Source organism: Myxocyprinus asiaticus, chromosome 5 (genome assembly GCF_019703515.2).
Source record: "Myxocyprinus asiaticus isolate MX2 ecotype Aquarium Trade chromosome 5, UBuf_Myxa_2, whole genome shotgun sequence".
Lineage (NCBI taxonomy): Eukaryota > Metazoa > Chordata > Actinopteri > Cypriniformes > Catostomidae > Myxocyprinus > Myxocyprinus asiaticus.
In genome coordinates, this window is record NC_059348.1 from 42,643,779 (window position 1) to 42,787,957 (window position 144,179).

A 144,179-nucleotide genomic window follows, 5' to 3' on the forward strand; every position below is an offset into this window, starting at 1 on the left:
AATCCGCAAATCTTATCATGTGGCTTGTTGAGCGTGTTACCACAGAGACCTAGCATGTGTGGAGGCTCACGCTATTCTCCGCGGCATCCATGCATAACTCACCATGTGCCCCACCGAGAGCAAGAACCACATTATAGTGACCACGAGGAGGTTAACCCAACGTGACTCTACCCACCCTAGCAACCGGGCCAATTGGTTGCTTAGGAACCCTGACTGGAGTCACAATTTTTCATGTTATTAATGTCCTGGCTATACATTATGATCAGTTGAATGCCACTTTGGTGAATAAAAGTACCAATTTCTTTCCATAAGAGCAAAATTTGTACGTTATTCCAAACTTCTGGCCGCCAGTGTGTGTGTGTGTGTATATATAATATATTTATATATTAAAAATATATAAATATCTAGGGCATTTTTGTCATTCCCGGTGGCCTTTTGGCCCTGGTTAATTTCTAAATCTGTTGCATGCACATGTGTGTGTGTGTGTGTGTATGTGTGTGTGGGTGGACATATGTTTGTGCAAGTTGATGTGCAGATGTCCCTCTCATCACATTGCTGGTTAGTTGCCAGCACAGATAACAGCAGAAGTAATAACATGTGTCAGTGGGAGCAGACGGACCGTTCTGAAATCCACATGAAAGGTAGGGCTGGGTATTGATAAAGATTTCCCGATTCAATTCGATACCGATTCACAAGCTCTCGATTCGATTTGATTCAATATCGATTCATATGGGTTTATTTAAGTTATAATGTCCCTTTTGCTTACATATAAAAGAAATTAGCTCCCAAAGCTAATGCTTTTAATTATGCAGGGGACCTTCTAACTTAGTACATTAGGAAAATATAAATTTTACTAATTACATTTTATTACTTTTTCACCATTTTGGTCACATTTTTGCTTTTTAATATTGAACAATTAAATGTATTCAATCAATAAATAAGATATTATATTTCAAATATTATTTTTGTTACATATTTATTGTTAAATTGCATAATTTGTACTATTTACAAGTGTTTACACTGATTTGTTGAAAGCACATGCTAAAACCTGTACTGTCTCTTTAACAAAAAAAATGAATTTCTGTAAACCACACCTTTAAATGGGCGCATGTTAACTAGAGAGGACATGAATGTCTTTACCTCATCTGTGCTATGCATGATTAGAATTAAATGTTTTTTGTAGTTGTTTTTGTTCAACAACTGACTGTAAAGAACAGAAAGGGTATTAAAAGAGACAATATTCAATGACAAATGGGTTGCATGGATCTCGTCTTGGACACACATTACACGGAACAACTTTTACTCTTAACACGGTGTGAAAGGATCTCGCTGCTGAGCACTTCGTGACTAAACTACACAATTACTGGTTAGTAAAATGTAAACATTTACCAGCCAGATGCCAAATATATTCACTTTAGTTGCGTAGCGTGAAATTTGGTTGCAAATGCGAATGATTTCCTCTCATTGTAGTAGAGGTTACGCATAGAGTAAAAGATCAATCTTTGGATTTAAGAATTGATATCGAGATCGTTCAAATGAAGATCGAGATTACTCGGAAAAACTATATTTTTACCCACCCCTACTGAAAGGCTCCACTTTTCAGCCATATCTGTAGCCAATCTCCCTGTCAGAGGGACCTTGCCATGAGCTCATTGAGTTGTCAAAATCTTAAACAACCCCAACTGGGAAGAAAAGAACAACTGCAGAAATGTCTGTCTTTCCTTCATCCTGGGTCAGTATTCGAAATCTCTGCCTTTGTCATCGCCCCGTACAGCTCGGAATCGGAGTTGCTGTGGGAACCCCCTAAAGCTAGGCCCTGGTTAGAGCAGTGGGCATTTAAATGGAAATGGGGCTGCAGAGGCAGCTTTTTAAAGCCATCTCCCTACTCTCTCCTTTAGCTTGTCAGCACACATTTGGGCATGGCTGGCCACGCAGCAAAGACACCCCACCAGCACACAGAGAATGTTCAGGCTCAGAAGATTAGGAGATCCTTTTACAGAAGCTAATCTGGTGATATAAAGGGGACAATGTGAGGAAAAAGAGAGAGGAGAGAGAGGCTGCTTCTAGGGTTGCCACTTTTGAAGTTTAAAAATAAGGGACACTAAAAAGTTTGGGGGGGGGGGGGGGGGGTCATGGCCCCTAACCACATCCTCCACAGTTTTAGCAATAATTATGCATTATTAATAAAAATTGTATATCCTTTCTTATATGCTAAAATGACCCATGACTTGTAAAAAAAAAAACAACAACCAAAAAAAAAAAAAAAAAAAAAAAAACCACATAATTTATGTTAAAAATATATTTATTTAAATGTTTTTGATTATTTATCTTCTTTATTTATGTATACATTTTGGATGGTTTATACATATTTTTTTAATTTTTTTATAATTTTTATTTATTTTATTTGTTTATTTTTTCCTTCACCTGTACTTGTCTTTATGATTGTTTGGTCTTATTGAAAATGTATGTATATATATATATATATATATATATATATATATATATATATATATATATATATATATATATATATATATATATATAACTTCACAGTTTTACCAGCATTTGTGGACTTTTCTTACCACACCCACCACAGTATTAGCACGTTTTAGCACAAGGTGTGGACTTTTCAGAGGGTCCCTTACCCACTATAGGCAAGTTTTCAAACTTATATCAATGTTAAACTGGAGATCTGGAACGATTACTCCGTGACACCATCTGACCAGCTTAAATACGGGACAAATCAATACGGGACATATTTTACGGGACGGGAGGCAACCTGCTTCATTTCTGTCCGGTTCCCTTTGCAGTCCAAGTGATTCCATTTGCCCACCCTAAAATATGCTGGTAATGAAATCTGGACTACTCTTCTCCGGCTGATTGTACAATATGTCGTTCTTGCATGTCACAATCCGTAAGGATCAACAGCAGCAAGAATCTGGCACAGAGGTGGAGCACGCTCGGATCACATACTGAGAGAGGAGCCAGTGACATACAGAACTGCCACAGTTTTCCAGTTCAGCAGAAACAGATCAAATGCAGGTGTTACTGGGGGAGGACAATCATGCATTCATTTTTTAAATGCACACCCTCAGAAACCAATCACTGCCTTAATGTACTTCAGTCACAGTATTTTTTTATTGTATTTTTATTTTTATTTTTAATGTTTATAATGTCTTGTTATATGCTTATTCTGTTTTATATTGTATAGTGTATATTGTTATTATAGTTTTTATTTTATTTTATTCATTACCTGGCACCTTATTTTAATTCTATTTTATTGTTACTGTTTTATTATTATTATTTGTTTTGTCATTATCTGTTTTGTGTATTAATGCTTTGGCAATATTGTATGTAAAAACAATCATGCCAATAAAGTACTTTAAATTGAAATTTAATTGAGAGAGAGAGAGAGAGAGAGAGAGAGAGGGAGAGAGAGAGAGAGAGAGAGGATGATGGTGCCAGGATGTCATAATAAAAGGGGCAGAATGAAAGAGTGCTGTGTCTAACGTGGTTAAAGAGATCAGCTCTTCAAAGCTGCCGCCCCCTTCGTATGTCTCTGAAGCACCCCGCACCCAAAGGGCTGTCTTTCAATCTCACAGCAGTCGTGTCCAGCCTCATATGGGGCAGATGTTTCTTAATGTCTCAGTTTAAAGGGATAGTTCACCCAAAAATGGAAATTCCATCATTTACTCATCCTCATGTTGTTCCAAACGTGTATGACTTTCTTTCTTCTGTGGAACCCAAAAGGAGATTTGTGGGGAGAATCTTCAATGGTAGAAAGAAAGCCTTTTGTGTTCCACGGAAGAAAGAAAGTCATGCGGGTTTGGAACAACCATGAGGGTGAGTAAATGATGATAAAAGTTAAATTTTTGGTTGAACTATTACTTTAAGTGTATTTGTATGTGTGTTTGTTTGCACACAGCCCAGGGCTAGGATGGTATGCAAAAAGCTGCATTGCATGAGATTGGGCATCACAAAGTGGTGTGCAAAGGGCGATTTGCTTGCCGTCTCTTTGTTTCCAGGAATATTGATTCCACTTTATGCAAATGATTGGAAAAGGATGGTGATTTGAATGCTTGTGACAGAGAGATGGGGTGGCTGTCATTGCCGTGACAGTGAGGTTTTTGGGTGATTGGTATAACCTTCACAAACGCATAATTTCTGATATTCCTCCTTATGTGGCAACAACAAGGACATACAAATTGTCTCATTCAACATTCTGCAGTCAACTGCAAATCTCAAACCATATGGTTGGGATTAGCAACGTTCCAAAAATCTGCTCCGAATTTCACTACTGTTTTATCAGCCTCTTTTTTTTTTTTTTTTTGTGCCTGTGCCTGCGATTCATCCATTTAAGTCACCCTCTTTCCCTCCGATCTGTCTCTGAAACATTCATTCATTCATTGGTTCATTCAGAGATCTGCAATCAGGCAGAAAATCAAGCTTAAGGAGAGGGAGTGCCAGCACAGACAGGGTTAACTTCCCAAACCTAATCCAATTTTGTTGAAGACTACTAAATTGCATTCCTGCAGACGAGGAGAATGGAGTGGGACTTTGGATTGGGCAATACAAGGGCTGAAAAGACAGAGAGATGGGAGCTGTTAGTTGCTGGTGGTGGGTGATGTCTCCTGACAGCGGCTGTTAAGATATGCCAGCTCAGGAATTCTGTTTGATATACTGTAGTTTAAACCTTACTTTTCGTGACATGATAAAAAGGGATTTGTCATGAGAGCACAAACTGAGAGAAACTAGATAGATAGATGGACGGATGGATGGATGGACAGACAGATAAACAGATAGATTTTTTTTTTTCAGCGTTTTAAGAATTGTCTTAAATTTAAATTAAACTTAATTCTGTATGTATTCTATAAAGGAGATGCATTAGGGACAGGGCCGGCTCTTATCGTTATTGTCACAACTCTCTTTTCCATTAGTCAACGCTTATGGCCACACATGCATCACATACATAGACACTGGGCCACGCAAGACTGATTGAAGCTAGGTGCACCACGTTAATGAATGTATGCACAAAGAGTACAAATAAGGTTCCTGCTAAAATGGATTTAAGCAACAAACAAACAACAAAGATATACAGCAGTCCTTTGATTAGAAAAACAATCACAGCAGTGGTGAATTCTTCAGATATTTAAAAAAAAACACCACAGTCTGAGAGACAGTGGCCTAGTGGTTAGCCCAGAGGAAAATGTAACCACTCAAAGGCTGCTTTTTCAGAGCTCAGGAGAATTAATAGAGTTATGTTTCATTTACGTATCCACTTTGTCTTAGATATCTGTCTAAAATTCTTCAGGAGAATGTTGACAGCATAGCCCAGATAATTTGGTCTTGAAAGAATTTGATGAGAAATGTTTGGTTTCATATTGAAATCTCTGACTTTTGATTGCAGACTTTGGTATCTTGGAACATATGAGCAAAGTATGAGATTTTTTTTTCTTTTCTACACTGTAGCACAAAAGAGCAAAATCATGTCAAAGTCATCATGGATAGGTGAATTTTGGAGTGATATTCTGAGGGACAGTGAGTCATTGGTGAGTTAGATGTCACGGCACAGATGACCTTCTACACTGGGCTTGTGAGATGCTGTTTCCGGCTAAGAAACACAAAGCGAATCTCAACACAAAAAGACTATCCATGACGACCACTAAGCCGAACTCATCAACTCTCAGCTACAAGCACAGGATGAATGAAATCAGACCCCTACAGACCACGGCAGGCGTTTTATCTGTAGTTGGCCGAATGTCCAAAAACACACACACACACACACACACACACACACACACACACACACACACACACACACACACACACACACACCACTTACTACATACTAAATGGGGACATACCATACACTTTTTAACCCAACCCCAACCCTAAACCACTAAAGGATCCTTTTTTCTTATGTAAATTTATGGGTTAGTGTTCAGATTATGGGGACATGCCATAGACTTCTAATGTTTTTATATAAAGCTAATTAAATTTACTACAGACTAACCCAAACTCTCATTCTAAAAGATGTTTGCATTAAAAAAATATATATACACTGGCAGGCAAACGTTTGGAATAATGTACTGATTTTGCTCATATGGAAAGAAATTGGTACTTTTATTCACCAAAGTGGCATTCAACTGATCACAATGTATAGCCAGGACATTAATAATGTGAAAAATTACTATTACTTAAACTACTTCAAAGTGTTCTCATCAAAAAATCCTCCACGTGCAGCAATGACAGCTTTTCAGACCCTTGGCATTCTAGCTGTCAGTTTGTCCAGAAACGCAGGTTACATTTCACCCCATGCTTCCTTATGCGTCTTCTCTTTACTGTTGTACATGAAACTGGTGTTGAGCGGGTAGAATTCAATGAAGCTGTCAGCTAAGGATATGTGTCAATTTCTCAAACTAGAGACTCTGATGTACTTTTCCTCTTGTTTAGTTGTACATCTGGCCTTCCACATCTCTTTCTGTCCTTGTAAGAGCCAGTTGTCCTTTGTCTTTTAAGACTGTAGTGTACACCTTTGTATGAAATCTTCAGTTTTTGTTGGCCATTTCAAGCATTGTATAGCCTTCATTCCTCAAAACAATGATTGACTGTTGAGTTTCTAGAGAAAACTGTTTCTTTTTTGCCATTTTTGACCTAATATTGACCTTAAGACATGCCAGTCTATTGAATACTGTGGCAACTCAAAAACAAACACAAAGATAATGTTAAGCTTCATTTAATGAACCAAATAGCTTTCAACTGTGTTTGATATAATGGCAAGTGATTTTCTAGTACCAAATTAGCAATTTAGCATGATTACTCAAGGATAAAGTGTTGGAGTGATGACTGCTGGAAATGGGGCCTGTCTAGATTTGATCAAAAATGACTTTTTTTCAAATAGTGATGGTGCTGTTTTTTTACATCAGTAATGTCCTGATCTTGTTGTGATCAGTTGAATGCCACTTTGGAGAATTAAAGTACCAATTTCCTTCCCACGCGCACGCATACATACACCAATCAGCCACAACATTAAAACTGCCTGCCTAATATTGTGTAGGTCCCCATCGTGCCGCCAAAACAGCGCCAACCCGCATCTCAGAATAGCATTCCGAGATGCTATTCTTCTCACCACGATTGAGTTACTGTAGACTTTGTCAGTTCGAACCAGTCTGGCCATTCTCTGTTGATCTCTCTCATCAACAAAGCATTTCCGTCCACAGACCTGCTGCTCACTGGAAGTTTTTTGTTTTTGGCACCATTCTGAGTAAATTCTAGAGACTGTTGTGCGTGAAAATCCCAGGAGATCAGCAGTTACAGAAATATTCAAACCAGCCCATCTGGCAATGCCTTGGAAATGCCTTGTTGATGAGAGAGGTCAACGGAGAATGGCCACACTGGTTCGGACTGACAAAGTCTACGGTAACTCAGATAACTGCTCTGTACAATTGTGGTGAGAAGAATAGTATCTCAGAATGCTATTCTGAGATGCAGGTTGGCGCTGTTTTGGCGGCACGAGGGGGACCTACACAATATTAGGCAGGTGGTTTTAATGTTGTGGCAGATCGGTGTATACACATCTTTAGATGAGCCTGCCCAAAGCTGGTTGTTTTGTTCCACCAACTACATCCTCTTATTCATTGCCATTTTTTTTTTGGCACCACTCTCTTTTGTGAAACGGCCGTTAATTTTAGCCTCACCTTTGTTACTTGTCTCTCTTATATCTGTCACTTTCTCCAGGTCTCAATTCATTTCCATGCCCTTCTCTTTTTACATGTTGGTCTGGTTTGCATCGCAGCATGTTATTTTGAGTCTCATTGAGGTCAAAGTGAGTGTCAATAGATATGATTTTACCTCTGATAGCACAGGGGAAGTAATTATGGCAGACAGAGGCAAAGAAAAAGAGGCAGGGAGTGAGATTGGTAATCTGTTTGCCTTGAATCAGAAGTTTGTGAATACTAACAGTGTATTCACTGTTAGTATTCACAAACTTCTGATTCAAGTGAGCTGGTGAGATGCATAGTGCAGATACTTCCTGCTGTCCCCAGACCGGACCGCCCGCAGGCTAGAAAACCCTCTCTGATTCACACATACAAAAACTCTGGCTCACAATGCAACTACTCCCCTCAAATTCCATCGACTTCCTCCTGCACAGAATCAGATCAGCTAAGTGTTTGAGTAGCATGAGAGATCTGTGCCTGCTGAGAAGCTTATAAAAAAATACAACAAAGCAAATTTTTTATGTTACTGCAAAATTATTTTCTGATTAAAGTAGTGGTTATATGCAAAAATAAAAATTCTGTATTTACTCAGCCTCATTGTCATTCCAAACCCATGTGACTCTCTTTCTTCCTTGGAAGAAAGGAGAAGTTTAGCTTTTAGCCCTAATTTTAGCACTGTCGAGCTTAGAAAATAACAAAAATGCACCATCAAATTTCAGCCACACACACACAAAAACTAATGCAGTTTGGTATTACTGACATAAAACCTGACACACTGCGTTTCCACATGCAGTATTTTATTTGAACACGAGCTTTCAAGCTCTGAAAATAACAAAACAGTGACATAAAAGTTATGACATTTGCAAAAACTAATGCCGTTTGCGCAACTGACGTCAAATCTGGCACAATGCGTTTTTGTTTGCCATATTTAAATATAACACGAGCTGTCAAGCTTAGAAAATAACAAAAAAGTGCCCGAAAAATTATGACATGGGCAAAAACTAATGCTGTTTGGCATAACTGATGTAAAACCTGTCACAGTGCGTTTTCACTTGCCATATTTAAATTGAAGATGAGCTGTCAAGCTCCGAAAATAGGAAAAAAATGCCATAAAAGTTACGACATGCACAGAAAATAATGCTGTTTGCGCAACTGATGTTAAACCTGGTACGACACATTTTCATGTGCCATATTTAAATTAAGCATGAGCACAAATTACATTGGAGAGTTATGGTAGGAAAAAAAAAGAAAATCATACGGGTTTGGAAAACACAAGGGTGAGTAAATAATGACAGATACATTTTGAGTGTTTGAATAATCGGTTTAAGCACTACAGGACTCTGAATCGATGATTATCAAGCTGTTGTGATATGCTGAGAATCCAAATTAAGTGGCTTGTTTGAGCAGCAAAATTGTCAAGCCCCTTGTCTCTGTTACTATGGGTGACCTTTACGACCGTGAGGCTACTTTAAAAGATCTGAGGCTACGTGATTTGATTTGCATCAATCTTGGTCTCTCTTAACACTCTCACTCTCTATCAGCTGACAACACGGGCACTGATTAGCCCGGGTGAGTGGCGGCAGAAGGTCACATGTCCAAGTGCGGCTTCCTGTTTCTCTCGGTTGCTCACAGATGGTGGTGATTAGGGCGAGCAGGAGCGTGTGTGACAGCAGAGATGGATCCGGGACAGAACGGGAGATAAATAAACCGGGCTGTCTGCATGCTGATCCTGTCAGCAAAGCCACAACTACCAATCTATCAGTAAAGAGAGACAGAGAGAGGTGAAGATAAATGCAGAAAGAGAGAGAGAGAAAGTAAGAGATATTGGAGGGTGGAGGAGAAACATTATTAAAAGCTGATTGGAAAGAAAAATCACAAATTAGATCTCCTTAATATCTAAATTGTTTCTCCTTGACAGCAATGAGATTACTCAGATAGCAAATGGAGACAAATTAAGCCTCCAGCCCCTGGACCCTAGCAAGGATGTAACAGCATGTTCAAGACTGGTTCAAGACTTAATGGTGTTTATTATTATTATTATTATTATTATTATTATTATTATTATTATTACTTTTTCCTAAAATTATAACAATAAGTAATTGAATACCTATATTGATAAACGACTTAATGTTCCTGTAGCTGAACTGGTATTGTGCCATCAGTGTCATGGGTTTGATTCCTAGGGAACACACAAGCTAATGCTAAAATTTTTACCTTGAATGTATACAAGCTGCTTTGGATTAAAGTGTATGTAAGTGAAAAAGTGTTAATATACCCAAGTCTGTAATCAGAAGTCATACATGTGGTCCTAAACAGTTCTCATCAGTTCTTCTCAGACCAAATTATCCACTAGTGTTGGGGAAGCTTACCGTAGCTGCCAAAGCTACAAGCTACTTATAACATAAAATGGTAAAACTACAGTCAAGCTACTCTTTAAAAATCAGATGATGTTATTTAATTTTAATTAGGGTTAATTTTGCAATCAGTTTTGATTTTTAAGGGTTAGGTTAGGTTAGGGTTAGGGTTTTGGCTTAATATTTGGAGCAAAACCACAGTAACCACAAAATTAACCATGGCTACTACTACAATCATGGTAAGTGTAAGGATTACACGAATGACAGGTGACAGCATTAAATTGAACAATTTTATACTTCATTTACACTAAAGAAACTAGGAAACACCCTATTTCATATAACTCAATTTAAATATTGGCTTCGTCCGAAACCAGGAAAATGCTGTCTCTGGAGGCTGTATACAGAGGTAGGAAGGGATGAAGGCACGTCCGAATCCAATGTTCATGTTACATCCTGTCTACTGAGATACCTTCATTTGATCAATTTTTGAAGGCAGCATAGATGTATCCTTCGCTGCCTGTGAAATCCCACAATACTGTGCGCACGGATCCATAGAGGTTGAACTGAAGAAAAAAAAATGGCGGCCGAAGAAGCAGTTGACAGCCAATTTATGTATAATGTAAAAAAAATTTCCCCACTTTTTCCAACTTTTGATTTCATTTCTAGTGAGAAATTAGTATTGTAGTTACGAAATATACACTTGGTTATCGCCAAAACTCTTGATTTTGTTCTTGATAATTAGACAATTTTGGTTCATTTGGATGAATGAGGCAAACGCATTACCTTTAGTGGACACCAGATGGCATTAATCAGTTGCTGGTATCCTAGCAACGATGTGACATTCAACTCCCTCAGTAGCCTGTCCAAAACCAGTTTCTGGAGGTACCTTCGTACGCAAATGCTGTCTGTTGATTCATTGACTGATAGGGCAGTGAAGCAACAAGACAGCTACCTTTGGTTTCGGATGCAGCCATAGTGTTAAACAGCAGCAATTAACTAAATATTTAACTTAAAAAAAAGAAGGCAAAGTCCCTTTAAGGCTGCACGGGTCTCAGGTGAATCAGTGAATCATTTATGTGAACTAGTTCATTTACATGAGCCTTCCGATAGAAATGACCCACTAAAAGGTATGGGAGTTACCAATACTAATTATGAGCAAATCAGTTATTTTAACTGGTTCATTTAGGAACTCTCCGAAAGAAATGATTTATTTAAATGATTTGGCTTCCCCAGTGCTACATATAGAGAGGATGGTTTAGGTGAGCATGTTTGATTACTCCCTTGGCTCCATTGCTGTGTTTGCAATACAATGGGACAAACGTAGCTTTTTGTGACACTACAGCGCTACTCATTGGGAAATGTAGCTAGTTACTGAAAAAGTTACTCGATTATGACTTTTAACATAATATTCCAAGTTCAATGCCTTGTTCAATTCAACTCTAGCTCAATCGACAGCATTTGTGGCATAATGTTGATTATCACAAAAAATAATAATAATTTTGAAAAAGAAAAAGAAGGAAAAATCTGGGTTACAGTGAAGCACTTACAATCGAAGTAAATGGGGCAAGTCCGTAATTACTAAAATACTTACTATTTAAAGTATAGCCACAAGATGTAAACAATATGCATGTTAACATGATTTTACTGTGAAAAAATCGCTTACTAATCTTTACTGTGCAAAGTTATATCCAATTTTACAATGGTGTTGCCATGACAATATAATGCAATAAACCCTAAAAAGACTGTAAATACAACAAATTGAAACAACTCAACAGCTCAAATATTATACAAGTTTAACAGAAGAATTGATTGTTATTAATTATTGACAATTTTAAGCTTCACATTGGCCCCATTCACTTCCATTGTAAGTGCCTCACTGTAAGAGTTTTGGTTTTTTTAAAGAAAAGGATGGGCAGACCCAGATTAATCCTTTTACAACTACTCAAAACTGCTATACATATTAATATTAAAGCTCTTACTATATGTCAACAATCATCTATTTTTGTTTTTCTGTTTTTATTTCTTTTAGGGCATTTTAGGAGAAACATCTGAGACAAAGATGATGCTTAAATAAAACATACCTGGGAACCATTAAACAAAACTGAGAACCATTAAGTTGCCTGAGCTATGAAAGAGCGACCTTTGAGCGTTTAAATTTTCCTCTGGGAAAACTTGCTTGAGACCCAGATATGCACCAGAAACATGTATGCGAAAGCTAAAACAGCACACAATGTTTCACGAAAGCTGTTTTGCAGTCCTGCAGTCAGTTGTGAGTGGATCAAGCTGCGGTCTTTAGGTGGAGGGGAAAAACATGGGAGAACTGAAGAAGCAAAGAGAAGCCTCAGGCCATGAAGAAGACTCTGAGAGCATAGAGACTTAATGGTGAGGATATTTATATCTCATATTGGAGTTAGTTTGAGCCCGAGGGACACCTACTCGAGCGCAGAAGTCTGGAGCAAAGCGGGATAGACGAAACGGGGGAGGGGCAGGGCTGAACATTCCAAACTAGTACATTTTAAAGTGAGATAGCTTTGTTATAAAATGGTCAGGAAAAATAATGTAGGAAAAATAAGAGAGAAAAACATGTAGACAAAGAAAGGGAAAGCCTTCAGGCTTCAAACATAGAGGCGAGGGTTAATTCTGTCCTCATTTTGTATGCATAATCTGCTCCTTTTCTAAAATGGAGAGCAGCACTCCTCAGTAAGTTTCGTTTGATGGTGGAAAGTATTAGAACTCCACCGACTCAATTGGACCATTCATCATTCAACAACACAACATGTGCAGAATCGCCCCCCCGCCCCCAACCAAAGTCAGCCCCAGTTCGTCTGTGCCTCAGTCAATGGGAGGTAGATTGGTATTCACTCACGTGTGTTATCTTATCAGTAACCTTGAATGTGGAATCAATTTGTTTTGTGCGGGCAGGGCTGGTGAATATTTATGCCAGTTTTGCAGCATGGCAATTGGCTACATATTATCTCTGTTCCTGCATTGAATGAGAATGTCATTGATGTACTCCAAATAAAGCGTTCCCCTTGTAAACAATGGCCTTATCTCTGCATTTTTCATGGTCGATTGTGCCGTCGGTGCCATGCCATTTTGATACTGCTGATATGGGGGCTATGCTGTGATATGGGCGGCTGTGAACCGAATGACAAATGTTTTCATTGTGAAGTGTTCTATCAGCGTTAATACGTGAAAAGCTTTGTGAATGTAATTAGTGGTCAAATACTGTAGATAGCCTAATAAATTTTTCATTTAGATGCATTGATTGTTTTTCCACAGGAAAATCATCATTTACTCACCATCCAAACCCGTATGACTCTGTTTTACTCTTTATGTTCTTCCATGGAACACAAAAGGAGAAATGTTGAAGAATTTACTGACCACTCTTTTTGAGCTCTGAAATGACAAAAAAAGCAGCATAAAAGCATCATAAATGCAGTTGATACAACTCGTGCACTATATTCCAAGTCTTTTAAAATCATACAATTGCTTTCTGAGTAATAGCCTGAAATTGAAGTTGTTATTGTCTGATAATCTTCACCCCTGGCGAAGCTCTAAAACAGACGACAAAAGTCAAATGTACTACAGCAGTGGTCCTACAGCTGTGTGAGGCGAATTATTGTAAGGGGGGGTGCGGAAAACTGCCCCATTCTCAAATTTCATTCACTTTCACACATTCAAATTTGCCACAGTGACAATACACACAATTTTTTTGTCTGCCTTATTCTCCTCACGCAGGGTCAAATGCACTCACTGCACTACACTTATGTAAACAAAGATGTTCTCATGTTCACACCAGATTCGACTGGGTGAGAAGGTGAATTAGCACATACATTTTGGTGTGTTTCTCACACAACATTGTTGTATGGTTTCAGAAGAACTGAAACATAATGAACAATATGAGTGATATGGATGATTTTCAAAACTTTTTCTTGTTTCAAAGGGGGGTGAGACCAAATAAAAATTTGGACTACAGCATGTGATGCCATTGGTTCCAAACATCATGAAGTCAAATCTGAAGCAGCGCAACTAATCGTGTCAAATTTGATTTCAAAGCTGCAAGAGAGGGGAAGATTTTCAGGGAATAACGACTTACATAAAGTTAAGGCTTATGTAAATTATTCAATTTAATTATGGGGTGAACTATTCCTTTAAGTAAAAGTTTCCATTGCCCTCCATTTAAACTCACTGCTATCTAAGAGAAACATGGAATTAAAGAGATCTCCTCTGTGATTTTTCTTTCCTATGAAATAATAATCAATGCATCAAAATGAAACCCTAACATGCCAATCAAAAACCAGACTGAGATTTCAATATAAACTCAAACATTTCTTATCAAATTCAATCAAGACCAAATTATCTGAGCTATGCTATCTACAATTAAAGCTTTTATAGATTTTTAATTTGACTGTATGTCAACATTGTCTCATATGTATATTTTAATTTCTCCCACTCAAAAAATAATAATAATAATAATAATAATAATAAAATAAGATTTACAATTGCATTTTATGTTTCAGTTGTATTATGAATTTTTACTAAATTGAAATGAGAAATCTTTAAATGGTGTGCATATTTCAAAATAAATATAAAGTAATTAAATAATAATGAGGAGTATGAGTTTTTTAAACTTGGCAAACTACATTTACACTTATAAGTTGTAAAGAAAGCAGTTTGGTAAATGGCATAGCAACTTCATTTGCTTTGGCATTAATTGAGTTTTGCTTTGGCAAATTTAAGCATAGCCTATTTACAGTAAATAAACAAATTTAACTAATTTGTTTAAATCTTACTTACGCAAGAAATAATTTTTTTGAGTGTATGGAATTTTGACAAAGTTAATATTTCATCAAAACATAACTACAAACTATATTAAGCCTGCTGAGCTCAGAAAAAGCTACCCGCAAGTAATAAACTAGTCCTCTAAGAAGCGGTCATCTTTCAGTCAGAGTGTGTACGTACTGTTTTGGCTGCGTTTTTTTCACCTGTTCATAACTGTCCATAGCAGGTTGAAGTCACTGTAGCAGAATACTGTGTGCATTTGTTTCAGTCCAACCTGGGTGAGATTATTACCTGAGGCTCTGCACTACCGCCTTCACCTCTCTCTCTCCTGCAGGTTGCTGTAATGCAGCAGATGGCCTCCCTCCACTGCTGAACGTTTCAACAGAATGGCTCACAGCATTCCTCTCTAACCCTCTCTCACTCACACTCTTTCCCTCTCTCTCTCCCTCCCTCCGTTTGCCCCCTGTCCCTGCAGTCAGACATGGACAACGTCCAGACCACTGCAGACCAGTACAGCATCTCTTCCAAACTTCCTCTCTCCCTCTCCCCCTTGCTTTGGAAGACAGATTTGAACTAAAACATGGGATAGAAATGCCATTTCATTGTTGTGTTTATGTTTTGATTGAGTGGGGCTTTGCATGCTGGAGATGATGAGGATGGTCTGTGGATTACTTGTTCCATGTTACACGTAATTTATATATATTTGTCCTGTTGTGTAGGATTTGGCAATAAATTCCATTTTTATAACCTCCTCTCGCCGAAGACTCTAGAAGTTGACAAAGATGTAGGGTTTTGTAGAAATACTAAAGCTCGCTCCAGTATTGGTCTTGGACCATGGCAAACCTGAAAAGCCTCAAAAAGAAATGTGTTTGCACTCGGTGTAGGGGACTTTTGGCATGGCAGTCTGTATGAATTGTCCTGTGGCGCACATGCAAACCAAGGCACTAAGCTCAGGGCCTTGTCCAAACATTTCCTTCTCCCTCTCTCTCTCTCTATCATTATCTATATCTCTCATTTCTGATGAATCACACCAATGTTCTTTATATCACACTTTGTGGTTGAAAAGGTTCCAGGGCTTTGTTACATTATAGAGATGGATCTGTTGAACTTTTCCTAAGTTGAGGATTTCAAGATTGCTGGCACAGCCCGAAACCCTGCTCAAGTCTTATTTATACTTCTGGGTTTTTCTTACACAATCTCATAAATACTTATCAAGTGGGAGAAAAAAATAAACTGACTGCTTTTTGGCCGCAGTGGTGTCTGCAGTGTTTTAGGCTGATAGAAAGACCAAGCTCCTCCTGGTGTATTGACAAAGAACACTGCATATTTGATGCTGTGGGAAATGGCTGGATATCAGAACTTACCGACTAGCAGTGTTTTGCTGAGACTGTGTCTGGATTTATTTTTTTGCCCAAGAAGAATGTGATATCTATATAGTGTACTGTGCACCCACAGAGGAGACCGACGGCCCTGTTAACACCACAGACCAATTCATCACCTTTGTTTCCTTGGATTTCCTCTGTTGTGTGCTACTAGAAACCTAGCTCCAAAAGCTATTGAGCTGCCGACTTAGACAGCATTTTAAGGCATCATATGTGCTTCTGATGGTTGGTTTAAAGAGTAGACAGCATAATTAATAGCATAATGCCTTTTCTTTTGGCCAAATTCCTAGGCAGTATTGCATGCATTCTTCACGGTGAAGACAATCCCAAAATTCCAGCATTGCAATGACTTCAGTGAAAAGTGCTGCATTTTTGTCATATCGGTATTATGGTAATTACAAGTTCCTAACCAATGTTGGGTGTAATGTGATTACATGGTAATCAATTGATCAAATTGTTTTTTCTTTTTTTGTCAAAACATAATTTAACAGCTTACATTTTAAATTCTTGTAATCAGATTACTCACTGACTTTCAAGTAATTTACCATTACATTACTTGGGTTACACATATTATTAATTATTTGCATGGAAAACATTTCAAACATGAATTACACTCATGTGTGTCGTATTTGCTATTCTGTGACAGCTAAACTGCGTACTCCCATAACAAGTCATTGTAAGGGAGAAACGGGTGGTGCTAAGCGTATGACTTGCATACGTCAATGGACAAGGAGGAAATATAGACATTATTTATCATTATTTTGTTAGTAGGAGTTTAGATTAAAAAGTTTTAGATTTAAAAGTAAAGTAATTAGTAATGTTATGACTTATTTCATGAAGTAATTTGATTGCAATATTAGAGGAGTAATTAATCATCTGTAATGGATTACTTTCTTGATTGATTTACCCAACACTGTTCCCAACTAGTAAAACTGTTCATGTCTTAGTTGAACTTGTTGGAAACTCTGACTTCTCCCACCTAACCATCAATCCACTTGTAAAGTGTTTTAAAAAATCTTTCTGTTAGATATCCCATTTTTTTTTTTTTACATCCAGTGTTAGCCGTGTGCTTACTTTGTGTGTAATCATTTTGCAAGGTGTATTAATGTAGTGTTTGAATATGGCTTTGGCGTTATTAACACCGTCATAAATGGATAATAATAGTAACTTTTCCGAAGATTTCCAGGACATGAAAAGCTCAGAGTAGAATCTCCAAGTTGCCATATCGTAATCCGTAATAACAGTAATTCACACAATGTGAACTAGGAATGGGTAGTCGACTCCAGAGAGGCATCGGCTCTTTTGTTCCATCGACTCTGTATCTTTTTGAACAGGTTGTTGGATTGGCTCAAAATATTGAATTTGCTTTCTTAAGAACCAATCACATACCCTACACATACCTGTAGGTGGGACACTTGTTCATCATGTACTTTTGAGTGAGAGATGATGTATGTGCGTGCTAAAGAGAGAGAGGATCTTCAAAAGACGAAACTTTCAGAACTTTCTAGCATTACATCAATGCATGGGACAGTGGTTGGGAAGTAATTGGATGCTGGTTTTATCAGTGTGTATGTGAGTGCATGTCATTTTTGCTCCCCACTATATACTACGGATGATTTGTTCTTTTATTCACAACTTTCATACCCCGTCCCTGTTTTTCAATTTGTCTAGTTTCTATTTGAAAATGAAATAAATAATTTTTGGCCCAGCCTGTGTTTTGTTATTTTCCCCCTTTAAATGTGGTTATAGGCAGAAACCAGGGAATGACGTTGTCAACAGGCATTTTAAAGTACTGTACAATGTGAAATGTCTATTAATTTGAACAGTTATACTGGTGCGCTGTTATATTATATGTCTTCATAATTTAGTTTGTCTTCGGGAAGCACATTTTTCATCAAACAAAACAAAAAAAAACTACATTGAGTGTGTGATAATGACTGTAAACTTGTCAGGTCCATCGTCAGAACATTAGCTATTGAATAGGGAACACTTTATGATCTGAGAGCAAACGTTATTTTAAAAACTATAAACACACTAAAATATGTGAATTAAACCCCCTGCTGTTTGATACATTGTGGTCAAGGAAAAATTAAAACAACATTAAAAAATGTATCATTCAAAACATCAGTCCAAATGAAGTTTGAAATTTGTTCATGATAACAAACAGGCCCTATTGGTAATTAAGTAAATCGAGCAAGAACATATGCATTTGATTTCCGTCGGTATGGCAGCCAACATGAAAAATATGTAAGCCTAATTGAATGCAGCAAAATCCCACACTTGAACCTGGCATATCTTGCTGTCATTCCGACAATATCAGCATCAACTTGAAGAGTTTTAGGGAGTTGGAATAAAATCCAGTAGGTAATGCTTCCCATGTTCATGGGATATATCTTGTGAATAATTTTTTTCTAGAGTCATCTCAGTGTAGGTTAGCCTGAGTTGATTATAACCGTTGCTGTGTAATTAGGGATGAACTCGTTTTAATGCTACCATAATTTATTAAATATGTTTTACTCCATGAATTGCACTACTTTTATTTAAAAATTGTTATACATGTATAATTATCACAACAAAATAATAATAATAATAATAATAATAAATAATAATAATCATAATAATAATAATAATAATAATAATAATAAAGATGACATTTTCTCTGCAGATACACACAGCAAGCAATGTGGTTTCAGTTGACCGCAGCCGCTGATTTAGAGTCAGCTTTTCCTGCCCCACCAATAGTTTGGTTTTGGGTGAGAGAAACTGATCAGCAGTTACAGAAAAATTGCAGAATTATTAGGGAGCAGCAATCTAAATGATTGGATTAAACAAGCTAATATGAGTGAAAACTCCTGGGGATTTTCCGTTCAGTTCATTTTCCCCTCATGCCTGTCAAGCAATTTTTAAGGGCCACATTGTGTCACTTTGGAAGGCACTGCCCCTAATGGCCACCCTTGACAATGGCCTTGAATCTCGACCCTGTCCTTGCAAAAAATAAATGGATTTGAGGAGTCGATTCCAAAAAACATATTTTTTGTTCTGGTTCAAAAGTTCCACAGCCTCCTTTCCAAATGGTTATCGGTTAAAACGAAATAAAAGAACGGTTAATAACGTTCTTTTTAAAATGACAGTACTCTGTGCTAAGGGATGGGTGAGATACCAATTGCAGCGTTACCAGATCTCACAAGAGAAGCAAGCAATCTGGTCTGCAAAAACAAGCTCAAAATAAGCCATTTGCCTCCAAATAAACAAAAAAAATTGCGATTTATAAGAAATAGTAACAAGCATACAGTTAATTAACAGTTAAGTAATATTTTAATTAAAGATCTGCTTCTGAGTCAAAACCAGGCAGCATCAAATCTGTATTAATACATCATATCTAACAATAATTCAGTGAAGACTTGGAAACAACTGAGAAAAGTACATTTTACATCTAATAATATTTTCCTTGTATCTTAATTAGCAGTGCATGTATATGTAGTAATTATACATAGTTGTTAAAAAGGTCTTCATTCACAGAATATGACATTCACAACAGACAGTTAGGCAAAGAAATGTGTGATGCAGCAGTTTCCTTCAGGTTCAAAGCACATTTCATTTTCACTGAAAACATGAAGTGGTGTAGTTCCAAACATACACTGTAATAAACCCTTTGGCCTTTAGTTTCATGGAAAAATTATTGGAACAAAATTAACAGGTTATAACCGGTTTCCAGCATTTAAAAATAACGTTTTCACTCCGGAACAATTGAAAATCACTTTGTTCCGGTTTTTGGTTATGTTCTGCTATCGGTTTTTCGTTCCTTGAACCGTTTTTAGTCCCTGCTTTGTACTACACCCCACGTGAGTTCCTTGGATTTGTTTTTCCTTGATGAATACCTAACCCTCCTCCAAAAGAACACCGGTGGAGGCCATAATTACATACCCTTGAAGCAACTTTCAGCTACTTTTTTAATTTTTTTATATGTATACTTATATATTTTATTCAATCCTCAAAGTACTGTTTAATCTACTTAAACTGGACTGTTTACCCAACATTTGTGTGTGCTAAGTGCTATGCATTTTTATGCTTCTTAGAGTATCACATCATTAGCTTAGCAACATGCTATCACCAAACTGAGAGTCGAGTCTCCCGTGCATTTTTACATGAGGTTCACTTTCAGTTAGTATGTAATCACTAGGCAATTGACAGCAAACAACTCACTAGATTTTGGAACAGAGTTTATATGTGTGTTAATCCAGGAGAGAGCTTGTAAAAAAAATCACAGAGTGTGTGAGGAAGGAGGCAAATGAGAAGTAGAAGTAAAGGAAAATGAGCAAAGAAAAGACTTACTGACTAAATAAGATTCAATGACAGTGGGGAGACAGTGGGAATGGAAAATAAATTAAAGATTTTAATTGCATTGAACCCCCTCTGCTCTCTCTCTCTCCATTAGATTTGTGGTTCTAGTAAAAGCATGTGGGTGAGTATGACAATGTTAAGCAAACCTCATTACCTTTGTCATCTCTTTCTCATTAATCATGCAAGGCTGTTTGGAGCTACACGCAGCCAGAGTCAATCACTCACACTTATACACCTTACATATTAACAGGCTTGATATGTCGATAATGAATTGAACGTAATCCAGAATCAAATGATAAATTCAAATCAGCTTCATACATTTGGAAGGGGGCTAGGGAATAAGCAAAGGTCACATATGAAATGTCTGGCACCCAAAGAGACTATCTTCAGGAATGTAGTGGTTCTGCTTCCGGTTCCACTTAAAGGAATATTCCAGGTTCAATAAAAGTTAAGCTCAGTCAACAGCATTTGTGGCATAATGTTGATTACCACAAAATTAATTTCAACTTGTTGCTCCTTTTTTAAAAGAAGCAAAAAGCTGGGTTAATTGAGGCACTTATAATAGTAGTGCCTCATTTAAAGGGATTTCTTTAACCACTCCTACTGATTCAGTGAGTGGGTGAGACGTTTTAAACAGATGAGTTCGAGAATAATTTGTTTATTGTTTTGATTCATTAAAAAGAACCAGCTCATATGAGTCATTTGGACAGCACTGGGCTATGAAAGGATGTAACAGACTAATTTATTAATAAATAAATATATCATGAAATAATTATATCCCATACTGGTCTCACTTGTATATTTGATGCAACCAGTGAGGACAACTCAATAGAAATGCATTTAATGATTTCACAGTACTCAAGTCTTTCTCCGTTATCGCTGAAGAATCAATGGTGCTAGAAACACATATTTTAGTACGCTGCTCCATCAGCAATAGCAAAAGAATGCAGATGTCCAAGAACCGTTAATGGAACCAAAAATCATGAAAATCGTTTGGTTCCAGTACTTTTTTTTTTTTTTGTGGAATAAGATTTGGTTCTCGATTGCCAACCCTACTCATGTCTTATTTCCCTCTGTTATTCTCCTTTTGTCTTGACAAAAATAGAACTACTCTCAAGGACTTCTAATGACACAGTTTATCTCTGAACCATGTTCTGAAATGTCATCTTGATCTACAGGCTTCATTTGGTTAAGAAGGGGGTTGAGACAAAGATCTTAACAAACATCAGGAAAGCTGTTTGAATGGGGATTAATAGACCAGAGGACTCACATAGTTTATACAAATGCAGAAGCTCCCACCAACCATTCATCAAGAGATAAAATACTACTGTTTTTTATCACTTATTTAAGATTGAATCAGTGGTTAACCCTTACAGTCAGGACATGTCCCCCAAAATATTCAGAAAAATTGTCAATAAATATGATTTTTCCCCATATAGAATGACATTCTTAAAGGGGTCATCATGAGGAATCAGATTTTCTGGATAAGCACTGTTGCTCATTTCACATTAAAAGGGGATGTTTCTTAAAAGCTCAGCAGGAAAAAAATCTACTTTATTCTAAGTCTCAGAAAGAGGAAGGAAAATGCTCACAAAACACTATATTATGACTGTTTGCACAGATAAACATTATATGAACTTATGATATAATACGACCATTTTAAAATTGTATCTTTGGTCCCCTCCAATCTGGAATATTGGATTACATCATGCTAGCAGTAATTTGAGACATTTTCCAAGCTTTCTATGGATAGGACAAGATGAAAGAGAGCGAATGAGTTCCTTCGCTGCTGCTCCAGATTTCGACTGTTAATCTTTCCCTTGTTTGACTCTTTCCTACTTTTTGTTAATCCATGTGGTGAAAGCTGCTGAAAAGAACTGCTAAAGTGGCTATTGAAAAAGACTGATATCCAACTGATAACAGATGCCAGCTCTACAATACACAGAGATAGCAGAGGACTGATACAGGACACTAGAACAGATCCATATAAATATAAGACCTGGCTTATGTCCTGATGGCTCCTGAGGATGTTTGTGCTATTCCAGGGCTAAAATTAAGGATTAAAAGTGGGATTTTTAGGGCTGGTTTTGTAGCAGAACTCTCTCAGACTGCAGTTGTAAGCCATTTCTGGGTCTTTATCACCCTCTTAAAGACTAAATACTGGTCCACACCACTCCTGTTAAACCTCATGGAAAGCTATCAAAACACTATTGCCTGCTCTTTCCACTCCCCTTTTGTACAGGGCTCAACAATAGCCAGTGTGAAAGAGTTTGGGCCAGTTGACAAGACCGTCACATCCTATTGGGCCTCTGCGGTGTTGTCACTGTGTCTTATATTTGTTGATCATGTACATGTGTTTTTATGCCCTTGATTTTCTGCAAAGTATTGAATGTTGTTTGGTTTAGATTTTGTTGATTAAAATGTCGCCAAGGTAACATTATCTAGCTGGTTAACACGAAGTGCTTTTCCACCATTGGGCTGAACAGTTCTGAGTATGGTAAGGAACAGTTCCAGTAACATTTCCACTTGAATATGGTTAGGTACGATTCAATTACAAACTGTTCCTGGCCCAGATTTCTCAGTACGGTAGCCAAAATTTTTCAGGACAGAGAACCGTGCACGTGGAACGAATTTAGTGACGTGTTGACTCACGATTGGTCACTTGCCAAGTCAGTTCATTCTAATTCTGATTTAGAAGCACCACGTTTGAAATAGAAACCGTAATATTGTCAACAAGCCCTGATCGGAACGGAAAGGTACAGTTCCACAATGAGAACCAGTGGAAAAACAGCTAATTGTGAGAATTACTTGCAATAGTCCAGGAAGCATCATTTAGAATGGGTTGAAAGTTATAAATACATTTTTTATTATATATAAAAAAAAATCTCACACAAAAATATGCTGCTAAAAATATAAAAATATATATTTTTTATTTATTTATTGTGAGGCCAGTGAAACTAGTGGCAGGGCAAGTACAAATCTTTAATCCCAGCCCTGTTGTAGGAATGCTGCTTCGCTTCCTCATTAGATATCAACTAAATGCAGACTGGTAGTCTTTCCTGTGCAAACTTTTTTTTCTCCACCCTTCCTTTTTACTACAGTGACTGGCATCTAAATACATGCATAATGAATGCATCTCTCATTAGAATGATTGCCAGAGGAAAAACATTGCTTGGCTCACGGCGGGATTTTCTTGGATTCTAAAATTACGGTTTCTCCTCATTTTTTTCCCCTTCCCTCCTTTATTTATCAAAGGCTTTCCACAATCAGCCCTCATCGCAACTGGGACGGCTGTGGGAAACAGATGTTTACTGATTAAGCAGGCGCACCGTGCCAAAGCGGCTGTATTATGGCCCATTCATAGTGCAGAAAGGACAGGAAAAAAAAAAAGCTTGAAAAAAAAGGAAGGGAGGAAAAAAAAGAAAGGCTGACGAAATGCAGGCGCTCAGCGAGAGAGTCGCCTCCTCTTCTGCCGCCGCTTCATCATAATATGGTTTGATTGTTGAAATCGTTCTTCGGGGGAGAATTTTCCCATTTCTGCTCTTTTTATTTTTTATGTTTATGTTACAATATGTTTTAATGTGTTGGTTCTCCATGCCAAGCTGCTTTTACTCGCAATCAGCGACAGCGTTTACACAAAACACTTACTTCATGCTTTGACTGAAAGAGGCGAGGAGTACAGTGTAGAGAAAATAAAAATAATCTGAATGCTGCTGGAAAGGCAGACAAACCTGTTTATACCACAAGACTCTACTCCAGCCATCGTTTCGTTTCAACAGCTGCCAATATGTAATAAGTAACCAGCGTCACACAAAGCCAACTGTCCCCTCTCACACTTAGCTGGCACTTTATGCGGATCCATTTCTCTCCATGTGAGAATACCTCTTTAGACGGTCCCATCCACCTAATCGACGGACGGCTAACCTTTCCAGCATTTAGTGCACTCAAGCGAATTACTCACATAAATAATTTTAGATGTTAATTACAATGCACTTGGCAATCATTTATTTTCTCATAGCTCTATTTTACAATTTACAAACTAGATAAAAAAAGACCATAAATAAATGACATGTTTCATGTACCTAAATTCATAAAATAAAAAATGGAAGACAGGGACAACAATGAGAGTACTGACACAATTATGCACAATGTTAAACTTAAATGCCTAGATTAGCTGAGAAAAATGACATGTTAGTGTGTTCCTCCAAAATAAACTACATTAAGAGACTTGGCACGGTACATTCTATTGAATTCCTCTCTTCTCACATTCATTGCATATTCCAAACAGGTCCTATAAGGCTGGCACCAAACATTGAGGAGGGAATATAGAAGGATAAAACAAAGAATGACAAAAAGAAACATATTCAAGGTCTGTGCAGAGGCTTTTCATATGAGAATGCATTGCATTAACAAGAACCCCCTCAGATAAAAGAGTCTCTCTTTGGACGGAATGAATCAGGTTGACGTGAAACAGAGAACACTTGAAATGTTAAGAGTTTTTTCCCCTTTGTTATAAACATTCCTGTAATAAGTTTATTTTACGTACAAATAACGTGCCTCTTCTTGCAGTCCACTTCATCTTGCAGACCATTCAAATTAGCTTAACTCAATTCATGTTAGAGTCAAACGGCCCAAAAAAATGTTGCATGTTTTAGTTACAATCCCGAGTCTTGGCATAAGAAGCAAAGAACAGCAGTGGCTTGGCGTAAATAGCAAACTACTCCAGTATGCTTATCTCCAGCGATTAGCCACAACTCAAGAGTTCTGTAGTTTTAGCACAATCATGAGTTATTTTCCTTTGTGTATCTCAAACAAACTGTCATCCTTTTAAGAGAAAACAAACACTGCACTGAGAATGAAGAGTTTGAAGATATTCTGTCAAAATGTGTACAAACTGTGCACAAGTGAGAAAAATCATTGTTATCTCTCATTGAATCTCTTAGGAGACAACCGAAGGGTCCTTGCATGCTCCTCGGGCTGTTCGTCATTTGTTTCCAGACTCACATTTCTGAATCGTTTGGCATTCGGTAGGCATCATGGGAATTGAAGTCCTTTGTCCTAGTGTTGGATAAATGTAGTTATTGCAACTGTGATTGATGTGAGGCTGCGCTGAGTTTTACGGAGGATATCGCTGTGGAGCAGATGTATGAATGTGACTCTGTAGAGAGAGAGAGAGAGAGAGAGAGAGAGAGAGAGAAGAGAAGAGAAGAAAAGAAAAGAGAAAATGATTAGGATTTGGGATTCAAAGCCCATCCCGTATATGGACCAGGACTCTTACAGATATACAGCATTAATTGAAGTAATCCTAGGAGTATGAAAAAAAAATTGCTCTGTTTGCTCTGTTGCTGGGGAGCATGAGAAAAACACATTTCACATTTTAAGTTTTCATTTTGAGCTCATCCTATCAAATGGCACAAAGCTCTGCCAATATTCATTGGTGCTGGTTCTAATCCCACCTAATGAGTTGATAAATAACTGCAGGGGACTGAGGGTAAGTAGAGCAGAACTCATAAACAGTGGGTCAGACTTGTTACTTTGTGCTTACCTTAGCTCAGCTACGATGGAACTTCCAGTAAGGGAGACATGTTGATTTCATGGCCCGCCGAAAATCTCCCGAGACAAGGAGACGAGGGCAGGAATGAGGAAGACGTAGATGGAGCGGGAGAGTGAGAAAAGGATGACTGTAGAGACCGAAGTGGAGAGAGATGTAAATCGAAGGCAGAATTTTCTATTCCAACCGGTGCGCATGAGTTCCCAGCCAAGTGGAGAAGTATGGAGAATTGCAGAGTGGAGACAGATATTCCATTTGGGAGGGTGGGGAGACCTGAAGACCTTCCAGAACTGGCCTGGAGATGTCTTCCATTGTGGATGTCGGGAAGATGAACACCTCTCCAAAATCGCCAAAACAAGTGCACTAAAGAGGGCATTAAATCTTTATCTCTGATGCCTTTGTACTGAGCATAAAAAATCTACCAGGTGCCGCTGACTCTAATAACTGTGAAATGGCGAAAAAATCCAGTAATATTTATACACATACTTACAGACACATACATACAAAATAAAACAATCGAAAGAACCAGAGAAACTCCTTCGTAGTGTCATTGAAATGAAGGAACCCATATAAAGTTTCCTAAAATCGTATCCAGAGCATCAGTACAGCGTGGGACAATCCTCTCAATTCTCTCAAAGTGCAGAGATGGCGTTATTGAAAGAAGGTGCTGTATCGTTCCTCTGAAGTATTTTTCTGTTTTCCTTTTTCGTTCATTTTCCAAAATTTTATTTCAAGTGCATGGATGAGGTAAGTGGATTTTCTTAGAAACCAAAATAAAAAACAAAGTCCAAAGTATGTTTTGAGTTTCTGTTCCGATCCCTTGGGTTCAGACAGGAACCATCCTGTCTTGCATTTGTTGCATCTGGGACAGCATTCCATGCGCGCTGCTGAGGATCTTATCCTGATGTGCGGCAGAGGAGATCCCTATCCGCGCCATGTCTCTGTTTCAATAAAACACAAGATAGAGGTGATGAGAACAGGCAGTCACTTTATTCTGCTTTGCTCTCTGCAAACAGAAAAGTGATATCTCTCTCCTTATTTGCTTTTAACATGAAATCTAAGAATTCTGGCTGTACATTTGCATGCCAAAGTAATATTGTCTCATGGATTGCCATCTACAGGGGTTTTGCACAGAAATGTGACTACTGAACCATATGTCAAGACCGTGTATCCCTGAGTGCTGATTTAAAAGCTGTTTTTCCTTCTCTTGCATTAATCAAAAGCATGCTCAAAGCCCTTTATGTCAAATATACACACATACAATGTCTCCTAATACCTAAAAGGTATAGTTCACCCAAAAATTAAGCTTCTGTCAGTATTTACTTCCCTTCATCTTGTTCCAAACCCATATGACTGCATATGTATGGAACTAAAATGCAATAAAAGTGAATGGTGACTGCAACTAACATTCTGCCAAACATCTCCTTTTGTATTCCACGCAAAAAAGTAAGTCAAATGGGTTTGGAATATTATGAGGGTGAATGAATGATCATTTCTTGCTGAACTAACCCTTTAAGAGTGCCCAGTATTTGCTCATGTGACTCACTCTTGTGTCATATGGACCACAGCTTCTGGGGTGGTGTAACCAGCAGCTGTGAAGTTGTCTCTGTAACGCTCCATGTTGATGGCCTGCAGCCAGTCGGCAACTGAGCCCAGGGTAGAAGTGAATTCTGGGCTGCTGGGCTCCAGGAGGGTGGTGTTGGGTCTACAAAAGAAAGAGAGACTTAGAGTAAGTTAAGAGTCCCAAGAGATTGGGCTGGACCTCTGTTGCCCACTTTTAACAATTTATGAAGGAACTATAATAGACATTATAGGTGTATGTGTCACTTCAGTTGAACACCTTTATATACCAGCACCTGTCATGCATGTAACATGCACTTATGTGCCACAGCTCAAAATTCATTTACAGCAATCCATCATAAAAAATGACCTCGGCCTGACTTACAGTAAAGCGGGGTCTTAAAGCTTGAGACTACAAGTGAAAATGCATCTACAGGTATTTAGCATGTTTTAGATTTAAAGGAATATTCTGGGTTCAATACAAGTTAAGCTCAATCGGCAGCATTTGTGGCATAATATTGATCACCACAAAAAAAAGCACAAATCTGGATTACTGTTGAGGCACTTACAATGGAAGTGAATGGGGCCAATTTCTGAACATTAAAGTACTCCCTTTTTCACAAGTATAGCCACTAGATGTAAACAATATGTTTAAACATGATTTTAGTGTAATAAAATCACTTACTAACCTTTTCAGTGTAAAGTTATAGCCAATTTTACAACTTTGTTACCATGATGATGTAATGTCAGCAACCCTAAAACCTTAAAATGACTTTAAAAATTACAATTTAATCAACTTTGCAGCTCAGATAATACATGAGTTTTAACAGAACAATTAATGCAAGTGCTTTTATAAAATTATAAGCTTCACATTTCTGTGTTTAAACCCTCCAAAAATTGGCCCTATTCACTCCCATTGTAAGTGTCTCACTGTAACCTCGATTTATTTTATTTTATTTTTTTAAGAAAACGAGGGATGAGTCTAAATAAATTTTTGCCGTAATCAACATTATGCCACAAATGCTGTAGATTGAGCTTAAATTGTATTGAACCCGGAATATTCCTTTAACAAAATTTTCCATTATAAATTATATTATCAGGATAGAAATTAAGATAAATTTCAGAATTTCTTCCAGTATTTGGTCTTAATGTTTGGTATGTCCCCCTTTCGCTTTAATGATACATGTAAAATGCTAGTATGGACTGCACAAGTTTGTGCAAAACCTGATGATCCATGTTATTCCAGCATGATTTGAGAATGATCCCAAGAGCTATTTTGTGCTTCAATGGAAGCAAGAAAATCTGACATTTTGTACAAGTTATTATAATAATTTGATGTTTTTTTTTTTTTTTTTTTTTTTTACATCATTATGTTTCTTTGTTTTAAATTTGTCATAATCCAAAAAAAAAAAAAAAAAAAAACAACACTTTATTTTATTTTATTTTCAATCCTACATTTTCAGTGTAATCTCAGACTTTTGGACCCCAATGTATATGACAGAGGATATACCTTGCAATCTCTCCCCCCGTTCTTTTCAAGCTGTTGGGGTTCCGGATCAGTTTGTCCAGCATGTTGACTATTTGACTAAACTTCGGCCTCTCGGCTCGCTCTTTCTGCCAGCAATCCAGCATCAACTGATGCAAAGAAACCGGGCAGTCCATTGGTGGTGGCAGCCTGTAACCTTCCTCAATTGCTTTTATCACCTAAGACACACAGGAATACATAAAAAACAGGAAGTTAAACAAAAACTTCATCTTATTTCAGTTCTGAATTAACCTCGTTTGTTCCCTGATGGGACACTTACATCCTGGTTACTCATGTCCCAGTACGGCCGTTCTCCGTATGACATCACCTCCCACATGACGATGCCGTAACTCCACACGTCGGAAGAAGAGGTGAACTTCCTGTACGTAATAGCTTCGGGTGCGGTCCAGCGAATGGGAATCTTGCCTCCCTGTGATTGATAGGTTCCTGTTAATTCCTTCCAAAAGAGATAGCAAACACATGCATGGAGGTTAATCACACACACGCACACACGCATGCACATACACTCAGCACACAATACTGGGGTTAGTTTCTATATCTAAACTACTTGAAAAGATAATGGCGTTCCCTATAAGCAAAGCAGCCTCATGCATGCAGGTTAAACACTTTAACGTCAATGGTTAGAAAACTTGTGTTTGAGTTACAAACACAAGTACAAACAAATTTAGGTTGTTAAGCTTACCCTGGTTGTATAGGCAGCATCTGGGTCTTCCTCGAGAACTCGAGACATGCCAAAGTCGGACACCTTACACACCAGGTTGCTGTTGACAAGGATGTTGCGTGCAGCCAGATCACGGTGGACGTAGCTCATGTCAGACAAATACTTCATCCCTGAAGCAATACCACGGAGGATGCCAACCAGCTGAATTACCGTAAACCGTCCGTCATTCTTCTACAGAAAGAACAGCAAAGAAACATTGTTAAATGATGTTTAAATCAATACACTAAACCAGAAGACTGCAATGCTTAAAAATGGCACAAAGGAAAAGTGGATGGACTCACCCTGAGAAAAGCATCCAGGGATCCGTTTTCCATGTACTCAGTGATGATCATAACCGGCTTACCTGCACAGAGAAATAATAATGTTAGAAATGTATAACTTCGAGTTCAAATGCTGTTTCCTCTTAGGCCACTATATTAATCAATGCTAATCCATTTTCATTTGAAAACTCCATTTTCAGTCTCTTAATGTCTTTGTTTTCCAAAGTATATGGTGACCAGATTCCTGCTTGTGGAAAATGGGACAGTCCCCTCCCAGCAAAAATTAAATTAGCATATTCTTAACTAGGCGCAGATCAATGTGAATTAGAGGTTGCATCCGCATCTGTAACTGTTGTCACCTTGTACTTTTCGCTGGCAGCAATTTTTCTTTCAAGTCTTTCAAGAGTTTATCGTAACGCAGAGCAGTCCAGTCCAAAATTAAGACATACAAAAAGCAATGCCTTCACTCTGGGATGTCTCTCAGTAGGGCCCACTCAAGTTTTCCTGTGTTCTCCAATGCGCGGCTCCAATTTTGGAGGTAATCCACCAATGCTGAATAAAAGTTTCTCACTGCACAAAAGAAATCATCCGCTCGTATGTCACCAGCTTTAACCAGGGCATCCAACTGCTTTTAATGTTAGAGGGTATGAATGATTCCTCCAGCCTGGCCTGCAAGACTTTTCTCAATCGTGAATGTGCAAAGCTATGGCCGTGCACAACAAAATTATAAGAAAAGTCCTTCCCTTGCATGCACCTTGTCAGATTCGGAACTTTGCTTCACAAAAGAATCGCTAACACTTGGTGTGGCACACTTACTTTTAGCAGCATCCACATACTTTTTTGTATACACATGTAGCGTGATGTCAGTGTGGCCTCCATGGGCGATGGAAAAGCAAGCTCCACAAATCTCACACCTCACTTCACTAGGCTCTGACTGTGGCTCCTTTCTTAGAAATGTAAACTCTTTTTGAAGATCCTCATTAAATGTACATGCACGCTGCCTTGACATTTTTCCAGCCGCAATTTCATCTGTGTGCTCTTCAATCATTTCACTAACTGGACGTCTATTGATAGGGGATTGTGATTGGATTGTTTAATCCAATCATGTACTTCAAATAACATGGTGTGATTTTATTGGTTTTATAAGCTGTATCCTTGGCTACCTTTGATTAGAATACTCACGTGACTGAGAAAGCTGCATAGGCAATAGAGAAATTTTAGGAGAGGGGAAATACAGGACAAAACACGATTTTTTCAGAATAAGTTGGGACACTAGAAAAAGTGCTTAAATACGGGACTGTCCTGGGAAAATTGGGACATCTGGCCACCCTTCCAAAGTATGCAGGTATGGAAAGCGTTGTATTCGGTGGAGTAAAACGCTGCTCCAGTGTGTATGAGAGGCATAAACGTAGCAAAATCAATGTGTTTTCAAACAAAAACGTATTAGTGTGGATGTGGACTTACTCTGAACCAATCAGGGTTGGAAAATCAGGGTTCAGAACCAATTTTCTGCTTAAGAAACTACATTTTTCCATGGTTTGACTATATGAAAGATTTTATTCAACGAAGGCAAAAGTACAGACTTGTCAAATACTGATTTATTACCTACAGTGCATCAATGTATAGAAGATAATTCGTTTTTTAGCTGTATACATTAAGGCAAGAATGTTACCATATATTCAAGATTAGGTGGAACCAAATCTAAACCTCCAGAATCAGTAATTGAAAACCCCATTTTAAGCAACCACTATTACAAATATTGGGGGACACACATCCCCCCTCAATGTCTATGGTGGTTGCAGCTCTGCACACATCGGTATGTTTGAATGACACTTCCTAATCAAGCACTAAAAGTACCCGTTCTCTAGCCCCTCCCCTTTTCTCACACACCCTCCTCACTTACTTTTCGCTCCTGTTTGCGAGTGGGATTTTGTGTGGGTTTGTTTACTGAATGCAGCCGTTGCTGGAGGCTATCAAGGCTGGATTCCCACATTACCTGCCAGTCACTACAGAGACAAGGCGACTCTATAGCAATGCAGGCCCCTCATATAGAGCCGAAAGAAAAGAGCCCAGGGACTTTACAATAGAGGACAATGGCACATGCACACACACACACCTACACAGAGCCGCTCACAAATGCATACACACATACGCACTTCACCTCAGAGGAATCATTTCAATGTTCGAGCGGTGCCTTCATTATGCAAATACAATCTTGCATTTAGTGCCAGCGCATAAAAGACTGCGCCCACCATGCCCGTCTGTGAATGCTTTCTGCAGAGACGGCTGCCATCCTCTCTCACTCACTCTCTCACTCTCTCTGAGGCTTTGGGGCATTTCGTCTTTATTTATTTAGGACAATTTCTACATCATTAGTAATTTATTTAACAGGTTTAATTGGCCCTGTTGGAGGCGTAGGCTGCGAGGAGAGGGCTGCCATTGTCTGTTTGTAAAACAGTTATCCCGAAGACACTTCAGCCATGCTGAGGATTATGGGAAGGGCTGCTACTAATAAACAACACTATAATAATGTTCACTGAGCTACCTATAATACAGCAGTTCTGTTAAAAGAGATTCTTCAGTATGCTGGAGGATGTGTAGTCATAACTATGCTGAGCATGTTGAGAAACATTGTTTATGTTGAAAAAAAGGGCAAAATCTATTAAGTAAAAGATGACTAAACTATGAAAGAACTGATTTAAAGTTTTATGGTGTTTAATCCATGTGTGTATGCTAACTTTGAGGTTTGTGTAGTCTTCAACATTCACAAAGTTCACTTTTAGCATATATGTACGCCAATCAGCCACAACATTAAAACCACCGCCTAATATTGTGTAGGCCCCCTCATGCCCCCAAAACAGTGCCAACACCACAATTGTACAGAGTGGTTATTTGAGTTACCGTAGACTTTGTCAGTTCGAACCAGTCTGGCCATTTTCTGTTGACCTCATAATCAACAAGGCATTTCCGTCAACATGGATGTTTTTTGTTTTTGGCACCATTTGGAGTAAATTCTAGAGATTGTTGTGTGTGAAAATCCCAGGAGATCAGCAGTTACAGAAATACTCAAACCAGCCCATCTGGCACCAACAACCATTCATGCGATTATCTAATCGTCCAATCATGTGGCACCAGTGCAGTGCATAAAATCATGCAGATACGGGTCAGGAGCTTCAGTTAATATTCACATCAACCATCAGAATGGGGAAAAAAATTTGATCTCAGTGATTTAGACCATGGCATGATTGTTGGTGCCAGATGGGCTGGTTTGAGTATTTCTGCAACTGCTGATCTCCTAGAATTTACTCAGAATAGTGCCAAAAACAAAAAAAACATCCAGTGAGCGGCAGTTCTGTGGACGGAAATGTTGATGAGAGAGGTCAACAGAGAATGGCCGGACTGGTTCGAACTGATAAAGTCTATGGTAACTCAGATAACTGCTCTGTACAATTGTGGTGAGAAGAATAGCATCTCAGAATGCTATTCTGATATGCAGGTTGGTGCTATTTTGGTGGCACGAGGGGTACCTACATAATATTAGGCAGGTGGTTTTAATGTTGTGGTATATGAATTTTAATTTAAAATTTTTTCCCTTTCGTGAAAACAGACCAAACATATTGATGACTCATCTTGCACTACACAGATTTTTGTCCAATCAAATACTCTCTAAAATGAGAAAATAACTTCCTTAGGACATACAGTATGTATTCTCTTTAACTTTCTGTTCACTACTGCTCTCTCTCTAACCCATCTGTTGGCACTGTCTTCACTAATACATTACAGAAAGGACAGGGATTTGCCAGGGCTGTCTGGAGGAAAGATGTCACTCAGTGGGATGGTCACATGTACGAAGAAGCCCCGTCATATGAAAGCAACCCTCACCCACCAAAACAACTCAAAAAACATCTTCATCTTTGTGCTTCTGCGGCTGAGTTTCTCTCCAGGGCTCCTGAGCTGGTTGACAGTGAATGAGCCATCACCATGAGGAGACACTAAGGGTGTTCTTCAGTCCAGCTGTCGAATGCAAAGCCTACTAATGCAAATCACAGCTCTGGGTTCTCCACTAACACACACACACACACACACACACACTCTCTCTCTCACACACACACATATACAGTACCAGTTTCTCAGAATATTATAAGCTGTTATGTCGACTGAGAGCCAGCCACAACTGCACCAATGAAGGTTTCTCAAATATACATAAGAGAGAGTCAACTTTCAATCAATAATGGCATATTAAAAGGTTTGATGTCGGGTCTGACTGGCAGCCAAGAATCCTTTCTGGTAATGGTAAGGGTGACTTTCAATAGGCAGGTTTGATTTTCATAAAATTAGAAAAAAAGGGGAGTGTGTCATTTCTTGTGCGCAGTTCCAAACGGCATTAAGATGCAAACAGGAGGCAGACATCAACGGTAACATTTTTTGGAGCAAAGTGCTCCAATTCTCAAGCAAAGGCTTTTAATGGGTAAAACTCAAAGCAAAAAGTTGAAATGAAAACCATTAGCTTGCGATAGGCATTTCATGAAAAACAAAAGCAGATGGTAAAACACACCTGAATTGTGAGATCAACAAGGCCATGATTTGCAAAAGACATGCAAACGTAAGAAAAAATCAGGATGAAAGGCTGTGGTTACCAGGACTGTGAATACACATTGAGATGGACATGTCTCTCCAAAATTGAGATTAGTAGTTGATCAATATGGGATTTTCAACAGAAGATTCATAAATTTTACATTTGGTCCCACCAATCTTGAATATTTTTATTACATCCTACATTACCATAGAAGCATATGTGATTTGTGATATACAGGTGCATCTCAATAAATTAGAATGTCGTGGAAAAGTTCATTTATTTCAGTAATTCAACTCAAATTGTGAAACTCGTGTATTAAATAAATTCAGTGCACACAAACTGAAGTAGTTTAAGTCTTTGGTTCTTTTAATTGTGATGATTTTGGCTCACATTTAACAAAAACCCACCAATTCACTATCTCAAAAAATTAGAATACATCATAAGACCAATAAAAAAAACATTTTTAGTGAATTGTTGGCCTTCTGGAAAGTATGTTCATTTACTGTATATGTACTCAATACTTGGTAGGGGCTCCTTTTTCTTTAATTACTGCCTCAATTCGGTGTGGCATGGAGGTGATCAGTTTGTGGCACTGCTGAGAGGGTATGGAAGCCCAGGTTTCTTTGACAGTGGCCTTCAGCTCATCTGCATTTTTTGGTCTCTTGTTTCTCATTTTCCTCTTGACAATACCCCATAGATTCTCTATGGGGTTCAGGTCTGGTGAGTTTGCTGGCCAGTCAAGCACACCAACACCATGGTCATTTAACCAACTTTTGGTGCTTTTGGCAGTGTGGGCAGGTGCCAAATCCGGCTGGAAAATTAAATCAGCATCTTTAAAAAGCTGGTCAGCAGAAGGAAGCATAAAGTGCTCCAACATTTCTTGGTAAATGGGTGCAGTGACTTTGGTTTTCAAAAAACACAATGGACCAACACCAGCAGATGACATTGCACCCCAAATCATCACAGACTGTGGAAACTTAACACTGGACTTCAAGCAACTTGGGCTATGAGCTTCTCCACCCTTCCTCCAGACTCTAGGACCTTGGTTTCCAAATTAAATACAAAAAACTTGCTCTCATCTGAAAAGAGGACTTTGGACCACTGGGCAACAGTCCAGTTCTTCTTCTCCTTAGCCCAGGTAAGACGACTCTGATGTTGTCTGTGGTTCAGGAGTGGCTTAACAAGAGGAATACAACAACTGTAGCCAAATTCCTTGACACGTCTGTGTGTGGTGGCTCTTGATGCCTTGACCCCAGCCTCAGTCCATTCCTTGTGAAGTTCACCCAAATCCTTGAATCGATTTTGCTTGACAATTCTCATAAGGCTGTGGTTCTCTCGGTTGGTTGTGCATCTTTTTCTTCAACACTTTTTCCTTCCACTCAACTTTCTGTTAACATGCTTGGATACAGCACTCTGTGGACAGCCAGCTTCTTTGGCAATGAATGTTTGTGGCTTACCCTCCTTGTGAAGGGTGTCAATGATTGTCTTCTGGACAACTGTCAGATCAGCAGTCTTCCCCATGATTGTGTAGCCTAGTGAACCAAACTGAGAGACCATTTTGAAGGCTCAGGAAACCTTTGCAGGTGTTTTGAGTTGATTAGCTGACTGGCATGTCACCATATTCTAATTTTTTGAGATAGTGAATTGGTGGGTTTTTGTTAAATGTGAGCCAAAATCATCACAATTAAAAGAACCAAAGACTTAAACTACTTCAGTCTGTGTGCATTGAATTTATTTAATACACAAGTTTCACAATTTGAGTTGAATTACTGAAATAAATGAACTTTCCCACGACATTCTAATTTATTGAGATGCACCTGTATATATATATATATTATACATACTGGCAGCCAAAAGTTTGGAATAATGTACAGATTTTGCTGTTTCGGAAGGAAACTGGTACTTTAATTCACCAAAGTGGCATTCAACTGATCACAAAGTATAGTTGGGACATTACTGATGTAAAAAACAGCACCACCACTAATTAAAAAAAGTCATTTTTGATCAAATCTAGACAGGCCCCATTTCCTTCAAAGAGATGTGGAAGGCCAGATGTACAACTAAACAAGAGGATAAGTACATCAGAGTCTCTAGTTTGAGAAATAGACACCTCACATGTCCTCAGCTGACAGCTTCATTGAATTCTACCCGCTCAACACCAGTTTCATGTACAACAGTAAAGAGAAAGGGTGCAGGCCTTATGGGAAGAATTGCAAAGAAAAAGCCACTTTTGAAACAACAAAAAGAAAAGGTTAGAGTGGGCAAAGAAACACAGACATTGTACAACAGATAATTGGAAAAGAGTGTTACGGATCTTAACCCCACTGAGCTTTTGTGGGATCAGCTAGACTGTAAGGTGCGTAAGAAGTGCCCGACAAGACAGCCACATCTATGGCAAGCGCTACAGGAAGCGTGGGGTGAAATGCCACCTGAGTTTCTGGACAATTATAGTCAATTTCCTTCTGAAACAGCTAAATCTGTACATTATTCCAAACTTTTGGCCGCCAGTGTATGTATATATATATATATATATATATATATATATATATATATATATATATATATATATATTTACACACACACACATACTCAAAAGACTCACATTTAGTTACGACTCCTTCCAGTCTGATGATGTTGGGGTGGTCGAATTGGCCCATGATGCTGGCCTCGCTCAGGAAGTCCCGCCTCTGTTTGTCAGTGTATCCTGCTTTGAGGGTTTTTATGGCCACACAGATCTCTCGCTTTCCAGGCATCTTGAGCCGCCCGCTGCACACCTCCCCGAATTCTCCTTTAAACAGAAAAATCAAGTTTGAATCAAAAATGTCTGCGGTACGTAATGACCCATGTGACCTGTCTGGAACAGTACGCTTACATTTTAGTCTAACAGTTGTGGTCTGGCTACATTCACGCTGACAGACAGAAACACGGAAAGAAAAACAGCAGGTCTTTTGCTCACCAATGCCGATGACCTTTTCAATCTTGATGCAGGAGGCGTCGATTTCTTTGGCGAATTCACGTACGGCTTGGTTGGGGTCCTCGTAGGTGAAGGGGTCCACATAGATCCGGACTCCTGTGGGGAGGCAGAGAGAAGGAGAGAGAGGTGACTACATGTTAGCTGGAGAGAGGAGAGAAGGAGCGAATAGCTGGCAGACAGACAACATGATAAATATATAACATCTGTTTTTCATTCTCCTCCTCATGTTGGCTTCTGTCTGTCCTTCAAAATATATAAATACCTTTTCCAATAATATACAGTACATCTCTCTGCTTTAACAGAGACTACATAGACATGTAGGAGAATACCTCATTGTGTGTGTTTATTGCTGTGTTACCTGGATGCAAATGCCTCTCCTCATCTGAGTCCTGTTTGGCTTTGCTGTATTTGCTTCTCCTGTTAACACATAGAGATGAGAGGCATCACAAAATGTGCTCAGATTTACAAAAGATTGCAATCGAAATTTCAATTAACCAAATTCTTACAATACCAAATAATCTGGGCTATGCTATCCAAATTTTAGAGCTATCATTTCATAGTCTCATTTGTTTCTATTTAAATTTTTTCCCAAGAAATTTCAGTAGAAACATAAAATACAGAGATAAGATAAAGTTGAGTACTCCAATAAGTCTCTGAGATCTGAAAGAACAACCTTTGAGAAATACATTTTCCCTCTGGGATTAGCTGAAGTATTTATTCACCCAGACTAACTGGTACATCTGTGATACACGGTGGGCTGACGCATGAAGTCATATACTGTTCCAAGCCATTGTAGAAGGTCAAACTTTTGAATGACCTTTCAGCCTTTTCCATAAAAGTGGGGCCGTAAAATCAGTCAGGCTGCAAAGAGAGTTGTTCATGAAGACCGCTGGCATTATATCTGAAATCAGGAACGTAGCAATACGTAACTGGAGGAACTTTTAGAAATTTCGAAGTTTTCAAGTTTGATATTTTACGAGTTTTGTTTTGCCTGGCTGCAGTGTGAAGAAAATGAAACTGTAGCTGGCTGTGCAAAACAAGGAATGTATGTCCAACCAGTTGCGTTGGTAGTGGACTGAACAAGGACTATGCACAGGTAAGCGGTAATTACACTAAGGCTAGTGCCCACTTTCCAAAGTCTGTCTTTCAGCCAATCAGATAGGACTATTGAACGAATGAGACATCACTTAATTAATATTAATGAGCAAATCTTAAGTTTTAATTATGCTCTCTGCACCCACTTTTCAGATCGTTCAAACAAGCCTGTTTAAAATATTTTAGAGAGATGAACAAAAAGCAAGAGTAGGGTAAAGGAATGGAGAACAAATGATTACAACTCATCAAGTGGCCAAAACAGCAACAAAATCAGGTCTAAAACTACCTCCTCCACTAACAACATTCCTCTCTGACTGTCTACAGTAGTATAAATGTGCTAGTATGTGCAATCTTCAAAGTTCCCTTTTCACCCAATCACCTGCTGACCCCTTGGGGCCAACTGCTGACCTTTTTGCATGGGCACAGAGTGCAAAACAAAAGCAATGGAATAGATAACAACCCTGCCTGGGATGCTGCCCTAACGAACACTCCCTGCTGGGTATGGGGTCACCTGCCTGTATATAGAGATGGGGGCTGGGTTAGGAAAAAAAAATTAAAAATAAAAATAAAACCTGGAATGCACAACTGCTGTTATTGTTTTTCTAGTGCATTCTGGCATTGACAAAGGCCCCAAAGGTTCAGGGTTAGTGAAGGAAGAAAAAGGAGCGAGGGAGGGAGAGGGGCATATCCACAGGTAGAACAGGAGGAGAGAAGCTTTAACGCTAGAGTGCTCTGCTCAAGCTAGAAATAGCTCTGCCTGCAGGAGGCCCTGCCATCAGCCAGAGCACCCAGTGCACGTTATTTTAGGAACAAGAAGATTAGCAAGTGTGCTATCCAAGTACTAAATCGAGGAACCTGTGGCTTTGTTCAAGGCTGTACCCCCCTTCACCCCTCCACGATTGAGTGGTTGGTGCCCCTCAAGGTAAGAAGAACAGGGCAAAGGTGAGAGCTACTGAGGAGGTGTAGTTTTGTCTCCTGCTGAAGGGATCCAATGAGGATGTGCTTAATGGCTGCTTGGCCAAAACAAAAGCACCATTCATTAGCTTTGATTGTTATTTTCACTGTGAAAGAGGCCGATGCTGCTCTTCAGCGACTTTGAGAATGCGAAGATGATTATCACCGCTGATAATGATACAATGTCAACCATTGCAAGAGTTGTCTCTAAAATCGGTCTGGGAAAGTGCAATGGTGTTTAAAAGTAGGGTTTCCACACCTTTTGACCAATTCATTTCTATTATTTTTCCAGTTGCTCATGATTATGCAGTACCCTTGTGATCAGTAAGGATTTTTGACATTTAATTTTTATTTTATTTTTTTTATATAATTTTATAGAGATTGCACTCAGAAACAGCAGGTTAAAATCAATTAAATATTTTAGAGCCGAGCATAACTAGTAAAATGTATATTCACTATAAAAAATTCCATGACTTGTCCATGACTTTTCAAGATTTTGTCAATTTCCATGACTTTTTTCAGGCCTGGATATCCCAATTTGATCTTTTTTTTTTTTTTTTATTTTTTTTTTATAATTGTATCATTATCATAGTATCATTCTAGGCCTGGATATCACAATTTTATCTTTATATATATATATATATATATATATATATATATATATATATATATATATATATAATTTTACTATTATCATCATTATATTATTTTAGCATTTCAGGCCTGGATATAACAAATTTATTATTTTAGAGAGATTGCCTAGTTGCTTTTGAAATTTTCATGACTTTTTAAAAACTTCTCAGGATTTTATCTAATTCCACGACTTTATCAGGCCTGGATATAATCATTTTATAATTTTTTAAAATACTTTAATCATTTTCATTATATCATTTTATCAGTCCAGGCCTGGATACTACAACTTTATAATTTTATATAGATTACACTCACAAACAGCAGTTTTAATCAGTTCAATATTTTAGAACTTGGCATAACTAGAAAAATATATATTCACTATTAAAAATGTCATGACTTCTTTTCAAAGGCATGAACGTCATAATTTTGAAATCCCCTGACAATTTCCATTTTTATTTTTATTTTTTTGACAATGGGAACCCTTTAAAGGAGGCTCACACAAAAACAGGAGGTAGTCGATCAGCCAGATGTATCTGTACTCTGTTGAGAGCAGATAATAACTGCAGTAGGCGTGTGGCTGTCCGAGAGTGTGAGTTTGACACAAGAAAAAGTTGTTTGATTAAGGTAAAGCAACCGTGACATTTCGCCTGTGGGAGTATGACAACTGCTCTGATTGAGTGCGGTACACACAAGTACAAGTATGCACACATGAGGACATGCACACAACTGTTCTCCTGCGTGTCCCTGACTCCCTTGGGAAGGCGAGCAGAGGACATGTTTCCTATGGATTCCAGCACACACGGCACAGAGACCCATGGCAGCACAGCAGAGACTAATCAGGCTGAGCTGCCAACGGCATGTCACAATACCACCAGCTACACCACAGGGAAAAAGAGAGAGAGAGGGGGAAAAGAAGGAGGAAGAGCCGTGAGAACCAGCAAAAAGAGATTGATGGACAGGTAGAGAGAGAGAAAGACAGCAGGGGCATGACAGATAGATAAAGAGATAGAGAGAGACTGATAGAGGATGACAGATAGGGTGAGGTGACGGAGACGCCCACAGGGACAGAGGGAGGAATGCTTCCTGTTGCAGAGTATCTGTGAGACGACTGACGCACAGCTGAGCTAGGTGGCTTACCTGCGGCTAATGATGAAGACTCCGATGAAGATGAGCAACAGAATCACGCTGCCAATTACAGACACCAGCAGGACGGTGGAGTTTGCGCCATCTCCAATTATAGGAGAGGGAACTGAGAGGAAAAAGATTAATAAACTAAAGTTAGCTGTCTGAAATGTGTGTAATTTAGGTTCCCCACAATTTTTGATCAAGGAATTTCCATGACCTTTCCTAGTCCTTTCCAGTGGTTTGGAATTACTGGATAAGGAGTTTTGAAAAAGCATAACATTTCAGACCAATTCACTAATGAATCATTCAGACCAATTTGTGAGTCAGTTCAACCAATTTATTAACAAAAATCCTCACTAACGATTCATTTGGTGAAATCACTATGGTTTACAATCCAGTTTTACTCTACACAAGAAGATTTTAGGCAATTAAATATTTTAGAGCAGAGCATATCCTGAAAACATTTGTATTTATTATATACATTTTCCATGTATTTTCCAAGACTTTTGTAATTTTACACATTTCTATAACATTTCAAGGCCTGGAAAACACAATTTTAAAATTCCCTAAAAGTGTTAGGTTTTCCATGACCGTAGGAACCCTAATAATTCTCATAACGATGTGCATTTAAATTTGTCTGCCTTATATAAATCTTAAAATTCACCCTCTTTAAGGGATAGTTCACCCAAAAATGAAAATTCTCTCATCATTTACTCACCCTCATGCCATCCCAGATTTGTATGACTTTCTTTCTTGAGAAAAACACAAATAAAGATTTTTAAAAGAATATTTCAGCTCTGTTGGTCCTCACAATGCAAGTGAATTGTGACCAGAACTCAAAAGGTCCAAAAATGACATAAAGAAGGCATAAAAGTAATCCAAATGACTGTGGTTCAATCCATATCTTCAGAAGAGATATGATAGGTGTGGGTGAGAGACAGATCAATATTTAAGTCATTTTTTTACTATTAATCTCCACCTTTGACGAGCCCAACCAGTAGGTAGCTGAATGTGAAAGCGAAAGTCACTTCAACACCAGAATGTGGAAGTAAAATTGAAAGAGTAGAGTTTTAGTAAAAAGGACTTAAATGTTGATCTGTTTCTCACCCACACCCATCACATCACTTCAGAAGATATGGATTTAACCACTGGAGTCTTATGGATTATTTTTATACTGCCTTTTGGGCCTTCAAAGTTCTAGTCACCAAGCTGAAATATTCTTTTAAAAATCTTTAAAAAGTTTGTGTTTAGCAGAAGAAAGAAAGTCTTGCATATCTGGGGTGGCATGAGGGTGAGTAAATGATGAGAGAATTTTCATTTTTGGGTGAACTATCCCTTTAATGCAGAAAAAAAAAAAAAAAAAAAAAAAAAAAAAAATATATATATATATATATATATATATATATATATATATATATATATATATATATATATATATATATATATAGGTCAAATATTTGATTTTGTTTTCATTAAGAGTTTTATCATTATGGAGTTATACATGCCGTTTCATCAACAATACCCAAATCCTGCCTCTTTTAAGTTACTGTTTTGAAACAGCCTGGTATAAAAGCTCCAAAACATTCCATCCTTTTAAGAGTTTACTTTAAAGTGCCTTTAAAAATACCAGTGACTTTGTACTGAACAAACAAAGAAACTATCGTAAAGAAAAAGAAAAAAGAAAAACATACACAGAGGCTATAATTATGTTACTTTAGAGAAATAGTTTCCGGATGAGTGAGTGATCCACCCTAAAACTCAACACTCCAGTCTCTAATTGTGTGAACAAAGACTTGCCATTGTCGGTTCACAATGCCGTATCAGTAACACACATACATGTGAACCTACCTGAGTTGGTCATGAACTCGAAGGGGGCGCTAAAGTCTCCATAGCCAGCGGCTGTGCGAGCGCGCACGTGAAACACGTAGGAAGTGAGTGGGCTCAGGCCTTTGATCTCAGCACTGCGGGAGGAGGTCTTCATTATGCGATAGCTCCGCTCATTTTGGTCCTGATTGGATGAGAGAAACAGAAAATACTGAACAAACCACTGGGATTGGTCGTTAGGGTTTGTTTTATTTGAAATCAAAGCCTGATAAAACAAAAACGGAAGAGGGATTTGTTTAAGGTCTGACAAAGAAACGACAGCCAGGCTTTTGTAGGGAAAACAGCTGCTTTATTGTTCAAAAACAAGACTGCCATCTTTGTTTTCACTCTCTCCCTTGGGTGTAACCTGAATTTGCTAGTTCAAAATTCCTGTTTCATCACTACATCCAAACCACTTAAACGCTGTCGAATTTGAACCAAAACAAGCAAAGGAAACTAAGTTTAATTGTTTTTTCTTCGATGTCCCCTAATGTTTGCCTTGTAATTGTTGGAGCACAGAACAAGAAACTCTGTGTCTTGGTTTTGTGTGTATGTCAATGCATTTAAGTGTGTGCTAATGTGTGTTTGCTATGGAAAACCTCAGAGCATGGGGGAAAGGAATCTGACCATGGCTGCAATCTGTAATCAGTCAGCCAGAGGAAGACACAGCAGGAGAAGAGAGAGGAGAACGCTGTTATCCTCTCTCTATCCCAAAGCCTACATGCACCAACCCAGCTCTGTCATTCACCCCATACTGTTCAGACCCGCCAGTTGACTGGACTCCAGCCGAGCGAGTGAGTGAGTCTGGTCTGGCTATGAACTAAAATGCAGCTCTCTGGGTTGCACCTGACCTCATACTGCTTATATTAAGGACTTAAGTAAAGGCTGCATGTTGATTGCTACATCTTAGACTACAGTTTCCAGTGAGCATCTCACCCAATACCTGACCTCATGCTGTTTGTGTGTGATGTCACCATGGTTAATCTTGAACTATATTCTCAAAGGTGCATATCAACCACTAATACAGCCTGATCACATGCTGTCAGTTTGAGATCCCTGCTAAAAGACCAGTAAGAATTTCTGTTTAAATTCAAGCTTAAACTATCCTACGATTTGCTGGTTTAAGTTGGTCTTAGCTGGTTTAGGCTGGTCTCGCAGCCTGATCAGCTGAAAAGTGCCCAAAACCAGCCAACAGACCAGTCTGACCAGGCTGGGAAACCAGATAAGACCAGCGTAGGATGATATGAGCAGTTTTTTTTATTTTTCAGCAGGGTAAAACCATGTTGTTTAAAAGCAAAACCTGAAGCTAAAGGTGAAGCTAGTCAACTGGCATAGTTTTTCTGGTGGTCTTGTTGGTAGTCTTGCTGGTTAATATAGTAATAAGCCTAGTTGGACACCAGCACACCAGCATCCAATGCTGTGAACCTTAGTCTAATACATAGCATACTGGTGACTACATTTCCCACGACTCATCTCACCTTTTCATAGTATTTGACCTCGTACTCAAGGATGACACCGTTGGGTCTCTCGGGCTGTTGCCATGCCAAAGACACAGCATGTCTGGTGATGTCCTTGGCCTGGATGGTGGTAACCGGAGAGGGAGCTGGAGAAGGAACAGGGTAAAGAGAAGGAGCTTAGAGTTGCTAGGAGCACCCCAATCCCCCAATACAGCTGTTTCAGAGAAACATAAACACATTAGTGCCGTAAAGCAATAAAGGACTATGAGAGTGGAGATATTTGTGTTGTCACCTGAACCTGAAAATCAACTATACGTTAAAAGCTACACAGGTTAGTGCCCAAAGAAGAATATAGTAATTATTGCAAACAACTGCCCCACAACCTCCCATAGTATTGCCAAAGTGATGTGCCCTATATGTATGTGCCATTATATTAGAATTCTGGATACACAATTGGGCCAGTGCTTCCGATACTCTCATAATTCCACATTGTTACTACAAAAGGTCTACTGATGTAGTCATCTAGCAAGTACATGCTTATCTGTCATCTTCAGGGCTTTATCAATGACACTTTGCACTTGCCATGGGAAAGTTAAGTCAGGCCGAGAAAATGTCTGGCTTAATTCCTCGGTGCTCGGAAAATTATGATTAGAAGCAGATAAGTGTTTAATATACAGGCACTGTACTTCTATATTAACTAGATTTTTACATTAAGATCTGGAAACAGTGCTGTTGGGTAAGGTCTGCTTGATATATACTGGGCCATAAAGAAAGACCAAGAACAGACATTCAGGAGTGAAAGTTTGTTTGAAGCATGTACAGAAAGGTGTGACAGCTATCTAAACCAGAGTTCACCAAGACAATGATGGTGAGAAAGATACTTAGAAGGCCAAAGGAATTGTTACTGAGGGCCTACACGCACTCACTCCCAAAAGTCAGACAAAATGCTCCTTCCTGTCTCACACTTTCTCACCTGAAATTAAACACCTTGTAAAAGTTAACAGTGCACTCAGCACAAACAAATGAGACCAGCCAACAAATGCACATATGCACAGTTTGATCCGGATATATGCTTGGTTATTGTCACAAAAAACAATTCTGACACACATGGGCAAGAAAGAATTAGAAATTCTTCACCAAAGGGGAAGATGATTACAGAGTCTTAAGATTTTAACGACAAATTCTACACATCGGCCATACATTTTTGTGGAATTCATGCCAGTGTTTTGTGGCTTTTATCTTCTAGTTTATCTGCTATATAACATATCTATTACATTTAATCACATTTAAAATGTAGTGTTTTACTTTTACAGTACATTCTCTTCTGCAAAAATGGATCAAACATATAGATTAATCATCCTGCACTCAGGGGTGTATACAAAATAAAATGTTCTTGAGAATGAATAGCAAGTAGCAAATCATGGTCCATGGCTGTGACATGAACTACAGGCTTTTGGCTTTCAAAAAAAAAAAAAAAAAAGAGACTCTTTGATATGTCCAGCCCATACTGTTTCAATAGAAAATATGTCAGCACAGTAAAGTAAACTGGGAATTTAATGTCATTTATGGGTCTTTAATGATGCAATAATTGTACCATAATTTTCAGAAGATGGAAAGTGCTTAATTACCATCACAGACAGTCATTTTATATTATTAACATGTGAACACACACATATACACACTTACCCGCCTGGTTGGTGGTAACAGTCACAGAAACTGCTTGTTCTGGTCCGGGGCTCTGTTTAGAGACCCCGTTTACGGCCCAGATCTCAAAGGTGTAGTTGGTGTGAGCCTGCAGGTCGTTTATGGAAACCCGGGTGGCTCGCAGGCCCAGCTGCTGCGGAGAAAAATGGATACTATTGCCGCAGGGCTGACAGCGCTGACCATCTGAGCTGCACCTCTTGCATATAACATTATAATTAAGGTCCTGTCTGCCGCCGGACGAGGCTGGGATCGTCCACTCCAGATTTACAGAAGTCTCGTTCACATTGGAAATCAGGTGCTGAGGAGCGGAGGGGGGCTCTGAGAGAAAAGAAAGTTAAGAAATATGAGAAAACCACAGCTCTGAGATATTATGACAAAATACACACATGATTTATACTTTACTTTTGCTACAGTGAAGTTTGGAACAAACAAAACAGGATTATGAGTGCAGCAAAGATTGCTCTCCAACTACACCGTTGGCAAGAGAAACTTCAGCGATACTGAAATGACAAACAAATACACAACCGTACACACCCTTTAATTGCCACTGCAGGCAGATGATGTTACAGGATATGACGCATCCAAGTCTGTTTGTGTGCAAGTGTATTTGTGTAGGTTAGCGTTGTTTTTCTCTGTGGTTTTTTCCGTAAACCAGGCGCTGCTGAATTTAAAGATAATTACATTTACGACAAGCCAGCACCACAGGTGACGTGCAGCGCAAGCTGTGCAAAAAGGAAAGACACCCAACCCGCGAGAGTGTGGAAGAGAGAGAAAAATGATTACATCTCCATAACTGAGCACCTTGCTGACAGGAATCTCATAAATGCTAATTTGGTTGCTCTCACTGCCATCTCTGGTGTAAGCAAACCGTGATGTTTTCCTGACAAATATGGTTCTCTGAATCAGCGGTCCCAGGTTGACTTTCTCACAAAGCCTGCCCAGAAAAAATTTGGTCAGAGGTTGATGTTTTACAGTTTGGGAGACATAATGTAGTTCCCAGTTATGTTAATTTAAATATTAAAGAAGAAGAATATATTTTCTGTGCCACTAGCATCACCGAATAAAAAATAAATAAAAAAAGGAAATAAATAGAAATTGATTAAAACTTTTAAACAAATACATTATATGAGACGCAGATTAATTAATTACGAATTAATTAAATATATTAATATTTGCCGAGAGAAGTCCCCAAATTAAGTTAATTCAATTTATAATAAAACAATCATAAATATAATTCTGTATATTTTTATTTATAAATATAATTCTAATAATGATATATAATTATTATTATGGAATTTACATATGCTCAGGGGGCATAATTCATTGTGTAGATTTTTAAAAACGTTATTTTTTATATAATTAATTACATTGAATTAACATATTAAATCAACAGCCTTAGAAACAATTACTTATTTTTAAGTCATTAAAAATAATAATTTTAAAATAATGACTAAAGTTTTCTCAAAGACTCACCCATCTACAATTGGTCAGTCAAATAGATAGCCCTCTATTGCTGTATCGGGTTGGTTGGGATGCTCAAACAAATAGACCAATGTTTTGATACATGCACAGAGACAGTAATTACACTTTTCTGGGAAATACGCTGATTTCACGCACCCGCCATGTTCAAATTGAAAGCGAGGCTCAGGTGGGAAGAAACCAGAAGTACCGTCAAACTATCGTCTGGATCACTGGAGCTGCGATGTCGTATTATTGTGTACCAGGCTGAACAACCTACCAAAGGAAAGAGTGTGATAAATATTTATCCTTCCATCGCCCGTCGTGAATGGGTTGTCAAAATAAGAAGGGAGATTGGACCTTATTTTCAGGTAAGCAAAATAACGCTAGCACGCTAGTATGCGAACTGTTGATTGGGCTGAAAGTTAGACCAGATAAGCTGTTCAGAATGAATCATACGGCAGCTCTCAAGACACCTTAGCTAACTGTTTCTCTCTTTAGATTACAGAAAACACAACGGTGTGCTCCAAACATTTTACTAAGGACTGCATAGTTCGATCGCTCACGGGTTTACATAGACTGAGACGGAAGTGTGCCGACTTTGTTCACGTGGTGCAGTGAACTCAAACCCAGGAGGACAACTCGGTGAAATTTCAGGTGCGTTAACTACTTTGTCATTATAGGAATACTTTATTTTTCAAACTCGATAGCATATTGCCATTAATCAAAAGTGTAACATCTCTTCAGAGATCATGTTGTTTTTAACAGGGTAAATGCATCAGTGTTAGAAAAAGAACCTCAGTGAGAACTTATTTGCACTCATGTTTTTGTTAAAGAGGACCTATTATACTTTTTGGGATTTTACCTTTCCTTTAGTGTGTAATATAGCTGTTTGTGCATGTAAAATGTCTGCAAAGTTACAAAGCACGAAGTCCACGCCAAAGGGAGTTACTCTCTCCCACAGAAAATACTGCTCCTTAACTTCCTGAAACGCCTGGTTTGCAGTCCAGCCATTACTTCCGTGATATAGCTACGTCACTATGTAACACATTTGCATAATGCCCGCCTCAGGAATGCGCTGCTCAGGAAGACTCGGGAGCTGAAACTTGGTTATGGTAAGGGGTGTTACATTTCTCTTAGACACACGCTCTAAGCGGTTGACCAATCACAGCAGACTGGGCTTTTCGGAAAGGGGGGCTTTAAAGAGACACGAGCTACAACAGAGTGTTTCAGACAGAGGGTGAAAAGAGGTGCTGCAGCAATGTACAGTATGAGAAAAAATATATGTTTTTTGAACATTAAAGCATGTAAACCTATTCTAATAGGAACCTATAAATGAGCATAATATGGGTACTTTAAATTTTCCCTTTAAGGCCATTAATAGATGTGTTTTTGCCATACATTTCGATAAGTGTTAATATGTGAGAATTTTACCCAGCTGTATGTACAATGACTATATAATAATTTTTGGTGTTATTTTCAGTAATAGTGAATTTCAAAACTTTCCAAACAAACTAATTACACGTGTAACACAGCTAGTCTATCATTCAAAACCTGATGTTGTGCTTTAATTAAGGTTGTAAACATGTCCTTTCACACAATCATTGTTTCAAAACAAAAATATTGTTGTGATTGTGTTAATGAGAGTATTTGGTTTAATCACAAAAACATACCAGAATTATCTTTAAATTTAGTACTGTAATGTCCTATTGTCATATACCATATACTCAAAATAAAATCCATAATGCCTATAATATATGTCCTTTGTAGGTTTCTGTCAATTCTGAGAGTTACACAACTCTTACAGTATCATTTACTGTTTTGACAGTATACTTTATTCTCAGATTTGACAGGAAAAACTCATGGCAGCATCAGACCTTCATTGATCACACATTGCATAGATAGTACAGGCATTGTAGATTTTATTTCAACTTGGTTATGTAATGTAACAGTATTTGTAATGACTACTGTACATTACAACTGTAACATCATTCAGCATCTTTAAGATCAATTTGAAACATGTATCTTGCGTTGTTTGCTACTTAATGTTACTATCATTCTGTGATATAAAACATTTACACCCCTAATAAAAGGACAACAGAATATCTTGCTGTGTTATTTATATTTTGGACCTAAAGGTTTGATGTACCACCACTTACTTGTGAAAATGCTAAGCATTAAAAGAATACCATATGAATGGCCAACACTGAAATCAAGGCTATGTTAATTATGATGTTCCTATACAGCACTCCTAGTGATACTGAATCCCTTGAGAAGGAGCAGGAAGAGGAGAACCATTGGTTTCCTAATCCAAACACAGAAGAAGAGTGAGTTTGTTAGACTACATTTGTGTTGTTCAGAGTAATAATTAATCTACTACCACAGATACTGCAGCTGTCATCTCATTCCTGTCTAACAGAGCTCTGTAAATGGAGAGCTGAGCAAAAGAGGCGAGAGTGTCTTTATACAGGCATCATGGGTGCTGCACGGTGACTCGATGACCTACTTGATATTTATTTCTGTTCTTATTGGTTTTTTTTCTTTCTCTTTTGTGTCAAAACAAAGATCGAACCAGAGTTTTGGGGCACTGCATGACCATGATTATCTGGAAATGTCAACGTCAACGGAAGAGCAGCTGAATGCAGCACAGAAGGAAATTGCTCATCTGACAGAAGAAAATGAAAATTTAAGAAGTCAGAAGTTTTGTCTCCAGCGCTTCCAATGTGAGCCCAAGCTGATCATGTTTTTCACAGGATTTAAAGATTATGACAACCTCAAAGCACTCTACCTACAGTATCTCTTCAACCTACAGCAGAGTCTTTGGTGAGATGGACTCGAATGCAAAGTAAAGTAAAGTAGACTAAGTAAAACTGAACAGACGGTAACAGCTAGCTTCCATGGTCAAGACATTTGCCTCTTTGACCAGTTTTTCTTGTTCTTCTGCCACATGAGACAGGGTTTTTTTTTTTTCTGCAGATTTAGCAGTGAGGTTTAATTGTCAAAGGCCACAGTCAGCAGGATATGTATAACATGGGCGAACTACCTGTATTTTATGCTTGGCACATTACCAGTATGGCCAAGTAGAGAGGCCATTGATGAGTTAATGCCACCATGATTCAATTGTACTGAACTGGACTGTACTGAATTCCATGTTCAAACAGCAAGTTCAAAGGTGCTTAAGAATGTGTTAAGAGTGATATATTCTCATTACAAAGGAACCACAACTTTGAAATCCCTGATTGGGATACCCCCTGTGGAACTGTTTGCCTAGTTAGCAACCTGTACACAGGCTCCATCTCCGATTTGGAAATTACCAAAGAGTCAGGTATCTTAAACCTTCTCGAGCCAGGCGATGAAGTAATGGCTGATAATGGCTTTCTTATCAGAGACCTCCTTGCTGACATCCATGTCAATCTTGTAAACCCAACATTCACAGGGCCAAGTGGGCAATTCAGTAAAGATGAAATTGCACACACACAAGAGATTGCTCGCTTGAGGATACACGTGGAGAGGGCAATCAGACGGATCAAAGAGTCTCACATTTTTGATGGTGTCCTACCCCTTTCACTACATGGTTGGTCAACAAGATGTGGACTGTGTGTGCTCAACTGATGAATTTCCAAGGACCTCTGTTTTAATTCTAAATTACCTTTAGGTTACAGTTAACATGTATGTAGTTGAAAATTAATTAGGTTAGTCATTTAAATGTTATAAATTAATTTATTTTTATTTGGTGTGTGTACAGTAGATTGACAATGTAAATGGGAATATATTTTTAAATACAACATTTTTGTATCTATTAGCAGTCACTGCTATTAATGTAGTATAATTGTTTAAAAATATGTACAAATATTTTCTTAAGACCTATGCAGTGCTTAAAGGGATAATTCAACCAAAAATGACTCACCCTCATGCCATCTCAGATGTGTATGACTTTCTTTCTTCTGCAGAACACAAAGGAAGAATTTTAGAAGAATATTTCAGCTCTGTAGGTCCATGCAATGCAAGTGAATGGTGGCCAGAACTTTGAAGCTCCAAAAAGCAGATAAAGGCAGCATAAAAGTAATCCATGCAACTCCGGTTGGTTAATCAATCCAGTTGGTTTTGGGTGAGAACAGAATGTAACTCCTTTTTCACTGTACATCTTGACAGCAGTCTCCTTGGCGATCATGATTTAAAGCTCGATTACACTTCCTGTAGTGGCATCTAGCGCTCTGTGCATGTGTCAAGCACTGGAAAGTGTAATCAAGCTTTAAATCATGATCACCAAGGAGACTGCTGTCAGGATATACAGTGAAAAAGGAGTTACATTCTGTTCTGTTCTCACTCAAAACCATGGATCACTTCAGATTACATTGATTAACCAAACGGAGTTGTATGCCTTTATCTGCTTTTTGGAGCTTCAAAGTTCTGGCCACCATTCGCTTGCATTGTATGGACCTACAGAGCTGAAATATTCTTCTAAAATTCTTCCTTGTGTTCTGGTGAAGAAATCATTAATGTTAAAAAGAAAATTCACACTAAAAGGAATGTTTTGTTGTCATTTACTCACCCTCATGTTATTTCAAACTCATATGACTTTCTTCCACAGAACAAAAAAATATTTTGAGCAGAATATTCAGCTTCCGTCACGATTCACTTTCATAGCAAAAATCTACTTTTGTGTTCTGCAGAGGAAATAAAGTCATATAAGGTGAGTAAATTATGTCAGAATTTGGATTTTTCAATGAACAAGCCTTTGAACACGACTGTCAATAGTTTCTTCAGATATTTTTATTATTTACTTATGTGACATACAGTATGCCTTGTATGTGGATAGACAATGTACTCAAATGCATTTCTAAATAAATCTATCTTTGTATCCATTGTCATTCATTGCTATTAATTTTAAATGTAAACTATTGTTATAGAATATATACAAATATTATCATATAAACTGTGTATACATATTTTCTTAAAGGAATAGTTCAACCAAAAATGAAAAGTTGCTGATAATTTACTCACCCACAGGCCATCCAAGATGTATCTGAGTTTCTTTCTTCATCAAAACAGAATTTAAGATTTTTAGGATTTCATTTCATTTCATGCATTTTGGACCGTCAAAAAATGGAGTACATTCACTTGCATTGTTTAAAGGAGGAGGCCTGAAATCAAATCCTAAAAATCTTAAATTCTGTTTTGATGAAGAAAGAAACTTGGATACATCTTGGATGGCCTGAGGGTGAGTAAATTATCAGCAAATTTTAATTTTTGGGTGAACTATTGTTTTAGGACCTATACAGTGCTTAACACAAACATTAATGATAAAGGGATAGTTCACAGACCTGTGAGAACTATCCATTTAGCATTAATTTAGGTGTTAATGTCTGGTAAAAGTGTGTGTGTGTGTGTGTGAGAGAGAGAGAGAGAGAGACAGTGAGAGAGAAACTCTTGGATTTATCAGCACAGGTTGGGCAGAAAGTAGTTAAAAAAAGAATAAGACCAACTTAGTTTTCATTGACTCCCATTTCTCTGCATCAAAGTGTATGCACTCCCAGTGCTAGTCCTTTCTGGATTTGACAAAGAAGTCACACCATGTAATTCCTGTGATTCCCATTTGACCAGTCATCTGATAATAGTAGTCATGGCTGGTTTTTAAAGAAAACACACCATCTGCTCTTACAGAAAGTTACTGGCACTCCAATATGCCGTCTACATCAGGACACTTGATTTCAAGTAATCCCAGAAGACCATTGCTGTCAACCACCTTTCGAGCAGGAGATGCACCTAAATGGGGGGCAAAGGGATTGATGACAAAGCCACAAGGGTATACACAGTTCCCGGTAACCTGCTCATATTGTGCAGCTGCTTCTGGCTCCAGATCCAGGCCTCTCTTCATTACCTGTGTCTGAACTAACCTCTTCTGTCACTGCATACTGGTGGCAAGGCTGGTTAAGTCTGCAACTCGTGAGACTATCTTCTTAAAAGTGGATGAAGTCAGACACTGGGAACGGACACAGTGCCATATCTTACTGTTGCTCTGCCCCCTTGTTTATAACTCTAGTGCCTCAGCGTCAGAGAGGGTAACAGTCATACCACTGTAAAAAGTGCTCTCCTTTTCACTGAGAGCTGTTGAATAAATGCATAGTTGTTGTGGCAAAGGAGACGTTGGGTGGTGGTCAGAGGTGGCGGTGGGCAAGCCAATGTCTTGGTAGGTCAAGACTAATCCACAGGGCAGAAGTCCAAATTCAGTTTCAACTTTGTCCAATGGGTATTTGCCTGATGCCACCAGCAGCTTGTACATTTGGCTGTTGCTTCCGATTTTGGCTAGGTTGTCTTGAAGATCATTAGCAAACTGTTCACTTGGCGGGGGGTTGGAACAGGACAATAGATGTTGGGTATGATTCCATGACATGATCTTTTATAGGTCATTGGAAGGGGGATGAGCTGTTGGTGGCTTTAATTTAGACATTTTTACCGTACTTACAGGTTTAGTGATTAGGCCCAAAGTATGAGACGAATATGCCATGTCTGTGGCAGGGAGGTTTTACTAACAATAGGAGGGACAGATTTGCATTCCAGTTTAATATAATGTGCCAGGGTATACAGTAACACAATTTTGATGATTGCAGTGACCCAGGCCAGCTTTGCAATTGCAATTTGACTGACCGGTGACAAAGGAATCTTCAGATGGAAATTCCACCTGGAAAAACAGTTAAAGAAACAAATAAGATAAGTCTTGATATTTCTATGAAATTATGACAATCTAAAGGTCCAGCATGTTGTTGTGGGATGTTATGGAACATTCCAACAATATTTTCCTAAACAGCATGCTGTTCACCATATGCTATTGGTTCTGGTGGTAGGAAACAACAGGGTAAGCTGACAAGAGTCAGTATGGTTTTGTGTTGTAACAATATTGCAAAAAGTGATTTTTTTGTAATGATATAAAAAACAAAAAAAGCTGTCATGCCAAAATTCATAGCATTAAACTTAGCCTACAATGTAAAAACTGGCACACAACTCTGTCAACATCCCTACTATGGACCAACTTGCCACAAAAGCTTTGATGTAGTGTATGTATTTTATTCTGGATTGCTTTACACACATTCACACACACATACAGATCAGTGGTCATAAGTTTGCATACCGCTTTTGTCTCATTGGTGTACACATGTAAACTTTTAAACATGATCCTTTGTGTACATCCAGTTTTTATTGTTTTGCGGAATATATGTAAATGTCTGTGATGATCATTTCTGCAAAGCTACGTTCCCACCAGAAGCCTGCGGTCGACTAAGGAACAGCACCTTGTTGTACCAACACAAAGGTACCAAAACACTTTCCCAGTCTTTCAGTTTCGTACCACATTGGTGAAATGACCTTCCCAACTCCATCTGTGAAGCTGACTCACTTTCTGTCTTCAAAAAACAGCTAAAAACACATCTTTTCCATGAACATTTAACCAGTCACTAATTAATAATAAAATAATAATAATAATAATTCTTGTTCCACTTTAATCTGTCTTGAATACTACTATTCTGATGCTAGTGAAACTTTGTAATACAGCACTTTTCGTACCACTGTCTCCTTAAGATGATTCGATTATAACACTATGTAACACAATTTTTGTTCCTAGGTAGTAAATGTTATTTCCTAATTCCTTATGCCTCAAAAGAATAGAAAATGGCTACTATTCCCCACAAACTTTGCTTTTGTGACCAGGACAGTGATATTTTGAAATTTACCTAATTCCAATGAGAAAACGGGCAAATTTGTGTCTTTTCGTTCACATAAAGTCCGAAAAAAACAACATATGAATCCAATATCCTTCTTTAACTGTGGTCCGACGAAGACACCAGCTTTGACCTTTGCCTCAGACAGCTTAGGGAAGAAGTCTTGAAGGTACTTGAAGGCTGCCGACTCCTTATCTAGAGCTCTGACAAACTGTTTCATAAGGCCCAATTTGATGTGCATTGGTGGCATCAGCACCTTCCGGGGGTCCACCAGTGGCTCCCACTTGAAGAGAACTCGGTCTGCTGTGGCCAGTCCTGCCTGTGGTAGTGTGCCTTGGTGTCCCTGCTGTCCCAAAGGCAAAGATAGCAGGGAAACTTGGTAAAACCACCTTGGAGACCCATCAGGAATGCCACCATTTTGAAGTCTCCTATGACCTCCCAGCCGAACTCATCATACTTCAAGGCGTCCAGCAAGGTCTTGATGCTGTTGTAATCCTCTTTGAGGTGCACCGAGTGAGCCAGGGGAAGAGACGGGTACTTGTTACCCTTATGGACCAGCACGGCTTTGAATATTACTTTAGTATAAATACATGTTAATTTGGATTCATATGTTGTTTTTTCTGACTTTATGTAAACGAAAAGACACAAATTCACCCGTTTTCTCATTGGAAACAGGTACATTTCAAAATATCACTGTCCTGGTCACAAAAGCAAAGTTTGTGGGGAATAATAGCCATTATCTATACTTTTGGGGCATAAGCAATTAGAAAATAACACTTACTACCCAGAAAAAAATAACAAAAATAAAAAAATGTTACACAGTGAATGTATTCCTCTTTTGTAAGTCGCTTTGGATAAAAGCATCTGCCAAATGAATAAATGTAAAAAGTTCTGTTAAAAAGTTTCAAGACAGAACTAAATAAAAAACAATGCAATTGCCATGATTATGACATGATAAACATTTTAATTGTGCAAGGGGTGTGTACACTTATGACCTGAACTTTGTGTGTTTGTGGGTTTAAATCGAAATGTTAAGGTGTACGTGAATACATTCATCAAAATGTAAAAATATCTCTGTCCTGACAAATAACATTACTAATTTGACTGTAAACTGTGACAAATTGGCCTATTTTCCAGGAACATCCGACCACCCCAAACAGCAAGTCTCACCGCATACAGGTGAGCAATTCATGACATGGCAAAAGAAGCAGCAAGACATCTGGCGCATGAACTCTGGCACCTGAACGAGAGAACTTGAACGTATGTTGTTTGCTATCTAGTCAACGTTACCTGCATCATGTAAGGGGTTTCATTTTTTCGCATTGAGCGTAATGACCTTGCCCTCACAACGCTGCCTGACTTGCTTTTCCTGACTGTAAACAATGGAATTACATGATCGAAGTTCATGCTACGTAAAATGCCAGCTAACATTTGCTATAAATCTACACAGCTCGAATAAACAAAATGTATTTCAATCAGAAAGTCAGAAGTAGCTGGCAAGCTAGTTTGGCTAGATGTAATGTTAACGTAAAACAACCTTACCTTCAATCTCGGTGATATAACCCTCTATCCAGTTGCTGTTACCTTTCAGCTAAACAGCTCGTGGGATTCGACATCCCTCCTCAGCCCATTTTTCAACATCAAAACTCGTAAATCACAGCAGCAGCTCCAGGTTGGTAGTCCAAAACATTGTTGTTTACTGTTAGCTCTGAGATACTTCCCACCTGCATCTCACTTTCGATTTCAAAATGGCTGCGGTGTGAAATCAGTGTATAAACCTACGAATGGCTTATTTAAAGGGGGCTTACTTAAAGGGGTCATGACATGCACTTTTTCAAAATTATTTTAATATGTTCCTTGAGGTTTACTTATAATATCAGTAAGGTTGTTTTTTTGCGCACACACACACACACACACACACACACACACACACACACAAAACAGCACAGTAATATGTTTGTAAAACATGATCATTTTCCACCCTCATTCTGACCCTCTGTCAGAAACACTTGGTTTTAGTGCTGCTTCTTCTTTAAGATTTGACAGTAAACGCCCACTGTTATGATTGGCTCTCTGCTCTTGACTGACCTACCATCTCATTGCTAACAGCTACTGGGCAGGGCTACAGAAGTGATAAGGTGAAGTCAGCATTGATGTGTTGTTGTGGAGGCGGTCAGATGCATATGTCTACCACAGTGAGACGTCACAATGTGAAGGAAAGAGACAACGAGTTGTTCTGACAGCTTGGTTTAAAACAATTTTGCAGTGAGGAAGTTTTGTGTTCTGAAACTTACAGTATGTTTTTATAGTACAATGACCTCTTATACAAATATCAGAAGATCAAGGACAATTTTATTCCTTGTGCCATGACCGCATTAAAGCTGTCTCTATATATTAAGCTAGGATAGAAAAAATAATTTTAAAACACCAAAACATTTTTACACACTTCACCTTCAAGAAGATCTCAATTGTCTTTTTTTTCTTTTCTTTTGTATGGATGGCCTCGAGCACTGCACGACCATCATCGAGTCAAGAGGACAAACATACTCAAACAGGATGTGTCTCATTATCCGTCTTTGAGGTCTCCCCATATGGCAAAAAAACATTTTTAAATATCTCTATATCTTCCAAATCATTTCAACACATTTCAAACACATATTTGACCCAGGTCTGGATTAGATTTAAATCCTCCTGGCTGAGCTTTACGTGTAAATGGTCTTTAAACTCTGTTTAACCTGTATTAAGTATGTGGCTGCTGTACCCACTCGGTAGACTGGGGTGAACCGTGTGCTCCCACGGTGGCGTGGTGCCACATGGTCTCTGTGATAGACAGGAAATTATTGAAGTCAACTGGGTTTTAATACGCTAAGGTGAGAGACAGGTTCAGCTCCGCAAGCATAATGGGGTCATCTCTCTCTCGCCTCTTCATTGAATGTATTCCCCTTTATCGCCATTTCAAATTTTTTCCTCCCTTGCAACCGTCCTCCTTTTTATAAAAAAAATTTGTGTGGGGATTTAGTATCTTGGGTGTTGCGTGTTTGACGGGGTGCTTCTGGGTTGACGACAGATGCAGATATAAGAGGCTCCGGTAAAGAGAGCTCCAATTAAAGACAGTTGAAAAAGCGAAGGATAATGTCTTGGTTATTCAGATTTACATGAATCATAGCTCAGTGTTTCCCCACCCTGACTGTTGAGGAACCTCCAGGAATAGGATTGGGAAACACTAGACATAATTTGAATTGAGAACTGCGAATTAGCTATGAATAAAGATAATACTGATGTTTTATATTTGATCTCTACTGTTAAATGCATATTTTTTTTAAGATGAATGTGGCAAAAAAATAAAAAAAAATAAAAAAAACGGGACATGGCAACACCATCATGACAACTTGTGTGCAACATCATTGAAACTTATTTATTACATTAAAAACAACCTCTAAGGTATTAAAAACATATAACAACTAGGGTTGTCAATTTAACGCATTAATTCAGTGTGATTAATTATATAAATAACACGTTAAAAAATTAATGCAATTAATCATGTCCCTGGAAAGTACTAAGGAATATTCCTACCATCGGAGCAATTCAAGCTTGAAGTACCATCTGTTTTTTCCAGGGGGCAGTAAGCAAAACTCCAGCTGTTTAGGCAATACGCATCTTATACAGAGAACAAACAACACCTACCAGAGCAGACAACATAAGATGAGTCTCCTTCTTGAGGTCAAACACAGCTTGATGGAGCGCAAATCCAAACGCAGGGATCTCAAGGCGTGTTTTTTTCTAAGTATCAAATTACGTTAAATTTGACACAGCGGCCAAAAATATATGATGCAATGCAACCAAAGTGAGATGCTCCAAAAGCATCCGTCTGACACATGCGTACATTGACGCGTCCATAGACAAGCTCTTATAATAAATCTATCTCAGACAGACTGATGAATTCATTTGCAAAATGGATTGCTGTGAACTATAGCCCAATGATTGGCCAACTATAGGTCATGAATGGTGTAAGCATATTCTGATCGGCACACATAGATTTTTGCCCTTTACACGTTGCATGTCAACACGTGCATGTTTACCTAAGTTATTTTCCAGTGTGGGCAAATGTCATGCGCATGACTACATTTTGACTTCAGAACAGAGAATAACCTGATGATTTCAAGTCTCATGTAAACGCGGTTGTCTTGCATTGTCAAATTTTTTGAATAAGCTGATTTTTGGTAGTTTTCAACATATTGGTGTGCATGTAAATGTACTTATTATCACAAACATAGTTGCGCTAGCTTCAACGACAGATATAAAGTAGATAAGGGAGGTTCGGGTAAAGAGAGATCAAATTAAAGACAGAAAGCGAAATGGAGGTAGAAAAGAGAAAGAGTGAGTTTGTAAATAAGGTTAGACATTGCACACATTGAACAGAGGGTAATGGTATGGCAAACAAGATGATCTGATGCATAAAATGGAGGAAGCCCAGGCTAGCGTGCTCACATATGTCATCCCCTGGGTGAGGTCGTTCGATAGATGTGTGTGTGTGTGTGTGTGTGTGTGTGTGTGTGTGTGTGTGTGTGTGAGAGAGAGAGAGAGAGAGATGAGAGAGAGAGAGAGAGAGAGAGAGAGAGAGAGAAATAGCTTGTCACGAAAATTTGACGTGTGTACTTCTTACGATTAACCCTGTTGTCTCAGCTCAGAGCTGTGGCATGTTGAATGCCAATGCAGGTCTCTGTTTAACAAGCTAAACACTGTTATCAAGTCTATGAGTCACCTCAGGCTCTGACACACATATCTATCTTTACTCATCAAGGCAGGGCTCCTCCCAATCCACTGCTAAACACAAACACACACACACACACACACACACACACACACACACACACACACACACACAAACACATTTAATTAGCTAGGTCGTACATAAATACATACTATGGACTTCAATGTTTTTAAATAAAACTAATTACTACAGGCTAACCATAAAGCCTTGTTTTAAATCATTGTTTACTAATTATTTATGAATAATTTTTACCTCCAAATGGATTTTTCATCAGATTAAATTTACTTTAGTGGATCATTTTGTCCCCTAAGTTTATAGCCTAAACACAACACACACCCAAACTCATTCTAACACTTAAGAGTTTCCAGAACATTTTGATTAGAAAATGCAGAAATAAAATGGACAGTTAAATGAACCAAATACACAAGCATTGTTTAAAAGAGGTGCAGGTGGACTTCCAATAATTTATCACTGTCACGTGAGTCTCTGTCTTTAACTTCTGGTCATGGCCTTAAGGATAACAGCCCCACTGGTGTGTGAAGTGAACAGCTGCAGACTGATATAAATCCTGGAAGTACTGGTTCTCTTGAGTGATATGTGGTTTCTCTGTGCTCACCCTTCAAATCCCTTGACCCGGTTTAATGATTACTCATGTCCAGGGAAGTTTGTTTACATCTATGTTTTTGATGCTGGAATCTCCAGGAATCTCACATAGCCTGGCTTTTGACTGTTGGCATGAAATCTGGTCCATATTATAGCATGAAGTGGCCAAGAACCACCAATTTAGACAGGAAAAGTATGTCTGATTGACAGTGATCAACCACAGTTTGATTTAGTATGTGATGTTTAGGGACAGGTCAATCTGAAATTGGATATTTATTTTGGAACAGATTGTAATATACCGGTGTGCTCAATTATGGCTTGTTTAAATGCCACTAAGTGTTTGAAACAAAACTGAATTTCAATCAAGAATTCAATGGCGAGAAGCTTGCTAATTTGGGCAAATCCAGTACCTAGTGCTTCCTAAGAAGCGCTCACAGCCTGGGAAAATGTGTCAAGCCAGCCAACCAGATCAAAACTGGTGTTTTCAATCAGCTTTTACATTTCTGTGTAAAATATGCATAGTTTAGTCTGTAAACAGTCCATGGTTGGTCTATGGGCATGCCATATGAGAAGTAAAATGGGCTTGGGGTATAGCTAGGGTTATGTGGAATACACTTACGTGTGCAGGGCATAGAGGCAGGGTCCGTCTCAGACCGGAAGAATCCTTTGTCACAGGCACAGGAAGTGGATCCGTCCCTCACAGAGTAACTATGCTGGGGACACTTAGAACAGCTGTCGTCGGTAGCTAACGCTCGGTAGTAACCAATCTTACAAGCTGCAAACAACAAGAAATCAACATTAATAATCACAAACTATTCAACATACTGTTACATTGATGTCATAATTTGAATGTTTTGCATCTGAAGTCTCTGCACAGCAAAAAATAAAATTAAAAATAAAATTCAATTCCTTAAGTATTTTCAACCCCATTGGCAATACATTTTTCCTTGTTTTAAGCACAAATAAAGTAGTTATTAGCATATTAGTATTATGCAAAAAGAAAGAAAGAAAGAAAGAAGGAAAGAAAGAACATGTTTCCAATGGGGTACGAAAAATCAACTTAATTCAAGTTAATAGATATTCTCCAAAAACAGGTCTAAATATCTAATTTTGTTTATTAAGAAATTGTAGCTTGTTTTATGTGCATGTGTTCTTGGTACAGTAGGCCTGTGAAAGACACTGTATGGGATTGGTGTGGAATGTTTGAATGAGAAACAGCACTGTATGGCTTTATGACACTCTAATGAAGAGAGGAAGTGAAACCAGAGGAATGAACTGTCATTAATCCTAACACCCAAGCCAAGCCCTCTGTCTATCTCTCTTTCCCTTGCTATCTCTCTGCATTTGTCCTTTAGCTCTATTTTCTCTTTCAATCTCTCTTTTCAAGTTTGTCAGCTTTCTGACCATTTTTGTTCTCCCTCCACCTTCTTTAATCTTTTTTCCTTCATTTGTTTGTCTCTCTACTTCCTTTCTTTTTCGATTGCTCCCTCTAATATGCCCACACACAAGCACACTCAGCATAATTTCCTATTTACAGTGACAGAGACAAAGGAATGCTTTGAGGTCTTTTATTGACTTTTTTTCCCACAAGGCCATCGATACCCATATAAACACAGATAGCATTTGAACAAGAATAAAGGCGTGCTACTTATGACATTTATCTAAGAGTTTATCGATCTTTAGATAGTTTACAGATGTGTTTCCCTAAAAGGCCTTATCAATATAAACGCTCGGCACAGAATATCACAAATCAAAGTAATGCTCTTAGCGATAATCATACATGCTCTTAGCAAAGCATTATGGGTAAGAAACACAAGGCTTGTCTTATTATGACAAATAGGACAAACAAGCTAAAACGAATTTAAACTACCTTGTTCCTAAGAAAAGCATGCATGTTACACTGTGTCTTAAATACAGTACTGCCGTGCAAAGGCAAAAGGCCGTAACTTCATTTTTGGTCGAAAATGAGTTATTGATATTTTTGAGACATTCAAGACCTCCTTTATCATGTGGATAAGTATCTTGAGTCAATTTCGTTGTTTTTTTCGAGAAAATAATGGGTTGTCTTAACAGTAACTTACAAAAGCCCAGGAGAAACCAAGGCAGAACTCCGTAACTACAACTCTGACTTTGTTTTGGAACGCTCAAATTGAGTTAGGGTACTCTGCCTTTGTTTAGCTGTGCGTCAAAATGAAGTTATTGTGCTGACATTGAGTTACTGTACTCTGCCTTTGTTTTTAAAGTTTGCCGCGTTTAAATTACGGTGTAGCCTGTAACTGTCATACATCTGTCATTGAAGCAATCTGACACACGATACCTGAATAAAAGTGTAGTAAACAAATATTGTTGAGTGTTTTTACTATAATGTTTAAGGATGGCCTCTCAAGGGAAAATGATGAATGAGATGGCTTTGAAACGTCGACATCAGGGTCAAGGTAAGAAATTGTGTAACACAAAAGATGCATTAGACAAACAAATTATATAGATAGATCGCAATCTACTTCATTTAGCTAGCTAGCAGCCTATAATAGCATAAATAGGCTACTTGGCTATCCAATGAATAGGCTACCAAACTGCTCCGTATAACAAAGCACTGTAAACAAGCAAAGACTAGAAAATTTGCCAGCAATAAGTAATCGTAAATATTCTCAAAGTTTTTTTTTTTCATAATGCAGATTATTCAGTCAGTGCCAGCCTGTCAGTGACAGCTGTCAACATCAGTGTCAGTGACAGTCTGGGGCTGTAGCATGATCACACATAAAATCAGAAGTAACAGTTCGCAATTAAATTTGTCCTACCTTTTTAGTAACCCGATAAAATTCATGGCAATGAACGTCATCGCAGATGTTTAATCCACAACAATCCACAAGCATTCTGATTTCTGAGCATTATTCCTACTTGCTGGCATTCACATCAATCCACAAATCGATCTTTTAGGCTAGGCTACTTTCATTCAGTTCGATGTAAAAGCACTTTGGCTAACTTATGTTTTGTATCCTTTTACGTTAGTGAACACTGCAATAAATAAATTGGTTTCAAAACGGTATCCAACCACATGTATAACTTTTTGTCTGGATGTCAGTTACGGTCAGATTCTGAAAACAAATTAATATAGTCACATTACTCTATATTATAGCCTTTGAGATTGGCGAATCCAATCCACCAGTCAGAGAGCTGTGCACTTAACCCTTGATTAACCAGCTGTGGCACTACCTTGTAGGCCTGTGGCTGTGCCCAATTTGTTAAAATAGACATTGATTAATCAAATAGCCTATTGGTAAATACAAATGTTTGATGGACCTTACAATATTATTTCCTATGTGTATTGGATATATATATATATATATAATATAATTTCCTATTCCTATTTCCTTCCAGACCTTATTATTATTATTATTATTATTATTATCATCATCATCATCATCATCATCATCATCATCATCATCATCATCATTATTTGCTCTATTCCTTTCAGTTCCTTGTGGCATTATTCCCTGCGGTCCAGAAGCACTGCAACAACAAAAAAAAAGATTGTTCTGGACAGTGGTAGGCATTTCCCCAATTTGATAACATTGACATTAATTAATCAAATATTGTTCAAATATTTCATGTTTGTGTTCCATTTATTTTCCCATGCATGTCTCCAATTTGTTCTGTTCATTTCAGTTACTTGTGGGGATATTGATTGTGATCCAGCACCCAAATCAAAAACATGGACAGTTCTTGATAGTTGTCCGGATATTAGTTTCCCGGCTGTTCTGCAGCACACCTGACACCACCCTTGTTGCTCTTATGGAGTTTCCCCTCACCCCAGCCACAACACCACTGCCAGCACCAGAGCTCACCCTCGCTCCAGTCACAGCACCACTGCCAGCACCAGAGCCTACCCTCGCTCTAGTCACAGCACCACTGCCAGCACCAGAGCCCACCCTCGCTCCAGTCACAGCACCACTGCCAGCACCAGAGCCCACCCTCACTCCAGCCACAGCTCTACTACCAGCACCAGAGCCCACCCTCGCTCCAGCCACAGCTCTACTACCAGCACCAGAGCCCACCCTCGCTCCAGCCACAGCTCTACTACCAGAGCCCACCCTCACTCCATCCAAAACCCCACCAATGAGAGATCCGTGTGGCCAGAAATGCAGAAGAAAATGCACAGACAAATTTAGTGAGGAGAGGCATAAGGAGATCTGGAACAGGTACTGGGACATGGAATACACAGACAGACGTGCATTCATGTTCCACAGTGTCAGCCAGCTACCAACAGCAAAACTGTGTGTGGATGGAAAAACAAGTCGGCGTGGCAGGTCCCTTGTTTACAGGCTAAAGAATGAAGATCAGGTCCCACAGCAGGTCTGTAAAATGTTCTTTCTGGCCACTTTGGGGTACCACCCTGTGAATGACAGCCTGGTCCTCTCTGTGATGGGGAAGGAGATAGGAAATGAAGTGATCCCAAGAGACCAAAGAGGAAGACATACACCGGCCAACAAACTGGACATGCAGCCTGTATATGACCATATTGAATCCTTCCACCCATCAGTCAGCCACTATCGAAGGGAGCATGCCCCATATCATCGCTACCTCCCTAGCGACATTAACATCAAGCTCATGTATGCTGATTATTTGGAAAAAGGCAGCAGCTGCTCCTATGAAAGCTACCGCAAAGCTGTGGAGCATAAGAACATCAGCTTTGCAAAGCTTGGAGAGGAGGAATGTGAGGAGTGCCTACTGCAGGATCAGCACATGAAAAATGACCATGATGGGAATGGCCATGTCATGGACTGCTTGCAGTGCCAGAGGTGGCATGGGCATAAGGAGTCTGCCGTGCAGAGCAGAATGACATACCAGGCTGATGCTGAGAATGACTGGCCAGAGGACACATCAGTGAGGAGTGTGGAACTTCAAAAAATAATCATGTTGCCTCATATGCCTGGGCTGAAAACATCAATCTTCACGAAGCATATCGTGGCATTCCATGAGACCTTTACCTCTGTAGGCAAGAAGAAAAATAAAAAACCACCATCTCTGAGGTCTGGAATGAGGGCACGGCAGGGCGAAGTGCAGCAGAGATCACCTCGGCCTATGTGACTGCACTAGAGAAAGAAAGGGACATATGCCACAGCATCTTCTGGGTGGACAACTGTTATGCCCAAAACAAGAATTGGTGCCTGCTATCCTCCCTGGTCTGCCTTGTTAATGGTGATACCATCTCTGTGGAGGATATCACTCTAAAATACTTTGAGAAGGGACACACTTTCATGAGTGCTGACAGTTTTCACCATGGCATCGAGCAGGAGATGAGAAATTGTCCTGGAGGAGTGGTGTATGACTTTGAGGATTTTGTGAGTGTTGTGTCAAGCTCAAATTCCAGGAAGGTGGAAGTGGTCTAAATGAAGAATGCTAATTGGAAGGATGGCCACTCCAGTGTTAAGACCAAGAAGGCACCAAATTTGGGCAAGATGTCAGTGATTCAGCTGCGACATGGCTCCAGGAGCCTGTTCTTCAAACAAACCCATGCGGATGCTCACTTTACCGAGACGGACTTCCTCTGGGCTAAGTTCGAGCTGAATGTACCCTCTCACCTGAGACCACATGACCGGGGGATTGAAGAGGCAAAGAAGAAAAATCTATGTCCTTTATGCCCCCAAACAGGAGGGCTTTCTGGTGTTCACTGCCTGTGAGCAATGTTGTGGAGGATGACGAGTAAGAACACCATGAAACAACAAGAAATGAACAAGATTCCAAGTTCACTTACTTGTACATGATTTATTATCTCTTATTCCAATCCCATGCATTTTAAATGTGTACATGATTTGTTATATCTTTGCATTCCATTATTAATTAAATTATTATGTTTACTCATTAGAAATATGCTTATCTTGTATTTATTCATATAATTAAGTGTCACCTATCTGCAGTCAACCTGTTAGTTTTGCTGCACACCAATTGAAGATATTCTTTACAGCTATGGAGGTATTTGTCATGCCTAATGCATTTAAAATGCCATCAGAATACAAACAAAGCACAGGATAGCAATAAGTACATGGCTATAAGTCATTGTAAATCATCCAAAATAAATGCCATGATCACTAGGTTTATACAGGTGTTACTATAATGATTTTGTAAATGGTGATCAGCAACCAAATATTGATAATGTGGAAGTTACTACCTTTTGCCTTGGTATGACTTCTCACTTTTTGCAGACAATACAAAGGTTGAGTACAGTAACTTCAAAATAGGGGTCAAAAGTAAAGTTTGAGCTAAAGATTTTTTTATGTAGATAAATTTCATTACTAAAACATCTAATTGCCAGCTTTCCAGTGTCCTACCTATAATACATTTGGCTGGACAACTAAAAAACTTTAAAGTTATTTTTCTCAGTTCCACACTCTAGCGAGTTAAGGTCTTTTGCCTTTGTAGGGCAGTGTAGCAATGGGCAATGAGACATTTTGTTGGTCGCTTAGTTTCTTCTTGTCTTTTTACACTAATATCTGGAATACTTTATTCTGATTGGTCAATCAGAGCTTCTGCCCTCACCCAATCAGAGAATTGAGGAAAACAAACAAAAGAGCTCTGCAGCAACTGCCCACTCCCATGATACACTGCGAATGATGCTACACTTTGAAACTACTTACATATTTGTATATATCTGAATATTTTGCAATTAAAATCTATCATTTATATACTTAAAATCAACAGTTTTTTAGTTTATTCCCTCATTCAAAATGTTAAGTTCACAGTCTTGTATCTTTGTCTTCTTGTCGAATTTTCAAATATTTTTTTGCTTCAAATCAAAGCTTGTAATCTTGTCATTCAACTTGAAGCTTGGTTGCTTGGTTTGGTTCATATCTTAGAACTCTTTGCTTAAGGATTTTATGAAATCACAATGGAAAAAATGAATGGAAAAATACTTAAGGAACCAAGATGGCTGAAGAAGAGGCAAGCACTGTTGGCACTCTATTTTGTGAGACATGTCACAGTGGTTAGCCCTGCCCACACTTAAATCTTATTGGTCTACGGTTGTCTATTAAAAGTTCAATTAAAGATATAACCTTATTTGCTGTCATTTCAACACTTTGAATGCTGATTTCATTTTCAGTGAGGACATAAAAATTACTCAACGCAGGAAACTTTGTTTCCTACGACAAAATGGTCTTCTCTGCTTTTAAAAAATATGAAGGACAGACAAGAGACAAAAGGTCAAGAGACACTTTTAAACACACAGTACTTCAAACAAGTGTCTCCTCATCACGCTCTTCCTCATCCTCTTTCTTCTTTTTTTCTCTTTCCTAACCAATTCTTTTAATCTCACATAATTGACAGGAACCCTGTGGTCGCATTAGCACTCGCCCTGGGGAATCACCACCTTCCGCTCTCCTCCATTTCTCCTCAAGCTCTCCACGTCTCTCTCTCTCCATCACAGTCTTCCCAGGGGCCAAACACTCGCAATCAGCCGCAATAGCACGCTTGATCAGAGGCAAGGGTCCATAACAGGGTCCAGGGGTGGGGGAGGTATAGAGAGATAGGATGAGCTCAGGTCGAGGAGATGTAGCTCTGCAGGTCGTGATCTCCATGAAACAGCGTGCATTAATGCTGTGCGTTGGAGAGGAAGGATGGGAATTAGAGACGGAGGCTTCATCTGATCGGCTTTGGTTCATCTTAATACTGGCTGGAGGACAGAGTTGATTGAAGAGGATTCTTGGGGAGCTTTATCGTGCCCACAGTAGGGGTTTGGATGTGTGATTGAGAGATCAGGACACCCTTCAGTCTTGTTTATGAGCGAAGGCACTCATTGACTTGTACCACTTTTCTCAAGCACTTAGGACATATAACACCCTCCACCTGCTTAAGAGTGTTTTCTCAGTCCCAGACCCTACGGAGGACCACCAGCTGTCCCCTCCTTCCCTAAGTCCTCCATACTAGGCCCCCATGAGACCTTTCTACAGTTCCTGGTCTCCATTCCACATACAGCTCTTGTCCCGCCCACCCCACCCTACAGATCTGACCTTTTCACTCTCACTCCATGGAGCCTATGGCCACTGGGCTGGACAATCATTGTCTTATTGTCCACGATTGAAGAGATGAGCTTACTGCCTGTCATATAATAGGGTCGTAATTACCAGACCATGCCCCAATATTCAGGGTCAGCGCTCTCATCATACCGTCCACCACTGGGACAATGTTCTCCTCAATGGAGACACCAACTCAGATGGTGCTCTGAATGCTTTTTATGGGCTTTATACCTTAAAATATTCACCTGTTGTCCTCCATATAAAGAAAAGCGCAGGTGGAGTTGAGGACAAAAGCGGAATGGGATATTGTGCTGAGGTTGGGGTGAATGAATTATTGAATTCCACAAGGCATGCATGCCAGATTCTGTGTATTGAAAGATGTAAACAGGACAAAAGGGCCTAAATTAGATGTATGTAATCCGATGACATTCGGTTGAGCATGTAAAAAGCTTGAAAGATACTCAGGTAAATAAAGACATCAATGGTTTCCATTTAGATAATCACAAATAAATATATGGCGTACAAAGAGGTAAGACTGCAGGAAAAATAAATAGAAATGATAGCAAACAAATGAGAGAGAGAGAGAGAGAGAGAGAGAGAGAGAGAGAGAGAGAGAGAGAGAGAGAGGAAAATAAGTGGGAAATGGAGCTTCAGCACTGGGTGGTCTAGAAGTGTGTGTGTCCACTAGGAAATCCTGCACTGACTTCACTCTGCCAGGTTATATTTCTCCCTCACACACACACAAAAGTGGTGAGATCTGTCTTCCTCTACCACCACATGTTCGTTCTGATCGCACCCTGAGCCTCAGAGCAGAAATATAATTCATCCAAAAAAGCACAACAATAATCATACTGCAACTCAGAAACTCAGCTTACAACATGGGAAATGTAACATTTAAATGAAATTTTCAGCATTCAGAAAATAGAGAATAGTCTCTCTTTCACACACTCAAAAGCATCCACCCACATACAAAAATCACTTGCTGAGGGTAGAGAAAGTGAAGCTTTCGTGAGCTAATGGCTAACATATTTATGACAAGTTTATGAGGCTGGCTTATCTCTGTAGCCACTGCTCAGGGGGATCAACAGCAGCTAAATCCACCTAATACACACACAGATTATCCAGGTTCCATTATCCAGTTACCAGGTTCACTTTGGAATTTCAGGTGCTTTTCTTTACATGTCTTTTAACATTTACGTTAAATGTCTTGCCAACGTCTTGCCACCCTGTTCTCTTCTGTACCTCCAGAAAATAAACCAAGTCAACCTTACATGTATACACTTTTCATAGATCGATAAATCAGCCAGGTCAATTAATCACATCGTGTCAGGGAGGTAACCCCTACAATAATCAAAACAAGCAAGTACAACCCCTCCCCCCCCCATGTTCAAGCCAAATCTACGCCCTTGTGCATGTACATGTCATTTGCCAAAGGAGATACTTTTTACTTCAGTGAATATTTCTCAGGGTAGGTTTATTTTTTAAAGTCAATTTGTGCATAGCCCTTTACCTTGAAGTCTTGGCTACAAAAAATCTTTGAACATTTTCACCATTCTTGCCCAGGAAATAAGATACAGTTAACTGAACACATTGACCTTTCGTGGGGCATGTTGTCACACTATATGGGGTAAGTTGTCACAATGAAGTCTGCCACTAAACCAGTAGCGTAGGTTTCATATGAACACTGTGGGGGAAACATTCCCCCATCACCTTCCATCGTGACCACCTAAACAAAATCTATGCCTCCCTTTAAATCTACAGTATGCCTGCATTAGAATGTCCATTATATGCTTTTAGCAAACTGTAAAAAGCAAAACAATTATGGAGCACAAAACAATTAATTAAACAACAAAAATGGAAATGAAAACAGACAAAAATATCAAAACAGAATTTTGGTCAATAAATACTGTAATTGATTAAATGTTTGGCATAAGAATACATTTAAACCTTTCAGTAAAAATGTGCCTTCATAATATAGGCTAGTAGACCCTTCCTTTGATGTATGCCAGAGTTTTTGTGTGCTAGTGCAAATGTGGTTGTTTACCCAAGAGCTATACAACAAATATGATAATAGTTACAATTTACAATGGAGGGTGGAATTCACAAGAGGGTTTTCAACTAGTGGTTTAAAACCAACATTCAAAACCTCTGCTGGAGAAAACACATATTTGCGCAATTTGACTTTTGACTCTAAATCTTATCGTTACTGAGATATAGCCTTTGTGACAACTTCCCTGTGTGACAAGTAGCCCCAGTTTCCCTTATATATTGGTCATCGCCCACCCACTTCTACATATATCAGTGTCAGCCATTGGAAAAAACCCAAATTGATTTAACCCTAGTTTCCACTTCCACGAAATTCCCCATGTTATGCCTTTTTTGAGCTTTTCAAACATTACATTCCCTCTTATCTGATGATAAGACTGAAAGAACACAACATAGAAGGAGAGAAGTACAAAGAAAAATAGAACAAGAAAAATTGAAAGATGATTATTATCCGAGCCTTCAAGCATGAACATGCCAATTCCCTCATTGATCAGTTTCCTGCCTTCATCTAATTATTAATTACGTCTGCAGTGACTAATGTATCTTGATCTGCTCACTGCATGCAAACATTGCTCATCGCTACCATGTATGTGTGTGTGTGTGTTGACTGTGTGATTGATAGTGTCCCTAAACTCTGAGAAGCACATTTGTATCTGAGGGGCCAACCTGCATCAAAGCTTACTGGCTTTAATCTCCATACATTTGCTTACATTTTATTTATCACTCTCTGTTGTCAACCCTCCTTTTTCTGTTTCTTTTTCTACGTACTCTTCTACACCCTCACTCTCTCCCTCTCTGATCTCTACAAATTGTCAAAAGTTACCTCAAACTTTTCTAAAGACAGTCCCAAGGTCTTGCTGAAGTGAGGTATGGCGGTACAGCTAGAGGCGAACACAAACAAAGGACGTGCGTTAACCTTTATATGCGAGAGTTCCACTCTGAGGTAAATCATTACTTAGCCATCTGCTGTACAAAAAGAGTGTGTGTGTGTGCACAGGTTTTGCTTCACTCGTGAGGGCCAGATTAAAAAAAAATATGCCCTTGCTGGTTAGGTGAATCATGTCAAAAAGGACACACATTCACGCACACACACGTGCACAGATAGACCCCAGGTGGCGCTAAAGCACCTGCCCTTTAGGCCTCTGTCTAGATAAGTGCCCTTTTTGCAAGACATTTTTCTATTTCTTTTTTCATTTGATATTTTAGTCTTTAAATTTGGCCAATGGCATCAATTCTCAATTAAAAGTGTGTTGTAAAGCCCAAAAACTGCATTTTAGTTCTAATTCTGCAAGACCACATGAGCCCCTGTCCCTCCCTCTTCGACTTCCCTTGTTACAGCCACCACAGTTAGTGCACGCAAATCGAGCGCCCTGCGGAGCAGCATCCACGTAACTCTGACCTGTCTTCATTGGTGACAGCCAGGTAACGATAGTGTTTGCCCTAAGCTTTGGCATTGTTTGTCACTGTTGTGAAATTAAACCACTATTAAAACATCTCAATACAGCTAGACTAACTTAGGCAATAGCCCTCCATTAAGCTTAACAACAAGCAAGCTAGACTGGCGCTGGCATAAAATAGCGTTGTGATGCCGTCGTCAATGAAAAACTAGTGAACTTCGGTAGGCCAGTTCCTTTGTCAGGCAACAGAAACAAATAAATATGCATTACGTGGTTAATAGTCAATCATATTTGGATATCAGAAATGTTAGCCGACCTGTCACCCGTCACCCGTCACCAGAAAATGTGCAAATATATGATTAGTCCACTGTTTACCTGCTCATACTAATTAGCAAAAGCTTACAGATATAGCCTAGTAAATTATCGATTCTTACTCCTGTGACACAAAATTTACTGAAAATTGTAGGCAAGCCAGCTGATTGTCATTTCAAAACGATAGTCCAGGGTCTTTACAAGCTCAGATTTGAAAGTTTAACTGTTTTAATTTATGTTATAATCAAATTTTAATTTTAAAAGCAGGAGAATTGTCCTGCTCCCTTTACCTAAGTACACAGAACGCACTTAGCCTAATTGTTGCAACTGAACATAGGCCTAATTTGTAGTTTGAAGGGTAGATTGGTTGGTTTATTATTTTAATTATTCAGAGAACAGCCTTTGTCAGTTTTGTGTAAATATTTGTTGATTTTGAATGGTTATTTATTTTATAGACCACTAAAGCATGCACAATGTGGCATTGTTTTCTTTGTTGTTGCCTGTTCTTGTGATAAATGTAGAAATAGCAGTGTTTCCCATTAATTACCAAGACGGCAGTCTAATTTGTTCCACCACAGTTTCATAATGAACCGAAAATGTTTTTACATTTCTCATAATAACATAAAGGATCTATAGCGTTGTGATTTGCGTCATTGCTTCGGCAAAGCATCTCTCACTCCCAGTCAGCATTTGAGGAGCAAGTTCAACACAGGTAACCACTTTTGCTTAATTTCTTTGATGGCTCAAATGTATGCTCTAGTCGATTTTGCGTTTTAACCATTTATGAACTGCGTTAAACTCCGTCTCGTTTACCATGCTTTGTGGGTGATGTTTGCAGTGTCATCACCATTCATATCTATACAACCAATGTGTTTATGATTAAATTACTACTAGAGCACAAAATGGTTTACCAGAGCACAAAGTTCTTCATAGATCTAGCCTCTTAATTTTGCTCTCAAAGTGCAACAGATTGATGCATTTAACTTTAAAATGTACAAAAATTTCTTACGAGGTATCACGTCCGAGGTCCACCCACCACAGTCTCACAAAATCCTGTTGGAAACAGTGAATGCTAAAAACCATCATCTCTGTGTGAATTGATAATTTTGTAGAAATCTGTTGAGTATTAAACATTTGCATGAGTGTATGGGTATTGAAATAAAAAATATGTAAGTAAAAGATGTGCTACTGTATGCAACTTTATTTTTTATAAATAATTATAAGAGGGGTGCCCTTTTTTTACACTTGAGCACCTGCCCCCAAAATGTCTGTGCACGGCCCCGTTCACGTACTTTCTTGTGAGGACATATGAAGTGGTTCTCACTGACTGAAATGCTCATAAATCTGCCAAATCATATTTTGGTTTTAATCTATTGCTATGAATATGTTTCTCTTCGAGAAAGGTTAAGCAAATATCACAACCTCCATATAACAAACTTATGAGAATCTGTAAGATGTCATCCATAATATGGTGAAGTCAACATATGTGAGGCAGTGTTTTATGTAAAGGGCTTTATAAAACTTTGAAGGAAGGGAAGAAGGGGGCAGAGCAGCACAGACAGTATCTCCAGGGTTGGTCTTTCTGCATCATATCAATATCACAGCCAGAGGTTCGGATCTGATAGGCAGGAACTCCACCTACACACACACACACACACAAGACATTTCAGGAAGGTCTTTCTGAAGGGTTGGCTGAGGCAGGTGACAAGAAAACCTTTTTTCCCTGTCTGTCTGCTGTGGGGGTAGGGACACTGCAGCAGCAGGAATGTGGAGTTAAAGTCTCTAAAGAGAAATGCAGCTCATTGTCTTGTCTACTGTCCTCTGAGGGTAGCGGGCAGCTGAGGGAGGCAGGGGGCCAAACATCTCACATTCCAAACAATTCCAGCATAGCAAACAAGGAGGAGATGCCTTCCAATGTGTGTATGCGAGTGGGCGTGAATATGCATGTATGTGCGAGAATTTTATAAGCTTATTTAAATATAAGCTCTGTTCCAAAACCCAGGTCTACATATGCAACTTCATAAGTTAAGTGGGACCTCATAAGTGACTGATTTGGAATGCTCAGCATTGGCAGTGACATTTTTTGCCACAAAAATGCATTTGAAACTCATGAGTAACTCGACTTTCAGCAATTGATTGCAACAGAGTTTTACGTTAACATTTTGCTAAGCTAACCACGTAATTCTCTAATAAGCTTAAAGTACATAGTAGACAAAAATAATGTTCAATGTAGTACATTGTTAATTAGATTAAATCTTTAGTCCTAACAGGTTTTATCTATATTGAATTAAATATTTCTGAGGTAAAACCTTTAGATTTTAGAAGTTTAGATTTTCTTTTTTTTTTTCTTTTAATTTTCTGTATCACGTTTTTTTGGGTCACAGTCCGTATTTGCAATGTTCAGAAAAAAATAAATACATAAATATTACTACTAAATCCAAAGTAAGAATACATGTTGTAAACACTTCAAAATAATAAAAATCATGGTTTACTACAGTAACCATAGTTTAATCATGGTATTTGTAGTAGAATCATTGTAACCACAAAATCAACATCGTTACTGTCATGGTTGTTAAGGACCTTAACTAAAAGAAACCTTTTCTCTAATTAATAAATAAACATTTTAACTTAATGCAGGTACCTGCACTATTATACTACATGCATCAACATAAAATGCATTTCAAATTCACCTCAACACATATTCAACATTCAGAAGCTGTACATCACTACAGATGGAATAACCTTGCTATTAAAATGGATACGAGAAGAGCAGTCATAACAGGGCTTGAGTGTTTTATTCATACGTGAAAATACCACATCCTTATCACCGGAGTAGGGCAAAACAAGGAGTGCCTCTTTAAAAACGAAATGGAGTGTTGCAGTGAATGCAGTTTCGTGCTCACCTGCGGATTTTCCTGGGTGATGTCGGTGGAAATTATGAGTCATATATCAATGTATTACCAGTATACAACACTCGTGTCGACACAGCAGATCGTTTTCTCCATTTGGCGCTTGCCATTTTCAACTATACATAACGTGTGCAGAACTGTGATGTCATCAAGTTGACCAATGTGAAACAAAGGCAATGCGTATCCATTTACAGATCCATTCAGGTGCATTAGTGGAGGTTGTAACTGTGTGTGTCCATTGGATGTTTGTTTTCTCCACCACACCTTGTGCTCCAGATGCGTTATTAAACTTGAGGTGAACCACTGTGCCAATGCATACCGAACCGTGGGTGGCAAACCGTAAAGTTAGGTTTTTTACTGAGAACCATTACACCTCTACGCATAGTTCACCCAAAATGAAACTTCACTCACCCTTATGTTGTTCCAAACATGTATGACTTTATTTTTTCTGTGGAACACAAAAGGAGCTGTTGTTCATGTTAGCCTCAGTCACCATTTACTTTCATAATGAAAGTGAATGGTGACTGAGGCTAACATTTTGCCATATATCTTCTTTTGTGTTCCATGGAAGAAAGGATGTCATGCGGGAGAGTAGGCCTAAATAAGATAGAAGTTTTATTTTTGAAGTTATACCCAGGTAGGCAGCTCACTAGTTTTTTGAGCTATACAGTTTCTCCACACAAACTCTCACCGACTTTCTCTTTTCATCACTTTCTCTTTCTCTCTCTGTTTAGGTCTTTTTCCACTACTCACTTGTGGTAATAATTACCTCGCTCCAGAGGGCACAGAATCATTGTCCCCTCATTGCACAGCCAACTCTTTTCCCCTCACTGTAAAAGCTCTGGCCCACAATCACATTTCTGGCACTCCATAAGCACCCCCCCAGCCCTGTCTGTCTCTTTCAACACATCTCAGAGAACTGAAGGCGGAATTACTCTTACAATCGTTAGCAAACCGCACTCTTTTCAAGCAGGCTTGGCAGTTGGCTCTCAATACCGGCACAGGACTACTATATTAAATTCTGCAGAGGGATTGGGGCGGGTCCGTCTGGCCTGAACTCTGGCTAAGTGGTGCTCACTTGAAGAGCTGACACCGACAAGAACGGGCCGTGTCCCATCCACTTATATTGTTCAGCAGCCAGACCAAAGAGACTGCAAAGGGCTACTTTGAGCTGGGCCACAGCCAGTACCAGTGGGACGTGCTTCGACAACACATGGTGAAGTTAAAAGAGAGATTTTGTGAGAGAAATCATCCAGATTCGATTTATTTTCTGTTTTAAAACCTTTTCAAGCATTAAGCCACTAAGAGGCTGTGGATCACAGTGATTTCACTTTTATAATCCGGCAGCAACAATAGTGTGATAAAAGACATCAATGTCTAATAAACATTAAATTCATAATTAATAATTATCAGAACAATCCATTCTTTATAATATAGGCTATTCATATAAAGTGTAATATTCATTTCCCTAACTGTGAGCTGTTTCTGCCAAGCAATGTAGCAACATGGTGTTTTTTCATACAGAAATCTGATATATGGCCATATATGAAAAATAAAAAAATAAATATATATATATATATATATATATATATATATATATATATATATATATATATATATACACACACACATACACACACACACACTGCCGGTCAAAAGTTTTGAAACACTTGACTGAAATGTTTCTCATGATCTTAAAAATCTTTTGATCTGAAGATGTATGTTTAAATGTTTGAAATTAGTTTTGTAGACAAAAATATAATTGTGCCACCATATTAATTTATTTCATTATAAAACTAACATTTAATTTAAAATAAAAAACTTTTTGAAATTGATGACTTGGACCAAATAATAAAGAAAAGCAGCCAATAAGTGCCCAATATAGATGGGAACTCCTTCAATACTGTTTAAAAATCATCCCAGGGTGATACCTCAAGAAGTTGGTTGAGAAAATGTTAAGAGTACATGTCTGCAAATTCTAGGCAAAGGGTGACTACTTTGAAGATGCTAAAATATAACAGTTTTGATTTATTTTGGATTTTGTTTAGTCACAACATAATTCCCATAGTTCCATTTATGTTATTCCATAGTTTTGATGACTTTACTATTATTCTAAAATGTAAAAAAATAAAATTATAATAAAGAATGAGTAAGAGTTTCAAAACTTTTGACCGGTAGTGTGTGTGTATATATATATATATATATATATATATATATATATATATATATATATACACAATTATTGTTATATTTGAGCACACACATTATGTACTTATTTAAACCACTTGTATTTGGGAAAATATATGATACATATACGACAACGGCTTTTTCTGTACAAGTATGTGACATATTCTATCAGTTATAACGTGAGTCATCCAATCAGAATTTACAGTTGCAACTATCCATTTTTAACTACACGTTTAAACCTAAAAATTTTGTGATGAATTGTACTCCCATTTTTCTTGGAGCTGTGGACTACCAGCAGCACATTTGGTCTGATATGGCACTTCTACAGTGGACGCAAATTCAAGTCTGACTTATATACTTATATAATTTCCCGATCTCATTCTCCCACATATCCTGCTCTCTCTGTTAGGTTCCTTTTGATAAAATTGCCCAAAATGGCCAAAATAACCAAGAAAACCTCTATGTAAAGCTTGAAAATGATTGTGGTCCGTAAGTAAGGGCATCAGTTTTCCCATTTCTCATTCCCACAGTGATCTTATTAAGGTAGCACCTATGATACAGTTGGTCTGTGAGGACCACAGTGAACACAGATAAATGAGAAGGTCTGTGTGCTGCTGGTAGATGCCAGAGTGGGTCGTGGCCCCTGGGTAGTGATATAGAGAGAGAGGAAGGTAGAGAATGAGAGGGAAAAGGAGAGATAGAAAAGGCCCTTATTGATTCAGGGAGCTTTTGACATGCAAATGTTTGGTCCCCCACCTCCTCTCAGCCAAGGGCCTTCAAAGTGAAGCTGCAACACAAAGACAGGGAGAATGCACTGTGCTGCCCACTGAATGGACGCGCTCACATAACGAGCAATCTGTGCCTTAAAAACGCCAGTACCAAGCTCATGACATGGAGACCACTGCGTTGGAGAAACAGGCAGTCTCCTCAAAATTCCAAACTGAGCAGGTAAAATAAAGCATTTAACAATGCGATACAGTGATTTTAACACTGTGAAAGCAAGGTGGAGTGCCTAAAACCTCTTTTTATCTATTTATTGCTTTTAAAAAATACCGGCAACAGCAGTATGATAAAAGACACAAATGTTCAATAAACAATTACATTTATGAATATTAATCAGGATAAACAACTCTTCCACCTAGTAATGTAGTTCATTAATTTCATTGTAGGCTGTTTGCGGTTGCCAAGCAACATAGCAATTTGATGCATTAATATTAGCCACGTTCCACATGTTTTTGCAAAAAATAAAAAATAAAGTCATTATGTTTATTGATGTTTATGCCTCTCATCAAAAATGGACAGCGTTATCCTCCACAGAAAACAGAGATTTTCAAAAATGCTCTCTTGTATCGTATACTTTGGAAAATGATGATGTTAGGAAACTGAAAAACTTTTTGTGAGGACATGGCCATTGAATGTATGGTTAAATGTTTACAGGGACTCTGGCTGATTCTTAAGAAACCTGTCAAGAAAACGTCCTGGTCATATTTAACCCCAAATCAATACAAATAAATATACAATTCTATTTTGCATAGTGAAAATGAGGCAAAGATTTAGACCATTAATATTTTTTGATATTGAATGATGATTCTCACTATCACTACTACTTTTTAAATTACAGGGAGGGGTGGGGGGGGGGGGGATGTGTAAATGAAAGACAGTACCAAGGGAGTACTTCTGCTATGATGCATAAATACTTTACAATTTAAATAATATATATATATTTTTTTCTCGTTGCAGTAATGAGAATATTATAATGACCAACCTTTTCCGCATTACAGTAATGAGAATTTAGGGGTGCGTCATATAAACATTTTAATCTTGATGGCCCTAAAAACAGGCTTCATTTTCTTTTTGCAAAACGTCATTTCTTATTATTTCTTTTGAATTTGGAGTAAAATTGGACCAGAACATTTTCTTGACAGGTTTCATGAGAATCTCACCCTTATAGGTGTTGACGACTCATGCAATTAGAACTTAGAGCCAACACTACCTGTTTAATCAGAATTGTTTGATTACATGTAACAAACCAGAGCCAAGGTAGTTACAAATCACAGATAAAATAAACTAAAATGACATTTGTATTAGAGAATAAATTGGCTCTCTTGCAGAAGTAGGCCAATATTTGACACAGCACAAGAATTTCTCCGATATATGGAACGCACATGCAAAGGGCTATGGGTTGTGGTGGAACGCCTGAGCCACAGGCTATATGTATGTGTGTTGTGCTCACTGTGGTCACATACTTGTGCCTCAAAGCAGAGGTGTGTGTGGACGAGGTGGTGAGCGAGAAGGAGTTTTGTATTCTCAGATTAATATCCAGCAGGGCTATTAAAGGGTAAATGTGTCAACACCATGGCAACGATGACTGAATTACAGTTTGCAACACTCTCTTTTTCAATTTCATGCTTTTTTTTTGTCATGTATGTTAGTTTTTGAAGGTTGAGTAGTACAAATATAAGTGAAGGACGTGTGTGGGGGGATGGGTTATGCAAGTCTGTAAGTACGCACACATATTAAAAGTTTAGTTATCCCCAAAATTTGATTTTCATAATTTACTCACCCTCATGTTGTTCCAAGCCCATATCAGTTTCTTTCTTTATGAGAAACTTTGAGAACACTTTTCCAAAAAATTAAACTGAATGGGAACTTGAGCTGTCAGTCCCTAACATTCTGCTTAACATCTCCTTTGTGTTCCCGGGAAGAAAGAAAATAATTTGGGTTTGAAACAACCTAAGTGCAAGTAAATTATCAGAATTTTATGTTTTTTGTACTGTCCCTTTAAGAGAACATACTTGGCTTATTTCAGTGAGCCACATGTGTTAGAGGACCCACACAACATTCGTAATCCTGTTAAGGGTCGTTCACACAGCAGAGTGTGTGTGATAATTATAAAATGCTTGAGCTGGGTTCCTTACTTGCATATTGATTTAACCGTATAAGAGCTTTCGGTGAAATATGGAGCAACTTAGTGAAGAAATCATTTCATGAAGTGGGTGTTTTGTTAATATCCACCACTGCGACTACTGCTAATGGAAAGTTGCTTTAACTGCACAAAAAGAAAGTTCTCAGATTACAGTCTTCTTTCTACTCAATACTTGGTAAAATGCATTGTTTTCATCTTGTATTACATGATCAAAATGGTTCAAAATCAAACAAGTTACCCATTTAAAAAGTAGTTAGCTACACTTCAAGGTATTACCAAAAAGTAGCTAACTACTTTAAAGCTATTCAATCAGGCAATGTCTTTTATGATGATACATGATACAGAACTAGAAAACTATCTACAAAACATATGCATGCTCGATGCAATGTGATATAAAAGTTGGCAATCTACCATTTTATGATGCTAAATGTAGCTTGTCACTGGAAAAGTTGTTTTTAGGGCTGCAACTAATGATTATTTTGATAATCGATTAATCTTCAATTATTTCTTTGATTAATCAATTAATCAGATAAAAACTTTTATTTCCTGTATTTTATCAATATATGATTTAAAAAAAAAAAAAAAAACAGAAATGATAAAGGATTTGGTTCAAATTGAATGAATTCATGATTCTATACTCTCACAAAACTTTAAACAAAGCCTGAATCATGAAAAGTTAAGTTTGAATTTATTATTATTATTACTTTCAGGACATATGCAAAACCTTTCTTTTCTTGTAAAACTTTGTAGAACAAAAAGTACCGTTCATTAAAGAGTAAAATTATCCATCGGGTATGGAGTAGGACAAAAAAATTAGCCCAGCAGACAGCAATGGTGACACCATTATTATAATTCTAACATAATTATGTTAGATACATATGCTTGAACACTGTCACTGATTACATACATTTTAAGTATTTTAAATGAATTTTGTTGGTTTTTAAATAGTATTGTCACTGATTACATTTTTCTAAAGTATTCTTTTCAAAAATATGTGTATGTTTATCCAGTAAAATAATGTTTGCCATGGTATAAATTCACTGGTGGAATCAGACATTACATTTGGCATTATCAGGATGATCAAATATCAGGACCCTTAGCATTATTGCACATTATATCCAGCATATACAGTTTAATATAGTACAATAATCTGTAAACGCAGTGCATATTCACTCTCGCGCTGAAAAGTCTCATCCCGGTGCTCATTGTATTACATGCACTTACATGATGAGAAACAATCTAAAACACTTTAAACTGCACACTTTGATCTCTGAGACATAATCGTGCGATCAGTGAAAGCTGCACAATTGATTACATTGAAAGTGTGGTATGATGATGCACGAGTTTAATCAAAGTTATTGCGCTCCTGACCCTTTCTCCATTGCGATCGGTTTGATTGATGTGGATGCGCGTTCGCTTGCTCAGTGAAGTTTAACGGAGATTCGTATGTGGTTAAAACAAACAGTTTTGCGAAATTCGCAGACATACGCACCTGATTTTGAATTCATAACATGTATAAAACAGAAAAGAGCAGTTAAATGTAAGTCAGGTGCTGGAGAGAAACAACCCTTAAGCGCATCAAACAGCACAACCACTTTTTCAACACACCTGATGCAGCAATCACTGCACATGAAACTGTATGCTTATTATGAGTACAAAGTGCTCTTGTGTGCCGAACAACTTAGGTCGTGTTTTTTCCGCTTCAAATTGTCTCTGTTGTTTTTCAAACGAGTTTTGTAATACAACACATTTTTCACCGGGTTGTAAAGTGATGTCACTGACGGAGCTTCTCCGTGCATATATCGATCTAATCAATAATGAAATTCGTTGTTGATGATTTCCATTATTGAAAAAAATAGATTTTATCGATTAGGTGTTTCAGCCCTAGCTGTTTTAAAAACAGCTGATCTACTGTCTCACTAGGCCTACTGAATAATGTTCACTATCATTATTCTGTGATGTCACCATTACTATTTAAAGAAAACAAATTGCCAAGCAACAATGTGTAGCTCCATTTTAATGCTGCTATTTAAGGCTTGCATTCCTTTATGTTTAGCAAAAACTCCTCTGTGAGATTTACGTACACTGAAGAGCTTCAGCAAATGCTCTTCATCCTCCCCTCCCACTCTTCCGCGTTTTTCTCTCAGCGCTAACAAAGACATAAAGTCAAATCTAATTGCATTCAGTGACAAACTGAGTGGCTTTTTCCACAGCAGCTGGTCTGAGAGAGACTAATCCATTTCAGCGAAACCCCAGGAATGAAATAAACCCTCAAGTCTAATGGCGAGTATTAGATCAAGCCATGCTTCAACCCCTCCAAATAATTACCGGAATTAATGTGCATTGTGAAGTCGCCGCAGTGACCCCTTCGGGCTTATCACTAGTGTTGCATTGCACTGTGGAAACAGGTCTGCCGACCCCCAAAATAATCCCATTACAAAGTCTGTCTTTTCTCCAGCTCCTGTTCTTGTAGACACACTCTCAGCTAATTGACATCTGTTAACTGACGTCCTATCGGAGCTCTTTTTAGAAGTGCAGAGAGAGAATTTTTAGAAGGGCACTCCAGTCAGGAATCCTTGAGTACAAATGTTTGGGCAAAGACTGCTTTAGTGTGCTTTTATGAATAGCATTTCTTTCACCAATGTTTGCATATGTACCTTTAAGGGATTCACCCGAAATTGAAAATTCTGTCATCATTTACTTGGAACGCAAAAGGAAATGTTAGGTTGAATGTTAGTCTCAGTCAACATTAACTTTTATTGTATGGAAAGAAAATGCAATGGAATTTAATGGTGACTGAGAACGTCATTCTGCCTAACATAGAAGAAACAAAATCACAGAATATTCATTTTTTGAGTAAACTATCCCTTTAAAGGTAAATTGTGTAATTTTTTGGTAAATACTTTCTCCAAACTAGTGGTCGAACGATATGGGTTTTTTAATGGCCGATGCCAATATCCAGAGAGCAGGGTGGTCGATAGGCCGATACAATGCCGATATATCACACAATTTAATACAGTAAATAACAAACATAAAATTACTATATACTATACTATATATATATATATATATATATATATATATATATATATATATATATATATATTATAAACTCTTATTTAGCACTATATTTACTCAATTGCACACAAAACTAAAAAAATAATATTATTTTAAATGGTAGATTGCAGTTTCTTCAGATTTCTGTTTAGTCATCAAATTTTAGCAATTTATTTGCACATGAAGAAATTGTTAATATATTAGGAAGAAGGAAATAACAGTACACACAGTAGTCCAGCAAACATGGATGGCATGTCCACGATAGCAATTGCATTTTCTCAAAAAATATAGAATCAAACCAATTGTACATACAGTAATAGTGAATATGACATTTATTTATAGCACAAGTGAAGCGCTTTTACTTTGGGCTGCATCCGAAAATGTAGGCAGCTACTTTGCTGCCTAATCAGTTAATGGCTTAACTGACAGCTGTTTTGAATGAATGGAACTCTTAAGGAAACTGGTCTCCGAACAGTTTGAAAAGCACCTTATTTTCATCCTACCTCCGTATACAGCCTCCGGAGGCAGCATTTTCCTGGTTTCGGACGCAGCCTTGAAGTTGCACACATGTGCTTGTGCGGGTCCAGCGTGAGCCTCAATCTCCTGACAGTTTAAACTGCCTGGATCGCCTGCTTGGATTGACACAGACTGACCGTTATGATTTGGGAATCAGATCAACTTTTGACCCTGATCCTGAAGTTTTGATTCTGACTGATGGAATACGCGCTTCAGATGAAGATATTAGATGAGCGCTCCACAGGATGCTGGATCTGCTGAGTTGTGTGAGGTTGGGTTATTACATCTGTTTAAATGCGAGATATGTGCATATTTGCAGATGGTATATGATATTAGTTTTATTGATATTTGCCTTTTTATCAATAGACAAGAAAAGTTACAGGGAACTGTTGAGGAGAGAGAGGGAGAACGCAACAGGTGAACACTTTAACATTATGAGCTCAAATGCATCTGCCACGGCTCTGATATACCTACCGTTTAAATGAGACTGTGTTGCACAACAATCTATTATTGTAGTAACACGATGGAATGTAACAAGAAAACGAACCGTGACAGGTCGTTACATGTCTCAGTCGCTTCATATGCAAGCAGGCGATTCTCAGCGCCCTCAAGAAACAAATCGGCCAAATGGGAAAATTTATCGCCCGATGCCGATAATTCAAAAAGTCAGAATATCGGCCGATTTATCGGCCTCAGCGATATATCGACTGCTACTCCAAACCCAGCTTAATGTGCAAACCATGAGTAAACCATTTGTATCTCCACGGAAAGTGTAAACACTGTGACTTTAGTGCAATCAATACAGTGCTCTATTTTTTTTTTTTTACATCACAACCAGCCCGACATAGAAACAGTTCAACCAATGGCATGAGTTTGGGGGAGAGACTATCTTTTTTTGACAAATGGCAGAGGGGGGTCATTATTTTTGCAATTCCAATTGATTACGCTAGTGGCGCAGACATTAAACACTTCACCTTTAAGTGCGAAAACAAAAAGTCACTTCAGTTCTTGTCATTCATACTGTAGAGAAAAAGTTTGCCATTTTGTTCGAACTGGAAGCACTAAGATTAATTTGTGCCATCCATCATCATGATTCGAACCATTCATATTATGCCTTCATAAACACTTCATTAGTGAAAAAGAACAACTGCATTCATGGGCTCCATCTGGTGCGTTTGTACAGAGAAAATTTTTGGCAGCATCCAAATCAAAACCAAAGACAAAGGAGCGCAGCAGTCGCGCTGACTGTAAAGTTATCCATGGCCCCCTTGCATAAAACAGGTCAGCTGCTTTAACGGCTCTTTTAGAGGAAAATGATGGCTCGGGTCTTCCTTTCGTTCTGTCTCCACCCTGCCATCAACCCCCCCGCTGACACCAGTTCAGGCTGAACTCTGACCTCTCTGGGAGGAAGCCAACTTAAGGGAGTGAAAATAGAAAGGATCCATGCATTAACTAACAGGGAGGTTCGAATAAGTAGCTGTGTTGGCCTATCACGTATGCTGTTGATGGACATGTTGTCAAATGAACACGGACCCTTTGGCATGAAGCATGTGTGGAGAGCAACGGCTAAATGGATCTTGGGTTAATCAGGGAGAATGGGTGGACAGACTCTCAAGCAGTGAGTCAATAAGGCTCATCCACTCTAAAAGATATTTACCCTTACAAGAGGACGCTGAGACAGCGCTGTCCATGCCGCTATACCGTAGCCGCTTAAAGAGAGCTCTTCTGATCTAACTGATCCAGACTGCCGCTACTGAACAACGTGTGCCAGATGGCATAATTCAAATACAATTAAACTCCTGAGAGATGAGACTAGCGGTATCAGAATTGCTCAAAAGGAGATGCGTTAGTGTAGTTCGCATTAGCGAAAAATGCTTAGCTTGTGGTTTCAACAGTCTTTTGGGAAATTTTGTGAATTTATCAAGGACACTGAAATAAATGAATTAAGCAGAAACTATCCAAAAATTGTTATTTACAAAAAACGTTCTAAAGTGGTGCCACGGTGCAGTGATCGTATCAGATGGCAATACCATGTTAGCTTGATATAAACACTACATAACCAAATGTACATGTGTACACCCCATTCTTATTAACATGCTTGGCTATTCCAGTAATTATATTGAAAACAAATCTTAATGCTACGCCATTCAATGACATTCTAGAAAATTGCGTGAATCAAACTTTGTTGCAACAGTTTAGGGAGGGACCTTTTCTGTTCAAGCAAAACAATGCCCCTGTGTACAAAGCAAAGTCCATAAAAATGGTTTACTGTATCAAGAGTGGAAGAACTTGACTAGACAGCACAGATTTGAACCCCCCTGAACACCTGTGTGTCCACACATACTTTTGGCCATGTAGTGTACCACTGAATGATTAAATTATTCATATACCATGGTATTTACACAGTACTCAAAGTCAGATGTAAAAATGACATGATATTACCGTGAAACATATCCTGACAAAAAACATAGCATTAATATATGGTATTCAGTGTCATTTTTTTTTTTTTTTTTTTTTTTTTTCTGATGCCAAAATATTAAATGCCATGGATCAATATTTAATGAGTAATCCATTATTTTGTAGAGAGGGGGAAAAAAGTCAATTTTCAACTATGATTTGGAGCAAGACTACAGATAAGAAAGAAAAAAAAAAAATTTAGAAAGGTGGCAGAATCATTATTCAGTAGGTCTATTATTGTGTTTTTTATTTTTTATTGGAGTTCATATAACTCCAGAAGTATTAAAGAAATTTTAATATCGTTTTAGATTTTGGTTCAGACCAAACTTTGTTTAGAACAAACCTCAGAGAAAGTCTTAATACAATCAAAAATTTCAGCTGGGGATGTTTCTGAAATTTGAACCAAAAGTTTTCTCCATAGTAATCTGTTGTCAGGACATTTCTCAGCGCAACTTCATCCTAAGCTAGCATTAGCATGGTAGCATGGGTGCTAACAGTTCGGTTGGGAGGAGGCAGTCTCTCACCCTTCACACCAGTTCTGTCCTTCAGGCCAATTTCTGCACCCAGTGCATCTATCACAACATGACAACTGAAGGGCTGCGAGCTGTCAGGGGAGTTTACGTATGGAAACACCGAATGATGATGGACAGGAAGAGGTCAAGGAGAACAACACACACATGAGCAAGCAATAGCACACATACAGAGAGAGAAAGAGAGAGATTCAGACGCACTTAAGTGATTGAACTCAGCATGTGAAGATTGCTTTGTTGAAAACGTCAGGACTCAGACGATTCAAAAGATCTGTATTTAATCATCCAAATCATATAATCTAAAGGACTTCAAACGTACACAGTATGTTGTCATTACCACAAAGTGACCAAAACTTCACTCACTCTCAATAAAAAATTAGCCGCCTGTTCTCTTCAATTAATTTAGATGTTTTTTTAGGTTATCTGACAAAAAAATTTTTTTTTGCAGTCTGCCATGGTCCTATCTGATTACCCTATTACAGTATATTGGGTAAATGGCAGAATTTTTATTCCAATTAGAATTTTTAGGTAAACTTACCCTATGGAACTGTAAGGTAATTAAAAATACTATGGTATTACCACCACAGCAGTGTCCAAAAATATAGTATCTTGGTATATTTTTACAGTAATACCATAACACCTAGTATGAGGTGTATTTCAAGTGTGACATATTTGCTGAGAGCTGAAAACTGTCTTGTGTTGGGTGGATTTTTTGACATATCATTGTGCTGTCGACTGGCGAAAATTAGCAAAATGTTAACTGATGATAAAAAAAAAAAAATTAAAATGTATTTAATCATCCAAATCATATTATCCAAATGATTTCATACATATACAGCACGCTGCCATGATCACAGGGTGTAGAGGATAGACCCAACCTTCACTCGCTCTCTCTGAAAGGACGAGCCGCCCATTGTCTTTGAGAGAGAAGTTTGGTGGTTTTGCATTTCATGGACACATGAAATATGCAAATGACGTATTTGTTTGATATCAAAGGGCACGTCTCTCTATCTCCTCTCTCTTTCTCTCCATCTTTCTTTCCTGGAACAGCTGACAGTCCATTCACTGGCCGTTGCAGGAGCGCATAGGGAAGAACTGAGGAGGATCGTGACAAGAATCAACATATGTGCTTGCCATCAAAAGCAAAAAGGGAAGCGATGAATATTCATTGGTAGGAGTGTTTTGGCAGGCACTGGTTTTTGTTAAACAGAAAAAAAAGCAAAAATGATGCACAACTGAGGATGATGAGTCTCCTACACCTGCCCATAATTATGACAGCAAAGAGGTACACACGCAAGCTTTTTTTTAATTTGGCACATACATATACTGCCCTACAATGGCAAACTGTAGTCACTACGGACAGGTGCGGATTTAGGCATGGGCGACATCTTGCTGGGGGCGGCACAACGTGCCCACACAAAAAATTGAGCGCCCTGAAGTCCACCAGCCATCTCACCTCCAACCACCCAAACCCTCACTACTGACTACGGAAACACTGAAACCAAAGACTGTTTATCCCAAGACAGGCCACCTGCATTCAAATGAATGGGAGCCCAATATGGCAGATGTGGAAAAGGGTAAAACAGCCAATCACCTTTTAGTTACAAACGTTGACAATCAGTCATCTTGAAAATGCACATGTGCATTAGCTAGACCAGCCTGAAAAAAGCTAAAGAAGCACAATTTATGATATCATTGTTGTCGGATTTTACTGCTGATTTGAAATATGTTCTTTGATCGTAATCTTGACACACCGTTTTGGAATTACGTGACTCCAGCCAGGTCTTTCCCCATTTCAAGTGGATAGGAGCTGTACTTTTAAATCATTTGTATCCATAGAAAATAGCTGCCTGGGAGCATTCCCAAGATGGCCGCCGAGTGGACTGACTTGCCTTGAAAGGACTCTTGACTGAAACTGAGAAAAATGGCTTCAATGTTACTTGGTTTTAAATCATATTCTAAGAAACCTGATTTCAGCCCTAACTCAAAAAAGACAAAAACTGTGTGTTGCCTTTTAATAAAAGTATACACATGGACAAAACACCACTAAAGAGCCATGTTTATACACAAGAAAAGCTGTACCTCAACAATAACACATGAGAAGACCAATCAATATCTCTGCTTAAGTAGATCAATTTGCTTAATGTGTGATTAGAAATAAAATGTGCTTTTGCACAGTAAAGTCGATACATATTCTGTTCTCTTGAGGGTTTATCTCGGGTTTCATACATAAACAATGTCTTGTCAAGCATCGTTTTTCTTCCAGTTACACAAGCTACTGTCTGTTCTTATTCAAAGGTCAATGTTTCAAATTATCACACTTTCCCATCATGCTCTAGTTTTATAGCCAATTTCAAAAACCTTTTTCTTTCTAATTACTTAAATGCAGCTCATTAGTCTGTTTTACATTAACACCCTTTAAAAAAGTACTGTGGCAGAACCATGGTTCAGTGAAAGTATCAGACAGAAAGAGTAATACCATGTTACTTTATAATGATATTATAAAGCCTACCATGGTACTATTTGATTACCATAATCAAATACCATGGTTCTTAAATGGTGCTGTAAATCACTTCAAAGAATAACATGGTATTACCATCATGGTGGCATCATTGTGTTTTATCTATGGTATATTTTTGCAGTAATGCCATGATATGTTTGTGTACTTAGTGTATCAGTAATTTGGCTTTGGATGCACCGATATGGAAATTTTGGCCGATACGATAACCGATAATTCAGTGGATATATTTGTGGCCGATAGCAGATATATTTGCTGATAAATCTAAATCTGGATAGAAATCTACATTTTGTCTGTCTGGTTACACAAACAAAAGGCACACCTTATAAAGGAGCACTTCTAATGAAATCAATCATGTAAAGTAATTGTTTTTATTTTAAAACAACTTCAATTGCAGAAAACAAGGAACCTGCAAGAAATATCAAAAACTTTTAAATCATTTACCACATGTAGCCTACTTTGAACCAGTTAAATAAAGACATTGCACATTCCTCTGGCCAACTTCCTTTAAAAAAAAAGCATAATGACTCTACAATTTAAAATGAATTTGACGAGTGAGCTACTTTTATAAATACAGTGCATTGCACTTGATTCAAACTTGTGAAAAGACAAAACTAAGGAATGCAAACAAGTCTCAAACTCACTGTAAACACAAAAATATGCTTTAACATATAAAAAGAAAAGAAACAAAATGCATGACATAAAGAAATACTGTTTACTCAGATCCAGTATGATCCTCCAAAGCAAAGCCAGAAGGCATCAATCAAAACCCACATGGTGAGTAGCATGTGCCTGAAAAAGCCATAATTTATCAGCTTTAATATATCGGCTAAATATCCTTATCGGACCGATAACTGATAACTTTAAAATTCACATTTAGCAGCAAATACCAATATGGCCACCAATATATTGTGCATCCCTAGTTTGGCTTGTTTTGCTTGTCATTTACTCACACTCCTATTGTTCCAAACCTGTATGACTTTCTTCCGTGGAACACAAAAGGAGATAGGTAGAAATGTATGGAAAAAAAGAGCAATCAAAATGAATGGTGACTAACATTCTTCCTATCTCCTTTTGTTCCGCAGATGAAAGAAAGTCATACGGGTTTGCAATAACATAATGTTGATTAAATAATGACAAAATTTTAATTTTTGGGGTGAACAATCCCTTTAAGACTGGTTGGGTGAATTTTTCTACATGTCGATGTGCTATTTCACTACAAACACTGAGAGTGGGCTGTCGTTCTCCCACTGCAGCCTAGCACCTCAGCGGGCACTTACATGTCTCCAGCTTGTCGGACGCCCACTACCAAGCAGAGATTTCCTCTCTGTCCTCACCTCCTACTCAACACAGCAGATGAGCAGTGAGAAAACAACAAACTCTTATAAAAAAGAAAAAGGCGCAAAATCCTCTAGCCTCATCTCAGCTCCATTCACCAACCAAAAGGTGGCTGTTTTGTGGCCTTTTCTCACTCCTCTATACTTGGACCTGCCCGTCTAGGCTGCAGCTGTCAAAATTTTGACATCTTAATAAATCTCATCCATGACCCCTGGGAGGCGGATAAAGCCAGGGGTCACCCCTGACCCTGTCTTGTGTTCCTCCACTCTCACCCCCTTCCCCTATCCCAACCTCTCAAAAAATTGGGGAAAGGGTCCCACTGATGTGTTCTGGGGTATGGGGCTTGTATACCTTATCCTCAATGGGCTTTTTTCACAAGGTCCTAGGGACGCCCCATTTAGAAAGTTCTCGCCCTCTCCTACGCCCTCACATTGAAGGTGAACCTTGGCGTCCCTACCAAGGCCTTAGCTGCATGCATGGACTTATTAAACAGACTGACTCTCATCTCCATGCTGGGAGAGAAAGCCACCTTTTGAACCCCCTTGAAACAGGAAGCAACTCCCTGTTGCCTATCTGAAAACAGCATTTGATGGCTTAATCAGGCAATGATGACAGGCCCATGGATAAAGGGATGTTGTGGGTTCAATACAAGTTAAGCTCAACTGAGAGCATTTGTGGCATAATGTTGATTACCACAGAAAATAATTTTGACTCGTTCCTCATTTCTTTAAATAGAAAAGCAAAAATCACAGTTATAGCAAGGCACTTACAATGGAAGTGAATGGAACCAGTCTATTAATGTTAAAATACGCACTGTTTCCAAAGTACAGCCACAAGACGTTAACAATAAACATGTTAAAATGATTTTAGTGTGGTAACATCGCTTCTTAACATTATCAGTGTAAGGATGTAGCCAATATTACATCTTTGTTGCCATGACAACATGCTGGTTTTTAATCACACTAAAACCATGTTAACATGTATAATATTAATGTCTTGTGGCTAAACTTTTGAAATAGTGTGTATTTTAATGTTTATGGACTGGCCCAATTCACATCCATTGTTAATGTTTTTTTTTTTGTGATAATCTACATTATACCAGAAATGCTGTCGATTGAATTTAACTTGTACTGAACACGAAACATCTCTTTAATAAAAAAAGGAGATAAAGACAACATCTTTTTTTTCACTAAAGGCAGGCTCCAAATACTTCATGTGTGATTTCTTTTTTATTGGTCACTTTTCACATTAAACAATATCAAATATCCACTGTTTGCAAACTTTTCCATTTAAACAACACGCAAGTGCCCAGAAATCTTGAAATACAATATCAGCTTTTGGGACTTTGTAGGGGTTTTTAATTGATGTGGAGAAGTGGGAAATTAAATCTGTAAAGTTTTGGTGACTGCAGTTGCCAATGCAGAAATTATATTTCAGAAATGTTAAAAACGCCCTCTTCCGGGGGCCTGGGTAGCTCATCGAGTATTGACCCTGACTACCACCCCTGGAGTCGTGAGTTCAAATCCAGGGCATGCTGAGTGACTCCAGCCAGGTCTCCTAAGCAACCACATTGGCCCGGTTGCTAGGGAGGGTAGAGTCACATGGGGTAACCTCCTTGTGGTGGCTATAATGTGTGGCTTTCACTCTCGGTGGGGCGCGTGGTGAGTTGTGCGTGGATGCCGCGGAGAATAACGTGGGCCTCCACACGTGCTACGTCTCCGCGGTAACACACTCAACAAGCCACGTGATAAGATGCGTGGATTGACGGTCTCAGACGTGGAGGCAACTGAGACTCGTCCTCCGCCACCCAGATTGAGGCGAGTCACTACGCCACCACGAGGACTTAGAGCGCATTGGGAATTGGGCATTCCAAATTGGGGAGAAAAAAAAAAAAGTGACATCTTCCAAGTATGTCAAAGTAATTAAATCATCGTTGCAAACTAGGGCTGCAACTAACATTATTTTGATAATCGATTAATCTAACAATTATGAGAATGATTATTTGACTATTCTGCGATTTTTGCAACGATTAATCATTAGCTCTTAACTGATTATTCAGCTTGTGCCCCGACTTAAAAGGTTGTATTAAACATGCTTACTAAAGATAAAGAGGACAAAATCATCTTTTAAAAATACCTCTAATTGACATTCACTGAATTAAAGAGGAAAAAAAAAACTTCTTATTAAGTTTTATTCAGTAAAGAAATTCACTGCAAAAAAATCCTATTGTTATCAAGTGTTTTTGTCTTGTTTTCCATTTAAAATGGTCTAAAAATCCTTAAAACAAGATAAATTTACTTGAGAAGCAACATATAAGATATTTAGACTTGCTTTAAGCGAATGAGTCTTAAATATAAGTGTGTTATGTATATAAGTGTATTTTTTCACTTGGTTATACTTCTGCAAGTGCAGTAAAGACAAAATATACTTATATTCAAGATCTATTCTCTAAAAGCAAGTCTAAATATTGTATATGCTGCCTCTCAGGTGAATGCATATTTTTTAAAGGATTTTTGGATATTTTTAAATATTTGTATTTTTAATCTTATATTCAACATTCTCAAATAATCAATTTTTCTTCCGCAGTATAGTTCCTTAAGTAAATGTACATTGTTTTTTGTTGTTGTTTTTTTTGGGATTTTTCCCCTTTTTCTCCCAATTTGGAATGCCCAATTCCCAATGCGCTCTAAGTCCTCGTGGTCGCATAGTGATTTGCTTCAGTCCGGGTGGTGGAGGATGAATCCCAGTTGCCTCCGCGTCTGAGACAGTCAACCCGCGCATCTTATCACGTGGCTTGTTGAGCGTGTTGCCACGGAGACATAGCGCGTGTGGAGGCTTCACGCCATCCACCGCGGCAACCACGCTCAATTCACCACGCGCCCCACCGAGAACAAACCACATTATAGTGACCACGAGGAGGTTACCCCACGTGACTCTACCCTCCCTAGCAACTGGGCCAATTTGGTTGCTTAGGAGACCTGGCTGGAGTCACTCAGCACACCCTGGGATTCGAACTAGCGAACTAGCGAACTCCAGGGGTGGTAGCCAGCGTATTTTACCTGAGCTACCCAGGCCCCCCGATGTACATTGTTTTAAAGGAGTTTTAGATATTTATATTGGAAAACAAGCCAAAACAAAAACAAATCAAAAACTTATTTTGTTGCAGTGTATAATGGGGCAAAGACTACCCTCTCACCTTTCTGTTCACTTCAAGCCATCTTTAACTCACAAAAAACAAACTCTCTCTTATTAATAAATCTGCGTATTGCCAATTTTCTTCACGATAAGAAATGCACAGTGACATATATTATGATACAATAAGTCGCGAGCCACCACGTTATAATTTAGCTCCATTAAGCTTGCACGCTTGAGGGATGAGCATCCCAGCGACAGAGAGTGCCTCAGCCGGGTGCAGTTTCAATCTCTCCCCCTTAGATTGGGACACTTCACGCAACTCATAGAAGAGGTGCTGAACGCACAGAGAAATACCAGTTTTGGAGTTTATAGTTATTTACATGACCTGCTTCCATATTATTTGAACTTTTATAAAGCTATAACACATTAAATATAAATGCATTTAAGATGTAATGCCGGGGTGTTTCCTTTAAAGGCGCCCGACAAGCAAGTTTTGCTCCAGCTCCACTTATTCCACAACGAGAGTGCTTCTGTATTTACTTATTTTGTATTTTTGCATTATAATTCCCTCATACTTTACGATCTACATCACCTGAAGCTGTTTGGAAAGTTTAGAGTGCATCTGGACTGTGAGCTGTGTAATTCTTCCTCTCCTCAGTCAGCCGCGAACTGCAGTGCTGATCTCGTGCATCATCATTAGAGTTTAATGCGATCTCATGTTACGTTAAATTACATCAAATGACTATTCGATAATGAAAATTTTTGTTGACAATTTTTTTTGTCGATGTTGTTGATAACATCGACTAATTGTTTCAGCAATATTGCAAACCCTAAAGTTATTTAGGTTGACGGTTCCACAAAATGTCTCTGTGTGGAAATGGCCTTCTGTGCCTAGTAAATTCCAGCCTTTATTTCATCATAGCTGAACAGCAAAAGAGAAGCAGAGGGAGAGTCACAGAAAGCAAAGGAACGAGTGGGGAACCCGGTCGCTGCCAGTGAGCTCTGCTAATAAAAGAGCGACCTAGAGAAATTGCCCAATCCCAGAGAATGGCCTTTCCCAGTGTACCCCTTTAACAACTCACACAAGTACATCCACTGTGAGACCGCCCATGGTGAATGTCGCCTGCCTGCCTTGGCCCGCAGAAACCCTAAATTACAGCCCGTACTTGTCATGCAATTAGCCCGCTGAGATAGCACTCATAAATAAAGGCCAATGGACTGGCCAGTCAGCCGTTTATCACCCTGCTCAAGCGATGATCCTCTCCTGGACCAGATGCGTTTTGTTTTACCAACAAAAAAGAAGGGGCGTGTTGAAACTGTCTACATGTCCTCTGGCTCTTCCTTTTTGCCTGCACTGACCTCAGCATTACCCCAAACACTATATCACCGCTTTAGTGCTGTATGGCCTGACTATGGACACTGGGAATCAAAAGCCAGCACAGAGAGAGGAACGGCCCTCTGGTGACAGAAGCAATCTATCTGATACTCTCCTTTTCTTCTTTAATCACTCTAGCTCTGTCAGTCTTACGCCAATTACGTCTTTCCTTTTAATGTGAACTGAAAACCATCACACATGCTCTTGAGAGATAGTGAGAAAGCAAAAGTCTGCGTGAGAGTTTTCTCCCATTATCTAATTAAGTGGATTCTGCACATAAACCACATGGCTGTTGCTCCAACAAAATAATTAGCGCTAACATTTTTCATGCGCAAATCTGCAGGGAGGTGTTTTGATATCAAACAGAGCAATTCATAATCATAACCATACCTCTCGAATAGCAATGCTCGCTTAATCCACAGTGATGCGCTGAGTGGCCAGCTTTCTACATCTGAGTAAACTTTAACATCCCTGTGGGGAAAAGTGCATCCAGGCCAGCTTCAGTTATAATGATCTCATTGTTCTCTCACCTTGCAACCTTAAATTATAAAACATACTGCTGCTCGGCGATTGGGGTTTGTTTTACTTTTTTGTTTTCCGTGCGGGAGGTGCATACATTTCTAATCACAATGGACGCATTTCTTTAAACTCCGGCCACAAGGAACTTAAGAACTTGAGCAAGTGAGTTATCCAGGCTCTTACCTTGGCAAGATCCGCCATGTTCCTCATAGCCAGGGTTACACAAACAGTTTCCAATAGGCACCAGCCATTCTCCATCTGCTCCACAGTACATTTTTGGGACCTCCCGTTCTTCTGAGTTGTCCACGCAAGATCCACGTACCTCCACTAGAGATGAGGTGTCCGCCCCTGTGGTGGTGTCTGGAAACTGGGCCAGGTTGCGTACGGTGAGGGGGCATTTCTTATAGAAGATCCGTACGGACACTAGAGCAATACAGGCCCCGACATCCTGGAAGGCCAAATAGAAGCCTTTCCGTGTCAAAATTCCCACATCCCGCACTTCTGTGTTCAGTTTCATGATACGGTCTCCTATGTCCACCTGAGTGAAGCTCTCATCGGCAGCAATGGTGTCAATTTTGGTGAACTGGTTTTCTCGGATGTACCTCTCTTTGTCATTGCTGGACTCGTAGTAGTAGAGGTTAAAGGTCTCCTTGCAGGTTCCCATGACTCCAGGCAGGCTGTTGCAGTCACGCAGGGTGAATTTGATCTCGATGTAAACGCGCTGGGCTCCGCCACGGGGAATCCAATCTGTTCGGAGCCAATTGTTCTGGTTGGGTTCCATTACGTTGCATACCTGGTACGTCCTGATTGGCGTATTCTTCTCATCCATGATGCTCACCTCTTCCCACTGAGAAAAAGAAACCGAGATAGAGAGAGAGTTAAGTATCAAGCAAGACTTTGTCTCTGCAGGTGCACACAATTCCAGGCCCAGTGCTGGAGATATTCCACAGACCAACAACTGCAATAATGCAATGATTCCTTTGATTACAGTATGATGATTAGAATTTAATCACACATCTGTCAGCTTCTGTTTACTTATTATCTGCAAGCGTTGCTCCAGAGCTTAAAACAAGTTTTAAATACTTAAACTTTACACTGCAGTGCAAATAAACTCTATTGTTTGGAAACTTTATGGCGACTTAAAGATCTTGTTGTAGATATGAGATAAAGAAGAACATTGTTTGATAACCAAAATGAGGATAATATGATTCCTTAAATCTTAGATAAATGGCTGTGGTATCTACTTAAAAATCTGGGTATGCACTACAGTCTACAACCATTTCTGAACAGTAATATTTAAAGTAAATTTTAAGGCCCCTAAATGTTTCAAAACAATTGTTTTAGACAATAATAATAAAGCATTAGTGAAACCCTTACACGTATTCTAAAAAATGCACCGCGTAACTTCCTGGTTACGTTTAAGCCCATATTAGTCCACTGTACTACTATGCGGTCTAAGAATTTGATGCTTCCTGCTGGTGAGAGTTTAAAATGAGATGTATGGAATGAAGGAAAGTTTTGAAAAGGCCTGTCATGATCCATGATGCTTTCTTTTCTTCTCACTTTTTTAGTCTTTGTAAGAAGAAAGTGTAGAAATCCCAGCTGTCACGCAGATAAAGCGGTACATTTGGCCCGAACGCACGAGGGAGGGGGGCTCTGCCGGGACCCTGTCAATCAACTGGGTTGATGAGATAAAGCAACAGTGGAGGGGGACCACATTTTCTCAAATACCAAGTTCAGCATTAAACCTGAAACCAACCAAAGCTGGCACAGAGAGAGAGAGAGCAGGCCGATTGAACAAGGAAGCCTAATTGTGCTGTAACTAAATGAATCCCTGATCAAATGGAGCCCATAATTTGCCTCACACAATGTTCCAAGATCACTTCAGATATTGCAAACATAGCTACATAATTGAAAGTTTTTCTTTCCATAATAAATGCAATTTTAGGCTTTTTTTTATTTTATTTTTATTGGCAACACTGGCAACGTCCATATTACATTGATTACATGTACAGAAAATACAATTAATTAATGTTAAATGGGGCCAAAGTAACCTTTTTATAAGAAAATATGCTTTTGTTGGTCCAGTCTGAGATTCGTTTTTACAAACTGTAATTTGAAACTAAAGTAAATATTTTCTTTTGGCCTCTCCAAAGAAAAATGTATAGGCCACGATGGTGCATGAACCGAAAAACATCAAATTCTCAACACGTAAGATGTCAGGACAGGTAGGCCTACAGTATACTATATGTTTCCATTATAGGCCTACTCATTCTTAGACTACAACCCATAAATAACCTAAAGATATTAGCATTTTTAAAAGCATATAATTTGAAAATGTATTATCCTGAGTACAAGGACTTAAACTCATCAGCCTGCGTAAAGCATCAAATTATAAAGAACGATGCCATTTCATTTGTCGGGATTTGTAATTATAGATGTTTGTGTAGGTCATAATTAGTCTTTGTGTGCCATTTAAATCCTTTCAATCCAAAAACGAATGCAGTGTGTTGCCTCTTAAGCTGTTTTCCATCACTTTTCTGTGTGGTTTTTGGCACATCGCAAGGCCTCAATAATACCCTGTACAGTCCTCTGGGTTACAGTCCAGTTCTGCTGTGGTCAAAAAAGGTTCTTTAATTTGTCGGTAAAATGTAAAGTGAACAATGAACAATAATTTTACAACACTTACTAATCTATCAGAATCAGAATCAGAATCAGAATGAGCTTTATTGCCAAGTATGCTTACACATACAAGGAATTTGTCTTGGTGACAGGAGCGTCCAGTGTACAACAATACAAAAACAAAACAGCTGCAAGACATAGATAATAATAAAAAATAAAACTAATTATACACATACGTACAGACACACACATACATACATACATACATACATACACACATACATCATTCTATATGTATGAATGACTATTCTATAGATATTTTAATTCCAACATACAGGCCAACTAATACATTTAATACCAATAAATGTTGTATATGTTAACATGAGTTCATGAGCTAACATGAACCAACAATAAACAACTTTTTATTTATAAATTAGTATTAATCAAGATTAATAAGTGTTGTCTTTTAATGTCTTGTTTTGTTTTTTTCAATGTGTATAGTTTCCAAGACAAAGTTTTAATTTAACAGCTTTGAGGATTGTAAGTTGTAGATAAATGTTTTTCCACGTAAAATAATAATAATAATAATAATAATAATAATAATAATAATAATAATAAATAAAATTAAATAAATAAAAACAACATTTTCTTTCCTCTGTGCCTGTGGACTTACCCCTCCTTCCGTCGGACTCGCAACCCATTTCAGTTCGCCTTGAACAGTTCTCGAGTCCAGCAGCGTCACTGCGGAGAGACAAGATGCCATGAGTCACTGATGATGGATGATCAACGTCCAGCATCCATAATGACTAGATCAAAATAAATCTTAAGTCACAACTTGTTTCTGTTGCTACACTATTTGTTCCGAACTGCACCCATTTTTCATTTTTTATTTATTTATTTATTTTTTTTTCTAATTTCCTCGAAGTAGCCTTAACTGATTTAGGCTTACGTTAGATATCCGTTTGCTTTATAATAAGTGTATTGTGAATGGTTAAATAATTCAGACGAATATTTGGCCAAAGTATATATTTTATAGGGTTGCTTTATAATGCATTGTGCTAAGCAATATTCTACAAGCCGAGTTTTGCAGGCACAATTAAGTCATTTGAGACCGGTAATGAATGTGCAGCGCAAATATGAAGGAATATGAAGACGTGTAATACTCAGTATATTTTTTATTATTTTCTATTCTTCTATAATTCTAAGCGTTACAGAATCAGTTTCACCAGTGGTTTAAATAAGCAGTTCAATTTGGCTTCGTTGCGAATGCAGATTTGACTGCAGCGCTCATTCTAATAGAGCTCTCTTAAATTTCGGATGTTGTATATATATATATATATATATATATATATATATATATATATATATATATATATATATATATATATATATATTGGCTAATACCCCCCAAAATGTTGCTATAACATACTCCAATTCGTAAATTAAATGCGTGCAGTCAGTATAAAGTGATAGTTCCAAGAGTTTAACCGAGACCGTTAAATTAGACTGAAATGCATGTTTCATTTATCTTTTGCGCGTCTCAGTTGATTACGATACACGAAATTCGTACATTTTCGTTCAACACTCCACAGAAATAAACATCGTCGCGAAAACCTAAGTTGCCGTCAAAATACCGCCGTTACCAATAGCCTACGGTATATTTTCCATTGTCGTCCGTGCGCATTTTATGAAGAAAAAAAAAAAAAAAAAAAAACTTGACTGTGTGCATTCCAATAAAATCAGAAATAGGTTGAACCAGTTTAGTTCAGTCCCAGTAGAGTCCGAGTTTGACTGAACTTCGTTTGATGAAAACAGCGGCCCAGTCTTCGATTAGGTCTGCGGATTTGGAAACGATAGACACTTGGAGATGCCCAAAGGGACTTTATGTAAAATATATGTAATTCCTTTTTCGCTGACGCGACAACGTTCCAAAAAACCCAGATGGCATAAAGAAATAGTGTGCAGTCTACACCGTCTCAAGTCGTAACCCCAAATAAAAAAACAACTCTTGGATAAATGTTTACTCCGTCGGTTTGGCAAGTCCTTACCTTCATTAGGAGGGTAGACCCGTGCGGTTAATGCGAAAGTCGGTATCCAAACTGTTAGCGCAAAAGTCGCTGTGAACACAAGCGCAGCCATTGGTGTTATTTCGGTATGCGTCTCCTTCGCTCCGCGCACGGACCGAAGTTGCGTCTATCCCAGTGGAATAAGCGTTTGAGAGTGATGCATAGAGCGCTCTGAACAACGCCAAGGGGCGGATCTTTTCTGCCTGACGCGGCTGTCACAGCGAGACACTAAATGTCAACAGACTGTCCGCCCGGGTAAATAGCCAGCCCATTTGTCAGGTAGCCTACATGGTAATTGAAGAATGTATAAGTAGAAAACGTTTTTTTTTAATTTTATTTTTTTATTTTTTTTAAATAAAAAAAAAAAAAAAAAAAAAGCTTTTGCGTTTTATAAACCTACGCGTAGCTATGTGTGTAAAAGTGTATGTGTGCATGCGTGTGTGTGTGTGTGTGTGTGTGTGTGTGTGTGAGAGAGAGAGAGAGAGAGAGAGAGAGAGAGAGAGAGAGAGAGAGGCTATTTTTAATGCAAATTCTGTTTTATATAGCCTGCAGAACATGGTTTATAATATATGGGAAATACCCTGATCATAATTATTATTGCTGTATACGTCATACACAAAACGGCATTGATCTTACAATTCCTGAAGTGAAGTTAGACGGTCCCAATAGTGGGAAGAGCAAGTGCGCCGTCTAGTGTTTGCAATCAATCCCTCTAAAACCCACAACACTCAACAAAGTGAAGAGTTACCAATCGGTAAAGTATAAATAGACTATTTTTAATTTATTATAATTTGTTTTAATCAATGAGTATACTATTAATAGACATTTTAGGCTACAGTATTTTACTATAAAACAATAATTCAATTAATGCATGTTTAAGGTTGCATGAAAACGCTTTACATGTAAATCGACTTTTGTTGCATCCTGATGTAAATTTTAGCGCTTAAATCTTACAATTTCAGTAAGCAGGCCTAAAGACCTTTGAGAGAAATGTTTAATTTTTGACGGGAATAAAAACGAGGTTTTGAGAGGACATAAAAAAGCATTACGTTTCTCAGTGTTTCGTCAGCTGGAGATCAACACCAATTTAAACAATAATTCAACCCACTGAAGAGAATGCAAGTCTATCACAATTTTCATTCCCTTCAAAATTCAAATATGGCGTTACCCTGAATAAGGTCCATTTCTGCAAAGCAAAACCACACGTTATTATAGGACCTTTTATGTCTTCATCCTTTATCCAATGGACACCTACACTTTACGACCTCTCAGGCCCCTGTCAATCACGCGTTTGCATGACACCCACAATCAGAGTTGCGGATGAAATGTGTCTTTTTCCACTGTAGAATTCCATCAATAGCGGCAGATGCTCGCAGATCGAGCTGATTTCGATTCATTCACGCTCTGTGCTGCGACTTACATGCGGCCCACCTGATGAGCCAGTCCACATCCTGTAACGGGTGGCGGGGCTGACTGTGTGTTGACAACTTTGACAACAGTGTGTTTGCATATGGATGGCCGGCAAGGGAGAGTAGCTGTCTGAGTTATTGGGTGCAGCCCTCGAAGCTGACGGAGCTGAAAGAGCCAAGCCAATGTTTATACTTTGAACATTAACAGCTGTAGCACTTCATTGATTTGTCAGTTGATGATAAATCTATCTATCTATCTATCTATCTATATATCTATCTATCTATCTAGTCTGCCTGTCTGTATCTATATTTGTAAATGCTTTCGATAAAAGAATTAGCCAAATGTAAATGTAAATCTATCCATCCATCCATCCATCCATCCATCCACCCATCAGCATTATGTATATACAGTATAACGTATGTATGCATTGTCTGATCCTTTTTAACTGCTAGACAACTGGAAATGCACCTGCAAGTTCATGTACAGCCTACAATGTAAATGTCTCAGCTTTTACACATATAAAATACAGTGTAATATGTGCATAGTTGCACAAATAAATAAATAAAGTGATAATGATGTTCCTTTCTACTGTAAATGATAGCTGAATTTTATATTGATATGTATTCAGTTAGAAGATGCTTTTATCCAAACACAAGTAATTAATCAAAAGTATTCTGCAATATTGGATTCTACAATAAAGGATTCTACAATATTAGAAATGGTGTAATGGCAAGGTTTAACAGTAAACCATAATACTACCAAAGCTAGAGCAGCAAGGAAATGCAAAACAATAGAGAAAAATAGATTTTTATTAAATGATAAAAGCAGGCTTTTATCATGATTAAGAAAAGGTGCTTGGTCTTTAGCTGTTTTTGTTTTGTTTTTTTAAGTTGTAGTGGTCTCTGCAGATTGGGTGAAGACAAGAAGCTCCTCAATGGTTTATTTACCCATTGCCTTAGTTGAGGAATTGGGCACAGTCTTTTCGTACTTTTACATTCAGGTTTCTTTTTTATGTCCATGGCTAGCATTTCCTGTTTATGTATAGGCCGGAGGAGTTACGTTTTTGTTTGTTTCCATATGTCGTTGGGGCCTCTGTGGGATCCCTCGTTTTTAATAGCATTAGACTGAGGAGCAGGTGACGTTCGGGACTTTGTCTCTAGGGCCATGATCGAGACGCTTTGTGGCGATGCCGTTGCTCCGGCGAAACCATCTCGCCGAGCATAATGAAGTCGGATGGAGCATCTGGCGTTCCGAGATGGGTGCTCAACATCGATTGTCACTCAGTTTGATGAAGAGAATGGTGTTTTATTTTCTCGAAGTGCACGAAAGACTGCGCAATCATAAAGGCCCAATTAGCCAGCGAAGAGGCAGTTCGCTTTTAGTTGTCTCAGCCAATGGCTTCTGCTTATATCGTTGAAGGCCTATTGATCGCGTTATAGCCAGTGGGCGGGGAGTCGCCACAGGCAGCAGTGAGAAGAGGAGTTGTATTTGTGTGAGGCTTTGCTCTGGGCTGTTGTGTTTGGTCATTTGTGTCACAGTTTTTTTGATTGATTACCGTCAGATAATTTTCTATTCCCTTCCTAGATTCTCGGGTCTCCTGACAGAATTCCCTGAGCAGCGCCCCCACACTCTGTTTTGTTCTCCGAGCCCCAGATGGCATCTGCCCACACATCTGTATTGTGTGATGCAAACACAAATCTTCAGACAGAGTGCACCCAGAAACCCCAAGGGACACTGTGCGGTCTGTAATTTCCAACTTCGAACAAGACAACAGCAATCTACTGGCTGTAAGCCCCAATTTCTGACCTCTCAAAAACGTTCACACAATGTACACACATGTCCTATGGAACTCTGCTTTAATGTGTACATCCCATGTACATACAAACACTGAACGTGTGATAGATTGGTTAAAATGTAGTAGAGGATGTAGTATAAAGAGGGTTGAAAGCAGGCAGGCCAAATGAAAAGGATGGGCTCAGCAGTCTGGAAAAGCATGTGGGTGTTTGTGATAGACGAACAAAGGAACCGAAGGAGAGGTTTTGGCAGTACAGCTTCTTCTTGGGGGGCTACAAATCCCTTCTTTTACATGAGCTTATAATACAGCACAGTTGGTTATTTCACCCACAGCTCTAAGATTGAGATGAGACTAAGTCCAGTATAAGAAATAAGAGATTGACTGGTCTCAATCTTCAATAAAGATGTACGGTTACTACATGTTTCTATAGCCATTCAGAGCAATCAAATGGAGAGAAAAATGTCTTTGTTAGAATTTGCCTATCTTTCAGTACATCCAAAAGACCTGGCTGAGGGTTTTGCATAAAACCTTCTACCTCCTTCCGATAAAGATGAGGAATAAATCATGGTCCCCATATCTCACTCTCTCTGTCTCTATGCATGATTTTCCCAAAGACCTTTTTGTTTGAGATAGAGTCCTGTTCCCTTCCCTCGAGTGTGTGAATGGATTCCAAACTCTGCAAATCAAATAAAAAGCTATCAGCCCTGCTCTGTCTTCGCAACCATTCATCCCTGGGTAGAGGAGAAATCAATGTATAGCGTTAGAGCTTCTAATCACCAGCAGAATAGAGTCCCTGATGTTTTCCTAACTAAAGCATCAGATACCCAACTATCAATGTATTGGGCACTCGAATGGAGTTTGGGCAGTTTTTATGTAAATGTTACATGCACAGCAGTGTTGTGAAAGCTACTTTGAAACTGTTGTTTTCCAAGCAACAAGATACACATAATTTAAAGTAGTTAAATTACAGTCAAGCTACCCTTTTAAAAAGTTTCTACTGAAAAGTAGCCAACTACACTGAAGCTACTTGTTGGCCAAAATTTTCATAATTACATAACTATATTGTATATGGTAACACTTCACAATATTCGTTAACATTAGTTAAAGGGATAGTTCACCCAAAAATGAAAATTCTCTCATCATTTACTCATCCTCATGCCATCCCAGATGTGTATGACTTTCTTTCTTCTGCAGAACAGCTCTGTTGGTCCTCACACCGCAAATGAATGGTGACCAGAACTCAGAAGGTCCAAAAATGACATAAAGGAGGCATAAAAGTAGTCCATATAACTCCAGTGGTTAAATCCATATGTTCTGAAGCAATATGATAGGTGTGGATGAGAAACAGGTCAATATGTAACTCCACATTTACTATCAGTCTCCCTTTGACCAGCCCCAACCAGTAGGTAGCTGAATGTGAAAGTGAAAATCACGTCCACACCAGAATGTGGAAGTGAAAGTTTAGATTTACAGTTAAAATAGGACTTAAATATTGATCTGTTTCTCACCCACACCTCTCATATCGCTTCAGATAACTACATTACTTTTATGCTGAATTTTGGGCCTTCAAAGGTCTGGTCACCATTCACTTGCATTCTTTAAAAAAAATTTCATTTGTGTTCTGTAGAAGAAAGAAAGTCATACAAATCTGATGATGATGACAGAATTGTCATTTTTGGGTGAACTATCCCTTTAACTAATCCTTTGAAGACTGCGTTAGTTGATTAGCTCAGACTTTTTCTGCATGTGCTATCAAGTTTGTACACAGAAAAACCTTTATTAAATCAGAGCGCAAGCCACTAAAACGAATTGGATTTCTCAACGTGGCTTGACACAGATTCGGTTGGTGTGTGCAATATATTACATATTAACAAGATGTGTTTTACTGTAAAAGTAGCTGAGCGACTATCACGTTACTGAAAAATGTAGTTGAGTGAGTTACTACTTAACATTAAATTTGTAACATTGTTAATAATGTAACACTGATGCACAGTCAAGGAAAAGCTCAGCTTCTACTGCTGTTTGTTGCATCTGTTTTGAGGAACTTCTCCTACATATCCAGTTGCTCATTTTCCATGGTCTCAGAGCTTTGGAGATATTTCGAACCCCATAGGCGCTAACACACTTACAGAATCAACAATCCTAAAGTGTGACCACCTATAGAATGAAGGAAACGGTTGCACACAGTGGTGCTTTACTTCTCCAGACCTCTATTGGCAAACATCCCACAGTGGTGTGGACTGAGCGTCATACGGCCTCAAGCTTTGCAGTAGCATGGCTTCTATTTGCTAATTGTTTTTCTCTTAAGAGTTTTAAATAACAGCCTAGTGCCTGCCACAACCCCACAGCAGTAAAGCAAGCTTCAGATGTGGCAGAGTGGCTCCTTGGCGAAGAAAGATAGAATGTGTAAAAGTACTGGGTGTCCTACAGCAAGTCAAATATTAGTGGAGTCATTAGGAATGGTGAAGGCATCACAGTCGGTCCCATCACACCACACAGCTGTCAAGACTGGATGGAGCAAAACGTAAGATGAATGAGGATCGAAAGGGAGAGTCAGTCATGACTGTAAAATACATTTCAATATTCTGATACTCCAGAAAGCTCCAAAACCTCTACCTTTGACTTATGTATACCATTGTTCAAAGTGTGGGACATCTGATCTGTCATGGAATACTCTATTCTGCCTTTTGTTATAGGGCTAAGCAAGCTGCCATGACCGTTTAGTGGTAACCCTAACCTTGAATTATTACAGTGCAGTCTCATATCTCTTTATTTAAATATCCTGTGCGATTTGTCTGCGAGTCAGTTTCACGCTCAGTGGTGATGACTGGTAAAGTTTGACATGCAAACAGAGACTCAAACCAGCAGCAGGTGCTGGCAGAGTGGCAGGAAGATGGTGAGCCATTTTGTTGTTTCAATTGTGCTAGTCTCATTCCAACACATGAAGTTACATTTAGATGAGTGTGCTCAGTTACGGGCATGCAAAGGCATAAACATATACAGACATATGCGCACACAGACTCCCAGACACCTAGACAAGCAAACAAAGACAAATGGAAATTAATACAAATCTGCATACACACTCATACATGCACACACATATACAGTATACATGCCAAGTAGCAAACGGACATGCACGTGTACAGCACACACCCGCCAAGCAGGGCGGAAAGCAGCCAGTAGGAAGTATCGCCAGTACCAAGACTCTAATAAATCATCAGATGCAGGGCTTGAGGTCTTGAGACAGCAGTTGACTGGATCTTGGAGCATCAGCCACCTAGTTAGATATGTAAATATCGCAGGATGGTGTAAAGAATTCCTTCCACAGTGCCTTCTCCCATCTGTTCATCTTGGCGTATTGATTTTTAAAGCAGGGCTTGGAACATGGAAAAGCCCTCTGGTTTCCAACTCGCTGCTTTAATTTGCCAGAAATCACAACAGCTACACTGTGAAAACCCTTCATTTATCATTCTATCATTACATAGTTTCTTATGTCCTCTTTTACTAGCACAAGCTGAATGCTACATCTTAGCATTGCTTAAAGGCAAAAATGCAGCTTCACTTTTAGCAGCTTAAATTATCGATTTCAGCATTGTAGAGAACAAGGGAGGGAAAAAGAGAGCAAGGGATTTGTGCTTACAGTTTTAACATGGTTCAGTAGCTGTGGAAGTTAGTTGCTTGTGATGAATGTCTTCTGAGATGAATGAGAAATCCATGATCTGTCTGAGTGATTTCATTAAGAAAGAGAGAGAGATGGGTCGGCAGTGTTAATTACTGACAGCACGGAAGTGCTAAGCTGCCACAGATATGTGCAATCAGAGCAGTTTTTAATTACTGCTGTCATAAAGTGAGCCACGTTTACAGTAATAACATGATTATGAAATGAATATTGCAGCATGAGTGGAGGCACCGTCTCGCACTTGGTAATTTTTTACGCAGCGACTGCAGTAATTAGTGCAGTAATCGCGTTGGCATGCTTGCTGATAAACAAACAAATTATTTTAGTATTACTGTGAGCTTCAGAGAGGCTTTTAATATGGTTATTTTTGGTGGAATTGAGAGTGTATCTGTGTTTATTTAGCAGAGAATACATCAAAGTATGGGTGAGTTTATTTTGTTCTGAGCAAAAAAAGGTGGAATGTAATATTTCTGAGATGAAGGTGATATATATGGGTGTGTGTTCATGTTTTACTTAAAAGCAAAGTAGTGAGATGGTGTGTGTGCGTGTTTAAGTGTGTGACAACAAGAACGAGTGAGAGGGACTGGTGAAAATAGACTTGCTGGTGGTCTTGGTCATGTCTGACTGTCAGCGGGCCACCCAGCAGCACCGTGAGGTCACCGGTCGACCCTGCCGGTTCTACCACTCTATTCGGTTCCCATGATGCCCACCAATTCTCTTTTCATCACCTGACCTGGCTAGGTGAAGGACAGACTTTAAGGCCTCTGGGAGTTCAGATAAGACACTCCTCTAAAAATACCTCTCAACAGCCCAGGAGGGCCCTTCCGTCCCATGTGTTCCTAGCAACCACGAAAAACCCTTCATCTTAACTGTGCCCTTACCAGGGACTGAAAACAAAATGTTTTTCATTTCAGTTGTTTCTGAGCAGAAACTGTGTTTTTTCATTCCTGTTCCAGCATTCCACTGCCTCTTTTCCAAATGGTAACCGATTTGAACTAAACTAAAATAATGTTCCATTATTTTAAATAACAGTACTCTGTGCTAAGGGGAGATGATATACCAGTTGCAGTGTTACTGGATCTATCAAGAAAAAAGGGACCTGGTCTGGAAATATAAGCTCAAAATAAGGGACTTGCTTTTTTCCATGTGGAGGAATTATCAGCATATAAATCATAACAAGCAAAGTAACCTATATAAAATAACATCTTTTCAATAAATGTATACTTAATATTAAATATATCCCCAAAAAATACACTCAGTGACCACTTTATTAGGTACAGCTCTCTAATACTGGGTAGGACCCCACTTTGCCCCAGCACAGCCTGAATTCTTCGTGGCATGGATTCAATAAGGTGCTGGAAACATTCCTTAGAGATTCTGCTCCACGATGACATGACAGCATCACGCAGTTGCTGCAGATTTGTTGGCTGCACATTTATGCTGTGAATGTCCTGTTCCACCACATCTCAAAGGTGCTATGTTGGATTGAGATCTGGTGACTGTGGAGGCCATTGGAGTACACTGAACTCATTGTCATGTTCCTGGAACCAGTTTGAGATGACGTGTGCTTTGTGGCATGGCATGTTATCCTGCTGGAAGTAGCCATTAGAAGATGGGCAGACCATGGTCATGAAGGAATGCACATGGTCAGCAACAATACTCAGTTAGGCTGTGGCATTTAAACAATGCTCAATTGGTATTAAGGTGCCTAATGTATGCCAAGAAATGTTCCCCACACCATTAAACCACCACCTCCAGCCTGCCCACTGCACTCTCAGTTTCCTGTTCTTAACTGACAGTAGTGGTACCTGGAGGGGTCTTCTGCTGCTGTAGCCAATCCGCCTCAAAGTTTGAAGTGATGTACACTACTGGTCAAAAGTTTTGAAACACTTGACTGAAATGTTTCTCATGATCTTAAATATCTTTTGATCTGAAGGCGTATGCTTAAATGTTTGAAATTAGTTTTGTAGACAAAAATATATTTGTGCCACCATATTAATTTATTTCATTATAAAACTAAAATTGATGACTTGGACCAAATAATAAAGAAAAGCAGCCAATAAGTGCCCAACGTAGATGGGAACTCCTTCAATACTGTTTAAAAAGCATCCCAGGGTGATACCTCAAAAATTTGGTTGAGAAAATGTCAAGAGTACATGTCTGCAAATTCTAGGCAAAGGGTGACTAATTTGAAGATGCTAAAATATAACACAGTTTTGATTTATTTTGGATTTTGTTTAGTCACAACATAAATACCATAGTTCCATTTATGTTATTCCATAGTTTTGATGACTTTACTATTATTCTGTGAAAAAAAGAAAAAAAAAAAGAAAAAAAATTATAATATATAATGAGTAAGTGTTTCAAAACTTTTGACTGAAGAAGTTGTACTTGGAACCGCCATATCCTGCCGGAGATAGGAGGCAGGGGCGAGGAGCCTACCCCAGTGCAGGACGAGACTCAACTGGTGGTGGTGGGGTGGTGGAGGTTGCCGTATAAGCACACTGAAACTGCAGTGTGATAGATTGTGAGCAGACTTATAAAGCAATGGCTTACATGTGATTGGCAAGGAGTTACCTAGCTAATGTTGCGATGATGTACAGCTGCTAGTCTTCCCGCTAGAACTACGCTGCGCTTACATTTCTGCATAGCACTGTTGTGATGTGTGGTTATTTGGGTTACAGTCACCTTCTGGTCACTTTTTCATGGAAATTCCTGTGTGAATACCCCTCATAGAGTTAGTTCACATAAAAATGCCAAAAATGCCATCGTTTACTCCCATGTTGTTGTTTCAAATACATATGACTTCTTTCTCCCGTGGAACACAAAAGGATGGAAGGGACTGTCTTCTTCACTTTCATTATGGAAAACAGAGTTGCATCCCATTCTTTAAAATTTCTCCTCTTGAGTTCCAAGGAAGAAAGAAAGTCATACGGGTCTGGAACAACATTTAGGCAAAACAATATATAATTTTGAGCTGAACAAACCCTACTGAATATTGGTCCTGTTCCACAAACATTTATGAAAGATATATCCATTACCCATCTGCGTATCTACACAGCTAACAATAAACATCACAAATCAAAGTTGAAACAGCAGCAAAAGCAGGCAACTCTGCTATGACAGCACTGTAAGATGATTACTGTATATAAAACAAGCTTAAAAGTTCCGGAGGAAAACAGCACAGGACTTAGTGTGATTTAAAGTGTCTCCAACTCCAAAGAATGACTGACATGTCTTGCTTCGTCTTTATTCCCCACCACAGCAATTTGAAGGAATGTAGTTCCTTCTGCTTGGACTTAAAATTCCACTGTTTCTCATGTGCTCTTTTGATTCGGCTCTGTCTTAAAGTTCAATTTCCATTTAATTGCTATAGTGGCTATCCTTCTCAGCATGCCTCTCCGAAACATGACTCTTTCTACAGTCCATTTGTTTCCCTCCACCTTTCCTTACCTCTACTTCACTCCAATTAAATCCCATTTGCCAGAGTACATTAAAATTCTTTAGTCCAATTTTGGGTGAGCAGTCTACAGTGAAAGACTTTCTATACTGGACACATTACTGAGGAGTCATATGCTTGACTTTTCAAAAATGGTTCTTAACCTTTCTGTCGCTAACTATACCCTAATTTGTATTAGCATGGTTTTTGGATATAAAAACCATAGTGTTATCATGACAACTGGACATTACATTATGGAAAGAACCATGGTATTACCATCTGATTACTTCACTCAACTATGTTACGGCAACAGTACTTTTGACACACAACTGCAGGAGGGGACAAGTTGTATTTCATTGGCTAACGCTGACTTTGCCATCTCTAACAACAGGGTAGACACACAATGGCTGCCCAGTGAGTACACATACATACAGTATATATTGCGGGCACATTTTGGAAATCATCACTTTCTATTTTAAACATCATATTTGTGCACAAACATCTAATAAACATATTAAAAACAGCAGTTACACACATTCTATAATAAAAGTCAGAAAATAATCTGCTTAATGTTGTTCTAAAACCCAACAGGGAACATTTAAGCAAACATATTTCTGATTTAAAGTCTTAAATGACATCTTCCAGGTGACATGAATGTGTTATCAGGATAATCAGCATACAAGTGGTAAAATAGTCTTTGCTATATGTGAGAAAAACAATTTGCTTTATAGCAAGAAAGTACTGACTCCAGTCTGTCAAGACAAAAGAAAAACCACCTCACTGGAACCTCAAACATTCAGACCTCATTGTTTCTCAGTGCATCTCGTGGCCAAACTTCATGATATCATGTTGCAAGAGCCAAAAATGTTCTTGTTATTGACGTAGGCATCATATTTGATTTACAGGGTTTATTAATGATTTGATTTTAAAGTAAATAACAACTTAAATTTTGTTCTGTTCATCACACAAATTGACTGCATGGCTTCAGAAGACTTGAAATGTAGTGCATAAGTCATATTGATTACTTTTACAGTGGAAAGGCCCTGGGTGAGCCTGGACACAAACCAGTGACCTTCTTGCTGTGAGGCGACAGTGCTACCCACTGGTTTAATGTTTATTTTTTTATTTTTTTATTTCAAGCTTAAGAAACCAGTGTAACCGATTAGAACATAATTCTAGGGTGAAATTAGTTATTTAATTCTATTTGAGAGTATTTGGGTTATAAATCTCTAATCTAGAGCTTAAGTGTTTAATGGAGTCTAAAGTTCCATGCATTTGTGAAAAGAAAGTTATGTATGTATGAAAGTATGTATGCCTTTAAGAACGTTATCATACGTAGAGTTTTGTTGTAATACACATGAGAAAAGTTTGGTTTTAACCAACAAGTTAGGTTTCCTTTTATTTTATTTTTTAAGATCCTCCCTGCTATATGAATGGTAAGATGTGACTGGTTAGAAGGGAGAGAGGAGAAAAGACAAGCGAGGAGAGCAAATGTGTCAAAGCGATGTGCTGAGATATTCCGGTAAAAAAAAGTTTTATTTAAGTTTATTTAATCGATTGATCATCGTATTAAAGCATTGAACTGTACACAAGAACGTGTGTAAAACACTATATCACTGAGCTATTTTGTATTTTGTGTTGTAACTGAATTTTTCACGTATGTTCACTGACATCGCGGCTGCGTCATTCACTAGCAGTGCAGAGCATTGAAACATACTGTGTTTACAGTTATCCTAGAAAATAACTGAAAAAAGACCCAAAAAATTAGATTGCTCTGGTTTTCATCATGGTGATTGACCTGTGGAAGACCAGATAGCACTCCAAATCACCATGAGGTTTGGAGTTCCTCTGGCTACGTGGGCGATACAGTGAATCGTCTGCAGAGGGAGAGCATCGGACACGTGAGCTGCAGAAAACTGACACGGTACCCAGGGATTTCAACCGTATTCCATAAAGGAGTTCAGGTAATTTGTTTATTTGATTTCATTCTCAGGAGAGTGAAGAGGTCAGTTTCTGTTACTCAGGCCACCACGAACTCAAGCTACGTCACAGGCCTACTACGGGGTGGGTGTGTGTGTGCGTTGGCTGTGTGTGTGTGTGTGTGTGTGTGTGTGTGTGTGTGTGTGCGTGTGTGTGGGCCCACTACGATAAACTGTTACTGTGTAATTTATTTTATTTCTGAGTTTTAAAGTGTTTTGAGTACAAAGAGTGTTAATTGTGACATCAGTACAGTTTATTGTGTCAATAACTATTCAACAACTATTTAGCTGAAATTGTAACAAGATTTAAATGCTCTAAAACTGACACACAAAGTGTATTTAATTTCTTTTTGGGAAATTTTAGTATTCAATTTAAATGAAATCTACTGTACATTTTTATTTTGGATTTCATTTGTGGTATATTCAAACCTGCTGTTATAAATTAAATTCTTTATAATTTTATTCATTCTTGAATCTGAAATATACATTTATTTGGGTAAATTAGCTAAAGTATTTCCAAATAATTAATAAGAGTATTTCATTTAACGTTATCAGAGAGGGGGCCAAAATCCAACATCTATATACGTAGGCATAAAACTACGAACCTGGAGGTCCTCCATACATAATCTGAAGGTAAGGGGGTGCTACACCAGAGTCACCATTACCTTGCATTATAAGGCAAATAAATATTTTTATTGTCGTGAGTAAATACTTACATATTTCCATTTTAGGGTGAATCATTCCTTTAAGTCAATCCATCAAAGTTTGCACCCAAAGTGGCAACTTAAGGGTTGTTTCAGGGCTCTAGGATTATTGAGTGGAGTGAATAAACCATACTGAGGTTATTTGTAACATTTATATTAAAATGCTATATGTTATCTGCTACATCAAAGTGTCTGCACTCTCTGTACTCTCAAAGTCAAATATTTAACTTTTTCCCTGTTGTTACACATCTTCCTTCCAAGTATACACACACACACACACACACACACACACACACACACACAGTGCATTCATCCCCACTGACTAAAAGAATGTACGTACTTTAATACTCATCTGTCTTGTTTGTTTGAATTGTGCCGTGATTAATGATATTTATTCAGCTCTGGACCTTGAGGTAGCCACATTTTAGCAGCCATTAATAATATTGATGGCATGCCCTGGCCACAGAGGGGCTTGTAATCTGCGGATGGGTGTGGGGAAATGTGGTCTGGGGGTCAGTTCATTTTCCAATGCTTACTTCTAATCCGCACTCCAGTCTGATACCTTGATCTCCCTTTGGACGGAGGTTCCTACGGAGTCAAAGAGGGTTGAAAGAGAGATAGAGAAAGAGAAAATGATCACTGTGGGGTTGTTTTGTTCTGGACAGAGTGTGTTTAAAGCTTTCCCGCCAACAAAGAAGGGTAGAAAGGGTTTTCAGCTGTCCTCCCACTCCCTGTCCTGGCTCTTCCTGATGGGAGGGGGGTAACAGGGCCTCCTCCCTGCGGTTGTCTTCGGAGTATGTGGAAGTACCTGTGAGAGGCAACACCAGGCTCAGCATGGATCTGTGCTTTAAGATCTATACACTGATTTTCCACAGTTGTGTCATGACATCTGAGTAGGAGGCCTAAACACAGTCATACACACATAAACAACTCACACAAACACCCAACCAGAGAGTGGAGTGTCATATAGAATGCACTTGCTAAATTACAAGCACAAAGTACACTGTTCACTAGACTGTTGTGTGTTCAGCCAAAACATACACATATGCACACAAACACAGGCCCAGTACGAGTCCCATATTTCTAGTCAGACCAAGAACCACTTCCATCTCGACAAGCAGTCGAAAAATCGGAATGTGGTCTGAGGGGAACACACAAACCACAGCACTTTGGATCCAAAAAAAAACTCAAATGTGTTACACACACACACACACACGGACATAGAAACACAGAGACACTTATAAATGCACTTTTATAGACCTTGCACAGCAAAAAATAAAGATAAAACATTATATATACAGTATATGTATACTGTATATACAGTATATAATCAGTGCCTTTGTCTTGTTTTCAATAAATATAACTATCCATACTTAAAATAGGATACATTTACCTGCAGTGATATAGTGTTATACTCAATCTAAAGCTATTTAAACATTTTTTTTTATTCTTGTATGATTATTATGCATGACATTTTTATAAATGGAAAGTCAATATGGAATATTTGTGCTTTTAAAAATTATATAATATATATATATATATGTATAATAGGTCTACAGCACATATTTTAACCTAAAATCTTGACCTTTTCTCTTATTCTTTGGCATATTTTTTCACTTGTTTGAAAGGAATATTCTGGGCTCAACACAAATACATTTTGACTTGCCCTCCTTTTATATATATATATAATATATATATAAAGGCAAAAATATGGGTAGATCTGTAACATTTGCAGGAATGATGCGAGAGAAGGAGGATCTATGCGCAGGTTTTTAATCAAGAACTCGAAGAAATAAACAAAGAACTCAAAACTTAACCACGGAACAAACCATTACATCCATGAAAGGAAAACAGCTGACAAAGACAGAGAGAACAATATATACAATATATACACAAGAACTAACAAGGTACAGCTGGGATCAATCAAGGGGAACAGAGAAAAGAGAGACACAACAAAAACCAAAATGAATATTCAAACTAAAAGTCTTAATTCTTCTAGCGACCTCTAGTGTCCACTAGGGAAAATGTCCCAAGTGTTATAGAGCCCCCCCCATCTAAAGGAGCAGCTCATGACACTCCATAAAAGATAATACAAAAGAAAAAAAATAGTTCATGGAGTCGGTGGAGGGCCCAGAGACAGGCATAGACCAGGGTGGAGCCATTGGCCAGGGAAGTTGCTCCAGGAAGGGACCAATGTCTGGCAGCCAGGGAGGCTGAGATTCAGGGGGCAGAGCCTCAGGACTGAGATCAGCAGACTGGATGATGGCTGCTGGACAGGGGACCGGACAGGGACCATCGATGGCCACCATGGTCGTGAGTGCTGGCAGCGACCGGGGAACAACCTCCTTGGCCGTGAGCGCAGGCAACGACCGGAGAACGACCTCCGTGGACACGAACGCAGGCAGCGACTGGGGAATGACCTCCGTGGCCGTGAGCGCAGGCAGGGACCAGGGAACGACCTCCGTGAGCACTAAAAGCGACCAGGGAACGACCTCCGTGGCCGTGAGTGCAGGCAGGGACCAGGGAACGACCTCCGTGAGCGCTAAATGTGACCAGGGAACGACCTCCATGGCTGTGAGCGCAGGCAGTGACTGGGGAACGACCTCCGTGGCCGTGAGCATAGGTAGTGACCGGGGAACGACCTCCGTGGCTGTGAGCGCAGGCAGCGACCGGGGAACGACCTCCATGGCCGTGAGCGCAGGCAGCGACCGGGGAACAACCTCCGTGGCCGTGAGTGCAGGCAGCGACCGGGGAACGACCTCCATGGCCGTGAGCACAGGCAGCGACCGGGGAACGACCTCCGTGGCTGTGAGCACAGGCAGCGACTGGGTAGTAGGAGCCCTTCTCCTCCTCCTCCTCCTCCTCTTCTGGATGGCCATGACAACTGCTGTGGGAATGGCCTCAGTGGCCAAGGATGCTGGCTCTGGGACAGACGAGGCTTCAGGCGCTGGCTCTTGGACAGATGAGGCTTCAGGCGCTGGCTCTGGGACGGACGAGGCTTCAGGCGCTGGCTCTGGGACGGACGAGGCTTCAGGCGCTGGCTCATTGACCGTGGCAGGCGTGGGCACTGGCAGCGGAATGGGATTACTGCCATACCCCACAGAGTAAAGGGAGAATATGAGCTTCAAAGCATAGTCCATGGACTCAACCAATGAAAGATCACATCTGCCTCCTGGCAGACATGATTTCACTTGCTCGTTGAGTCTGAACTGATAGCTGTCCTTAAGACAAATATCTCACCAATTGAAATCTTCGGCGAGACTGCAGAACTGCTCTGTACATTGCTTGATGGTATCACCTCCTTGTCTGGGAGACAACAAATGCCAAGCCGCTAGCCCATAGTCTGGTCAGTTGTTCTGTAACGTTTGCAGGAATGAGGCGAGAAAAGGAGGATCTATGTGCAGGCTTTTAATAAAGAAATAAATATAAAGCACTCAAAACTCAACCATGGAACAAACCATTACATCCATGAAAGGAAAACAACTAACAAAGACAGAGAGAACAGGAGGGCAATATATACACAAGAACTAACAAGGTTAACAAGACACAGTTGGGATCAATAAAGGGGAACACAGAGAACAGAGACACAACAAAAACAAAAACAATATTCAAACTAAAAGTCTTAATTCTTCTATCGACATCTAGTGGCTGCTAGGGAGAATGTCTCAAGTGTTACAAGATTATACTGGGCCACTTGTCATATTATTATTTTAGCTTAAATTAAAGAATGTACAAGTACCATGATCATAAATACGTTACCATTTAAATAATATATATATATTTAAAAAAATTATTAAAAGACTTTTGTGGGAATTTTGCAGTACGGTAATAGGAAACTAAATTTTAAAGTATTGATATTTTCCTTTTTGAAATCTCATAGCTGCTCACACTCTATGTCAAATATCATTTGAAATATTTAAAAGTTGACCACTAAGTACAGTATATATATATATATATATATATATATATATATATATACTCTCAGCTTGATTCTGAGGCTTTCACAACGGAGGTATCTAGCGTGAAATCTACCACTTGCTTGCTCGATCCTATTCCCACAAGCTTATTTAAATCTTGCTTTGATGTTCGGAGCCCTGTTATCTTCAGTATTATAAATGATTCGTTGGAGACTAGGGTTGTTCCAGCAGCATTAAAGATTGCTGCTGTAACACCTGTGCATGATTAAACATTTTTTTGTCCCATCTCAAATCTTCCATTTTTGGCAAAAATACTTGAGTGTGTTGTTGCCTCTCAATTGTGTAATCATCTTACAATTAATAACCTCTTTGAACGCCTTCAGTCAGGTTTTCGTAAATTTCACAGTACGGCTTTGTGAAATGGCTTTGGTCAAAGTTACCAATGACTTGTTGATGGCTTCTGATTCAGGGGCAATTTCCATTCTCATCCTTCTTGATTTTAGAGCCGCCTTCGATACTGTTGATCATGGTCTTTTACTTACCCTTGAAAGAATTTTTGGTTTTTCGAGGACAGTTTTAAACTGTTTTAAATCCTATTTTACTAACCGTCCCCAGTTTATTTCTATGGGTGGTTACAGGTCTGACATTAGTTCTGTGCTCACTGGTGTTTCTCAGGGCTCAGTTTTAGGCCCTTTACTTTTCAATATTTATTTATCTCCACTTGGGCATCTGCTACGACCGCTCGGCCTCCATTATCACTTTTATGCTGACGATACCCAAATCTATATACGCTCAAAATCTGGTGAAAACCTTGATGTTTGTTTTCTTTGACTGTATTTCTGAGATAAAAACATGGATGAATAATAATTTTCTTAAAACTGAAGTTATGCTTATAGGTTCCAGTCATCAAATTCTCAAAGCTGGTTCTTTGTCTCTGTTTGTTGATGGTTCTGTTTTGGAGACTCAAAATAAAATGAGGAACCTTGGAGTCATTTTTGATACCAGTCTTGCATTTGATTCTTTTGTACAGAGTACTGTTAAAGCATCGTTTTTTTCACCTCAGAAATATAGCAAGATTGTGCCCTATACTAAATTTCTCTGTAGCTGAAAAGCTTTATTTATTTATTTTTATTATTGTACTATGTACTGCTTATTTTGTGTACATTTAAAGGCGCTCTATAAAATAAAGTGTATTATTATTATTATTATTATTATTATTATTATTATTATATGTATATAAACAGGGTTGGGAGGGTTACTTTTGAAATGTATTCCACTACAGATTACAGAATACATGCTGTAGAATGTAATTTGTAACATATTTCGTTAGATTACTCAAGGTCAGTAAGGTATTCTAAATACTTTGGATTACTTCTTCAGCACTGGTACATTTTTTCACTTGTTTTTGAGAAATTCTGCCAGTACAGTAAGACAAAATACACATGTTAAAAATACATTCTCTGAAAAACCTAAATATCTTATGCGGTGTTGTTTCTAAAACAAGATAAATAAAAATGATCATGTTTTAAGGATTTTTAGATATTATTTACAGGAAAACAATGCAAAATTATCATCAAGAATACGATTTTTGCCCTAATATCAAAGGTCTTAATAAAAAAAAAAGAAATTATGATCTAACGTGAATTTTCTTGATATAAAAATATGATCGTGCCTGGTAACTTGCATGTAAAATGGCTAGAAATAGCATTTTAGCTTAGCGTAAGCTGACAATATACACAAGGTTTATTTCTATTTCTTCTGCTCCAAACTTACTTTAAACTTACTTCTCTGTCTGCTCGTATGAATGTAACACTTCATAAGAAAGTGTTTCACTGCTGTTCACATGCACTTTGGATCGCAACATTTATATGTATAAATGTTTTCCATCTGAAAGGACTAAATATTAAATGAAACAAATGACAATAAAATGCAAAGTAATCTCTTCAGTAATCAAAAGTCTTTTTGAATGTAACTGTATTCTGATTACCAATTATTTAAACTGTAACTGTAGTGGAATACAGTTACTTATAGTTTGTATTTTAAATACGTATACTCGTTACATGTATTCCGTTACTCCCCAACCCAGTATATATATATATATATATATATATATATATATATATATATATATATATATATATATATATATATATATATATGTATACACACACACATTTGGGCTGAAATATGAAATAGACTGTTATTTTTCTATTTTTTATTTTACCCAGCCACTGCTCTTTAATGTACCAGTTTTCATACAGCCTATAAACACTTCAGTCTGCTAACACACAAATCCTCTATTTACATAGGGCTTACTGTCAGTCTGTCTCTCTCTCTCTCTCTCTCTCTCTCTCTCTCTCTCTCTCTCTCTTTCTTTCTGTCTTTCTTCCTCTGAGCTTCAGTGACACAAACACAAAATAGAGTGACATCAAAGAATATACATTCTGTCACGGTCATTTATACACAGTCAGCTTCTTTCCTGCATACATACAGTAAGCAATACACACATATGTATTGTACACACGCAACAAACCACCCATGGACACATACACACAGATTCGACACACTGTGTGCAGAAAGGGGGAGGAAGTGACAGTTAGCTGTGGAATTCCTGCTGTGTGTCTCTCACTAAGCATGCATTTTTTTTGTTTCTCTGCTTTACACATGCATTGACAAACACCCATGGACTCTCACAGAGTGACAGGACCCTCAGAAGTTTCCAGTATGTATTTAGGAAAAGAAAAAAAGACAATGCGATGTAGACTTCCCTCCCTGGAATATATGGGCGCTGTTTCATTGGGCTGTTATAATTTAATCAAACATAAAGTCAAACCTCTTCACCTGCAAGCCGAGAGTTCTGAGTAATAAAACACAAAGATAGCCAGTGAAATATGTAATTGACCCCTTGGCAGTATGTTTAATTTATGGATTTTATAACTGCCCATGAAGATACACCAGTGATGTCAAAATGAAGGGCATTAACCTCTGACGCACTAATTTGGAGGATGATACTGTACAATCACATAATTACTTGGCCCCTCTGACCGTCTCCCAAACCATAGCTAATTTTTCTGGCTTTTTGGACAAGATGCCCATTTGTTAGATGCTCCTTTGTCACTCCTCCCACAATCTGAAAGCATAGGGTGTGTATGTTTAAGTGTGTATGTATTTCTGTGTGTTTCCATGTGTGTGCTTGTGGTACTTTTATATACACCATGGTACCGAATGATTACCACATGCATGTACTGCATTTACAGGTACTTCAAAGAATAGCATGGTACATGTCCAACATTTGTAAATCAAATGCTGTTGTGTAATGTTTTGATACTCTTCTGGATGGAAACAGTTTTTACCTGCAGTACAGAGTCGTTCACAAGCTGCTCAGGTGCATGTTGAACTTAATAAGAACTTCTTCATCGCTGGTAAACGATAGAATGCATTTGCAGGTTTTGTTTGAATGTATTGTAGGTAAATATCCACTAACTGTAATACAATACTTACGGTAGTTTGTTCTCTGTGTTAGAAAGTATCCGGTTACAAGGGCCGAAGTGGCTAATTGGGAGGACTGTGAGAATTCCCGGTGGGCCATTCATAAATTGGGCCGGCAGTTCCGCATGTTGATTTATAAACTTTAAGTCATGTTTAGCATAACAGTTGCCAACTGTCCGTATCATCTGAGATATATAAGATCAGAATTGCATTCTGTATTATAGCAGACACCGTCACTACCATATTTTGTTGTCTCACACCCAAACAAATGAGAGAGTAGGCTGTGAGTAACGAAAAATTGGCTGTTGCGTCATCACGGACACATCTCTTAACAGCGAGATCAGATACTATTACCTCAGTGGATGAACGTGCTTCAGGTAGCAGATCATCACGAATTCAATACTGACTGCAGTCCCACAATCTAAATCAGTTAATCTCTGAAATCCTCATTCCTTGCAGTGCAGAATAAAGACAATATTCTTTATTGTCACAAAATAAAAGAATACTTAAAGTAAATCAATACAGATGCAACTGCACAACACCTTACGAAAATAGCTCTCAAGAGATTAAACTCAACGAAACGTACTTCAGAGTGCCTTCCAATTTTTTTATTTTTTTTAATGGCATGTAATAATGTGAAGACAGTCACTTATCCTTCAGTAAGTTTCTTGAACATTTAATTGCTGCACATATTTTCACTGGATCAGTTGCTATGTTAATTAAAATGTCGAAAATACAAAGCTTTGATCATTTGAATTGTAAGTCTTTACATCTTGAAATATGTATTTACAGTTCTATTGTGTTATTATTTGCCTAGGTAGACTTTAAAATACACTTGACATTAAAATTAACGTATTTTTACAAGATGCGGTGAAGTCTTTTGTCAGAAGTCTACAATCTAAGTGATTTAAAAAAAAATTAAATACCATGTGTCGTATAAAGACATTGAGAGCTTTTAATTTGGGTAATTGCATATATTGTATATATACTGTATTTGTTCTATGTTCTACAGTATGTTGCATGAAATTCCCACGCTGAAAATGAATCCCACTCCGGCCCTACCAGTTACTGCTCTACTGTGTGAAGAAGTACCCCAAACAATACTGTGCACTCAAGCGATTTAAACGATTCAGCCAGCTAAGGAGTGAGCTGGCTGAATGATTCAAACTGAATCACAAACCAAATCAGACCATTTTGCTAAGCTGTTCAAGTTATAATGGACAAATTACAAAAATGTACAACTCAAGTAACAAACTTTTTTTACCCTCAAAAGTTTATATAAGTGATTTAACAAATATATAAGCTTCATACATAAGCTTCAGTTTTTAAACCTTTTGGCTAACTTGCCTGCTAGGTTTCTATCATAAATGCATTATTGTAAAATTGTCCATTTTACACAAACTGGGGGGACAGGCTGAAATTATTTTCTGTTATGAAATTAAACAGCATGTCAGAGATGCTGTCCTTAGAACTTAAGTTGTAAATAACCCAGAATGTTCTTTAAAATAGAATAAAGCAGTTTGTAGAAGTCTGTAACTTAAGACTTGCCTGTCTAGAAGACACATTTTTTGCTTTCAGTTACAAGGCTTCAAGTGCTTTCCACATTCTCTGAAGGCCAGAGACTGTGATCCATCATCTCTAAAATGTTCTAATGCCTCTTCCACCCTATATGAAGGGGAGCTCAACACATAGAATTGAGGATATACAGTTTTACATGTAAAAATACACATGCAAAACACTTTAGCTAAGACATTAGACTAGATATACACCAACCAAGTTTTCACACATACTTGCATATCCATTCAGACAAAATCCCATGAAGTGTCTGCATTAAATTTCCATTTATCATGATGATAATTAATCACATGGAATTAAAATGTTCATCCAATGACTCATTCAGAAGGACATGTAGCCACAGACACTTTTAAATGTTGCTGCTACTGTAGAGTTGCTTAGGCAAACACTTCAGCGATCTGTGCAGCATGTTAACATTTACACAATGCTGTCCTCCTGTGCAACAGAAAACAAACACATGCTGCTGCCCCGGTGGAGCACGGGTCAGAGCGGCACAATAAATCAAAGAGCCAGCTTTGACACACACACACAGAATCTGCAAGCAGAATGCATTTTGACAAGAGCTTTCCCGGTGCGGGTGCTTTGTGTTTTAGTGTTGGGAGCAGAGGAGTAACAGATAACAGATGGATTTATGACAGGGCTTAGGCAGGGATCAGGGCACCTCAGCCCTAGATGATTGCACAGCTTATCATGTCACCTTTAGCTTTATCACAGACATGCGCTGCTACAAAGACAAGAAGGGAGAACAAGAAAGGGTGAGAGAAAAAGACACAGAGAGAGAGAAATAGGCTGTGTTTGGAATAGAACACAAGCGTACTGCCCAGTATATACTGCATACTACTTATTTTCTCTTAAATAATATGTGAGTATGCCGTATGCAAAGATAAACATTTTAAAGTAAAAATGTTTATAAAGGAAAACTTTTTAGCAACATTTAAATACATACAGAAATCTCATATAAGGCAACTTATGTAAAACACACAGGCTATATGAAATATATGTTCATATGTGGTTTTCACTGAAACCTGAAGAAAAATATATAACTGCACACCCTCTTACAAGTTTATTTTATTACCAACGTTTTGGCAACATGCCTTTGTCAGCTTGATGCGTTTTCATATTTATAACATATATTTTCCCAAACAGTGGAATTTGAATAAGTACATACTATATGTGCTCAAACTATATGAACTATATAAATATGTTTATATATGGCCAAATAACTGATTTTAAGTCAATTCATGTCAATTTGATTTGTATAGTGCTTTTCACAAAACACATTGTTTCAAATAGCTTTGAAGAAAATTATGCAGTAATGTCTTAAAGTCCTCATTGTGCAATTACATTAATAATGATAATCAGTGAGCAAGCCAAAGGCAAGGAACACAAAACTCCATAAGATTTTAGTTTATAGAGACAAATAACCCTGGTAAAAACCAGGCTCATCTGGGAGAGCCAGTTCCCCTATACAGCATGAATATAATGCCAAAATTAGTTATCTATGTGTACTACAAATCTATTTATTTTATTTTTTTATGTAAGTAATATGAGTAGATGTTGGTGGGCAATGTTTAAAACTAAAGGATTATGTATGAACTATAGATTAATGATTAAGTGTATGAAATCCATCCCAAGTGACTGCTGAAGTGCATGTAGATGAAGTGTCCTTTTTATTTGGCTGATGACGGCTTTAGTTGGCATTAATTTATTGTCTATGTATGATTTCTGTATGGGCAGTGCTTTACATTTACATTAAGATTCACATACAGTACATAATGAAAAGAGAGATAAGAAAAGAAAATCGACAGAAAAAGGAGAAAATACATAGAAACAGAAACAGAAATAAAATGCATAATAAAATAAAATAAAATAAGAATAAGAATAATATTAATACATAATGAATCAACTGCTCATAGGTTGTTCAGTATAGTGCTCCTTGGGATCATACTGTATGTAGTCTAAGAGTAGCATGTATCAAAGTATTGTGACATTGTTGTCACATGACCTCGCTACTTTGCATGATTAATTCAGAGAGTGATGTTCAGTTATCATCTTGGAAACTTTTGGCAGTTCAATTAAATAAGTCAAGAAAGAAATCGCTGTTGATATTGCTTCTAGTTTATTGTTCCACTGGAAATAGAGCGCATTTCATTGTGAGGTACAGCATCCTACGCAGTGTGCTCTGCTTGTATACTGCACATTTTGGCAAATGTAGTAGGTCATCGGGGTATGCAATGCATACAGAAAATACATACAGTGCAAATTCAGTACATAATGCACTCTGCTAGTAGTAGTAGTGTAGTAGTGTGACATTTTGAACAAACCAAAGAGAGAGAGAGAGAGAGAGAGAGAGAGAGAGAGAGAGAGAGAGAGAGACATGGAGACATTATAGACATTGACCCCTCCTACATATGTGCATTCACTGTCAGACCAGTCTTCCTTATCAGACCACTGTCAAATTAATGTGTTCCTAAAGAAAATTCAACACCATAGAACAAACCAAGGGCCCAGCAACCTGTAAAACAAAACCCAACATACAAATGGTCCCCAAAATATGAGTCTGAATTCCTTTTTCAAGATTGCCTTAAATTCTGCAGTACAACAAATAAATGACATTTATCAAAGGTGCTCAATCAAAGTAAACCTACTCCATACAAACAAGAAAACTAAACTAAAACCTGGGGATGAAATTTGGTTTGATAAAGAATGTAAAATTAAAAGAAAACTAACTAGACAACTCTCCAACCAAAAACACAGAGAGCCACACAAAGCTGAAACCAGACAAAATTATTGTGAAGCACTCAGGGATTATAAAAATGCAATACGCCACAAAAAGCAACAACACCTAAACCACACTCTTAATGAAATTGAAGACTCAGTTAATAATAATCAGTTCTGGGGAAAATGGAACAGTCTGAATAAACAACACAGCCAGGATATAGCCATACAAAATGGAGAATTATGGAAAGGCTATTTTAAAAACATATTCAAAGAAATTTCTCCAGACAATCTCACACCTGACCAGAAAAACATGCAAAATAAGATGTCAGTTGGAATCTACAATAAAAAAATAACCAAAACCCTTTAGACTATCAGATTAGCAGAGAAGAATTGACAGATGCACTTAAGAAACTAAAACCCAGAAAGGCATGTGGTTTAGACAACTTTAGAACAGAAATGCTGAAGCACAGCCCTGCAGTAATGCAGGAGGCCTTGTTAAAACTGTTCAATCTGGTTCTGCAAACTGGCTATTTTCCTGATACCTGGAGTATGGGCTTAATACACCCATTATATAAGAGTGGAGACAAATTCGACCCCAATAACTACCGAGGCATTTGTGTGAACAATAATCTGGGGAAGACTTTCTGTTGTATCCTGAACGCCCAGATACAGGCCTTCCTTTCCAAGCACAATATCTTGAGTAAGAGTCAGATTGGATTCCTACCAAACCACCGCACCACTAACCACTTTCACACGCAATGTATGCATGTTTTGTTTTTTTAAAAAAAGCATTTGATTCAATTTGGCATGATGGTCTATATTATAAAATTCTACAATCCGGCATTGGGGGTAAAATGTACGACACTATCAAATCTATGTATTCGGACAACAGGTGCGGAGTTAAAATTGGCAATAAAAGAACAGAATTCTTCACTCAAGGGCATGGAGTGAGACAGGGCTGCAGTCTAAGTCCAACTCTGTTCAACTTTTACATTAATGGGTTAGCAGTGCTACTGGAACCATCTGCAACAGATTGTCTTACTCTAAATAATTCTGAAGTTAAATTTCTTCTTTATGCAGATGATCTGGTGCTGCTGTCAGCTACTGCACAAGGGCTACAGCAGCACCTGGACCTGCTGGAGAACTACTGTTAGAACTGGGCCCTGACAGTCAATTTAAAAAAAACTAAAACCAGATACACATTCACTCTGGGAAACACTGCAATAGAACACACCCTACACTACGACTACTTTGGTCTAAAAATCAGTGCTTCAGGGGTTTTTGGTCTGGCAGTGAATGCACTAAAAGAAAATGCTAGAAGAGCATGCTATGCTATTAAGGGAAAATTTACCCAAACAGACATTCCTGTGACAATTGGGTGTAAAAACTTTGATAGTATTATTATGCCTATTGCTCTGTACGGATGTGAGGTTTGGGGTCCACTCTGTATGGCAGATTACTCTAGATGGGACAAACACCCCATAGAATCCCTGCATGCAGAATTCTGTAGAAACATTCTAAGAGTTCAGAGAAGAACACCTACTACTAGGCAGATACCCACTAATTATACATATTGAAAAAAACGATCCCTCAAATTTTGGACACACCTAAATTCAAGTTCCCCTAACACACTGCAACATGAAGCCCTTAAAACCCAAGAGTTGAAGCCTAAAACCAGTCCCCTTTGTCAGCTGGTTCTGAAACTTACAAACCCACTAACAACTAACAAACACCAGTTTCAGACCAGCACTGCTGAACAAAACCAAATCGGAATAAACCAAATCATAAAAGAAAGCTAAAATCATATTTGGACCATTGGGAAAATGAAAGTAAAAACCAAAGCAAATTGGAATGTTATTGGGCCCTAAACAGAAAGTATAATCTGGCAGAATATCTCCACACTGTGAGAGATCCAAAACTGAGACGGATCCTCACCAAATACAGGCTCAGTGATCACAGTCTGGCCATAGAAAAAGGCAGACACAGACAAACATGGCTTCCAAAGCAAGAAGGAGTCTGTGCTCACTGTGACACTGATGAGGTTGAGACAGAGACACAGAAATTTACAGAGGTGAGAGAGAAATATTTTGACAAACTCTCAAACCTCATGCCACAGTTTTCCAGTTTAGCAGAAACAGATCAAATGCAAGTGCACACCCTCAGAAAACAATTACTGCATTAATGTACTTAAGTCACAGTATTTTTTTATACTCTCTCTGAGAAAGAGAGAGAGAGAGAGAGAGAGAGAGAGAGAGAGAGAGAGAGAGAGAGAGAATAATCTTGTTTCAGTTACACCAGTCCATCTTAGACACACAGACGCTAGCACAGTCAGTCTGTGTCTCCTATTCATTGCAAATGGAGGACTGCAAAGGACTTACAAACTCTGATGTCTCTGAAAGCTAAACTTTTACACTGACACTTTTATATAGTTAGAACTGTGCTGTGTCTGGCATGGGGCCCTCTTCACAGGGATCAGGGCCTTAAATAATCACTCATTCTTTTCAATGTCCTGTTGGCTACATCCTTCATAGCTGTCATCTGACTCATTTTATTGGACAGAATTTATCACAAACTACAAAAATCATCCCCAGAATGAGAAATATTTGATTACTTTAAAGTTGGAGTGTGGCCCAAATTTTAGCAAGAGTAGGAGGAATGTGTTTTGTCGGTGAAAACGTAATGCCTGCTTTGATATTCATCTGCTGATTTATGGTTCAGCGTCCACTCTGTCTGTCCACAGTGACAAATCTGCTACAGGTTTTTGGCCAAAGCTTTTTAGGTGATTTTAAGTTAAAAGCATTTTCGCTTTTCATGAGATGACAAAAGTGCACAAATGCCACCAGGAAATGGTTTTATTCAGCCTGATGGTAAAAATTGTATCAAAGTGAAGGAGAAAACAGATGGCCTACAAGTAAATCTACTAAGACAACCAACTTTTGGAAATGTTAGTGTTACATTTCCTATAGAAAACATTGATCATTTTCAAGATTTCCTCATGCTAATTCAAAGCGAGACCAGGCAAAACAACAAAAGCAGCCATCTCCATGTCTATGTGTCCTCTGGCGCCCCCTGAAGGTAAATATTGCCAGTTCGAAAAATAGATGGCACTGTAATACAATGACATGCCTGGAGTGTCTGGATTTGTGATTCTGAGAAAACTGCCTTTCATTACATTAATTTCTCCTTTAAATTTCAAATATAATTATATTTTTTGTTTCTGAGAGCTGAACACAAGTAGATGTATACAAGGATATCTTATAAAATGGCTGGCACATTACACCCCAAAAGCACTCAATTTAAAATGTTCCATCTTTGCTCATTGGCACCTGTCAGTGGCATAACTACAGGCAGTATAGGGTGTCTGGCGCTAGTCTGACAGTGAGAATGACAATGACCCAACCCCAAAACCCCGGAAGACAAAAAACTTTGCACTGGGGCCAGTAAGATTCTTTGCACTAGGGGACTGTATGATCCAAGTAATGCCACTGGTAAGAGTGCATGTTTTTTATGTGTTATATTTCAAAATAAGAGTCCCTGGTGTATTTCAGGCTTGTTTGTAGTTAAAAGTCCTGAGTTATGGACCAAATCTTAATAGCTGTACAATAAACTGTATCTGTGATTTTATTCATTTTGGTATCTTGTTTCCTCTACATATGTGTCTGTCACAGCAAGGAAATACTAAGAATATTTATTTATTTATTTATTTATTACATTCAATAAATCAATAAAATAACTATTGGCCGATTAATTGGGTTTTGGCCTTTTCCACCACCTCAGTTATTAGATCAGCAACATCCAATGTCAGTCGACCTCTATTTTTTAGCCAGTCACTTGAGCTGTAAATGCCATGTGACTAATCACTCTGCAGATGCACAAAAATTACATCATAAAATAATGACTGGAGTGCGGCGTGCGCGAAGTCCGACATCAGACTTGTGAAGTCGGGATAGACTGATCAACCCCGATCTCAGCAAGAAGTGTCCTCTGACATAATTTCTATGATGGCGGTGAACAAAGGGCATAAACTGGAGCTGAGTTTTGTGAAACTTAAAAACAAACTTTTAAGCATTTTCCCTGTAGGAAATGTATGAATATGCAGTATACAATAAGAGGATGTTAAGAATTTTTTTTTGTGTATCAATCAATCCCAAAGTTTCCACCTATTTCCTTGTTATAATAGCTACTAGATAGCCAGATAGCATCCGTGCATGCCATTATATTTGATGTGTACATGTGACCGTGACGTGTGATTGACCAAAACACATTGAGGTCAGAAGTGGGAAATTTCATCTGGAGCATGGCAAAAGGCAGCAGACAAGGAAAAATATAATTTCATACTTTTAAGAGCCTTTCAGAAAAACAATTGGGCACTGGTAAAACATCTATTGTTTATGCATAAAAATACAAAATAATGAACTATTAACAATATATATATATTGCTTGCAAAGAAAATATGCTTTTCAGAAACCAAATGGTGTGGTTACGGTATCTACCAGCAGGGGCTAACTTGGCGATCCTAATCAGCCAAGAAAGAAGCAACTGCCATTCTAGATCAGAATGTATACCAAGGTTAAACAAGTAGTTTTATTTCTACAGCACTTTTACAAAATACTTTTTACAATGAAGTAGCTTTACAGAAAATAGTGCCTTAATACACAGTAATTAAGCCAAATGGGACTATAGAAAAACTAGGCAGGATGAGAATGAAACTTTGGGAGGAAGCTATGGGGAGCCCATCCTCCTCTGGCATATACTGTATTTAAATAAATGTATGTCCATATGCCAAGTATGCATCACGAAAAATATTTGTTCTCATATCTAATGTCTTTTTTCAAATTCATGTGCCACATGTCAGACATCTTTTCCAGTGTAGAAGTGATGATGGTGATTGTAGATGAACAGATTGGTCTTATCTTTCCTTATTCACAAATGTAAGCATGAGGAGGGTTTGAAGGGTGGCTATTTTAAATCGACTCATATATTCAGAATAAATAGCCTAGATTAATCCCATCCACTCTATATGGCAAGATCACCTCTGATCTCATGGTCAAACTAGGTCACTGATTGTGCCCCATGCTTTTACATGCATTTCCAATCAATGTATGAGAGGACAGGCCTGAGTATACTCATTTTGACAGGTGATCTATCAGGCTTCAGAGGACCCAGGTGTAACATTTATGGCATGAATTTTAATATCAATATGAAATATTTATCACAGGAGAGCAATGAATAAGATAGTTGGTGACCTGACATCTCTCTCTCTCTCTCTCTCTCTCTCTCTCTCTCTCTCTCTCCTCCCTCTGGATTCATCATTTGAAGTATTAACTTGTTAAACTCCCACTGGGTAATTATAAAGGAATAAAATGAATGAAGCTTACATCCACCCACATACAGTAATTATTCAGAGTGAGAACAAACATTTGAAGAGATTGAAGTGCACATGCAGAAATGGAGCAAAGTCCCACTCACTCTGGCACAGACAATACAATATTATTCACGTGTGTTTCGGAGTAGAATGTGGGAGAGAGCAGAGATGGAGACAGAGAGAAAGGTTTCAATAAAAAGAAAAAAGCGGCGAGATACTTAGAATGAGAGAGAGGGGTCGCGGCAATGATTAATTTCGCTGTGTGCTGTGTGTGTGTGTGTGTGCTATCTATCTGTCTGTCTGTCTGTCTGTCTGTCCATCCGTACATCCGTCTGTCAAGCAGGACTCTACAAAAGTACAAATCATGCTGTAGAGATTATAGTTAAGGCAAAAGATAACAAAAAATATATAAGTCTACCTACAGTTATTTATTTGAAAGGTACTGGTTTGCTCAGATATTAAGCCTCGTTGCAATTTCCTGGAAATACAGTGTAAATGATTTATCAGTTGACAGAAATAGAACTCACAACAGACAGCTTGCACCTTGCCTGAAATGTTTTCTAAATTTATACATTCTGTACTTCATGACCTTATTAAAAACATGCTGTGTTTAGGCAGAACTTACATAAACGTGGACTAAAAATCTCTTTCATGATTAGATCACGATAAATTGTGTTACACACAAAGGAATACAAACTAACAAGATTCATTACTGTAAATATAATATTTACGTTTACGCTCTCCCTTTATGGTTAGATTCCTGTATTGAGATGTTTTCTAGGTCACGGAAGCTGTGCATGTTAATTTGTTCTTTTGCTCTGAGGGGGAAATTGTCATTCTCACCACTAAATGGGTCATGGTAAGACAGGGTTTAGCTAATCCTCACATTGCATGATAAACAAATTTCCCTGTAAACACATTTGGTAGCTTGAGATAAGGTGCAAATTGATGTCATCAATTGCAAATTGGCTCAGTCATACCTGTGATCATGCAATTACATCTGATAAAGCTAATTTCTCAAACAGCTTATCAAATGAATAAAAACAAATACAAGAGATTAATGTATCAGTTTTGCAATGCTAGTCATTAGCAGGACAAAAATGAACAGAATAGAACAGAATAGAATAGAATAGAATAGAATAGTGGCTGCTTCGAATTGCAAATTCATATATACCCACATATACAATCCATTAGAGGTGGTATGCAATTAAATGATTACGTCAGAAACTCTCCTAAAATAACTTTATGGAGAAAACCCCATGTACACAAAAACCTTCCTACATGGGATGTGTGTAATTTCTCAAAATACTAAGTGGAAGGAGTCTTAGATCACTCTGCACCATGTCTGTGGTTGAGACTTGCTTTGTAAGCATTGCAATTTCTGCCCGTATTGGCTTTCCTGTCCCCATTTTTGACCCAGCATCTGATTTGTGATTTCTACGATGCGTGCACCTGATCTTATCTCAAACTTGTATATAAGGCCCTGCACTGAAATAACAAACATTTCTGTCTGACATAAATGTCTCCCATAATGTCTCTGGTCACCATCACTCTCATCAGCAGCATTGTCCTAAGCTTGGCTCCTCAAACTCCAGCAGCATGTAAGTTTATCATGAATGGAAATTAAATTTTACTGCTTTTTTTCTTGTTTTTGTCATTGATGTGTTCTATTATGCCAAATTTAACTGTACTGCCCTTCAAAGCCAATATGTAGTAACTACACCAATACTGAAACTGAGAAAAATGGTTTGAGAAAAGAAGCTTTTTGATCATCATCAAATGTGGATTATCACATTTTCATGCTTTGTTGTCTCTGAATTTTATCATAGTTGAACCAAACTTGTCTGTGTCACAGCACAGATAATAGTCTAAAAGACCCGATTTCACTCGGTTGAACTTGATTTGGAAAAAATGTACTGCATAGTTACTGCATTTTGGCTTTGCGGGGCAGTAAAAGCCTGTTTTAACTGTCTGGTTCCAATATGGAGCAATTTTATTTAAGTCTCTAACAGCTCAATCTGTAAGACAGATATTACATGTGTGTTGGTTTTATATCAGATGGGCCGCTGAACTATGCCTGCTGTGTGAAATACACTCGGAATCCTCTGCCCTTCGGTTTAATCAAAGGCTTCATCGTACAGAGCTCCCGCGAGGTGTGTCGTATAGATGCCATCATGTGAGTCATCCTCATCTGACCACAGGAATGAGTCGGGGTTCACCCACTTACCCACACAAAGTGGTTACACCAACACAGGCATATTTAACCATAAATTTAAATATGAGGGTGCACAACTTACACAAATCCCACAGCATTCATACAGGACATTTTTGTATCAATGAGACCAGTGATGTCAGACAATAATATAAATCATAATAAGCCAAATTCAGAATAAAACTGGTTTGTTAGCATTGCTTTGCCTCTGAAATTTTATGCCATGGTCTTTCTCTTCCTAGTTTTTTCACCAAGCAGAAAAAGGTGTGTGCGAGCGTTGAGGATGAGTGGGTGAGAGCAGCGCTTACACATCTGAAGTAAGGAGGTCAAAATGAAAGTGTGACATTGCAAACAATTTACAAAATGTACCATGGCAACATTTAATGTAACATTTGTTATCTCTGAGAACTGAAGAACGTAACAAAGACAAATCTGTATTAGTTAATTTCTTCTTTTATGGTGGTCCAAACATTAACTGACTTCTATTCTAACATAAATAGATTTCTGTTGTCTTTACAGGGCCAGAATAAATAAACTGGCACTGTCTGGATCTCATCAGCACCACATCAGTGTTGGAATGAACAGTATGATTCACACCAACACCAGCACTAGTACCAGCAGCCCATGAAGCTTTTTCAGATAACTGTGATTTTAAGTAATACATTTGATGGCATATTCCATTAATTATTGATGATTATCCACATTATTCTATTCTGCCTATATATACTTACACAAAAAAACAACTTCTATGTCTTCTATAGAACTTTATTTTTCTATTTTTAAATATCATGTATTAAATATAAGTCTGAAATAAAGAGATTTCTCCTACACAACAATTCTGAAATAAATGAATAAAACATTCTAGTCACATAAAGCACACAAAGTCTTTCACTTGAAAAATCACTTTTCAAGATAGGATAAAATCCCTTTCAAGATAGGATAGTTCAAGAAAACTACATAGGTGGACAGAACTTAATTTGACAATCATTACTTTTAAGACAGCATTCATCTCTCTGTAATTTAATATAACCCATAGCACATCTGTGTAAAGGAGTCTGCTTTTGCTACATTAGAGATTATGTTCATGATGGCAGGGTCTTTGTCATCCTCAGTCTTATGAGCTCTGGGTACAGGTGTCCCAATTTCACAATTGTTTATCATCTGAGGGGGAGAGAGAATAAACAGCATTGGACTTTAAAGGTTTTTGCATTAGTTCATTATAAGAGAGTTTCACCTCATAATATTGTTCCAGTTATAACCTGAAGATACTCCTCAAAGTTTATGGAGTTGGAATAATGGGTGTCGACACTCTCAGACATCGCTCTTTGCTGCTTGGGTGAGTAGTCATCCTGAATGAAGTCTAGAGCCTCACTGCTATCCCAGAGATTATGGCACAATGGTACAAGAAAGGGAGAACAAGAAAAAGAGAGAGAAAAAAAGAGAGACTGTTAATATGAATGTATTAACAATCCAATCCAATAATCCAATTCACAAAAAGAATGACAGATTGTTACAGTTTTGTTAAACAGTGCTGCCATCTAGGGTTGAAACACATACAGTATGTGTCTTTCTTGGACAAATATTTGTCTGTTTACAATTGCTATGCAAAAGTTGTGATATTGGTATTAACTGTTGCTTCGACTTACAGCTCATTATAATCAAGAAGCTGGTCAGCATTGTTTTCAAACACCTCAAATTGATGTCTAGGTTTCAAGAGGTCTTCAGGTGTCCAGTGGGTGTAATTCTCCTTTAACATCACAACCATGTCATTCGAGTTCTGCATGTATTCCGGAAAAACAAAATTATAATAACATGACTTACTGTAATCATATGTGAATAAATACTTAAGGCCATTCATACTATAAATACTGATAGGATTATATATATATATATATATATATATATATATATATACAGTAGCAATATCACACGAGCAAGAGTGTGATATGGCCCTTCATCAGCATTGCTGTGATTCAGCCGCAGGCCGAGTGCCGTAGGCAGTCACAGCAGTGCTGATGTAGCGCCATACAGCACGATTGTGAGTGTGATATTGTTTATATACAACAGTTCAATGAACAAATAAATTTTAAAAAATTGGGAAAAACTGAGTACGGTCATAAAAACGCATTTGTGCATGGAACTACTTTCTTACGCCATGGATCAGATTCTGCCGTTGCTGGTTCAAAACAAATGATGCATTCAAGCCTCTCATAAGCATCACTTTAGAACTACTAGTATCACAGCTTGGGCTGTTTCTAACATGTTATTGGAGAAACAAGGATAGGTGTGTGTGTGTGTGTGTGTGTGTGTGTGTGTGTGTATGTATGAATGTGTGGGCAGGTTTAAGTGGTTTACGAGGACTATTTTTTAGGTACAAACTGGTAATTACAAGGGTATTATGCTATAAATGTGGTTTATGAGGACATTTCTAGTGTCCTCATAATTCAAATCACTTAAAAAAAACATACTAAATGGTGTTTTATTGAAAATGTAAAAATGCATAACATTTTTTGTGAGGGTTAGGTTTAGGGGTAGGGTTAGGGGATAGAATCTATAGTTCGTACAGTATAAAAATCATTATGTCTATGGAGAGTCCTCATAATGATAGCTGCACCAATGTGTGTGTGTGTGTGTGTGTGTGTGTGTGTGTGTGTGTGTGTGTGTGTGTGTGTGTGTGTGTGTGTGTGTGTGTGTGTGTGTGAGAGAGAGAGAGAGAGAGAGAGAGAGAGAGAGAGAGTTCATTTGGAATTTGCAAAGAATATTTTGGTGGTACATAAAGGCACTTCCAATACCGACTGCAGGACTGAATTAGGCTTATATCCCCTAAATATTGAAATACAGAAGAGATCTTCAATTCTGGCATCACCTCCATCAGTCTGATCCCGAGTCTATAAAATATAAAGTCCTCCTCGCCAATGAGTTCCCACCAGTGTCTCATCCTCTAAATACACTTGCTCTTAAACTAGTTAATGAAACTCAACCCATGATTGACTCCAGGTACAACTCTATAATCCAAACTGCTTATCAATTAAACCATTTAAAGAGAGAAAAATCCTCTAAAAATACAGATTAAATGATTATGATCTAGAAATAGAGAGAGGAAGACATAAGAAAGCCTGGACACCGAGAGAGCATAGAGTATGCAGACACTGCGACCTAAAGCAAATAGAGGATGAGAAACACTTTCTTCTCATCTGACCCAAGTACCACACTGCAAGAGAAATATTTTCCCCCAAATTTTAAACACTGAATCCATCATTCCTTATACTTAGTGATACAGAGAAAATGCCCTATGTACTTGGCATACGACAGCACAGCCACACTAGCTGCTACATATGTATCTGCCATTCACACTGTTAGACATGACTAATTCACTGTATACATTTAATTCATATTGTATTTATTCTCCTATTTTGTATATATGTATATATATATATATATATATATATATATATATATATATATATATATATATATATATATATATAGTGTGTGTGTGTGTGTGTGTGTGTCTTTTTATTCTATTTAATCATTCTTAGTATTTAAATGTTTAAATGTTATTTTTTTCATTACTACTAATTGTTGTATTTATTATTGTTTTATCTTATTTAAAACAGTTTGTTTTTACATAACCTTAAAATGCTTTGGCAATACTATACTCCAATTGTCATGCCAATAAAGCTGATCTGAATTGAGAGAGAGAGAGAGAGAGAGAGAGAGAAAGAGATGGAGCATGTTTGATCACCTGATGATGATGCTATTAATCTGTTAGTCAGCTTTCTGAAGATAATTTCATTTTGGTGAAATACATCCTATTTTCTCAGTGGAAAAATAGCTAAGCGGGGGTATTCCTCCCTATACCGCGGTAGCTGGTGCGCAAGTGTCATTCACTATTCACCTTATTTTGCAATGCCTAAGTAAGCATTATAATAATAAATACATCTTCCAGCATTAGTAACTAAACACAAAGTGTGTTTAGAAAAGGAAAGTTTAGAAAAATAATAAAATGTCACATTGATAAAAATTACATTTCAAAACTAACAAAAAACAAACAAACAAAAAATGTATACCATCAAACTTGGTCTGTTCATTTCTGGATCGCGTCCTCTTCTGGACCACGTGTCTACTAAACCTCTGATTAACTTTACGTATTTCTGAAGAAAGATCTGCTTGATTTTCTGTAATGCACAAATCAACAACATAAATTGAACATTATCAAACTGTCATTTCCGTGATTAAAATGAAATTCAAATTAGCAGTATTGCAGGTCTCCATGATATTCTTGTCCCTATGTGTCTGAGGCTTGGGGTCTTTATTTTCTGGTCACTCTCCCTATTTAGTTAAATCATGCACAAACCTCCCTAAATTGGTTTAGTCAGTCATCTAAACAATCAATCAAACAAATTTGACATTTGTTATTGTGAAAATGTTATGCTGGCTCATATATGGTCTTCTAAATTGATGTCATTATAAATGTAAATCAGTTTTAAAAGTTGTCTTGTGTTTAGACACCATTTGACTGTAAAAAAAATCCTAAATTAGATCACTAAGCAAACATATTCAACATATTTACCAAACGGATTTAGCTTCTTTATCTTGCCAGTTGAAGCTATTCACTGATCGTCCTCAGACTCTGGAAGGTCGCTTGAAACTGTCAGGCACTTTCACCAGTGGATAAGACAAAAACGACCCCATTCTCACCTGTTTTTGGGCAGTTTTTCCTATTAGTTTTGATAGTTTGTGTGATAGGATGAAAAATTAATTCACAGCGAAAGAATATGTTCTACATCAGAGCATGCGCATCAGAGATCGCTTCAAGGCAATTCAGCGCGCTCGTCAACTTCATGACCACGCGATGAGAATGGCATGCCATTTGAATGTTTTCTGATATTTCTTGGGTTCATGAATGAATGAATGAATGAATTAAATAAAATTATTAATTGATAGCAGACATTCTCTATGCTAGAGATGTCCAGTATTTGATAGCCCTTCGTTTAGAAGTCCTTGAGCATTGATGCTCTAACAGCAACACAGGCAAATGGAAATTGATGGAAACATAGACATAATGGAAATTGCGTATTTAGTGTTGACGCACAGTGAAGGATCTTTTTAGTTTAAACGCTTTTAATTGCATTTTGCTGTAAGAACAAACATCACCAGTATGGGCAATCCTAGCATTTGACACATTTTAATGTCAAGATAAATTGCTATGAGGTGGCAGTATTGCTTGCGTATTGATCAGGCTAAATCACTGTATTCTTACAACATAGGCTGCATAGACAGTGAGAATTTATATCAAATCCCACATCTGCCTATATAAGTAGGCTATCCATTGTTTGACACATTAATACAAATCTTCCCACTACCATGTCAGTGTAATGGAAAGTAGCCTAGATCAATTTAATTTCAACTTTATTTGAGCGTAATTCATCATGGTACAGGTTTGTATCTAATTCACAATTCTCACATGTTATTTCAGCAGTTACAGAACAGATGGCTTGTGAAACAAATTCACATAATAAATAACTTGAATTAGTCAAATTATTAGAGCACATAAATCAAACTCGTGGAAACCCAAATAAATATTAATTAATAAATACATCAGATCTTTCAGTAATTCATACAATGATAAATTACTATAAATCACAATAAATGAAACTAAACAAAAATACTTTAAAAATACTTTAAGTACAGTTTTAAGGGAAAGCCGTTGACAGTGGTGTGAAGTCTGTGGTGTTTATCTTCACGGCCAGTCTGAGAAATGAACAAGCATTATTTTATTAGTAAAAACACTTCCCGATACACATTTTATCATTTAAATCATTATGTTGACAATTTTAGTATCTTATTTTGGTAGCACTTTGTAATAAGGTTACATTTATTAACATTAGTAAATGCTGTAACGATGCTGAATGATGAGGTAATGAAGAACCCAAGTGCAATTTATTTACATAAGTGATATCCAAAACCCTAACTATAAATGTGAACTAAACAAAACATAAACATGAACAACTAACATGAACTTAAACTTGACTTGACTTGACTTGACTTGACTTGACGACTTAGCATGACACGTTACCAAACACACAAAACATGAGGGCTTAAATACATGGACAAGGGAGAACACATGACAAAGATCACCAATTAACAAACAGAACAGATAAACCAATGAAAACAAGACACATGAACATGGAGGGAAACAGGAATCACATGAATTGGGACACATGACATGAAACAGGAAATAAACTTTCAAAATAAAAGACATGAAATACATGAACACACACATTAAACATTACAAATGCATTAGGTGACATGAATCAATAATGAACAATATAGATTTTGATTTTAAAAATGTGTTAGTATATGTTAATAACCAAGATAACTAAATGCTCTAAAAAACATTATTGATTGTATTTCATCTTAACTATGTTGTTAACTAATGTTAACAAATGTAACCTTATTTTAAAGTGTACTTTAATGTAATGTGTGTGTTTATTTTTAAATTTTTTTAAAGACTTACTCCTTCAGTTGAAGTCTTTTAAACTCCTGGATCTTTTTCTTTACCCAGCTCTCCCTCCAGTGGCTGCATCTTGGACCCTCAGCTGTATAGAAACTGTGTGTCAAGACAAATTAAGTAGAGGAATTTAGGATCGGTATGTTATTGAAATAATGATGATGGTGGAAAAACAAAATAGATATTCTTTGTCTATTGAAATACACTTACATGACTGCATTGACACAAGGAGGATTTCTTTTTTGAAGTTTGAATCCTGTTATAGGTAATGTGATTTCCTTTTTGGAGGCAGCTTTGCAGCATTCATCAGGCTTGTTTTGTCCATCTGGTAGTGAATGAAGGAGTTAGATTAGATCAGATACCACACAATGAATTTTGTAGTAAAACATCTACAGTATACTTACTTGTTCCCATGATCATCACTGACATAATGACTGAAATAGCAGCAAGACTTATCATCATCTTCTGGTTGAGCTGCATGTTGTGTTCTCTGTAGAGGTCTTAAGGTAGGCTGTAAATGCAAAGTAAGAGATGCTCGCTAACTGACACCTCATGCTCCCACTGGCTCCCTTTATATCGTCAAAAAAGTTACTCTTAGTCAAATTACCAACATATTTGCACACTTTTTCATGACGTTTTCTGGAGAAACACCCTGCTGCATTCATGTTTAATCAGTGCTTTTATTCCGGATATTTGATGGTGCAATCTTGTGGCTAAGGAACGAAGGGACAGGAAGACCCACAGACAGTGCTGTGGTATTTATTTTCATAGAAAAAGAAAGTTTGAGGATGTACTTTGGTCATGTGTAATGCATGACTTCACTGAGGACACTGAATCATCAATGCAACAAGAAGCTGTGTGAGAGTGTTAAGGAAGGGTGTGAGCACTGCAGCGCCTGCAAGTCCGAGAAAAGAACAACAAATTGGAAGTTTGACATTAAAAACAAGTCACATCAATTTTGTGACAAAAGGTCTTCATCTTCATTCTTCACAAGTCACTGAACTTAACAAAAAGAAATTCTTTGCTTGTTTGTTTTTTGGTGGTCAAAACAACATTAACTGACTTGGATTTGCATAATCTTTTAGGTCTAAAATAAATATGAGCATTTTCAGGATCTCAGCGACTGCTGTTGGAATGAACAGTGCAATTAACATCCGGAACCCTTGAAGCTTTTGAAGATAAATGAGAGATTGCATTAATTGCTGATGATCATCCTCAACTACCAATGAATTATAAATCTGTGTGCAGCTTGTTCTTTGTACTGCATTCATAAATGGTATTCCGATCATAAAGACCTAACCTAATATGAAACTCTTTTTCTACTGAAATTGTATTTCTTCTTTTATAAATCATATCATATTAAACTGAATAATAAGTCTGAGATGCGATAGATATTTGTCTTAAACAATACTGAAATAAAGGAATACTTAATTAAACGCAATGAAGAATGTTCTCTACATCACTTTAAAAAAATCAGAGAGGATAGCTGACAGAACACAAAACAACCCTTTTGACATTGTTATTAGATTTACAAGAAAATTCATAACTTTGTAGACTAAAATAAAACAAAACATCTGATGGAGGGTGTGTTTGCTGAATTAGAGATTATGTCCTGCTGCAGTGACTTTGTCTTCCTCAGTATTAGTGGGTCTGGGATGGTGTCCCAAGTTTAATAATGTTCATCAGCTGAGCAAGAAAGACAGTGAGTGAAAACAGAGCGAAACATTAATTTATATTTCATTAATTTTCACGTCATATATACAGTCAGGGTTGGGAGGGTTACTTTTGAAATGTATTTCACTACAGATTACAGAATCCATGCTGTAACGTATTTCATTAGATTACTCAAGGTCTGTAACTTATTCGAAATACTTTGGATTACTTCTTCAGCACTGGTAGATTTTTTCACTTGTTTTGACTATAAAAACTCTGCCAGTACAGTAAGACAAAATACACATGTTAAAAATACATTCTTTGAAAAACCTAAATATCTGATGCAGTGTTGTTTCTAAAACAAGATAAATCAAATTGATCTTGTTTTAAGGATTTTTAGATATTTTTACAGGAAAACAATACAAAAATGATCATCAAGAATATGATTTTTGCCCTAATATCAAAGGTCTTACTAGAAAAAAGAAATTATGATCCAACGTGAATTTCCTTGATAAAAAAAATATGATCGTGCCTGGTAACATGTAAAATGGCTAGAAACAGCATTTTAGCTTAGCGTAAAGCTGACAATTTACACAAGGTTTATTTCTATTTCTTGTGCTCCAAACTTACTTAAAACTTACTTCCCTGTCTGCTCGTATGAATGTAATACATCATAAGAAAGTGTTCAGCGCTGTTCAAATGCACTTTGGATCGCATCAGTTAAATGTATACATTTTTCCATCTGAAAGGACTAAATATTAAATGAAACAAATGACAATAAAATGCAAAGTAATCTCTTCAGTAATCAAAATACTTTTTGAATGTAACTGTATTCTGATTACCAATTATTTAAATTGTATCTGTAGTGGAATACAGTTACTTATGTTTTGTATTTTAAATACGTATTCCCGTTGCTTGTATTTCGTTATTCCCCAACCCTGTATACGGTATATGTCTAATGTTTAGTGGCTCAAAAGTTTACATACACTTTGTTAGGTATCCCAACTGTGAAGTATGGGGGTGGCAATAGTGGGATGTTTTGCTTTCAAAGAACAGATGACATCATGAGTAAGGAGGTTTATGTAGAAATACTAAAGTAACACCACAAGGCATTAGCTAGAAAGTTAAAACTTGGTCATAACTTGACAATGATCCTAAGCATACCTCCAAAGTTGTAACAAAATGGCTTAAAAATATCAAAGTGAAAGTATTGGAGTTGCCTTGACAAATGACCTGAATCCCATTGAAAATGTGTGGACTGAACTGAAAAAGTGTGTCTGAGCAAGGAGGCCAACAAACCTGACAGAGTTACAACAGTTCTGTCAGGAGGAATGGGCCAAAACTCATTGCGAGTATTGTAAGAAGCTTGTGGAAGGCTACTAAAAGCATTTGTTCAAAGTTAAGTAATTAAAAGGCAGTGACACCAAAAACTAAAGCATACTCTATGTAAACTTTTGGCCCACTGATAGTAAATAAAAGCTGAAATAAATAAGCCTCTTCACTATTAGGTTGAAATGACCTCCTACTGAAATAAAGAAGATAACCTAACTGACTTAAAAAAGGAAATATGTGGCAGGATGAAATGTGTGGAATGTGTGAATGTCCTTAGTATAGGTGTATATAAACTTTAGACCTAAACTGTTTGTATGTGTGTGTGTGTGTGTGTGTGTGTGTGTGTGTGTGTCACTAGACCCTTCAAAAGTAAAAAAAGGGCTCTGTTTTTGAAAGCATGTAAAGCTCAGCGCTACGTGCAAAGACCGTGCGCTACATCTTATCTAATTTTCGTGTGAGCACTAATACTAAGTGCAATTTTCGTGCCAGCACAAAGCGCAAGTGGGCGTGGGTGGGAGTGTTTGCGCTAACTGTGGGTGTATTGTATGTTAATGAAGCGGCACAAAGCACAATTTGCTTTTTTCCTGAGAATAAGTCTGTGATGAGGAGGAGGGCGGGGCCGGGTCATGACTATGCACGCCCGGCCCCCAATCAGGCTAATCAGCTGAGGAGAGGGATAAATGCAGCGGAATGCGGCATTTCAAGATAGAGAGAGCCACATGCAGCTACCATGTGTGCATTTGTGTTGTGTGTCGTTTGGTTTCATTAAATATTATTTTGACTGTTCAGCCGGTTCCCACCTCCTCCTTTCCCCATTTGAACCTTGTTATATTGGTGCCGAAGCCCGGGAAGGAGGAGGGATGTACTGTCGTGGAGTCCTCGACACTGCCATCCACCCAAAGGAGCAGCCACGGCCATCCGCCGGGGGATGAAGGAGTTGCTGCCGGCCGCTGCCAGGGGTGGAGGAGTTCCCTACCGGCCGGCAGGGTTCGAAGGACTGCTCCGGTCCACCCGGGGAGGAGCGGCTATCATCCGCTAGAGAGTGGAGGAGTGATCGAGGACCAGGCAACTGCATGTCTGGGAACTGGCGAGCAAGATTTTTTTCTCTCTCTCCTCTCTCGCTCACTGTCGCTTCACCTTGCCCTTTCCCTCTCCTCTTTTTTTGTTTGTTTTGTTTTCCCTCCCCTCGTCCCCCTCCCCAGCCCTAGATAGGCGGGGAAAAGCCTGCTGGCAGGCGGGGCCAGAAGGGCTGCACAGTACTGTGCAAAAGTCTTAGGCACATAAAATGTTTCACAAAAGCATTTGTCTTAAGATGGTTATTTATATC

General features: G+C 38.3%; 2 protein-coding genes across 6 annotated transcripts; one reads left to right on the plus strand and one right to left on the minus strand.

Annotated features, from left to right (window-relative positions):
* Nucleotides 1-19,547: 19,547 nt before the first annotated feature.
* On the minus strand, nt 19,548-101,229 carry LOC127440513 (ephrin type-A receptor 4-like). 5 transcript variants are annotated; one of them, XM_051697137.1, is made up of 18 exons: nt 101,051-101,228; nt 99,676-99,743; nt 96,564-97,227; nt 61,766-61,921; nt 46,582-46,917; nt 44,917-45,041; nt 43,424-43,583; nt 41,588-41,699; nt 38,127-38,185; nt 37,751-37,864; nt 37,397-37,582; nt 30,240-30,301; nt 29,920-30,129; nt 29,497-29,646; nt 29,202-29,395; nt 27,678-27,836; nt 26,126-27,072; nt 19,548-25,738 (listed from the first exon to the last, which is right to left on the minus strand). In XM_051697137.1, exons 1-17 carry the CDS (start codon nt 101,139-101,141, stop codon nt 26,958-26,960), a joined length of 2,961 nt encoding a protein of 986 aa, XP_051553097.1. In that variant the 5' UTR covers nt 101,142-101,228; the 3' UTR covers nt 19,548-25,738; nt 26,126-26,957. The 5 variants fall into 5 exon arrangements, with proteins under 5 accessions (XP_051553097.1, XP_051553099.1, XP_051553096.1 ...); XM_051697139.1 differs by having other exon boundaries at nt 27,641-27,836; XM_051697136.1 differs by having other exon boundaries at nt 29,497-29,673.
* Nucleotides 101,230-132,629: 31,400 nt separating this feature from the next.
* Nucleotides 132,630-134,236, plus strand: LOC127440518 (C-C motif chemokine 20-like). Its single transcript, XM_051697149.1, has 4 exons — nt 132,630-132,742; nt 133,200-133,317; nt 133,596-133,670; nt 133,873-134,236. Exons 1-4 carry the CDS (start codon nt 132,661-132,663, stop codon nt 133,979-133,981), a joined length of 384 nt encoding a protein of 127 aa, XP_051553109.1. The 5' UTR covers nt 132,630-132,660; the 3' UTR covers nt 133,982-134,236.
* Nucleotides 134,237-144,179: the final 9,943 nt, after the last annotated feature.

Excerpts from the sequence above, each read along its gene's own strand:
- LOC127440518 (XM_051697149.1), top strand. The coding sequence starts at position 132,661 with ATGTCTCCCATAATGTCTCTGGTCACCATCACTCTCATCAGCAGCATT. Across the intron at positions 132,743-133,199 it reads TCCTCAAACTCCAGCAGCAT|ATGGGCCGCTGAACTATGCC; the intron begins GTAAGTTTATCA and ends GTTTTATATCAG. Across the intron at positions 133,318-133,595 it reads TGTCGTATAGATGCCATCAT|TTTTTTCACCAAGCAGAAAA; the intron begins GTGAGTCATCCT and ends TTCTCTTCCTAG.
- LOC127440513 (XM_051697136.1), bottom strand. The coding sequence starts at position 101,141 with ATGGCTGCGCTTGTGTTCACAGCGACTTTTGCGCTAACAGTTTGGATA. Across the intron at positions 99,744-101,050 it reads GGTCTACCCTCCTAATGAAG|TGACGCTGCTGGACTCGAGA; the intron begins GTAAGGACTTGC and ends GTCTCTCCGCAG. Across the intron at positions 29,396-29,496 it reads GGGACATGAGTAACCAGGAT|GTGATAAAAGCAATTGAGGA; the intron begins GTAAGTGTCCCA and ends TGTGTGTCTTAG.